General features: G+C 42.3%; 2 protein-coding genes and 1 pseudogene across 5 annotated transcripts in view; 2 read left to right on the forward strand and 1 right to left on the reverse strand.

Annotated features, from left to right (window-relative positions):
* Positions 1-4874: 4874 nt before the first annotated feature.
* LOC139684624 (elongation factor 2-like) lies at positions 4875-10440 on the reverse strand (annotated as a pseudogene).
* A 15277-nt stretch (positions 10441-25717) lies between these two features.
* On the forward strand, positions 25718-95270 carry ST8SIA5 (ST8 alpha-N-acetyl-neuraminide alpha-2,8-sialyltransferase 5). Of its 4 annotated transcripts, none has more exons than XM_071581006.1 (9): positions 25718-25789; positions 49271-49979; positions 64233-64340; positions 75885-75977; positions 78345-78431; positions 81482-81626; positions 83902-84014; positions 87437-87529; positions 88596-95270. In XM_071581006.1, the coding sequence occupies exons 2-9, from the start codon at positions 49849-49851 to the stop codon at positions 89056-89058; spliced, it is 1233 nt and encodes a 410-aa protein (XP_071437107.1). In that variant the 5' UTR covers positions 25718-25789; positions 49271-49848; the 3' UTR covers positions 89059-95270. The 4 variants fall into 4 exon arrangements, with proteins under 4 accessions (XP_071437107.1, XP_071437106.1, XP_071437110.1 ...); XM_071581005.1 differs by having other exon boundaries at positions 25747-25901; XM_071581008.1 differs by lacking the exon at positions 25718-25789 and adding an exon at positions 48899-49084.
* A 33790-nt stretch (positions 95271-129060) lies between these two features.
* The window catches only part of LOC139684625 (lipoxygenase homology domain-containing protein 1-like), a 102557-nt gene continuing 87438 nt past the window's right edge, over positions 129061-144179 (forward strand). The window contains exon 1 of the mRNA XM_071580755.1: positions 129061-129472. Within this exon, the coding sequence (XP_071436856.1) occupies positions 129061-129472 (412 nt within the window). The remainder of the gene's footprint in view (positions 129473-144179) is intronic.

Here is a 144179-nt window from a genome sequence, read left to right on the forward strand (position 1 = left end):
TGCACGATTTACAGCATGCAACGAAAGCCTTCCTGAACCAACTGGCCTTTTTTTCCCTCACCTGTCCCTCTGCTGTCACTTCTGCAGTTTTCAGGAGTGAGCTATCTGCTAAAATTCCAGAGAGGGAAAGGCCCTACCTTCCTGAAGGCCTGGCCTGGCTTCTGATTTTCATATTCTAGGTCAGATAAAGCTGTCTCAAAAAAACTTGAGAGCTGTGTAGTCAGGACTTTGCTGGCCAAAGACACCACACAGGTTCTGCACCTGCCCAGGAGCAGGAATTCAGGCATTTCCTGAATTGGAAAACTGTCCAGCAGGACCAGGGCAGTGCCCATCGCTGTGCTGGCACTGCTGAAGGCTGAGGGCAGTTCTGGGTCCCTCAGACGAGAGACCTGGAGGGGCTGGAGTGTGTCCAGGAAAGTGAAGGGAGCTGGGAAGGTGCTGGAGCAGCAGGAGCAGCTGAGGGACCTGGGGGGGCTGAGCCTGGAGACAAGGAGGGTCAGGGTGGACCTTCTCACTCTCTGCAACTCCATGACAGGAGGGGGGAGCCGGGGAGTGGTCAGGCTCTGCTCCAGGGAACAGAGACAGGATGCCCTGGGGTTAATTTTTGCGGTAGCCAGAAGGAGCATGGGCAGGATTGGTAGGTTATTCTAAACCAACTTATTGAGGGTGGGGGGAAGGAAATCTCTCCCAGTCGGGGTAGCGTGGTACAGGGTTGTTCTCCGCAATATTCCACCACCGCCCTCACCTTGAGCATTTTGCACATGAATCTTTTGTACCCTTTTGCTATTAGTTTTGTTGCTGTTGCCATTCCTTATTGCCGTTTTCAGTAAATTGTTCTTATCTCAACCCTTTACCTTTTATGCCTCTCAATTCTCTGCAGCCCACAGAGGAGGGTGGGAGTGAGTGATTAGTGAATACCATTCCTAAACCATGATCCTGGACAAGAGGAAATGGCCTCAGTTATGCCAGAGGAGGTTTAAATTGGGTATTAGGGGAAAATTCTTCACAGGAAGTGTGGTCAGGCATTGGCAAGGGTCTGCCCAGGGAGGTGGAAGAGTCCCCATCCCTGGAGCTGTCAAAGGAGCAGACATGGCCCTCAGTGCTCTGAGCTGGGGGTCAAGGTGGGGATCAGGCACAGGGTGGATTCAATGGGCTGGGACTTCTTTTCCAACATAAAGGATTCTGTGATTCCAACATTAGTGGGGATTTTATGCATCCACCTCAAATCTAGGTGGTGGATGATGGAAAGGTTACCTGGAACTTGCCAGCCTTTTACCATCAGTCTCCAAGAGCAGAACTGAGGATTCCAGTTTGGAAATCAAAGAACCCGTCTTTGGCTGAGAGAACAAAACCTGACAGTTCAACAGGAATACCTGCAACAGTGGAGGGAGACGCTTCCTAGGCTAAAAAGAATTGTGGATTAGGCAAACTGTAAGGAATACCATTACTCCCAGGTGACTGATGTTTTTAATGTGGATTTTTGACACAGGTAGGGGTGATCAGAGATGTGATACAGACAACAACCACGTAAGTTGAATTAGGATGTCATTTTTCTTTCTTTTGTTTAGTAGGTGATCATGCCATCACTTCACTCTGCTAACATTGTGTGTAGTCAATGTGATGCCCTAAAAACTTTCCTTCCTGATTTTATGAGGAAATGATAACAGGACAAAACTGGGTAGTGCACCACACACCATGAAACAGAAGGGATTGTAACATATCTAGGAAGTTATCCAGAGACATCTTCAAGCCTTTGCCTTTAGGTGTTTCAGCCACAACTTACTGAGCAGGAGAATTTGCATCACAACGATCTCCAGGAAAAATCTGGCTGCCAGTGCTGGGACTCAAATTGGCTGTAAAACTTAGTGGGAAGGAAGAAATTAAAAGGGAAAAAGTAAAACCTTGGCTTAATTTGAGTTTCTGCATAGACAAAACCCTAAAACACTCTTGCTAATTGTGGTTAGGAAGCTACTACTTGGCAGGTTATGCTTTCGAGCAGGTTAAAGGGAGGCCAGCTCCCAGCTGCAAAACATCCCGTGTGACCAAATAAACTGGCAATAAAGAGGCAAACGGAATTCCATTTGGATAGATAGAAAAGTATATGGGGGAAAATATGTTTGATATGTCTCAGGAACTGAGATGTTTGGGTTATGGTAAGGAGTACAGGAGTGTTAGTTCAGGGTTCAGAAGCAAAGTGAGAAGCACCTGCTAGGTAGTTCCTTGTACCTAATAAAGTACCTGTTAGGATAGGAACAGGACACTAAATGCTACGTTCAGTTGAAACCTGTCCCTTTATTATGTAATTCCTTTATTATCAAAGAAATTACTGCAGAGAAGATTCCAGAAGGGGAAGAGAGATGACCAAAGCCCTGGATTGGCTTCCATGCAAAGAACAGCTCCTACCCTTCAGCATGGAAAAGGCATCAGTGTAGCAGGAAGGACACAAAAGGCTAAAAGTTTACACAAAAAACTTCCCCAAATACTCCAGCCATACAAACAGGTGTAAATCATTCTTTTAAGATGTTAAATCACCAGTTCAGACTTTAAAAGTTGAGCATTTCTTATTTCATCACTGATTATTTAAGCAGTTACCACAGTCATGTGCTTTGTCAAAGAAGCACCTTCCAAAATATTTTTTACGGTTCTACCATATAAGAAGTTCCAAATGTGCCCTGTGAAGCCAGTAAACTTTCTGCCCTGCTGTCACAGGATATTCCTGAAGTGCATTTTTAAACGAGGAGGAGGGAAATGGGACACAGAGATCCCAGTACCAGAGGAAGGGCTTTGAAAAGCTGATCTTTCAGCAGCAGCATAAGAAGGATCACATTATAAAGGTAGCCTTAAGTTGGGCAGAAGGTTGTAATGCCATTAAAAACTTGGGCTGGCGATCTGTCCTCCTTTTAATGACTCAGATTGGTACTGAATTTTCTACCCTGCTGTTGCTGGTGACCAGTTCTTTATTCCAAACTTGCTACAAAGGAAAACGTTTAATTAAAATGATGGAAACCCAACCTGGTGTAGACAGCAAAGTCTGAATGTGCAAAAGCGTCCACATTTTTCTGGCACCCTCTGCTGGCACCAAAGCCTAGGCGAGCTGGCTGCCAGGAAAAAAGTAGTAAACTATCTGTTCTGAACTGGAGATTACAGGGATAACAGGCTGACAAGAACTCTGATAAAAACTGTGCCCTCACACTGGTTTAGAAACATATCACCAAAGCAGCAAAACTCTCACAAAGTCATGAGTGTGAGACAATTCTCCATTTTGCTGCTTTGTCCTTACACACACACACCCCTTCACCCCTGATGGCCAAGACATTCTTTTAAGCAACTGATCTAGTAGCTTTCCTACCCACCACTCTGCACTTCAGTCTGGATTTAATTATTAAAGGAGGTTTTAAAATATTCTGATTGGTTTTAAGATAGTTGAAACAAATTGGCATGTGAATATCTGCACTTAGTGAGAATTATTTTTAGGATGGAATATATTTTACAGGCTTTTCATGGAAGAATTTAATTTACTAATAAAATCCAGTTATTCAAAGGACAGAAGTTAATGTTTAAACAGTTCAAAAAGAGCTTGTTAATAAACATAATCCTTGTTGCTCTTTCTGGTTTTTTTAGGATACCCATTGTTTGTTACCCTGAATATTTACAGTGACAGAAAGAAAGGAGAGGAGAGAAGAAAAAAAACCCCAAATAGTAACTTTCCCAGCAGTACTGGTAATTCACAAAAAACAACATAATTCACCTCCCTACCTACATTTTGCTGTTTCCATTTAACTTTCTCATAGTACTAGAATAAAAAGCCTCATAGAATTCCAGAATGGTTTGGGTTGGAAGGGACCTTAAAGCTCATCATTCCACCCCCTGCCATGGGCAGGGACACCTTCCACTAGCCCAGGTTGCTCCAAGCCCTGTCCAACCTGGCTTTGAACACTTCTAGGGATCCAGAGGCAGCCACAGCTTCTCTGCCCAACCTGTGCCAGGGCCTGCCCACCCTCCCAGCCAGCAATTCCTTCCCAATATCCCATCTAACCCTGCCCTCTGACAGTGGGAAGCCATTCCCTCTTGTCCTCTTACTCCAAGCCCTTATCCAAAACCTTGGATCAACCTGGTCTAGTGGAAGGTGTCCCTGCCCAGGTCAGGGAGTGGAATGAGATGAGCTTTAAGGTCCCTTCCAACCCAAAACCATTCCATGATAGATAAAAGCTTTGGCTTCTTTGGAACAAAATTTAGTGAGCTAGAATTTAATCCTAATATTCCTCTGTCACATTCCTGCTCATCTCAACAACATGTTCCCTGAATTTAAAATAAAAATGTAATTTCCCACACATCAGCACCCTGCATATAAGGACATAACCCAAGTTTTATGTGTGGTACCCCAAGGTTTTTTTGGGGGTTTTTTATTTATTTATTTTTGTAATACCCTCCTCAACAGTGCCAAATTACTAATTATCACACGGAAACTTAATCTAAATCTATTTTAGGCAGTTCTACTCATCTGTGCACTATGGGTGGTGTATTTTTGGCAGCCTCTGGTATTCTGGGATTATGATTTTGACCCATAGCAGCTTCATCATCAGATGGCCCCTCATAGAAAAATTCCAAATTCCTATCAGAATGTGTTTACACATAAGACACAAAAATCTTTAATCTAGTGACTTACAGAATGTGTTATTCCAGGTCGGAGACCATTCAGATCTCCTGCCTTCTGCTTCTGTCTCATCTTTTATGTTGTTCTTGTTTTCAATCTCTACAGAAAGTATGGACCTACTTTAGAAGAAAGATGACTTTCATAAGAATTAACCTGCTAAACTAAAAGAAGTCTCCCCTCACACCCTTGCAATCAAATCAAATCAAGACAAAATAGGGTGTTAACTAAGGACAAGATCCAGAACTAGCTGGCAGACTGTCCTTAACAACTTCTTTCCATGTGGGCTAGTGGCTGATTTGCTGAATTTTCCAGTTGCTGGATCAAAACACCTAAAAATGTTTATTTTTACTCATCCAGTCTGAACTTGAGGAGTATCCATTTCTCCTGCAGATTTCCACTCACTTACTGAAAAAACCCCACCAAACCAACATTTCACATTTAAGCAAAGATTAAATTAGCAGAAGGTGGCTAATTTGAATATAGCAATAACTGCTAGAAGTTTGGGGAGGCAAAGAATGTCTTTTTGCTTGTTTAGGTTTTTTACTATAAACACCAGACTTCAATATGCATTTTTCCAGGTTGGGCTGGGCTTGGAGCAACCTGGTCTAGTGGAAAGTGATTTAAGGTCCCTTTCAAAGCAATTCAGTCTGTTCTATGATTTTCAGGCTTTTTCAGGGAACTAGGCCCTGTAAGCAATGCTGCTGTCAAGAATTCTCTTACTTCACCCTATGATCTATAACTGTCTTTTGAAGCCTTGCTAAAATACCACACAAAATAAATACTGGAAGTATCCTATGAGCTAAGTAAGTCGAGGTAGGTTAATTTGGTACAAGGCTTCAGAATACCAGCAAATACACTGAGCCTTCACACAGGGATAAAGAATTCAGTTAACAGCAAATCGTGTACTCATCTGATAGGAAGTTGTCTCCATCACTTATGAGATACGATTTCAGGTTTACAAAATGCACAGAAATACTCACCTGAATTAAAAGGTTGGATTTGGTTCATAATCTTTTGTGTGTATAACACAGTTCAATGAAAGCATTTGTGTTCTAAGGTTGTGAGCACATCATCATGAGCCAACAGTGTGCCCAGGTGGCCAAGAAGGCCAGTGGGATCCTGTCCAGGATCCAAACTAGCGTGGCCAGCAGGCCCAGGGCAGTGACCCTTCCCCTGGACTCTGCCTTGGGGAGGCCACAACTTGAGTGTTGTGTTCAGTTCTGGGCCTCTCAGTTCAGGAAAGATCTTGAGGGGCTGGAGCGGGGCCAGAGAAGAGCAACGAGGCTGGAGAAGGAACTGGAGCACAAGTGCTGTGGGGAGAGGCTGAGGGAGCTGGGGGTGTTTAGCCTGGAGAAGAGGAGGCTCAGAGGTGACCTCAGCACTGTCTGGAACTGCCTGAAGGGAAGTTGTGGCCAGGTGGGGGTTGGTCTCTTCTCCCAGGCACTCAGCAATAGGACAAGGGGGCACGATGGGCTCAAGCTCTGCCAGGGGAAATTTGAGATCAGAAAAAATTCTTTGCAGAGAGAGTGCTCAGGCATTGGAATGGGCTGCCCAGAGAGGGGGTGGATTCCCCATCCCTGGAGGTTTTAAACTGAGATTGGCTGTGGCACTGAGTGCCATGATCTGGTAAAGGGACTGGAGTTGGACCAAGGGTTGAACTTGATGATCTCGGAGGTCTTTTCTAACCCAATCCATTCTATGACTCTATGATCAGAGAAAGCTTTCACAGCACATCTGCACGACAGGCAATTCCTTTGCTCAGTGTTGTGCTTTAACACTCAAATGTATAAATATTTCTGTTGTAAGAGTTACAGACTCCTGTGTCCATCTGCCTATGACAGCTCAGTTTTGCAGAAGCACAGGCTGGGCACGCACTGGTATGCACCACTGACATCCTCAGAGTGTCACTGTGGTATCTAAACATGGATCTACAGCCATTCCACCCGTGCTGTGGTGCTCTCTCACCACCCCAGAGGCTTTTCATCGTACCTCCCTCTTCCTCTGAATGCTCAGGTGGAGCTTTGAAGCAAAACTCACTCAGTTCCATACAGTGGGAATGTTTTTTAAAAAGACTAAAATAAAGACTTCAGAAATGTATCTGTAAAGTGTTAAGTAGTATTTGGAGGGTGATCACTTTGTAAAGAGTATTAACTGAATTCTTAGTGAACTTTCTCTGGCAATTAAAATAGAGGTGGTTCAATTCTGCCAGAAAGATAAAACTGACCTGACTTAAGAATGGCTGAATTAATGGAATCTAAGAATCAGAATTAAATTCTCACTGAGACTCCTTTGTTTCAGTAACCAGATTAAGCTGCAGTCAATTTTAGTTGTAAAACAAGCCTGTATGAGATAATCACATTTGAACAAAGGGAAACAGGTCTATAACTTCATGAGAAGGTCTGTCTTGTACATGTTTGCTGAAAAAAATAGTATCTGATGCAGCCCAATTCTGACCATTTCTTACTTTAACAGCTGAACCACCAGAGAAGGCTTCTGGTTGACTTTGCGCTTTTTAAAATTTTTTTTATTTTTATTTTACAATTCTCAGCCTCAGTACAGAAAATACTATTTGTCTTTCTCTCAAACTATCCTTCCAGAGATATCCAGCACATTATGATATAATTACTGGTAGAAAAACAGAGATTTACATCTTTAGATCAGAAAAGAGCAAATTAAATGTCTTACGAGTCAGGGATAGCAGAAAGGCCACGTTTCTTGTTGTGTGAGTGACACAGGCAGCGAGTGAGGCACAGAAAGCCAATGTTCTGGCTTTAAAGACCCACAGCTTCCCTTGAGCAGTTTGCTCCAGTCAAATGCCTGACATTTGATGTTTGAATGACATAGAGAAACTGGCTTGAGGTTACACATTTTGTCAGCGAGGAAGTGTCACTGGAGGATGATCTGCTTTGTGATTTCTGTTCTCTCTCCTGGTAGCTTTCACTCCCCAGTTGGTTGGTCTGAAATAATATCCCCAAAAGAGTATGGAGCAGTGTGTATGGAAGTGGCTGGAAAAATGGCTCCTTCAGGTTGCAGAGATCTGAACTGCCATAAATATATGCAATTGTCTCCAAAAGAGGATTTCAACCACAGCAAAGTTTAAAGTTTTCTTTACCATAATATCACCCATTGGTCCAGTTTCACCTTTTCCATGTGTGGGGGTAATGACTGTGACATTTTCTACAAGACACAGGCAAAGTTCCTCCAGCTACATCTGCAATCCCAGCAAATGACAGAATCACAGAATGGATTGGGTTGGAAAAGACCTTCGAGATCATCCAGTCCAACCCTTGGTCCAACTCCAGTCCCTTTACCAGATCATGGCACTCAGTGCCACGGCCAAGCTCAGCTGAAAAACCTCCAGGGATGGAGAATCCACCCCCTCTCTGGGCAGCCCATTCCAATGCCTGAGCACTCTCTCTGCAAAGAATTTTTTTCTGATCTCCAACTTAAACCTCCCCTGTCAGAGCTTGAGCCCATCGTGCCCCCTTGTCCTATTGCTGAGTGCCTGGGAGAAGAGACCAACCCCCACCTGGCCAGAACTTCCCTTCAGGCAGTTTTAGACAGTGCTGAGGTCACCTCTGAGCCTCCTCTTCTCCAGGCTAAACACCCCCAGCCCCCTCAGCCTCTCCCCACAGCACTTGTGCTCCAGTCCCTTCTCCAGCCTCGTTGCTCTTCTCTGGCCCCGCTCCAGCCCCTCAAGATCATTCCTGAACTGAGGGGCCCAGAACTGAACACAATACTCAGGGTGTGGCCTCAAGCATGGTCTCATTTTGTTCATCATCAGTAGCTGTTTGACATATTGAACAATACCCTACCCCAGAACACTCTCTGTCTGTACACAAATGCCTTGATAAAATACAAGCACAATTAAAACTTCCATTATATATGGGCAAGATCTCTAGTCTGCTTGATAGAGTGGTGACTGGCAAATTCAAACTCAAAATTTGGTGGTATTATGTGTCAAACCCATCATTTTCAGTTGCACATATTGCTCCATTTTCTAATGGAAGGAGAGAGACAGGAACTCCACTCTCCAGGATTTTACTGAAAGATCGACTTTATGTCCTCAGCTACTCTACATTCAACCCACAAATTGGATATCAAGTGGATGTAATCCCCTAAAACACAGGAAATGCCATGGGCTAAGAATGCATATCAGCATTCATATCATTAGTAATTAAACATTCAGAGAAACAAGCTGCTTCTATCATTCATGAATTTTTTTTCTTAAGAAGAAGAAAATTAAATACCCTGAGTCCTTTCTAATTGAAAAGCAATTTCTAACTGAAACAGTCAATCAGAAAAAGACACTTATCAGTGACGCAGAGAGCCACTGTGACTTCAGAGACATGTCCAAGGGAGTCAATTAGGTTAGTAAGAAAACCCAAACCACCTCTACAGTGTTTCATGAAGGCGAAGTCACTGTGTGAGACTTTATGATACATAGAAATTGCCCTGTAAGAGAAGAAAATAATGATAACTTAGCAATGCTTCACAATTTGCTGGTTTTAAAGGTTGCATTGATCAGGCAACTATGCCTACTGTATTACAGTGCCCATGCTTAGTGCAATTCAAGGGAAAGCCACAAGAAGACTTGAATATTTCAATTTATGGACCTCTTAGGATCTACAATTCTGCTTTACATGTAATTAATCCTTATTCAAAATCAACACCTTAAGACAGTAGTCATAGTACAGTATCACTCTAAGACTCTTGTAGAGTAATGCTCCAAATCACTGTAAAACTTACTAAATTTGCAGTTGCTGACATCAAAGGCAGAGCTGATAGTGACAAGATGCAACCCATCACAATGGCTTTCTCTAAGAAATCCACTAAAAATGAAGGTTGCTACAAAACTTCCCAAAAGCATCTTTCTCCGTGGTGAGAACCAGGATAAATGGTCATTAGGTCTCACCTGAAACTTCTACTCCCATTTTGCCCAGATTGTTGCACTCTGAAGACTGTGAGCTCTGAAGACTGTGAGCTTCTGTAGAGCACAGCTTGATTCACATGTCAGCTTAAAAAGAGATCTGGCAAAATGCAAGGCTTTCAGCAAACCCTTTTTCCGTCTCCAGATTTTAAAGAAAAATGACAGGAAGAAAAGAGACTGTTACGGGTTCACCTAGGTGGGCCTAAATTTGGGCTCTGAAGTTTGGACTAGGCCGAAGCTGTCAGCTGACTTGAGCTGGGCTGAGCTAACAGCTGACCTCTTCTAGCCAGTAACTTTGTATTCCATACCACATTATGACATCATCTCCAGGGAAGTAGGAACCAGTGTGGGAGTGGTTAAGGCAGTCGCTTCTCAGCCTTCCTCTTGGGAGGATGCACGATGCTGTCCCAGGGGGGATGGAGAGGACCAGGCCCACCACTGGCTCACAGGAAAGTAAAATGTGTTGTTCTGGGTCTCTCCTTTCTGCTTGGGTTTGTCTCCCTGGGGAATAAGCTTCTTCTTAAGTAATGTGTAGTTAGGACAGTAGAATTTGTGTGTTTGTTAAGAAGTTGAGGTGGGGAACTTGTTGTTGTAGACTTGTGTGAGTGTATATTTGTACTCTCTTCTAATTGTCTCTTTCTTTCTGTGAAAAATATATGTAGATTTAGTATAAACGCAGTTTGAAGTGTTTTTTTCCTTTCCCCTCTCTTTTCCTCCCTTTCCCTGGTGTTAGGAGGGAGGCTTTTCTCTCTGTGCTTGGGGGGGTTGGCAGTTGCTTATCTCAAACCAAGACAGAGACACAAACAAAATCTTACACAGACTCAATTATGATGCATCTTTCTTTCTCTTTCTGCATGTCTCTCAATCAGGTTCCTCCAGGTCAGGCACATTGAAGAGTCTGACAAGGTTGATTTGATCTGGTTGACTGTGAAATTCATCTGGAAGTGGGAAAAAAAAATTAGCAAATCAGCTATTGCTTCCTTTTAAAATATACAAATGTTGATGTGAAGTTTAAACATTTACTGTTATTAAACTCACAATCTAAAGAGCAAATGAAGTTTTTCATACTTTTAAACTTAGTATTAGAAATATCTCTCCACATTTTTGGCATGTTTGTGTAAGTATGAAGAGCAGAGGCACAACTTAAAATACAGCTCTGATTTCACATCACAAAATGTCAACTATGAAAAAAATGAAGGATCCACCTGTGGAGACAGAAAACTCATCCCTGCCAAATGTTTCTGGCTTCCAGAAAATCCTAGGTCTTCTCCTTCTGTAGCCAATACACCAGCTCTAGAAATTCAGGCTCAGGCTTCACCACTTTAAAGCCTCTAAAACCTCTTCAAAGACTTTAATTAGGAAAGTACAAAATATTTAGAGCCCCTCTCATAAATTATACCAGACAAAGAAATAGTTCTTATTTCTGTAATTCTTCTATCTCTTGCTAAGAATAATTTCTCTCCTTCACCTGCAAGCAAGCAAGAAAAAAACCACCCAGAAACCTTGACCCCTAGAAGTGGTGGCAATTCTCTGTTAAGCACAGGACACCTTAGCAAAGGCAGGTGAGATGTTACTAATCTCGGCCTGTCTCAGTGTGTAATGAGTCACCTGTAGGTCACAGGAGTGGCCATTCTTGCAAATCCCCTTAATGCAGGAAGTGTTTCACAGGGACAGGGAAAGGGATAGGACTGGGAGGGATAATTATAGAGAATAGTGAACAATCAAACAGAAAAATCACATACTATATCAGTAGTTTATACTTGTTCAAATGACAAAACATACATCTCAGAAAACACCTAAATAGGTGCTTAGTCTGTTTTGGAGTCACAGAGACCAGAGAAATAAAATGAACCATGCATTTCTATTGCTACACCAACAAAAGCTTCCAACACAGCCTGGGTGCTAATAAGCACATCTGAACACAGGGGACCTGTCTTCTCACAAGGATAAGAAATTAATTAAAAAAACCCAAACCCAAATCAGCTCAAAATATATGTAAGAAACAAAAAAGGACTTTTTTAAGAACAGATATACTGTTGATATATCTATTACTGCATATTCTCACACAATCTTCAGATTTAACTTTTCCATTATATATTTTCACAAAAGTTGGTTTTCATTAAAAAAAGAGAACACTTTTATTAAAATACGCAAGTTTTTTTTAGAGATGAGAAACCTAAGCAGCAACCTGGCTTCTCCATCCCAAAATATGTTATTTACCCATGCTCCCTTATAGAGTCTCTCCTATTTCAAAGTCTGCTCTAAACAATGAACACACCGCACCATTCTTTTGCTGCTAAAGAAACTTTAGTGCAATCAAGACAATTTTCAGTGTCTGCTTATGCTTTCCTTAGTGATCCACCTCACATGAAGGTACTTAATTTGTGAATTTGATCCATTAGGTTAGTCTTCAGATGAGTAAGGAAACAATGGTATTTCTTTTCTGGAACATTCTAAGGTGTCCTGGGATCCAAAGTCTCACAGCAACATACACTTAATTCTTTTAAGACCTTGAAATATTTCTTTATTCTCTTGCTTTTCTATTTAAAGAAAACAAGATCCCTACCTTTCTTTTCCACTTCTATAATTTTCTCATTTTAAAACTGTGCTGTGTTAAAGAAAATATTAAAATCAATAGTCTTAGTGAGAATTAAGTATAATGCTGGAAGTGTGGTACATACAGTTATTTCATACTGTGAATAAATACTTAAATGTTGAGAAGTATACTGGCCTGCTCTTTGTTTTTCCTAATTGTACATCTCCTTAATAGTGCAAGAGAAATTCACTTCTGGAAAATATTTCACCTACACATATACCACATTTTGAACTGAAACCTGGGGTTTTGTCCATTGTCCCCAAGTTTCCAATACATTTATACACATAGGCCACACCATTGTTTTCTTTTAGGACAAAGAAGAAGAGATGACCACAGGAGTTTATTTCTTGCTCCTACATGTGCCTATTTACACTAATTCTGAATGTAAACATCATGGACATGTTACTTTCACAGGCCTGGATTTTCTCCAGTGGCAAATAGTGAAGTTTTACAAGATCTTCTGGCAGGAACCTCAGGATTATATGTTAATAAATGCTATCCATTTCCAAACATTTTATTTATCACTTCAGTTACATAAATGCCAAAACAGACCTTGTTGCTCTATAAGAGAAAGGCACTGGCATCACAGTTTTTTGGTCATAAATACAACTGAAAACACAAAGTTGGATTACAAATCAACAGTGACTTTAATTGCTTTTCATTAAAGAGCTCTTACAGAATTTCCCTTCTACTGTGATGGGCAGCAACCTGATCAAAGGTATCTTGCTATAAAATTCTTCCTGCAGGGGGTTAAGGTCACCTGTGTGCTCCAGCAAGCAAGAATACATGAGGGTAAAGCAGTATTGGTAGATGGGAGAAACATCACCCCATTAGTGCAAGCAGAACACCACTTTTGCCAAAACTCTCAAGTTCCATGGCCAATACAGGCAGAAAATGACCCTTCTCCTTTTAACTTGTGCATTACATTATTTGGGTAGGCCCTACTGCAGGGTGCCAGTATTGCCTCCAGACTAGACTCCTTCCTTCTCTTTCTCCTAAAGATGTTAAAATTGTTACTGTAATGAACCATTACGTGCTTCACCTCAGAAATAAATACCCTGAAAACCAAACAAAAATGAAAACACAGAAGCCGACATGGGTAACTAGAATGTCCATTTCAGTAAACAATAATATTAATACAATGAAAGATTACAAGAAATAGATAGATTAGATAGATAATAAATAGATGATAGATAGATAGATAGATAGATAGATAGATAGATAGATAGATAGATAGATAAAGAGAGATAGATAGATGATAGCATTAGTTATCAAGAAATGCAAATATATACAAGTGTCCCTTAGAATAAAAAGAGAAGCAAACCAGGTGAAACATGTTACCAGAAGTGAATCATTGAATCACAGAATCACAAAATGGTTTGGGTAGGAAGAGATCTTAAAGGTCATATAGTTTCACACCCCCCCTGCCATGGGCAGGGACACCTTCCACTAGTCCAGGTTGCTCCAAGCCTTGTCCAGCCTGGCCTTGGACACTTCCAGGGATGGGGCAGCCACGGCTTCTCTGGGCAACCTGTTCAAAAATAATGGGATAGTTTTTCTAAGGGTAAAAATAAATTACAAGAAAGCCAAAAGAACTAACCTGCAGTGGTTCTAGATTATTGATTTGCCTGATAAAATGCTGATCTGGTGCAGGTCAGACCACAGATCTTGGAGGTTTCTTCCAGCCTAATTGATTGTGTGATGCTGTGATTCTTCCCCAAGGTAAGTACGTTGTAGCTCAGTGTAACACACATGCTCACACATACATGTAGCTTTTTCTGAGCCTCATCAGAAGCAGTGCCTTTATCTCTTATTCTATACACTGATGCTCAGGGTTTAACCCCAAATCTTACTTTTGAATTCATGGCACACATTTTTGGGCAAAATGTACAGGTACATCCAAACCTGTGACCTGCTCTGATCACTCCCCACACCTGCTAAATGAGAAGAGAGAACCAGCAACACCCTCCCTGGAACCCTTCTAAAGAAAGAAAATGTGTGTGGGCAGAGGATAAAAACAAATAAATAAGTTCAGGAGGTACCTGAGTCCCACAGGTGAGCAGAAAGGGATGAGGTCGGACCACCAGTGCTACCTGAGGCTGTTGTCTCCCAGTGGGGTCCCAGAGTACCAGGAGGGGACAGAGGGCACAGAGAGGCAGTGGCACCACCCCTGCCCAGGGATAGTGGTGTCCCTGTGTTCAATAGTCCTCCTGTGGCTGGGAACTCAGATTACTGTGTGGGATGGAAGAGTTGCAGAGGTGTGGAGATGCAAGAAAGCCCTGAGTGTGGATATGGAACTAACCCTCCCTCACTCCTCAGGAGGAGGATAGAATTCCTCAGAGCTGAAGCAGACTGTAAATACCCATTCCTGGTGAAGGAGAGAGTGAGGGAGTCATGGTGTCCTGCAGTGTGGTGGGAGCTCCTATGTCTCCTCCCTGCCAGCTACAGGGAAGGAGGAATGTGGGTCTTACCACAAGACACTAGTCCAAAGCTTAGTTCTTTCCAAACATAGAAACTGAGACAGAGCTTTAGGTTATGTCATACTCTTGCAGAATCACAGACTATCCTGAGCTGGAAGGGACCCACAGGGACCATCCATTCTGACCCCTGGTCCTGCAGAGACACCCCAACAATCCCACCATGTCCCTGTCCCATTGACCAAACACTCCTGGAGCTCTGGCAGCCTCAGGGCTGTGCCCACTGCCCTGGGGAGCCTGATCAGTGCCCACCACCCTTTGGGGGAAGAACCTTTGCCTGAGATTCAACCAAACCCTGCCCTGACACACCTCCACGCCAGCCATGGTGTTCACTGCTCTGCTCCAAGGGCCACGCTCCAGTGGGTTTTCTCTCTGGGGATGTTTAGTTTTGATTCCTCACTTGGAGCAGGTAGTCAGGCTCAGTGCTGTAACCCCTCATTAGTTACCTTTAAAAATAAGTTAAATGACTGATCAGTTCCCTGTTGAAATGCAAAGATGACATCACATCCCTTTAAAAATAACTCACTGTCACAGAAGGCACTAAAGTAATAACAGCACTTCATGTTTTTAATACAGACTTTCATCTGAAAATATCTTTTAGAAATATTAGATAATTAAATTGACAAGCTCAGAGTGAGTGTGTGAATGTGTTCATGGAAAAGCACCAACTTCTGGGACCAAACTAAGGGAAAATTTATACTGTAATATTTCCTAAGAGTTGAAGGTCAGAAAAGATGAATATCAGATCAAGCATATTTTTATATGCAAAGCACTATGGATGGAAAAAAATTATTTATATATAAAGCACTATGGCTATATCAGCCATAGGCACTGAATGGTCCTTTTTAAAACCCCTGCTAGCCTCCAGCATGGAAAATGCTGTCCTGTTACTTTCCACAGAGCTTCTGCCCCAAGGAGAACTTGCAGGACTTTTCTCAATTGGATAAAGTTTAATACAATTAAATATGTTTGAGATAACAAAATAGCAAGAGCACACAGTCAGAGAGGGACAGAATGTGGGTATGTGGAAATTCTGGCCTGCAGGTTGTACTTTTTTTATTAAACTGCAATTTCAGTGGTCATAAATGTGCAGCCAGGAGTTCAGAATTATGTTGCCTCAAGAGCATTACTCATTTTATTAAAAAGGAGGTATCAGCTGCACCATGCTCCTCAAAGGAATACCATAACAGAGGAAAAGCTACATCTGAGAGCTCCAGATCTTCTTTGTCCAGACAGTTCAGAACTTCATGTTGAGCTGGCCATAAGCCCAATTATTTTTGCTGCCTTGTCAGTACCCATATTCAAAAGAAATCATCTATTTATCCAAAGTTCCTTAGTTGTCCAAGAAAGAAAATGGCTGTTTTATTCATCCCTTTTCCCTGAACAAAAGGAAATGTTCAGCAGGTGCTTCACTGTCACACTTTTCCTACCCAAAGTCTAATTTTTCTGTTATCTTCCAGAGGTTGTGAAGCACACGTGAAAGAGCTTCCTTTAAACAACCTGGTTGTGTCACAACAGACGAAAAGCACTGTTGTTTAGTTCTGAAGAGCTGAGCAGCACTTGTAGGGACTTGCTCATGCAGCCTGAACTTTAACTCTGTGTACAGTTCTGTCAGCATGGAGAGCCCTTTCTGAAGACTTAATGGCTGGTGACAAAACCAGCTTTTCCTCGTGACTGTGTGCATGCAAATGCACGATTTTAGGGCCACTTTTGCACAGCTAGTGCTCAGCCATGGTCCTGTACATATCATTGAAATTAACTTTATTTTCCTTTGTCTTTTAGTCCTTTACAATTTATGCAAACCTGCTCAGCCAAACAAACCTTACAGAACTGTTGAAAGTTTTCCAAGCTAACAGGCTCCTTGAAGAAACCACCCAGTGTTTGCTGCCATGTCATCTTTATGGGTATTTTATTCTTTATATGACCTCCTTTCCCTTTAAAAGTGACAGCTCTTAGAATCATAGAATCATAGAATCGATTGGGTTGGAAAAGACCTCCAAGATCATCGAGTCCAACCCTTGGTCCAACTCCAGTCCCTTTACCAGATCATGGCACTCAGTGCCACGGCCAAGCTCAGTTTCAAAATCTCCAGGGATGGGGAATCCACCCCCTCTCTGGGCAGCCCATTCCAATGCCTGAGCACTCTCTCTGCAAAGAAATTTTTTCTGATCTCCAACTTCAATTTCCCCTGTCAGAGCTTGAGCCCACCGTGCCCCCTTGTCCTATTGCTGAGTGCCTGGGAGAAGAGACCAACCCCCACCTGGCCACAACTTCCCTTCAGGGAGTTGTAGACAGTGCTGAGGTCACCTGTGAGCCTCCTCTTCTCCAGGCTAAACACCCCCAGCTCCCTCAGCCTCTCCCCACAGCACTTGTGCTCCAGTCCCTTCACCAGCCTTGTTGCTCTTCTCTGGACCCGCTCCAGCATCTCAATATCCTTTCTGAACTGAGGGGCCCAGAACTGAACACAACACTCAAGGTGTGGCCTCCCCAATGCAGAGTCCAGGGGAAGGGTCACTGCCCTGGGCCTGCTGGCCACGCTATTTTTTATACAGGACAGGATCCCATTGGCCTTCTTGGCCACCTGGGCACACTGTTGACTCATGTTGAGCTTCCTGTCAATTAGTACCCCCAGGTCCCTCTGCCTGGCTGTTCTCCAGCCACTCTGTGCCCAGCCTGGAGCGCTGCAGGGGGTTGTTGTGGCCAAAGTGCAGGACCTGCACTTGGCCTTGTTGAACTTCATCCCATTGGAATCAGCCCATCTCTCAAGTCTATCCAGATCCCTCTGCAGAGCCCTCCTGCCTTCCAGCAGGTCGACACTCCCTCCCAACTTGATGGACTCAATCCCCTCATCTAAATCATCAATAAAGATGTTAAACAGGACTGGACCCAACACAGACCCCTGGGGAACACCACCAGTGACCGGCCACCAGCTGGATGCAGCTCCGTTCACCAGCACTCTCTGGGCCCGACCCTCCAGCCAGCTCCTAATCCCGGAGAGGGTACACTTGTCCAGGCCATGGGCTACCAGCTTTTCCAGGAGTATATTATGGGAGATAGTATCAAAGGCAGTAACTTGCACTAAGTATCTTTCAGCTTGTACACTACCTACAAAAACCTTCTTACAGGTGCTAACCATTCCTCTTCCCACATTTTTTTTCACTAAAAGCACATCTTCTGTGTTTCTGGAGCAATTACTGTCCTTATTCTCTCCACAGCACCACCTTCAGTCGTGGATGTGGAGACTGCTGTAGTGAACCCTTTCTGGTTTTATCTTCAGTAAAAAATATTCAACATAATCACCTAAATTGTACCTGAAGAATAAAAGGGCTGTGTGAAATTCAGAACACACTCTAAAGGCAGGAGGGAAATTGAAGTGCTACATTATTTTTGTACCTGCCTTCTGCAGATACTTGATTTTTTTCATATGCTGGCATATGCCTGGGAGAATAATAAATGATTTTGTGTAAGTGATCAATTGTTCTGTTTAGACCACTGTAAATAAGAGCAGGCTGGCAATTTTTGTGCTTTGGAAAGCTTTGAAAAGAGGGGTTTTTTAAAGTGCAGCTGAGGCCTCATGAGAAGTTGATTCAGAGTGTAGCAAGTATTGCATCACCATTGTGCTGAGGGTAAAAAGAGTCAGAGCCATTATTCAGTAAAGATCTATACTGGAACAGTAAAAAAAATACCTTGCTAGTTAATACCTCTGTGGCAGGAGATGCCATGATGGAGCAGAAAGAGCCATTTCCCACTTCCAGTGTTTTTCAGAATTTTAAACCTTTTACCCCTACCCTGTTTTGCACTGGATCACTCTTCATCATACACATGTGTGAGTTTTTCACATGGATTTGCCGTTTTTCCTATGTATTTTCTGATGCTTTTTGGTCTAGATTTTGCTTCCTATTCAATTCAGATAGATATATTTGCCTTGTAGTGCAGGGAGTACTTGGTTTTCCATGTCTGTGGCTGAGCTGAATGGTCCTGTTTTCTACTCAAATCAATTTTGAAAACATTCAGTGGTTTAGGGGATGTGTTACCAAAGGGTGTTTGTGCAGGGACTTGTATAGGGAGGCAGGACCTTCTCTGGCTATCATCCAGGTTAGCCAAACAGAAAGCAGCTCTGACGTGAAAGCCAGAGAGAATATTAGGATTGCTTTTGAGTTAATAATATGTGCCTTTTCTCAGGGAGTGTGTTAATTCAGGAGTGTCATCCCTGGAAGTGTCCAAGGCCAGGTTGGACAGGGCTTGGAGCACCCTGGGATTGTGGAAGGTGTCCCTGCCCATGGCAGGGGGTGGAATGAGATGGGACTTAAGGTCTCCTGCAACCCAAACCATTCTATTATTCTATGGAACTCCATTATCTTTGCTCCATACTTTTGGTGCTGCTTCAGATCTTAAGAATTCCAAGTGCATCTGAGGAACTCAAGTCTGCCTTCATGTGCTTGTATGAAGGATTTTCCCCTGAACAGTTCAAATTTGAACCCTGCCCTGTAAATCAAATGTACTGACTAAAATACTGTCTCATTTGCAGTACTAATAATGTTAAAAACCTGCAGCTGTCTAGGATCCATCTGTAGCCTATTAGTTTTACTTACCAGCTGCATTTCTCTAAACCTGCCATTAACACCTCTGAGGGATCCTCTGAAGGTAGAAGGTTTATCTGCATTTCAGGGGATTACCTGTTTGGATAGAATTTCTAGTAATGATGCATAAGAATTAAAAAACCCCCAACTTTATTATTAAAGTCACTCTACAACAATATCTGATACCTGATGGGGCAACTGTTTCTCTATAACTGGTGATTCACTTACTGACAGGGACCAGTCCTGCAGATTTTTCACCAAGGAAATGGTAAATCTCTAAATACCCAAAACATTTCCCTCAAAAATACTCAAAATACTACTGTGAATCTTCTGCTTTAAAGTATTTCTGTACAAATAAAAGCCTAAGATGGATGTGCTTATGGCAGCAAAGAAGGTACCTGACCAACACAGGGCTAGAAAATGCCTGGGACTGATGCCAGTAAACCTTGTAACAAGCAGAAAAAGCCTAAAATTTTGGATTTGTTAGTGTGAAAAGAAAATCCTGTTCGTTGTGAGTTGTAGTTGTACTGTATAATAATCTTTGAATAATTTTACTACCAGCTTTTAGGATTTTCCAGAGTGTCAGTGAAAGTTTCCTTAAGCTGTTTGCATAGGAGGTTTTTTTGACTTTGCAACCTCATGGACCTTGCTGGTTTGAACTCTTACCTTTATTTTAAACTTAATTTTATCTTGAAATTTGGATACTCAAGGGTATATAGTTAGAGATTTAGTGGGACTTTAACTTTTTGTCTGACACCACACAATTCATTTAAAGCTATTAATCTGAAAGCTGATGAATTATTTTGCTGCTTTTTTTTAATACATTGCCTGTAGTCAAGCAACCTGTTTGAATTTTACTTGCACTTAAGAAATATCTGTGTCCATCTCACAAAATATGAGGCATTTAACAGAGATATCTACCTTGGAGGACTTAGCAATGGAGAGAGCAGGGACTTCAGGAAGACATTTCATCTTGTTGTTTGCTCAGTGTGTTGTGACTGAAGGACCAGTGGGATGCGCCAGATAATTTCTGCTCCTTCACTGGATAATGTGCAAGAGTGTCCAAAATTAATACTAGCTCATAAAAGCACATGTGATTTTCAAAAGTGCTGTCTCAGTGTTGACTTTATTCTGTTCTCCTTAGATCAGCGAGCTTGTAATTTGAAATAGTTTGGCCCCAAAAGGCTGTTTTTGAAAAGCTGTAAAAAATGAGAACTAAGCAAAGACCATCATGTGGAAATCTGAAATGGATTTTGTGATTATTTGTGCTAGTGAAACACATTAGTTTGTCTGCCTAAACGAAATTAACAAGAAGGTAACTCAACCAACTTTGTTTAGAGTTTAGGGCTGACCTCATAAAAAAGGATCTGACTTCATTTGGGAAAAGAAAGACATTATTGAAAAGTTACATAATTTCTTTGCCAACAGGTCCCTTCTTATGAATGAAATTAATAATGTTTCTGTTATCATAATTTATTATTACAATATATCTTATGTATTGTTATTTTAAATTATAATGTGGTGATATGGATGCAGAACTAGTTATATGTTATCAAAGATTTAGAAAAATTAGTTGCAGTGTTCATTCAATTCTGGTTGTAAAAGACAGAGGAAAAGGAAGGGAAAGTACAAGGAATTAAGGGGGTTTGTACTTCAGGAAGGATGCAGGCGTATTTTCTGCAGTGAAATAAGTAAGGGCTACCACTCAGCTTTGTAGTAACTTTGGTATATTGAGAACATATGCCAAGTTGCTCTGGAAAGGTCACGTGTGTTTATCCGAGAGCAGGATGTGTTCTGCACTGTGAAGAGGATGGATGGGAGTGCACCCTGAGCAAAACCCAGGCAGGAGCAAACACATTCCAATGTGCTCTACCATGAACCAGCAGCCTCGGGTGAACCTTTGGGTAAAGGTTTTGAAGTGTCTGAGGAATCTGAGTCTTTATTACTCAGGAAATGAGCAGATGTGCCCTTTCGAGGCAGTGATTGCCACAGGGATAAGATGCAGTTTGGGATGGCCAGAGGAAGGGCACCCTCACTGAAGGGACATGGAAGAACCCTCCAAAATTATCATATTAATCCAGAGTTTCACTGTCTTCCTCTCACAATCAGTGGTGGTATGGGGTGGTGATAATCAACTGGTGTTACTTTTTGAAATACAGCTCTCTTCAAGCAGAAGTGATCCAACATGCCTCTCCTAGAGCCAATGTGAAAGGAATTACTGTAACAATAACACTGGTTTTAAAATAATTCTGATGACAGGATGGTTACAAGAGCTTTTTGTGTAGTCTCTTATTCTTACAGGGACTGCCATCTTTTGGCATAATTAATTCTTCCTTCACCCATTAGCAGTCATGAGCAGTTTACTATAATGATGAAATGTGCTCATGGTAAAAAATGGCATTTGTTAAACTGACTGTAATCAGGGGTTAAAGTGACTCTGGTGGTGCTTAATGTTTGTTCGACATCAATTCTTTACAAAGCAGTGGTTTTCATTTTATAAGTAAAAGGATGATTTTTACAAAGTTACACTCTCTAGTGTAACCTGAGAGCTAAAAACCAAAATCTGTACTTTTTAGTGGCCCTGCCATAACTGTGAGGCGTCATATCTCTGCAGAGCAGGGAATCTTGTCATTGACGCACGAGACAAAGTAGCATCCAAGCCATCCTTTCATATTTTCATTTGGTCATAATTCCAACAGGTCAATGGACCTGTTTTTGTCATTAGTGAGAAGAGACAGGAACGTTTTTTTGTCCTTGACCTGAGCATGTTTCATAATCAAATATTCCTTTAGAGCTGGGAAATAACATTTACATCAGGAAAAAAAAAAAGAAAGAGGAACATTTTCTGTCATAGGCACTGCCATATGTCTTTCCAGGTGGAAATACAACAGGGTGCAATAAGGCAAGGATTGTGCAGGGACCCTGTTGTGCTTGGCCGTGGGAAAGCATATGGTGCAATAATATTCCAGCTCCGACTGTGAATTTTCCTTCTCTTGTCTTCTATGGCAAATATCACTGTTCTTATATATATTCAACCATTCTGTTTGTGCTTAAGAATAGAGTGCTCCTCCATCTTCAAAACTACCTGTTAGATCAGGTCGCAGTTCAGAGAAAAACCTCACCAGAAAGAGAGAATGGGTATGAAAAATCTTCTCACTAGTTGTTTGAACCACTTTTATAACATTAAAGAGGTTATGGAGGCTGGGATTTCAACAGCCTTTATGGAGACTTTAGGATGCTGAAATTTCAGGAGAGGGAATCTCTGCCCATCTTGAAGCAGCATCTGCTTCAAAGTAAAACAATGTTGGTCTCAGCCAATTTTTATCCCCCTGCAATACTGCAGACCTGCAGCTGGCTTGGTCTCAGGACCTCCATCCTGGTCTTGGAGGTGATTGCATGGAAAGTATTGCATTTCAGAATTTATTGTTTCTCAGCACACTCTTCAGGGCATGATGCTGCAGCAGTGTTAGCAAAACCCAAGTTCCTGTCACTCTGCTCTGCTGAGCTTGGCCAGGCATGTCTGGGACTGCACAAAGGAGTTCACATCTCCAGGGCCTTAATTTCTGTGGAATGATACTTTGGATATGTGTGAGATCAGAGATTACAGCTAGAAGCAGGAGTAGTTATATTTGTTTCAGTATCACATTTCAGTCAGCATCCAGTGTGGTTTCTGAGTGAGGCTGTTGCTTGTGGCTTCTGAGAAAAAAAGGCATAAATCTTGGGCACTTGGCAGTTTTGAAATAAGAAACCTATGCAGGGAAGTTCATCTGTAGTCATAGGCAGTTCAATGGCTGGCTTCAATTCTGAAGCTAGAGTGAGGTTTTATGTCTCCTGAAACATAGCATTATTATCTCTAGAGATCATATCTCTATCATATCTGTGGGTATTTGCATTGCTGAGCCCTTTTAAAAAATCCTGCTAGGCTTTTGACCTCTGTGATTTCTGTCTGCACAAAATCTCTTAGACAAAAATTAACCTCTCACAAAGTGTCCTGCACTCAGAGCATGTCTGTGCTGCATTTCAGCACTGTGGTGACCAAACAGTGAGCAACCTGAAGATATGTTTTCCAGCATGGCTGAAAGGAAGCTGTGGATGCATATTTGGGCAAGGCTGTAATCAAGGCCAGGTTTGCAGTGTGGTTGTAGTCAGGCTGGAAGTGACAGCGCTAGAATACTGAGTTGTTCACTGTGCTAAAAGCAAACAAATGCATGAAAAGTAGAAGCTAAACAAATATTGCAGATTCTTTTATAAAGTGGAATCCAAGTTGTGCTTCCAAGATTGTTTATCTGCCCTGCTGCAGTGCCCTTTTGACATCTGTGTATGCTGGTTGAAGGATTTGGGTGTCATCATCGTCATTATCACTGTATTCTTGACAAAAACCTCACTCTTACTTTTGCAAATGTTGAACAGAGTAGAGCTGGCAACATTTATGGGAATGTAATTTGTGATATTCATAGCAAAAGGGCAGCATCACCTTGTTTTCCCAGCAAGTGCATGCTCTATTAGCAATCTCCATGTGCTGAGTTCTTAATTTTGCTGTTTTGTTTGGTTTTTTTTTTTTTTGTGTGTGTGATTTTGTTGTTGTTGCTATTTGTGGGTTTTTTTGTGTTTTTTGTTTGTTTGTTTGCTGTTTTTCCTTTGTGGTCAGGGTGCTGCTCTATAACCAGAGCAAAAGAAGGTAGCAATGTTTCCTAAAGGTGTCAGTGAACACTTCTGTGTTGATAACAATATCCCTTGGAAGCAGTAGGACCTCATCACTCCTCATAAACACCAGACCTCTTCAGTAGCTTGTGCATCCACTTTTAAAGCATTCTTAACACCAATGCCTTTTGATCTGCTTTGTTTCCTTGAGATACAACTTTCTGTGAATAGTCACTGCTGAGACACTTAGTCTGAACTTGTGATTTCTCCTTGATTCTCATGATTGGATTCTTTTTCTGCCTTTTCTGTGTGAGGAAATCAAATCCTGTAAAAAAATTAGTAAGTGTCACCTTAAGGAGTTTATAATCCTTTCTTACCCCTCTCCTGCCATCCTGCAGTTTCCTGGTGATGGTGGTAAATAAGGGGTGAAGTCACTATTTCAGTCAGTGTGAGCACTATAAGGAGTAAAAGCATAGGGAGAAGTCTGATTTTAAAAAGGAAAATTAATAAAATATTCACAATTCTGTCAAAAACCCAGTTCCTTCAGGAGAAGTTGGGAAAAGCATTTGCATATACTGTAGGTCTCTGAGGTGAGTGTATTGTAGGACCTAAGGTGCTGGGAGCTCCTTATGACCAACTCTTCTCCATGAAGTTCATACTTAGGTGGCAGAGAAACACTTTATCCCTCCCATTCCCATTTCTCCCAGGGAGTCCTGCAAATATATCTGATTTGGGAGTTCTAATCTACCAGTGGGAAAGTTGGAATATGACAGTTATTAGTTTCACTGATTTAGAGTCCAGATTTAGTGCTGTTTTTTTTAAACAGAGTTGTTCAAAGCTTGGGGAAAGCACTTTCTAAGTCGTTTAACTTCTAAGTTATGACAGAATTACAGAGATCTGGTACAGAACTGTACCAGAAATGGAGAAGTCCTGCAATGTAACTTCTTGTAACTGCTTATCATCTACATGAGTGTCTCTAATCAAGCTCGCACATTTATCTGGCTTTAAAACCTCAAACATAATTTGTGGTCTACAATTTGATGGAGAGTTGATAAGGCAGGAACATTGCTCCAGAAGTCATCAGCAATCTGTTGTTATTGTTCAGTCTCACTGGAGATCTACCCGGAGGCTTTTAACAGGAGCAGAAAGCTGCTCTGTGCGGTGTGTCAAACAAACAGTAGCAGGCAGTCCCGTCCTCAGCCAGATATTAAGATAATACCACAGATTCTGTAAATTTCAACCTGTTTTGAGTTGCCACTATACTCAGCCTGAGTGCCCCCAAGCAGGTCAGTGTTTGAGTCAATGTACTCTTGAGCCAGTTTGCAGGATTACCCCTGTAGATTCAGCATTTAACTAAATATTGTGTGGGTAATACATCTTCTGCTCCCCCCTCTTTTTTTTTCTGCTTTTCAGCACTCACACCTGCAAAAAGTTACATTGATTTAGAATTTTAGATTTACAGTCATGTTCATATTTTAAGAGAAATCAGCCCCTTTAAAGACTATCTAAATGTAAATATAAAAATAAAGTTTGATGGTAGAAATGGTCCTTAGAGAAGTTTTATTGACTTTGGGCAAATTCAGTGCCAGTGAAGCAATTGAAAGTTCTGTTCCCAGGAAAGACAAGGATTTAGCTCAAGAAAAAAGCTTCCTCCAACACAAACAGCTGTTTCTTGTCACATAAGAAAGAAAAGCTGCAAGAGAAATTTGGCATAAAGTACAGAGTGAATAAAACTGCTGCTTCCCTGCAAAAATCCCTCACAAACTCCGGGGCATAGGAGGGTTTTCTGGCTCATGATGCAAGAGCCGTGGGCTGGTCTGAAACTTGACATCGGGAGGAAATTGAAACCCAGCATTGGTGGAAGCTGCCTGTGATGCAGAGGTGAAAGCTGAATCTGGATGCTTCAGGGAGGTGAGAGAGGGGATCGGCCTGCGGTGCAAAGTCCATGAGTGGCAGTGGAGGAGAAACTGAGAGAAAGGGGCAGTCTGGCAGAATAGAAGGGCGGCCACAGCGTGTGCGGAAGGTAAATAAGCAATCACAGTGAAATAAGGGGCAATTTGAGTGCAAAACGTCTGGTTGCTGCTGCTCTCCTTGTCTGGCCTGATTCCTTGTGGATGGTATGAGCTGTTCCCTTCTCAGCACGTTTCCATTCACTCCTGCAAAACTTTGCAAGGAATCTGGTAATCTGCATTACTCTGGAAGCCTTGTTAAAAATTGTTAATCAATTCCAACACAACAGAATTTTTTTAAATGGGGACTTTTCTTTTTATAGTACATTTTTGTGGAAGAAAATGAGAATTCAGAGACAGGCATGGCACATCTGTAAGATGCAGGCATGGTACGGGAGGGGGGATTGAAAGCTAAAGGTGTCTTGCAATTAGCTGCTGAATTTCGTGTGTACTTTAGATCACTTCCTTTAGGTGTGTTAGCAAGCTGTTAATACCTGCAGGGAACACAGTCGCCAAACATCCCAGAGTATTTAAATAATTCTGAGAATAGTTTCATATGTTAGAGAATGGTGTGAGATTGTAGTAGCAGGAGATAAAGAGGAATCATAATGGAAACTGACTGTGTGATGAAGTGTAAACAAATCAGAAGTCAAATTAAGTCCTGTTAAATCTGACTCAGAGATGATTTGCCTCAACTTGACTTCTGAGGAGTTGGAGGGTGTTTTCTCCTGTGCTACCTAAATAGTATTTGAGCATTGTGCAGATGCTGCTGAGTTAATCAAACGAACATCCATTTAAGCACGAGCTTAAGTTTTTAGGGGTGAGTAATCAGGACGTTTGCTGAGGCTGCAGGTCACACAGGACCCTATTAAACTAAAATAGCGGGGCTGATCATCCTGTGTCTGTGTGGGAGTGGGAGAAAAAGGAACCTCTGTCTTGGCATCTGACACTATGAATGCGACACTGGCTCTGCCCTTGAAGGAAGAGATTTAAGATCTTATTTCCTGGTCTCAAGTAAATCTCTTATCTAGGATGTGGTATCCACTACCCACCAGTATGCTGAGGGATTGCAATAATGAATTTTTCCATGACATCCTGGGGAGGCTGATGGCAGCACTGCACCTCTCTGGCATTACATGCTCTAATTACATGCCAGGTTTATAAGACTGCTGAGGCATCACAGAAGACAGAAAAAAGATAAAAGCCAAATTTCAAAAAAATGACAGACCTGGAGCAGATCAGATAAACACCATGGGAAAAAATAAAAAAGAGAGAGAGAGAGTACTCAGCTATCATAAACACAGGCTGCTGTAGTTGGAATTAATTGCTCTCCAGGGGGATGATGAGGCACCCACGTCCTGGTACAGCTTTGTTTTCAAGATCTAAATGATTCTCCAGCCACACACCAGCCCTGTGCTCAGCACTGGTTGGCAGGAGGCCAGTGGGGTCATGCACTTAACACCCTTCTCAAAAGACTTTTCCACAGGTATATCAGAATGAGGGATTTGATGGAGTAACTGGGTGTAATATTTAAAATTAACAGTAATGAAACAACTCAATTTTTGCTCAAAAATGATCTAAATTTTGAACAGAGCCCAAATAAACTTGGTCAGTTAAATGTACAAAATCACCTACACCTGTTTCTAGAATAATTCTAATAATTCTAATATCAATATCCTACATATCAAAAAATGTAGGAGTAATAGTTTTGAAAGACTATTTTGGACTAAGGTGTTAAAGGACTACAGGTATTTTTGACAACCATTGTTGGTTTCTTCCAAATCTAAATATCTGGTTTTGCAGAGTGATTTTATTTTTGGCTTTTACTATGCATACTGCAATATTAACTTATTTTTGGGAATCCACTTCATATTTCAGGCACTAGTGCCTTTCTGAAGTATTGAAAAACAGAAACTCTTTCTTGTCAGGAAAAGTGAGAATGGGAATAGCCAGTATCCACCTTTATATAGCATCTTCTCTCAGTGGATATGGAAGCACTTTGAAAATGCTAGGTTGCCCAAGATCCAGGGAATTTTCAGTAAAAGGCTGTGTGACAGCTGCAGATCTATCACTGACTATGTTGAATGTGATGCACCCAGGACCTCCACGATTTACACGGGCAAGAAAAATTGGAAAAATAGGAAACAGGCTGTCTCATTAAATAGGTCAACAGTTGATTCTCTGACCACTGATCTGATACTCTGGATGACACCTGAGAAGACACACATGAAGAAAGGGACAACTTTAAGTTGTTGCAAAGTTGCCAGATGGCTTTTACAGCTCAAGCCTCCCCAGTCTGGAGCTGGTACAGGATTAATCAGAATAACCCTCTTTTGCTGAGGCCTGGGAGCATCAGTTTGCTAATTTTACCTCTATCTATTTTTCAGACCAGCTTTTACTTGGAAACTATGTTTTAAATTGGGATGTGAGAGGCTTAGTCCATCACTGAAAGTGACAGAAGTGTAATCAATAGTTCATAGTTGGGAAAGAGGGTGCCAGAGGAGGTGATGCAGGACAGGTGAATTGCTCTAATGGGGCTCAGAGTAACAGATCAAGAAAATTACTTTTTATTGTCTTTGCTCATCATCATCAGTTCTCACCCTTAGTGCTCATTTATTAACTTTCCAACGATTCTCCAAAGAATTGGGATACATTTGCGTTACAAACCCCTCAAGAGTGTGATTCTTGCTGTTTGTGTATTAAGACATGTTGTAAAATACTTAAATTTATTGATTATAACTGTCAGTATAGCCTCTGTTAGGAAAATTAGCTTTAATTAGTGAAAAAAATAGTTCACTAATAATCTCAATGTGTCTCTCTGGGTTTACCAGTGAGGATGTAGAACTAGTGGAGAGCTCTGCCTCCGTTTTTCAAGAGCAGAAAGAGAAGTACAGCTCTGAAGTGAAATCTCACACTACTGTCTTTTACCCTTTAAGTTAGAAGACAACCCTTTTTCGGGGCAAGATCAAGCACTGGCAGTGTTTTTGCATTCTTAGTTACTCATGTGGTTCTAGCAAAATGATGCTTTTTTGAGCTCTAAGACTGGGCAGATCAGCAGTTCCAGTTTGGGAACTCAGTTATATATATCCTAACTTGAGATCTGAGAAGGAAGTAGCTGTTGGCCTGTTCTTACTGTGGCAGTGTGAGAACTGTGTGCTCAGTTATCAGCTCCATTTTGCTGCTGGTTCTGTCAATATCCTACAAGTGATTTTACAAGTAAAAATTGTGTGGGATCATCTTTATTGGAAAGATATTTCGTAGTCCCTAAACTGTTAACTGATATCTTCTCTGTTAAAGAGCTTTCTTATTTTTCAGTCTTATTCATTTTACAGTTAATTTAAGAATTATATTAGTTTCAATATTTCAATTTTGAAATACTTTTCAATGTGTAGGGCTTTTACCTATCACTTTTCTATCCTTGTTTAAGTCACATTATCTATGGCATTTCAAGTGTGCAGCATTCTACTCTAAAAGAAAAGCAAGCATCATTCAATTTTAGTGGATGTCTGTGTTTTGACTTGTGGATGTAAAGGTAACCATATATACACTAAGAACCTCCAGTTCAATGGGTAACTAAATTTTGGAAATAAGACATCAATTGGTGGAATTTTTTAGCATGGGCAGCTTTTAGACCTGCAGCTGAAATTGATGCCCTTTCCAGGTAGACAGCTAATAAAAAAAAAAAGTTGCAGGGAGCAGATTCAAAGTAGTGTAAATACCTGTCCACTTCACACCTCAGTAGGTCTGTTTTTCAAGAAGTTTGTACTCTTTATGATGAAATCAAAAGCATTAGAATAGAATCATAGAATGGATTGGGTTGGAAAAGACCTCTGAGATCATCAAGTCCAACCCTTGGTCCAACTCCAGTCCCTTTACCAGATCATGGCACTCAGTGCCATGGCCAAGCTCAGTTTAAAAACCTCCAGGGATGGGGAATCCACCCCCTCTCTGGCAGCCCATTCCAATGCCTGAGCACTCTCCCTGTAAAGAATTTTTTTCTGATGTCCAACTTCAATTTCCCCTGGCAGAACTTGAGCCCATCGTGCCACTTGTCCTATTGCTGAGTGCCTGGGAGAAGAGACCAACCCCCACCTGGCCACAACTTCCCTTCAGGCAGTTTTAGACAGTGCTGAGGTCACCTCTGAGCCTCCTCTTCTCCAGGCTAAACACCCCCAGCTCCCTCAGCCTCTCCCCATAGGGCTTGTGCTCCAGTCCCTTCACCAGCTTTGTTGCTCTTCTCTGGACTTGCTCCAGCACCTCAATATCCTTTCTGAACTGTGTTGCTGTGTTACATGCTAGAGCAAGCCACAGCTTCTAGAGGCTTATAGTCTGGAATTAAAATCATCAGAAAACAAGGAATGTTGTTATTTGCAAAACAATTTAAGCTCAGCAAAAGTGACATGGCTCCTACTTCTTTTTGTCTAAGATTTTGATATATCTTAAGGCTTAGAACAGAATGAGAGGTATTATTAATTAGATAAAGGAATCCCATCTGCAGCACTTTTCATTATCTGACCAAAAGAAAAGTAGTTTCATTTAAGGCTGAAGGCAAATTGCTTGTGGTCCCAGACTACAGAACTCACCAGATTTTCTAGGTCATGTATCAAATTATTTTTATATGAGATTTTAACTGTTGGTTAATTTTTGGCAGGACTACATAGATGGAGAGGGGAAAACTTATCTATCCTGAAAGAAATTACTAAGGTTTTGTGGCATTTCAAGGCAAATTTATTAAGTAGACTCATGGGAGCTTTCATTCAGCATTACAAGAGGCTGCTAAGAGAAACTGTGGAATTTCCTTGGAGATACTCAGAAGTTCCCTGGAGAAGACCTTGAGCAAACTGCCATAGTTTCAGAGAGGACCTTTCTCCCAGTGGAATGTAGGAATAGAGAATGCCCAGAAGTTCCTGCCTTTAGTAAATTATACCTGGCCATGGCAGGTGGGGGTTCAGATTGGACATTGGGAAGAAATTCCTGGCTCTGAGGGTGGGGAGGCCCTGGCACAGGTTGGGCAGAGAAGTTGTGGCTGCCCCTGGATCCCTGGAAGTGTCCAAGGCCAGGTTGGACAGGGCTTGGAGCAACATGGGATAGTGGAAGGTGTCCCTGCCCATGGTACAGGGTTGGAATGGGATGATCCTTGAGGTCCCTTTCAACTCAAATCATTTTGTAATTCCATGATTAGAAGAGACCTCTTGCTTCTTTACAACAAAACTTAGATTAAAACTAAGTAAGATAGAATTTCTTCTTAACATCTGATCAAAATATTTTTGTTTAATTAAAATCTTTCCTCTTGTCCTATCACTATATGTCCTTGTAAAAAGTGGTTCTCCATCTTTTTTATAAGCCTTCCTTAGGCACTGGCAGGGGCTCTCAGGTCTCTTCTCCAGGTGGACCCCCCCAGCTCTCCCAGCCAGGCTCCAGAGCAGAGGGACTCTAGCCCTGGTGCATCTCTGTGCCCTCCTCTGGACTCGCTCCAGCAGCTCCATGTCTTCCTTGTGCTGAGGATCCTAGATCTGGATGTAGAATTTCAGGTGTGGGCTCACTACGGTAGAGGAGAGGGGGAGAATCACCTCCCTTGACCTGCTGGTCACATCTATTTTGGTCATTTCAGCACTTTCTGAAGTCAGCAGGGAGAGAAGAACACAACCAAGGGTTGATTTGCCTCACTACCTACCTGAAAAAGAAATGAAACTTCTCTGGATATGCCCTTTTTCTTCTGCTGGTTATAGCAGTTGTCTGCAGAACAGCTTTTCTGCAGGCCTATCACCAAGAGAGCAAACATTTATTCAGATGAATTCTGATTTTTTATCCACCACGCACATGTTCTGAGCAGGCCCAGAGAATGTTTCTTGCAGAAGGGAAGCAATAAAAACAAAGAATACATCCTTAATTAGATTTGTATATGTAATAATGCTATCAAGATTGAGTGTTAATCAGACTTTTTTTTGCCACTTGTAATGTTGCTTTATTTACTTTTTTTAAATCTTTATGTATAATGTGACATCCAGAAAATTTAGTTTCTATGAGTTGCAGTAAACAAAGTGAAGACAGGTAAAGCATTTGGAAGTTGTACATGTAAAGAGAGGACATTGAGATTGTCAACTTAAGGAGCTGAGTACAGTTTTTTTTTTATTTTATAAAAGCAATTTTCTTTCTCTGTTGGTCTACTCTGTTATTTGCAGTAAAGATATTTGAGTGAATGGACATTGCATTACTATTTTGTGTTAAGAATTAGCAGTGTAAAACAAGAACAGGGCTTGTACTTCTCTGTAATCTACATGTAGGGTGTTCCATTGGTTCACAGGGAAAAAATTAAGGTAGGATTTAAAGAGTACAAATGAAAAAATATGATGAAGTACAGTTGTAGGCACAATCTGTTATAGAAGCATCTAAGAGTGAGTGAGTAACCTAAATAATAACTGGATTTGAAGTGGAGTTTCCCATTAGTGAATGAGGACCTAAGAACTGATCCTAAGAGAATGCAGAATATTAAATGATACTAAGAAAAGTAATTTTAGAGATGTGACGTAATGTTTTCAGCCTACATAATACTTTAATCCTCAGGCCTACTATTCTAAAACTATCAGCTGGCGTTAATCAGGAATGCTTACAGCAGGGATTGAAATGGCCAGTTCACTCCTTTTTTCCAATCAAATTCTGCTCTCAACTACACTGCTGCCCTGTGTACTTGTGAAGGTGGGATTTGGTACATCATTTGATCTTCTTTTTATTACAAACCAAATGAAAAATTGCATTTGACTCACTTGCTATACAAGCTGGTTAGTTTTCCTTCTAGATATTCACTAGTCTGTATAAACCCCACTGTTTTTAAGATGTTTTAAAATGTGTTTTCAGTGTGTTTTTAAGAGATCTGGGCAGAGCTGGTCCATTGTTCCTAACCTTGCCCCTGTAGTGGAGTGGTTCCATAGAATGGGGGATTTTTCAGTCTGGCTGATTCATGTCATTCAATCTGTGCCTCTGTCTTCCAGGTACCCTCCTTCTTACACTTTCTGTCCCTGAGTCTTCCTTATGCAGGGCAGGAGGAATCATACTGCAATTGTAGATTAGTCCCTGAGGACACACAGGAAGGCAAGCAGTGGTGCACATGCCGAGTGACACAATTTCAACATCACCATCTTCAGTGACAGGGAAGCCACATCTCTTTGCCAATAACCCATGGGCTGATGCTCATCATGCTTTCTGAGTCAAGTGAACTCTGCCCTGGAAGAAGAGTTCCTGGAAGGAGCTGCCTGGGTGTCAAGATAAGCAGGGTCCTTGCCTCTCTCAATGGCTTGGCTCTGTTTTGTGGTAGATGAATGTCCAGACTCTGAGAAAGATCTGTTATCCTCTGATATTAGGCCAGCACTTGAGCAATAGTTGAAGTCAGGGACTCCACATTGTCGTGTGAGTCTTTTTCAAATCAAACAGTGAATGATGTATCTGCTATCTTTTCTGGGAAGGAACAATTCATAATAATGTGCCATAACCAGGGCTGGTCATTGGATAACCTCAGTAGAAGTTGCCACCCCGAATCTGGACTGAAAGACTCTTAAGCTTGTTACCATTTCTAGGTGTTGAATGTTTGTCCCTCTAGGCTGACTGGTCTGGTCTCTTTCACAGAAATCACAGAATGGTTCAGATTGGAAAGGACCACAGTGGGTCACCTGGTCCCACCTCCCTGCTCAGACAGGGCCATCCCAGAGCACATAGAACAGGATTGTGTCCAGACTGTTCTGGAATATCTCCAGTGACAGAGACTCCACACCCTCTCTGGACAACCTTTTCCAGTGCTCGGTCACTGTACAGGAAGGAAGTTCTTCTTCATGTCCAGGTGGAACTTCCTGGGCATTAGTTCCTGCCTGTTCCTCCTGTCCTATGGCTGGGCCCCCTGAGCAGAGCCAGGTCCATGCTCTGCCCCCTCCCTGCAGACATGGATGGACATGGGGGAGGTCCCCTTTCAGTGTCTCCTCTGGAGACTGAACAGCCTCAGCTCCCTCAGCCTTTGCTCATCACAGACATACTCCAGTCCCTTCATCAGCTGTGTCACACTCCACTGGACTTGCTCCAGGAACTCTCTGTGCATGGATGAAGAGAGGGAACAATGCTGGATGTCCTTTTTCCTGTGGTGGCACATCCATCTCTGACCCATATTGAAAATCTTTGCTGTGCACTGGCATGTTATTAACTACCAGTGCATGTCCTGCACTTCTCTGTGCGCATGGATGCTGGGTGGACACACAGGGGCTGCTGTGTAATAGAGCTTTGCAGTGGGTGGGGTTCATAACCAGAGTGTTATTATAAAGGTTTTTATTAGTGGAAGTGTTGTAGATGAATTCTTTGTCCACTCTAACTAGATGATATTTTATTTATCATCAGACATCCTTGCTTTTCAAGAGTTTATTTCTTTTCAGTTCACAGCTGAAGACTTAAAAAATAAAGTTCACATCTCATTAGTTGATTGTCATTTTGAGAACCCACTCTCTGAAGCCCAGGGTTATTATTTTGCCTGAATCTTGCATTGTATAATAGGGTAGAGTTTGTGCCCTTCAGAGTGGCCTTAAATAGAAGTAGCATAAAAGAAAGCGATCAGATGCCATTAGCAGCCTTCTGCTGGATTAATGGCCAGCAAAATCTGGTGGAGATGCCTGGAGCTTTCTAGCGTCACTGCTGTGACTTTGGACATAATTGTCCATGAGCAGCTACACAACATCCAGCTCGGTTACACAACATCCAGCTCAGCCACAGCACCCACACTTCCCTCCCCACCAGCTCTGCCAGCTGAGGCACAGAGAGGCCAGGCACCTCTCCCGAGATGACACAGTGAGGCAGCAGCTCTCCTGTGGTTAAAATCCTCCATCTCTACATGGCTCTCAGGCTTTCTGTCCTGGCCATTTGTGTGATACAAGTGTCTCTATCCTCCTGCCTGCTTGAGTGGAGAGGGTTTGTTGAAAAACCAGTCTGTGCTGTGCAAAAATAGAGGGATGTGGTACTGTGCTATTCAAAGATTTCAGCAGGGCTTGCTTGAGAATGGCACAAGCCACTTTCTCAGGCCATCATTTTGAAAACACTTTCAGCTGACAGAAACCAGCACAGCTGACAAAAGAGTATGGTCTTCTCACCCCTTCATCTCCATCTCCCTGTGTAATAACCCTTCTGGGGTTTTTTTGTCTGTTTGTGTGCTGAGAAGCTGATCCATATGAAAACTAACCTTTTAAATTCTTTTTCTTCTGGGTTTATTCTAAACTGGATTACCTCTGTTAATCATGAAAAACCCACACCAAGACTAATGCTGCACAAGAGAAGGAGCAGTGCACCAGCAAATACAGGTAGCTGAGAGCGGGACAGGCTTGATTTTTCCATTTTTGTTCCATCTTAAGACAGGTTTTAGTTCTTTTAATGCTGCAGCCATGAAAACACCATTCTGTACTGGCACACCATGAATTTTTCCATAAAATGATGTAGTCCAGAACAGCTCATTGGAAGTGTTTGTGAAAGTGGTATTTTTTTTTTAATTAGGGCCTATTAGACCAGATGCTGCACATTCAATAAGCAACTGCACAGATGTAGGAGAGTCAAATAAAACTCTATCTGTACCCAAAATATAAAATAATTATATAATTTAGCCTCTTCCAAGTCAGGAGATGCAGTTCCACCCCAGGGTGTCTTTCAAGCAAGTACACAGACCAGGCTGCAGATGCAGAAAATGTGAAGGGAGGAGAAGAGGCCTTTGACAACCTCCCCAAGCTGGGAGGCAAAGGTCAGAGAGGGGAAAGGAGCTGTTGTTCTTTGAATGTTCAGCTTGTCAGAATTTGTTTAGTGAAAAAACAGAAATGTTTCCCAAAGGTCCTTTTCTGGTCTCTGGGTGCATCTGTTATTTTTTTCCAGAAAAGGAACTAAAATAACACAGAGGGGGGAAAAGTTAACTCTCTAACATCAGACATGGAGAAGGAGTGGCAACCATTTGTGGCTGTCACATTTTGTCACTGAGAGGAGAATTGTCACCCTCTAGCCCACCTGAAAGAGGTGAGAATAGAGAGATTCCCAGCAGCATGTTCAGGAGATGATGATGGCATTGGAACCTCTGGAGAACAGGATCTGACCAGCTCCTGAGAATGCCTTACACCTCCAGCTCAGTGCTTATTACATGATGATGCTCATCTCTAACCTGATTTTCAGGGAGAAATACAGATTTTTCAGCAGTGGTAGTCTGGTTGAAACCAATAAAAACCCCACTTAACCTCCCTCTTGTCAGTGAGCATCTGTAAAAGAGTATAGCCCAAGCAAAATGAGTCAAGACATGTGGGGTTTGAGAGTCCAACAGAGCCTTTCACAAGGTCTGAAACAGGAATGGGAATAGTGAAGACTCAACAACATCACTTAAAGCCAAGCAGACTCTCATCTGTACTAAAAAATGTCTCCTAAAGAACACAGTCTCTCTTCTACACTTGCTGCCAATTGTACTTGTTTAAACAGGTTTCTGTGGGGGTGTTTTCCTTCACTCCATTCCTAACAGCGTATTTTTCCACAAGCGATCTGAATCTTGTTGCAGATAATCTGTCACCTGTGAGATCATGACTCTTCCAAAAAGTTGCAGCATTTTACCCTCAGAAACTAAGGAAATTCATGTTGGAACTCCATAAACACCTTTTCAAGACATCAGTCCCACAAAGGTGTTTGTTCTTTCAAAAGTAATCATTGTGTGTTTTCCTCCCCACTAAAAAAGGTGGGGTGGGAGTTTTGCTGGGTTTGATCCTGTGAAGCTGATTGAAGTTTTCCTCCTGGAGTCCATTAGATAGTTTCAAGCCAGAGAGCATTTATGTACAGTACACCTGTTTCCAACAGCTCCACCACCTTCATAAAGACAGCTGCAGGAAAAAGCCCTATTCACTTTGGGAAAACACATTTTATAATAGCTCCCCATCCCCCAGCCAGATGGGATTAAGCTGAGGCAGCTGCAGTCCAGGCCCCATGAGAAATACTACAAAAAGTGCAATTAAAATAATTAGTTAATGCCTTTTTATCCAGCATGGTAACAAATAGGGAAAAGAGCTTGAAGTAGCTATTCTGTGTATCAGTCCAGTGTGATATTGGATGCTGCCCAGGGTTGCTCTAAGTTTTCCCTAGGGCTTTAAAAGCTTGTGGGTGCTTGGCCAGTTGCTGAATTAAAGGATCTCTATTAGTAGTGGTAGCAGGGGTGTGGTTAAAGCCACGTGAGTAGTAGATTTTGCTGTGAGAACATAAAAATAGTCTGATATGATAATAAAGTGATTTAAATTCTGCTTCCTCCCTTGGAAATCAGGATTGCTTCCCATTAATTTGAGCATGTACTGGCTTAGGTTCTGATTAAGCAGAATTTGCCTGATGATTCAACTTTATGGGGGATGTACAAACAAAAAATACATAGCATCATTGGCACAACTCAGTGAAATCTGGCATTTACCCAGTTGTTAGCTGGTTGTTGTTTGAGGGTTTCTCTGCTAGCCTTCAAATGGTGCAGCAAGTGGAGATTTCTTTGCAGGCATTCAAATTCCTTATCCTGAAGTGTTCTGAGCAAATAAAGCAGTGCTCCAGGAGCTCTATCCCCAGTAAGCTGTATTTGTTATTGCCACAGCAGGTGGTATTTATTCTGTAGGCAAGTGAGATGGCCAAAGGGTGAAACATAACCTAAAAACCAGGGAAGAGTCTCTTAATAATCTTCAGATTCTCCAAATTCACTCTCAGATTTCATCCAGGGGCCGAATTATGCAAACATGAGTATTTTGTACATTTTACATTCCTGTCATCATTTCCTGTCACCCTGTGAGGCAACCTGGAGGTCAGGCATCTTAGTGAAGAGCATGAAAATAAGGAAATGTTGAATAATAAATGCTTCAGGTCATGCAAGCTGTCCCTATCTCCCACCTTCCTGGCAGATGATTACAGAACAGCCAAGCAGAGGAAGGTCTCAGCGACTCACACAGTGGTTCTGTGGTGCTTGAACTCAGTCTGTAAAGCTGTCAATGCTCTTACCCTTTGTGTGGGTAATCAGACTAGGTTTGGAAGCACAATAAGCACTTTGTCTTCAAATGGGAAGTTCCAAAGGCTACATTCTATATAGCTGGGCATTTTCTTCTAATAGTTTCAAATTATTTTGGGTTTGTTGCTTTTAAAATTCTTTCAGTTCTAGGAGAAATGGTGCTTTAAAGACCTGATTTTCTTGCATTGTCTGTAAATGTAAATCCCAGCCTCTACTCATCCCAGATAATTTTTCAGTGTTCCTGGGAGGGGATGTGGGAGGAAAAGAAATATCCCAGAATTGCCTTGTCTTCCTTCTGTCCGTCAGAGGAGGGTTAATAATAGAAATGGGAAGAAGGGTTAGTGAAGGGGAGTGCTAGTCATGTGGACAGAATGCCAGCAGCAAAGCTGGCACATGTTGTTCCATTCGCATGGAAGTATGTTTTATTCATTCACTGCTGACCATCTACAATAGCTATGAGAGAGAAATATGAGAGCCAGGGTATAACTGGAAAACCAGGTGAAATTCTGTAGCTTTGTCCCCCTTCAGTGAGGGGTGGCTACAGGAAATGTGTCTTTCCGTGACAGCTTCACTCAGTTTAATATAGGCACTTTCAGTGGATTAAATATTAAGGAGAAAACAATCATAACTCACTTCCTTATGTTATTTACTTGACGTTTACTTCAACTTGTTTCCATGCTGTTTTCACACTTGGCCCTCTTGCCATCCCACCTCATCGCAAGCTCCCATTACAGTCAGGAAAAACAAAGGCATTTTCAGATTGTGGTGCATTTGACATACCTTTGGGATCCCTTGGGATGAAAAGAACTGTTATTCTTCATGAAGTGTGTTGACTGAATCTCAGCTAACTTCATTGAGGGTTTTGGTAGGTGTAGGCACATGCATAGGTGGTGGGAGTCAGTTATATCTGCTTTAAGTGCCATTAATACCAAGATTTCCTGGTTCCCATGAGCCATGTGTGATTTTGTATTAACCAGAGGATCCTGGAGCATGTCAAGGAAGGAATTGCTTAGGGAAGTGTATCCTGTGCTCAGACAGGTCGATCTTGCTCTTGCAGTCCTTAGACTGACAAAATCGCAGGTTAAAAGGCAGAAGAGTTTTTTTGCCTTATGCAGTGATTGGAAAGTTGTCCTTGTTACTCCTGTAATACACCTGCAAGGCAAAGAAATGCTGTGATTTCTAGTTCAGAAATGATGAAAGAGATGCTGAGGAGGGTAAAGATACTCACCTGCCCTTCATGTGAGGTGTGCTAAGTGACAGATGACTCCACCTCACCATGCAGAAGTCACACTTCAAATGCTGAAAGCAGCCATGCTGTTGCAGAAGTGTCTTGTTGCCTTCCCAAGCCAGCTTGGAAATCTCAAACAGTGGTCCTGCTCTGCCTGCAGTCACAAAGGAAGCCTGACAAAACAGGGAGCTGAAACCAAACCTTCAGCTAATTAGCAAATGATAGGGCTGTTGAACACCCCTTGAATGAAGATAATGATGAACTTAGATTTTGGACTGCTGGCAGAAAGGATAAGGTGTTGTGTTAAAAAATGAGTGGATAGTTCTGCAAAAATAGCAAAATCATTAATAATTTTTAAATTGAAGCTCTGACATTTAATATTAGTAACCAGTTAAAATCAATGGGATTGAAACACTTGGAGCTGTAGCTGGAAATCAGCCAGGATGGATATTGAACTGTAGCTTTTTTGTAGCTCTGTAACTTTTCATCAGTTGCTGGGAAGATAATACTTTTAACAGGAACACATTAAGTTCTGGAGCAGAGGCATGCCACGATGGGAGTGTGGAGCTGACAAGGAAGGGCAGTGGTTATGAAATGCAGAGTTAATGGATTTTCTGTATGTTTTAGGGAAGGGTGATGCCCTGGCTCCAGGCAGTAGCTGGTGAATTCAAGAGTAGGGCTGGTCAGAGCTTGTGGGGATTTTCCAGATATGTGACCCAGAGCAAGGTGTGCATTCCTGTGGAGCTGGTGACCATCCAGAATAAGACGTGCCACAGCACAATGTTGTGAAAGCACTGATTTTTGCAGTGCCAGCCAGTTCTGCTTCATCAACTACAAGGAGCAATGCTGAGGGAAAAAGTATGTCCTTCCTTTCCCCAGAGAAGATGTGTGTAGTCCTCAACTACAGCTTCCTCGGATTTTCAGGACAAACTTGTAGTGGTATCCAAGGGGAGGAAACAGCACCTGAGCACGAGCTGTTAGAGGGAATTTGATGACTGTGCTGTGCTGAAAGGCCTTAAGTTTCCTGTTGCTTTGTATTTCAAATGGTGAATTTTTTCAGCTGGAAAAAGGCAGTGGAAAACCTTTACCCGGGGCAGTGTATTGTGAGGGATGGCCCCAGGCCTGAAGGAGGAAAATCAAGAGAAACTGGGAGGCTAGAATTCTGTAAAATAAAAATGGTTAAGGGACACTCTTCATAAAGCCTTTCCACCTTGATTTTAATTTCTTTGTCTGTTAAAACTTAGAGCAAAATTTGAATTAGTTTATAATCCTACAGTGTAGGATATAACCCCCATAATCTTTGTCACACTGAAATAAAAAAAGGATAATTTAGTGTGATTATTGCCCCTCTTATTAGGCAAATGCTTTGCCTGTGATTCCAGTGAAGGTGAATTCACAGCATTGTTCTTGTTTTCCAACTGTTTCTATAGACTGCAAGGACCCACAAACAGTTGGGTTGTGATTTTTGTTGTAACATAAGGGAAGAGCTCTCCTTATCAATTAGCCAACTTTTGGACCTGTGAAACTTTCAGCATGAATCTGTTACCATATTTCATTTTCTGAAGTGCAGCATGGATTTCAAAGGAGGAATAGAAATACTGATTTGGGTGTTACTGTGTCATCCATGTCCCCGAAATGGGAACCAAAATAACACCACGAGGAAGATCTAAAGTGCAGATACAGTATTTAATTATAAATAGATAGCGAAAAAAGCAGCAGGCTGATGTAGGAATATCTTCATTGGTGACTTTTCACCACTGAACGTCTCAAGACACTGAATCACTGCACTGAGGAATTCTTTGGTAGACTCTGAGCCCAAACAATCATGGTTTTAGTGTGCTTGAGCCCCAGATTTATGTTTCTCCTTTTCCCAAGTCCAAAGTCTCGCTTTCTCACTGCCACTAGGTATTTTCTTGCTGCTGTTTGCTCATGTGGATATTATTTATTGTCATATGACAGAAACTAAAATTGCAGTTCAGAAAATGCTTTACCAAGAGTAATTTGTTCCCAGCAAGACCTTTTAGCTGCACGGTAACATGAAAGCATCAAAATGCCAGGGGAACATTATAAAAGTAAACTGCCCTGGTGCTAAAATAAGCTTTAATTGATTGAGAATTGCACTGAGCCTGACAATCTGAACCATTTATTATTATTTTCCTTTCAAGCTTCAGCTACATGTGATTTAAAGTGACTGAATTATAGTTCCCACATACCTTCCTACCCACAGTGTGTGAAAGAAAACCCACGCACAAATTTCTTAGCTCCAGAGGAGCTACTGGATACACCTGGAAGAAAATAAAAAAGCTGATTGAAAGTGAAGCTTAAATAAAAGTGATGGTGATGGGAAAGTTCTGAAAAAAAAACCCCAAACCTAATCTGGCTAAATGTCATGCTGTGCTTCTCTCTCCTCAGAGGAGAGGTCTGCTGGGGATGTCTCTCACTGTCAAAGGCATTTCCTTCATAATCTCCTCATGGAGCACTGGATCCTGTAGGCCAGATGCTGTCACAACTCCCCGTGTTGGAGGTTAACGTTGGCTGTGGATAAACAACCACTCTGTCTTCTCCGTTTTAGGTTCTTAAAGAAAAAGCACAAGCAATTGACTGTGCTCAGCTATTTAAAAGAATAGCATGTTGCAGGCTGTCCAGCAAAAGGTCAACATGACCACCAAAGACTGTGGGTAAATGTGAAATACTTTCTGTCTAATGGATAGGAGGCTGTACTAGTGGCCCTATGCTAGAGAGAAATAGGTGGAATACAGCACTGGAAGTACAGCAAATGTCAGTGGGGTCATCATAGAATGTCAGAATGTTTTGGGTTGGAAGGGACCTTAAAGCCCATCTCCCTCGCCCTCTGACGTGGACAGGGACATCTTCCACTAGCCCAGGTTGCTGCAAGCCCTGTCCAACCTGGTCTTGGACACTTCCAGGGATGGGGCAGCCACAACTTCTCTGCCCAACCTGTGCCAGGGCCTGCCCACCCTCACGGGGAAGAATTTGTTCCCAATATCCCATCTCACCCTGTCCCCTGGCAGTGGGAAGCCATTCCCTCTTGCCCTGTCATTCCAGGCCCTTATAAAAAGTTTCAGTTATGGGATTTGTCCTTGGCATTTTGTTGTGGAGGATGGACGTATGGTCAAACACTCATTAGGGATAACTAGTGGTGCTTTCAAAATTATGCCAGCTGTGCTCATGACATGTTTGGTTGTGTGAGCAGAGAAGGCACAGACCGTGCCTTCAGCCTGAGAAGGGTTTTTGGACTCTTGCTGGTGTAATGGAGCTCATGGGCAGCTGCAATTTCCCCAAATGCTGGGCCATACTCAGGTCAGAACAACTCCCAGGTTTGACCCAAGCTTCAGCTGAGTTTATGATCTCATTGTAAGTCCTCATTTGAACTGTGGTGCTGGACAACCCACTTGCAGCCAAAAGCTAAAGAAGGATTTTCTTTTCACTCCCAAGATTTCAAGAGGAGGAAGATATTTAAATACCCATTTGGCTGTGGCCTTCCATCTCCCTGCCCATGTCAGCACTGCCTGGGATAGTGCTGTGACATTTACATTTAGAGCCAGCAAAGATCAAGTTGTTGGTAGAGGTTAGGGGTGACCCAGATCCCTGGATCCACCTGGGTATCCATCTCTCCCAGGCTTGTCTGTCAGCGAAATGGACTATGGTTGCCTTGGCTCTGCATCCTAGAACAGGTTTGCAAGCTGAGCATGTTGCATGCTATCAAACACAACTTCTAAATTGCAATTCCCGCTCTCTGCCAAAGGAACTAATAAATCCCTTTCTAACCTCTCCTTCTTGCCTGCTTAAATTATGAATGCTCATAGCAAGAACTGACTCTGCTGATGCCCAGCTGCAATGTCCAGCTGTTCCAGGAATGGTCTTTGTTACCCTAATACAGATATCATGACTCAGGGATTCATAGCAGATCCCAAGGAAGGAATGAATTTGGAAGGGTTGCCAGTTTTATTAACAGCCATGTCTGTAGCCACGTGCAGGTCAGATCAGACACTGTGCAGGGCTTTGAAGCTGAATCCACACTGTGACAGGACAGGCAGAAGGATGTGCCTGTCACATGGCAATAGGGATAGAGGTTTCTGTCTTTGGGGCTGGTTTTCCAGATTCCAGTGAGCATTTCCACAATGCCAGAAGAGCAAAATAATATATGTTTCATGAAGAATGGGGATTTTTGAAGACCACAGAAGCCAGATAATTTTCTTTTTGTTTAAATTAATATTTTTTGTCATGGAATGAACGACTCATAGACTAGCACGGATTATTTGAAATACCATGATGTGTCTGAATACAAATTGGTTTTGGCTAGAGGAGTAACTCAGGTGAACAGGTAGACTGCCCAAGACAGCACTGGTTGCTACAGTGTGTAGTTAGGCATGTAATCAGTGCTGCAGGAGCACATAATGAGGAATAGTTCAAAAACTTGAGTGTCTGAGCTGCTTGAAGGGTCATGTGAACTAAGCTGATGATTAATTCAAGAGGAATTCAGCTTCATTCCTTTGAATATAAAATCAATGCAGTACTGAGATAAAAAGGCAAAGGTAACTTTCCCTAATAGTTTTCCATAATAGGTTTCTTCTACATCTTGATTATAAGTGTAGTGTAAAATTTTTGAAGTATTTAATTAGCTGATTATTCTGAGAAATAGTTTCTTTTTCATATTTACCCCCATTCTGATGAGTGCTACTCACTGAAAAAGCAAAATGTATTCCAAAATCTGATACATTGTCTCTGCAAGTTAATCTGACTTTATATGCTATATTATAGGTGTTTTTTAACATCTCAGATTAACATTTTTATTTTTTGCTGTAAAAATGCATTGTTAAAATAATGAAATAATTATTAATTATGAGTTTCAGCATTAAATAATGTGTAATCCTTATTCTGGTCATGGAAAATATTTGTTCATTGTGGTGTTAATGTTAGAATATTTTCATCAAAAATAAGTATCAAACTTCCAACTACCATCACACTTTTAAAGTGAGTGCCACTGGTTCCAGCATTTTTCAGGCTTTCACTAGAGGGTTTTAAACAGGATTTTGGTGAATCAGGTGGGAGTTATGACTTGCTCAGGATAGAGGCAGGACTGTGTTCCTACTCTGAGAGCAGCTGTTGTCCATGGAAATCCTTGGACCCCTACGTGGTTCTATCAACATCTCAGTCCTCTTGATTTGGTGCTCAATCCAAGGCTCCTGTGCAGGGCTCCCAAATCAAACAAATGCTTTTAACAGATGGTTCATGTAAATGAAATTTGGTACTGTTCGTTTTTCCCTGAAGAGAACTTGGGCTTCTACTGTTCTCAGTTATTTGCACGGTTCTTGTGAGCCTGAACAGGATCATAACAATCACACAAAACTTCCTGTATTTTCTGGGAATCTGGAAATGCCACTGGGAAAAAGCAGAGCTGTCCCTAGAATCGAGCCCAACTTAGTTTTGCCCTTTGCTATGTACGTGTATGGCCAGACTTCGTAAACAAAGATTTGGGAAGGGCTCTCTCTCCCCACATGGCTGTGCCCTTCCAGCCTGCGCCGTGGATTTTTTAGGTGAGGCACAGCGTGTGCAGAACTGGCTCCACCATTTAAGTCCTAAGGGTCCATCTGCCATGGCTGAGCGAGCTTGGATAGTGTCAGTGAAGTCCTTGGGACTGTCGCAGCACCTGGTACTAAGCGGGGCTGACCCTGTTTAGCATCCAGGATCTGATGGAACCGGATGGCAGGGAGGCATTTACTGCCAGGGGACAGTCCCCACTGAGACTCGAACTCATGACCTTCGGATTCAGAGTCCAGAGTGCTCTCCTTTACACCACGAGACCACCCTGCCCTTTGCTATACATTTTAGCAAAGGATTAATAGTAAATGTACAGCATTACAGCCATGGTAGCCCCTGCATCAGAGCTTCCTACCAGTGAGAGGAGTACCTCATTCCTTTGGGGAAGACTTCATTTCTTTTCCAGCAGAGATCATGACAGTAGTGTAAAAAAGGGGTATTTTATGCACTGGGACATTTTCCCCCCTCTGTGACCCATAATTGGAAGGAAACTGGCCATGATTCAATAGATGATATAATGTATCCCCAGTGTACAGACCATATGTTATCTTCAGAGCACTTCCTCTAATTCAGGCATCTCCACAGGTAGGAGCCTGGTGCCAAATTAGCCATTGTCATCTCCTCATGGCTTAGCCCAACTCAGAAAAAAAAATAAATATTTACATCTTAGCTGAATCCTTTCAGCTGCCTTCAGTATCTCAGTTTAAGACATATGGATTTGTGGCAGTGATGGGGGACTAGACATTGTGTTAAGCACTAGATTATGCTAATAAATTCATGTTTCATATCTGCAAAAGAATTAATATTGATAAGCATATGTTTATGAGTTTCATATTCATCAGAACCTTCTAGTCATGTACCTATGTGCCAGCTCTTTGCAAAGTCAGGGATCTAGCAGTTTACACAAGCATTGTAGAAACTGTAAATAGACATATTTTAATTTTAATTTAGGGGGGAAAATGAGATGAAAAAAATGTTCTACTCCAACCATTTACAGCCTGTAGTATTCTTCTATACTGGGTGTGGAGTTCTTTACTCTCCATAAGATTGAGGAAGAGGAGAGTGGCTGAGGAGGCAGGGAGGGGAAAATTCCTGATTTGGAACGTGAAGCATGTTTTGTTTTACTCTGAACCTGTACAATATTGTGGATTTAACATGTTCAGTTATGTATTCCATGATTTAAACTATCAGGAGGCAGATCCTGCTATCCCAGAACACTAAGTGCCCTTGCTTTCAGCTGAAATTAGAACGCATGATTAGTCAAACACTAATTCAAGTGACGGGTTCAGTGCAAGGTACTTAAAAAATTTCCCAATCAGAAACTAATTTTTCTGATTCATTTGTATTAAAAAAATAACTGCAGCTTAGTTGTAAGGGCTGTATATTGTCCTTTCAGCAGAGGGAGAAAGAGAGGTAGAGATGTGCTTATTCCCTTCACAAGAGAAGTAGATTTGGAGTCCTACCAGGTTTTGTCCTCTTGCAAATTTGTTTTTTCTTGTGTAGAGCTTCAGTAACATGGCCTTGATTTCTCTGTCTTTAATAAAAAGTTCTTTAAAAAAAATTCTAATTGCTTCATTTGTACTTAAGAGCAAATGATGAACTCTCATGGGAGGTATCACTGTAAGGAACATGTTTGTGCTTGTGTTAAAGGACTCAGAGTCTCCCTGCTCAGGCTGGAGGAGTTTCTTGTGACAGATTATCTCTGATGATATTTAGAAAGCAGCTCACATGCAACAAATAAAGGCCTGACATGTGTAAGACTGACTGCTTCTGGCAGCTTTGTATTAAGACAGGCTGTGAGCAGTTCCATTTTGCCACATTTACTTTTGCCTCTGAAGTCTGTACTCCAACATCCAACACAGGAAACCCTTTCTGACCTCATGTCTAGCATGGTGGAAGTGTTAAAAAAATCACACAGATCTGGTACTTGAAGATGTGGGTTGTTGTTGGACCTGGCAGTGCTGGTGAAATGGTTGGACTTGATGATCTTGGAGGTATTTTCCAACCCTATTCAGACTCTGGAGGGAGTCTTTTTATTCCATGTTGCTTGCTAAAGCGCAGGGTGTAGAATAATGTAAAAAAAGTTTAATTTGTTCTGTTCAGAGGCCTGGTGCTTTCAAGGAGTCCTGCAGCTGATAAGTCACACTCTCAAAAGGCCCTGGAAATGGGTGCTGACATTGCTCATTCAGCCCTTGTGCATGAACTATAAATATTGCAGGCAACCTTGACCACCCTTTGAAAATTTGTCAATAGACATCCTATTCCTTTGCGCTTGCACAGGGCTGTTTTGCTTCCAGTTCTGCAGTGCTGTTGTTGTACTGGGCTGAAGGCAGCAAACAGATTTCTTTTCCATGTGACATCAGGAACGATGTCTGTGCAAGATCTGGCACAGAAAAACCTTCCCACTTATAACTGATATCTTTGTGCTTTGCTTTTCCTTTAGGTCTGCAGCTCTCCTCTCACAGGCCTCTCAGGTGCTGTGTCTTCTGCCCAGCTGTGATGTAGCAGAGAATGATGGATGAGAAGACACATTAAAACAAAGATTAACAGAATACACAGGCTGTTTACTGCCGCCCAGGCTGACTGTCAGTCCAGGAGAAAGAGTAGCTGCTGGGCTCAGGAATTTGGTGCACTAGAGCAGAGATGTCAAGAAAAAATCCCTTTGGATGGAGGGGAATAAAGAAGGAAAGGCTGAGAATGTTTTCACCAAAACCTAGGTCATATAAGAATCTGCAATACCAGCATCACACCCACAGAAGGTCATAAAAAGCCAAATTCTACTCTCTGACACTTTGCTGTTATTGTGAAATAACTCCTGGAGCAACTGAGGCAAATTTCTCAGAGAGGACTTTCAAAGCTGTCAGTAAAAATTCAACAATTCAAAGCATTTAAGTACATTTTCCTTCTGATCTTACTGGCCTTGTCTCTCAGCTTCTCCATACAAATCTGCCTGTGTAATATCTTTTGGAATCTTAGTCTGGGATTTCTGACGGCTGCACAGCTTTTCCTGCTTCTTACAAGTGTATGTGGTTAGATCCATCTAAATGGTCCAGTTCCCATATGGAAACAGCCTCATATTATATGGGCTTACATAAATTAATTGTTAAAAGAAACATATTTGGCCCTAGGGATGATGACTTTGACAACAGGGAATCAAATTGGGTTTACTGTTTATTTTGCAGTCTCCTGGTATGAGTGTTATTTCCAGTACGGTATGAGTGCATCCAACTCAGTTATTTTTCTAACCTAAATATTGGTTTTGTTTCCTGGGTTCTGCGAGACCATGAACCACAAAATGGTAGGAATGTGTTTCCAAGGAAGTATTGGTATGTCCTTGCCTCTAGTTCTACTTTTCCCTGCATATCCATCAGTGGCCACTGCCAGGGACAAGGCTCTGGGCTGAATAAGCTCTGAACTGACCCAGGATCATCACTCTTTTTGTATGCATAGATGATAATCAAGGCATTTAGCAGGGTTCAGAAATAGAGGTGTGGGAGCTGTGAGAGGGACTGAAGAAGGACATCTCAGGGGCTGAATCCCTACACTTTGTCTGCAAAGTCAGGGATTTCTAAAGGACTGCTCTCCTGCCTGTAGGAGTTCAGGATGCCCAGGTTCCTACCTTAAACACTGGTTTTATTTTTGCTGCTTAAAATTAGGTAATGCATAGCCTGCTTTAGCCACTGGCTGTCTTGTCTAGATTGCTGTATATCATGCTGAGGACTAGCCCCGGCTTCAGCACCTGGGTTGAAAGAGTTGCACAAAGTTACTTTTGGCCCTTCATCCCATGCAGCACCAGTTACAGCTGAAACAAAGTCCATGAACAATCCATGTTTGCTGTTTCCCACAGCTGGGCTGCTGGCATGCTAGAGCATTTTACGTATGCTGATTTAACTGCTGGAAAATTACTCACACAAAAATCTTCCTATTCTCTTAGACAAAGGATGCTCCCCTACCCTCACCCCTCCCCATTTAGTTGTCAAAATCCCTTTTGCATCTGTTATTGGGGCAAAACAACCTTCTAGTCTGGAAGTTTCATTCATGGATAAAGCTGTCACTGGGACTTGTTTTAACAAGCCAAGGGTCAGGGGAAGATACTGCTCCTGGTGAAATGAACAACAAAACTCCCACTGATTTCCCTGTGAGCTGAATTGAGCCTTTCCTGACAATGGGGAGATTTTTAGAGGAGTTATGATGGCTAAGGACAAGTTCTTGTTGCTTTGCCCTCTCAAAAGACAACTGTTTCTGGTGAAGGAACAATCAGAATATTTGTCTCTTTAAATGAATGGTTCTTAGAGCCTGCACTGAGAGGCAGGCTCCCTCTCTGCGGCTACTCAGAGCCTCCAATAAATCAGCATGCAGGAGCTGAGAGCTCTGTCCTTGAAGAGATGCACAGTGACCTTGCTTGTGCTTACTCTGGAGGAATAACCAGGGGAAACAGAGGAGCCCAAATAGTGAGTGGTGTATGACTGAAGGCTCTGCATTCTGCATGCAAATGCTACGGCAGGGACAGCACGCTGCTGCACAGAATGCAGCTTTCCTGACAGCCTGACCAGATTGCTGCTGCTGCTGTTGCCTCCTTTCTTTCTTTTTTTCTTTTGTTGTTTATTTTGTTTTTGGGTTTTGTTTTTTTTTTTCAGGAGACTGAATGAAATCCTCATGATTGTTACATGCTTGTTCAATAATAGCACGCCCTAGACACGTCTCCTTGCAAGCACATTTTGTTGGAACCACTGAGCAGAAGCAGAGAAGAGCTGACGACTATGTGTTTTCAACGCAGGTTGCCGGAGCCCCGTGCTTGCCATTGGCTGCAGTTTTCTGGTTTATTTGCAGCTTCCCCCATCTGGAATATGAAAATGGGATTGAAGTAGATAATTGCTAGCAGCGGGTTTTCAAGAGAGGCTTAGAGGGAACAGAATGCCTCTCTCACAGCATAAGCTGCCTGCGCTTGAAGAGCTCTGAGAGATGATTTTAGATGTTACCCACGTCTGAATCTCCTGGAAACTTTACCATGGAAGCAAGCCATTACACACAGTCCTGGAGCTAACATCCAAAAGGGGCAAGGAAGGGGCAGCAGGGCCAAACAATGGGATACCTTGTCCTTGGATTGCTCACAGAAAAGCCAGAAAGCTTTCCCCTCCGCTTCCCTCCAGGAAGGGCATGAAGGTGGTGATGAACTGAATTTTACCCAGTGGAGCTTCAGTGGCTTTTAGGAAGGATGGGATACACTGACCCTTCATCAAGCCGAGATTTGCTGGGAAACAGAACTTTGTTCTTCATATTCATCTGCGCCTTTGCTGTGGTCACCTTGCTGCAGCAGATCCTCTATGGGAGAAACTATCTCAAAAGGTAAGAGGGGATTTGTAGAAAAAGTTGCCTGCTCGAACTGATGGGAGATAAAGCTCCAGTCAAACCATTACAACAGTTCAAACCACTTCTTGATGTTGTGCTGACAATATCAACATCTTATCTGTGAAGGTGCATCTGGCATCTGTAATGCCTGTTAGATTACAAATACAGGAAAATGTTGGGCAGAATATAACATTTTGTAAGTTTTTTAGATTATGTTTTAACCCTCAGCTGCTGCAAAAAAATAGGTTGCATTTAACTTAAACTGACTTGTACCACCTGAGCATTTGCCCCTGTTCAGACCCTGCCTTATAGGCTTCCTACTCTGTATAAGTTTGAGCTGAAATATCTTGGGAGGTTGAGTTAAGGTCAGATGCTCATTGCTTAGAATTTAATGTCTTTAGAAACAAACATGCAAATGCAATTCCTAAAATCAAAGTGGCAATATTACTGTTGCAAATAACTGAGAGAGCACTTTATTTTCTTACTGATTTATTCCTATGAATTGCTGCTGAGACTGCTTTGCTGTAGAGCACATCAGTCTTTGATCTGAAAATGGTACTGCTCTTTTCACAGCAAACACCAGTGGGGATCTCTAAGTGTTTAACCTTGACCCATGCAGAGTTTATTTTACTTAAATCTAGTTTGAGGAGTTACAGCTGGTATGATTTTATGAAGAGGAATGTCTCTCTTTCATGCTTTGAGGTAAATTTGTTTCAGTAGTATAGGCAGCTCCTGTGGAATTTTTTACTGGAATTAAGCTGCATTCTGCCAGAAAAGATCAATGGTTTGGTTCTTGCCTTGTTCACAACCCTTGTAGTTGTTTGCCTTGTGCCAAAAGCAAGCAAACTGCTGGCAAATCAGCAAACATTTCTCTCTGTGAGGGAAAAACAAGCATGATATTAATATGTATAGACAGGAGTGATGTTTATCCACAGAGCAATTTGTGTGCTTTGCAAAGCTCCCTTGGCTGAGAAGCTCTGTGTGCTTTTTGGGCACCTCAGTTCCAGAAATTTGTGACTTTCTCAACTGGAAGGAGCAAGAATGAGAAGTGTAGAAAAATACTTGTTTGGCCTGAAGGAAAAGGAAGGGAGATATGATAACTGCCTTGAAACACCCAAATTATTTCTGAAAAGAAGAAGGAAATAAACACATCTGTGTAAAGATTCACGATATGATAAGAAGTCATGAATTTAGGTTCTAGCATGAATGATTTAGTTTTAACCAGATGGGAAACTTTTAAAGAATAAGTCTATACAAGAAGGTATAAAATCTCCGTATTTGGGGGCTTCATGAACCTGGTAGGTAGAATAAGGTAGGTCCCAGCTGTCTGGGTGAGGAGGGTGAAACTTTATGGACAGCTGAAGTCTCATCTTGCCTTATTTTCTCTGTTTTTCCCATCTGTCCTGGAGGCCTGGCAGCCCTACCAATCCTTGGTTTTCTAAGTCAAAATGACTGCAACGGGATCAGATTGATGAGAAATAAATCCCAAGCATAAACTGAAATGAAAAATGGCAGAGTAAAGATAAAATGATGAGAAGATGCAACCAAAACTCTTCCAGTGAGTGATTTCTGTGGCCTGTCTCTGTCCTACCTCATGTCCTGAGAGCCTCTCCTGTCATCATCAGGGAATGAAAAAAGGCTGACATCCAATTCCCAGGATTGTAAGGAGAAAGTCTGGTTCTGAGCCCTCTGCCATCAAAGGGGCTCAGGCAGGGACATATGCATGCACTTTGTCTCTTGAACTGGAAAACAGTTTATCTACTTATTTATTTATTTTAACTTACAGCTTGTAATTTTTATTTTTTTGTTATTACATGAGAGAGTCTCAGAGAGGGCTCTCTGTTCACTCAGTACAAGGAAAAAGCACTTCAGCTCCTTTCTGCTGGGAAATGGCTGTTCCCATCTTTCATGGAAATCAGAATGCAGGATGTGGCAGTCTCAGGCTGCCAGTAATTAATGACAGAAAGGTGATTTACGTAGCAGCCTATATAGTTACCTTAATATTATCACGAAGCTGGTTTTTTCAGTTTTCCTTTCCCTCTCTCAGTCTTCAATGCCCTGAATTACCATCCAGTGAGCATTTCCAAGGCAGTCTGATTCCAATCTACTCCAGTAGCTGTAACCTTTTATTACTACTTTATTTCACAAACGTCCAGTGTTAAATCCTGTGCTGGAAGCTGATGCTGGCTGTGAGGTTCCTTGGACATGTTATACCTGGCACCTCAGGGACCAAAGTGAAGCTGGTGGTTTTGGAGAGGATCCTTGCAGAGGGGAAGTGGGATATTTATATCTCTGGTGCCACTTACCAAGCTGGAGGTTGGGGGATGCTGCCTAAACCTACAGCCATTTACTCTCTGGGATTCCACATGCTACTTGTTTGGTGATAGCTTTTTTACTTGCACCCCAACACCTGCAACAATAACAGACTCCTTGGCCTCTTCCCAAGGCAGTGGGAAGAAATTCTCTAGTGTATTTAGAGAAACCTGAAAATTGCCCTGAACTACTATTCCAGTAAATGTACAATGCTTTTAAGTCTAAGTATAACAACGGGGTAGCTCTTTTCTCTGCAGAAGATGGTGGAAATGGGTAGAGGCCAGCAAGGCAGGGGGAATCTGACCTAAAACTAGCAACTTGAGCACAATGCAGAGGACAGCACAGACTTGAGACTGGTCCCAGTAAACAGAGTGGAGAAAGGTACCTTTTCTGGGAGAAAGACAGGAAAGTTGGTTGCATGGCTGTAAGCTTTGCCATGCCACTTGCCCTTACAAGCACGGAATGGGTTGGTTTGGTTGCCATAAAATCCCACCTGAGACTGTCCATAGAGGGTTCCATGGAGGCTCGTGGTGCTGTGTCTGCCCAAAGCCGTGTGCCCAAAGCATCTGTGGGGGTGGCAGGACTGCGAACAGGAGATGATGCTCCAAGAAATAAACTCTGCTCAGTGAAATTTGATAAGGGGCCCAGCCTCTGGTCCAGTTCTCTCTTTCCCCTTATGAGATTTTAATGAGCTCCTGGCATTGTTGGAAGAAAGGGGGAATGCAGATTGAATTTCTAGGCATTCACACATTTTTTACCCACTGTGTGATGTTCTCTGCTCCTTCCTTTGGTGTTTTATATTGGATCACTGAATCCTGCCCGCATTTTTTTCACCCTTTTTCAGTTTTTCCCCCAAGCTGGATGGTTGTGGAGGCCCTCCCAAGGCCAGTGCCTCATTCCTGTAAGTAGCAGCTGAAGTCCTAACAAGAGGGTTAAACTGCAAGCTGGAGAGTGACATGGGGGAGCTCTGGTCCCTGTAGTCTCTGATCCTGAGTAAAAAGGATGGTGAAATGAGATATAATTAAGGGACTTTAATACAGATCTCTGGGGTAATTATTTTTATTTTAGGATTAATGTGATGATTAAAAATCCACTGCATTGATCTGCTAAAGTAGGTTAAATGCTGCGGACTTCACTTAAATCCAGAGCTGCCGCTTGCTTTTTTGTTGACTTCTCTTCCAGTGCTCGCCTTTCAGCTGAATTTTCTTTTGAATCAGATGCTCAGCTGAGGGCTGGCCCTTTTTTGTCAGCTCTTGTTTGGCCAGCAGGGAATAATCCAGGATTACATCAGGAAACTGCCCTTGCAGTAAAAAAATGTTGAAATCTGTCTTCATCTACCAACCTGTAGCATGGGAGACATCAATAGGACAGTCCTTCCCTTTGGCTATGGAAGAATATCAGAGCAATACTTTGCTGTATACCAATACTCTATTGGCAGGGAATTCACTAAATTCTTGCTGTTTTAACAGCCTGACTTCTCTAAAGGGTGTTAGCTGAAGAAGGGATTCTGCACCTTTAAAACTACTCATTTTTTTCAGCCAAGTAAGGAGAATTCATTTTCAAAACTATTAAAGACTAAACAAAGATTACCCTGGGGCCTGCCGTGGGGGATACATGCAGTATCTGAAAGAATCACACAGCAAGAGGCAATAAACCTTCCCATGCAGGCAGTCTTCATTATCTGAAAGCTTTGCATCTTTTAAATGACAATAACACATCACTCCTATGTATCTGTATGCCCTGATTAATGTCAGTCTTATGACTTGAGGTAATACTGACATTTTTTTGCATCTGAAGCAACTTCTGTTCAGCTATTGCAAATCAGTTCCTAGACACCCTTACCAGTTTTCTTACCACATAAGAAAGATAGTTCATGATCTTTTTTTTGCACTGCATGTTCAATAAACCTTGGATTATCATTTATTCTGTACCATAAGATCATACTGTACTTACACCAGCAACAGCAGGAGTCACCATGGGGACATGGAGGCTGTGTGTGCCCTGAGTTGTATTTTGTCCTTAACTGGGTTCTTGAGGAACTACAGCCCACTCAAGTTGTCTGAGAGCTCCCACCCTAATCCTGGGATGTGCTCCCCTGAACTGTTCATAACCTCCTGAGGAGGTGTTAACCATAACCCATGACCATCTATCCCAGTGTAAAAAGTCTTATTCCATTGAAGTATTTTCTCCAAGAGATGTAAGCTGAAGGTCACTTAGTGACTCATATCTCTGGTCTTTACATGACTCCATGACTCCAATTCCAATATCCCAGAAAAATGACATGTATCTTGTGAGTCACTCAATGAATCTCTGACAAAGCTGCAGAGCAGGTCTTGGTTTGGGGTGATTTTCTTTAGAGAAGAGCACTGGAAATCTCAAGACAAAGCAAAGTCTTGAAACTATATACAATACAGAAAAAATGTGTATTTACAGTATATAGCCATCACCTTAAAGTGACTGTATCTAATGTGGAATAGGATGAGAAACTGAGAATCCAGCCATACTGTTCTTACTACAAGGTATTCCCAAGGGCATTTCAAGGGGATGAGGACTGGAGTACCGACATCCCAGTTTTGCCTAACTAACCTGGCAAAGACAAGATGCTGAATCAGCACCCTGAGAGGTCAGAGGAGCTCTGGAGCCTATGCTGGGGTAGAGATGGCAATGGGGTGGAAGGGACAGAACCAGCAGGGAGCTGATAGATTAACTCATCTGTCTGCAGAATCAGAGAATGGTTTAGATTGGAAGGGACCCCCCTGCCATGGGCAGGGACACCTTCCACTAGACCAAGTTGTTCAGACCCCCATTCAACTTGGCTTTAAATACTTCCAAGAGTGTAGTATCCACAACTTCTCTAGGAAATTTATTCCAGTGCCTCAGCACTCTCACAATAAAGAGGCTTTTCCTGATATTTAATCTATCCCTGCCCTCTGTCTGTGTGAAGCCATTCCCTCCTGTCCTGTCACTCCATGCCCTTGCAATAGTGTCTCTCCCTCTTTTTGTCAGCTTGCCTCGGGTACTGGAAGGCCACAGTTATGTCACCCTAAAGCCTTCTCTTCTCTTCTGCGAACGATCGCAATTCTCTCAGCCTTTCCTCGTAGCAGAGGTGCTCCATCCTTCTGATCAATTTGGTGGCCACTTCTGGACTTGCTCCAACAGATCCATGTCCCATCCATGGATGGGACTGCATCCAGACCTGGATGCAGCCATCCCCCCACTGGTCAGCTCATTTCCTCTCTTGTTTCTTTAGGCAATGCTCCTGAAAACAAAATCTTTCCTTCTGCTACTTGGAACGGGTTTTTTTTTTTTTGACCTGTAATTTCAGTTTGCTTTTAAAGGAAAGCATCAAGTGAAGTTTTAGTATCAGAGTATGAGGATATGTTATTTTCTCTCTTGTGCTCCCTGCCAGTGCTCCCCATGGCCCTGATGCAGCCAACAGAGGCAGGGTTTGTGTGCCTACTCCCTTTAGATATGCCATATTTCTAACTTTGTGGTGTTTCAACTCTGCCTTTAAATGGCAAAACCAATCTGCATGACAAAGTAATGGTTGGGTTCTGCCAATGTCCAGCATTCAACACCCTTTCATCCAAGGTGGTTGAACATTTCTGTTAAAAATGTCTCTGTTATAACCTGCCATCAACTTATTTCATGTCATTTGGAAAAGAATCACCTTCTTGGCCTCTGCATGTGTGAGCTGGTACCAAGTTCAGTCTTGTCTCCATTTGTAGAAAACCAGACCTCCAGTGTTGCTATTTTGGGCTGTGCTATACCCATGGCCCCCAGAGCCTCAGCTGTGAAGGATCATATCCTTAATCACTGATCTCCATGGCCAGGGTTGCTGACCTGGTAATTTCGTATTTTATTTTTGACCTGATTGGAGTTTCCTGATCCTTCTTACACTTTCTGGATTTGGTTCTGACATAATCACTGTGCAAAGCTTTTTATTTTCTTACTTTCACTGCGCCTCATTCTTACCCTTGATTGCATTTTCATTTCATTTCTCAATTTTTAATTCAAGTGTATTTATTGCTCAGCAGTCCATGCCTCCCTCAGGCAAATTGTAGACTTAACCTCTCATTTCTTTGAGGCATCTTTGTCCTCTGTTGCTTGCATTTATTTGGCTTTTTCTTCAGCCCTGCAGATAGTCATTGTCCTTCCATGTCCTTTTTATTTAGTTAGTTTTATACTTTAGTTCTCTTGAGGAAAACCTTAAAAGCAGCCTCTGTCATTAGTATAGTATTTTCCATAAGAACAAGTAAGGCAAAACTAGGCTTTTCACAGTCAGATCTGAACATCTTAGATCATCAATAGTTTTGAGGGCTTGTTGAGTGATAGGAAGAGTTTGTGCCATCCACTTCAGTGCATGGAGAGATGGAGTATTGCCTACTCCTGTGCCTGATATTGGGTACACAGTCATTGACTCTAAATGGCATTTTACTCACTGTTTTCAGCATGAATTCTCAGGGCAGGGTAGGGACACTTGACCTGATGCTAAGTATATTAGTAGTGGAAACTCAAGATGCAAAGCAATTAGTTTAGTCAGATGTGTAGTGCTGTGGTGAGATTGCTTGTGGTACTCAGGCTGCATCAGGCATCTTTGCAGTAAGCTACCACATCAAAAGTCAGAATTTTCAGGTATCTTAAAACATTTGGAGTTTCCTCTGAGTCTCTGTGCTTGGGACTTGATTGTTTTTTCAGTCTGCCTCATTATCAGTTAATTCTGTTGTGGGTTTTCTGTTGTCCCTAAGTATTACCAACAATAATATTTACACTCCTACCAGTTACTACAAATAGAATTGATAAAGATTACCTGTTACACCTTAGATGTTTATCTTCCAGCCACAGATGAGAAAAGATAAGACTGTATTGGCCTGAAAGGTATCCTTTATCCTTTGATGTTCTCGATGCCCTACTCAACATTTCAGACCCTTTAAGCCCACCACTTGGATGTGGTGTTACTTCTGTTTTATACTTCTTGGAAAGTGACTTTGGACTGAGTTTTTCAGATGATGCATGTGAATATCTGATGCAAGACTTAACCAAATGTGAAATGTGCTACATGAAACAAAATCTTTTTCTGTCTAATAATGGTTATAATCCAGAAGCATCCCACCTATGTTTCCAGTTTTGCTTTTTGCACTAGTCAAAATATACTCCTCCACCACTTTAATACTATTATTTCTGTCTAATACATAGAACCAAACTTGTCCCTGGTATAATAATGCAAGACCAAGTGTGTGGTGTAACCAGACATGCTAATTTTTCCCATCCTCCCTCCACATTTTGTTTTTCATAGTACCCTTGTTATTTCATTTCTTCCTTTTGCTACAAATATACTATTCCTGCTCTTCCACATATTTTCCTACATTTTCTAAACCTTTAAATCATCTTGTCCCATTAAGGTGGCAGGTGATCAGCTCAGTAATTACCCACTGTCAGTCACCTTGCAAAGCTGTAGGTCACTGAGACAAAGATTGATCTCTTTTAATGCAGCAACTAGAAGGAAATATGTATCCAGCTTAAAACTTACATTTTGTTAATTTTACCAGAGAAATAACTATTTTTCTAACCTGGGCAGGTCAGACTCAATGCTACTTCCACTGGCTGCAAATGTGATTTTTCATATGGACTCCATGAAAGGGACAGCATCCTGCTCATGTACATGAGTTGGCCCCAGGAAAGTTTCATTTATTTGTGCCCTGTCCGCTAGGGTTATGCTTGTGGATCCCCAAATGAAAGAAACCAGTGGACAGTTGGCATTTTTCTGGCATAACATAGCACAGGTGAATTGGACCTGGACTGTTCCAGGCAGATTCATGTTTTTTCTTTCATCTGTGCTGCATCTTTCTATGTTGCTGTGCCTTGAATATTCATTTAAAAATGGATTGGTGTGTTTATAGTGATATTAAACTGTTCAAGTAAGAATTTGCCTTGTTCTTGTCATCTGACTTCATTGTCTTCAGGGACTGATTCTGGCTCTTTTATCAGGAAAGAGGTTTAGGACACAGAGGTTAACCTGACAGGACTCTGCTGGGCTGGGTTTCATCTCAGTGTCTTACTGTTACCTAGTGGTAACTTTACTCCTTTTGAGCGCCTCTGAGATCTTTTCAAGTGCACTGTAAATAAACTTGCTGTTTCTGGCCTGTGCAAAATAAAAAGGGATCCTTGTTTTTCTTCCATATCATCTCTTCCTGTTATCTCTGTTGGCTGCTATGCTTGTCTTCACTTGTGCAGCAGTGTGTCACCCTGGAGACTCCTGATGTTCCCCTTACCCAACCTCCTCTTACTCCCTGATCCTTTTTAGTGAGTGTTTTCAATCACTCTCATCTGCAGGTCACTCATGCATACCACTGTTTTCGTTTTATTTTTCATACACCCTGTGGACACAGTGAGTCATAGTTTCCTTATTTTGCAGAAAGAAGGAATTGGATCTCTGGCAAGATTAACCATCTGACTTTCCAACACCTCTGTGACATCCCTGTTAATAGGCTGCGGGCATCACTTTTCATTTTCAAAGGGAGTAGCATGATCATTTAACACCAAAGTCTTCAGTTCCTCCTCTTCAAGGGCACAAGAATTATGAAACAGGGAAACTGAGGTACAGTGAAAGTAATTTTCCAGTGACTTTAGGAAGCCTAGACATGGCCTGGACTATCTGGTGGTCAGGGCAGGGACTCAGTATGTGTGTCACTAATGTGTAACAGTGAAGTGCAGCACCATGACCAAGCCTGTAGAAACAGGATTATAAAATTACTAATGATACATGTGGAACCAGTGTATATACTATTAGCTTAAAGCTTAAACAGGAGATAGAGTCACAAAGCCTGGAGCTGCTGTCACCTCCTAAAGGCCTCTTTGCTAGGGAGAACACATGTAGGGAAGGAATATGAGAACTACTAGAAAATAAGAACAGAAAACGTGAAGACAAATAATAGAGGCAGCTCAGAGAGAAAACTGAGTATTTTGCCTTGGTCTTGGGGTTATTAATATCTTCCTTCCCCTCCTAAAAAGGAGCCTATAGACTCCTCTGCTTCCCCTTGTTTGACTATCTGTGTAGGGCAGCAAGCTAAGTCAGGTTTTGTCTTAGCTTCACCAATACAAAATGATATTAGTTTCTGTGTGCTTTTGTTTTTTTGGGTTTAATCTCCTCTGGTGGGTGCTGGATGAGGGTAGTGGTAGCTGTCACCTTGAAAGATGAATGGAAGTTGCCTGCTGGCTGGGATTAAATGGGATGAGCTGGTGGTATCTGGGGAATGGGTTGTCACTGGAGTGGCAGGTGCTCTCTCCTTGTATCACCTGTGTGATGCCCCTGTTGCCACTCAGTCCTTGTCACCCAGAGGTGCTGGTCACTGTGTGACCCAGCCACTTGCACCAAACTGCTCTTAAGCCTTGAAAGTGCTTGGATCTCTCCTGAATAAATTCTGCTGCACACCTGGTCATGGCCTGCTCTCTGGATAGAGACCAGACAGGACTTGCAGCTGTGCTTAATGTTTTTTGTGTAGTCTTCATGTATTAGCTCTAGAATATCTCCCTCTTAAAGCCTTGCCTTCTGCTCTGAGCTGAATTTTCACCTTTCCTCAGAAAAAACAATGAGACACCCCTGAGGTGGGTTCTCAGTGTGACAGCACTGTGGATACAAAGCTTCTTGTTGCGATCCATCCACACGTTCATTCTTGCCTCGTAGTTCTAAAACCTCGTAATTACCTGACATCCTCTGCTATTAAAACCTCTGCTTGTGTAGGAGTTGTTTTTTGTTTGGTTTGCAGCAACAGGCTTTTAGTATTTGCTTCCTGCTGTTTCCAGACAGCCAGTTTTGACAAGCCCTTCAGAATTACTGCTGCTTTGTTAATTTTCTGGCTTTTCACCCCCTCCTGCTATTCTTACATTACGCCACTGTTTATTTGACCACACACTGATTCAGCATTTACAGTTAGCAATTAGGATCAAAATATTGCTTTGACATTCACCTGGGACTCAGGTCTTTGTTGCTAAGCCATCCAGCTTCACAGAGCTTCTCTAACTCAAGGCACAACATTATTCATACTCTCATTTGTTAGGGGCACTTTCTGTGATTAATGATGGCCATAAATGACGCCCATCTTCCTTGATGAGCAATTTGCTTACAGTGAATAGGTGAAACATAATATCTCTGCACTAAGACCATTTCTGGTTATTATGCCTTTTATAAAGTTGTCATCAGCATCACGCTTTGGGAAAACACACTAATTTTAGAAGTTAGCACATTAGGGCAAATTGAGCAAATGGCAAAGTTCCATTAATGGTAGTCACTGGTAATGGTTCCAGGTGTAAAATTAGCTTTTCTTTTTTAATTTTTTTTCTAACTGTTTGACATGAACTATCTCAATCATATAGTAGACCTCTATGTCTGAGTCAATTCCTCAGCTTTCCTTACATTTTTTAAATCTTTTCTTAGCCTCGTTTTTTTTCCTCTGCTGCTTTATCTCTTCCTTTTCTGTGTTTCCATCCTGCATGTGCTTTTGTATTGCAATTCTGATTCACAGAAGCTTAATTTGCCTCTTCTTTGTTTACCTGCTTAAATGTAGTTAGTGCTGGGAGTGAATGTGGTAGAATTTAACTACAGTAATATGCCAAAGAAATATACTGATGGAGCAGTTCAAGTCTCTTTTCTGTTTTCTCAGACTGTTTGCAAATTTGGCCAGACAGCTTTTATGGACATTTAGAACTGACAACTGACAGGATTAGAACATTTTATGTTTTAAAAATTGAATTCTCCCAACTCAAGGCTGATTGAAATCAATGGTAAAGCTCTCACTAATCTTGTTAGAAACAGAATTAATTCAGGTCAATGTTTTTAAATGTCTCATCCTTGGTTTCTACTCAGTCCTAATACCACAAACCATTATTCACTGAATTTATTCTTACTGTGAGGAGGAGGTTTATTGTACCACCACTGCAGAAAATGCAAAACCTCAATCCTGCAGGCTCACAGTGAGACAAACAGCCCTATAAGCTGTGCAACATTTCTTTGGTGGTTTGTTTTGTGTATTTATAAGTCTGTGTGTTGACCTCCAGAGTACCTGCTGGAAGAAGAGCCCAGTGTGATCTGTCTGTATCAGGGCTGGACACTTCACTTTCTGCTGACCCTAAGCTCAGCTCACAGCTTTGTACTTCATCCTCACCACAGAAAGTGTCATGCCCAGGCCCTTGCTTGCCCTTGGTAGGTATTTTTGCACCTTAATTAGATCCCCCTTCCTGCCATTTCAAAGCTAAGTATTTTAAGCTGGTCATCATAAGACATATCTGCCATTCCTCAGTGTTAGTCTTCCTATCTCCTCTTGGATCTTACCCAAAATGTGAATGTCCTCCTTTAAACTTGGTGCCCTTGCTGCAGTGCACACTATTCCCCAAAAACAGCTTCATTAGAGGGCATTAAAGAATGATTTTACCATTTGTTTTGCTTTATGGACACATTCACGCCCTCCACCTTTGAGCATTTACTTAGATTTTCTTCTAGCTGTTACATGTGAAGTAAAGACATAGAAAGGGAAAGGACTTCACGGCAAATTTTAATTCTTCATTTAATCTGCATGAATATTGGCTATGCTTTTAGGAGATTTCACCTCTGAAGGACATCCAGACATCAGCTGTTTATCTGAATTAATTCTCTGTATTTCAGTTTGAAAGCAAATACCTAAGCCCAAAAGTTCTAATTTAAATCCAATTAAAAAGTACAATTCCAGTTTGGTTTTCCCACACTTCTGTTTTCTCTCTCCGTGTATTATTCAGTGCTACCCTTAGCAATTAAAATATATTTTTAAGGCCAAATATGTAGATGTCTTTTACAAAGATATATGTTCAAAGCAAACATGTTTCTATACCAGTTACATTGTGGCAAAAAATGTGTTAGGCTGTGGTACATGGGAGATAATCACTAGTGTTTATTTTGAGAAGCCTCAAGGTGAAGGTGTTTTTGTAATTTTCTCATGTTTTCTTCACACCAGTATTATACTCAGAAATTTTACCTTGAGCAGCATCAACTGATTAAAAACTGCCAGAGCAACATGCAAAGTATGGGGCTCCCTGATAATCCAGAGGACTTAATTACCCTATAGCCATTATAGCTTAGCACTTGGATATGATTCATAGAATAGCAGAATGGTTTGGGTTGGAAGGGATTAAAAGATCATCATGAAGCTCATCTCATTCCACCCCCTGCCATGGGCAAGGACACCTTCACTAGCCCAGGTTGCTCCACTCCTCATCCAACCTGGCCTTGGACACTTCCAAGGATGAGGAAGCCATAGCTTCACTCAGCAACCTGTGCCAGGGCCTCACCACTCTCATAGGGAAGAATTCCTTCCCAATAGCCCATCTAACCCTGCCCTCTGGCACTGGGAAGCCATTCCCCCTTGTTCTGTCCCTCCATCCCTTGCCCAGGTCCCTCTCCAGCTCTCCTGGATCCCCTTTAGGCCCTGGCAGGGGCTCTCAGGTCTCCCTGGAGCCTTCTCTTCTCCAGGTGAGCCCCCCCAGCTCTCCCAGCCTGACCCCAGAGCAGAGGGGCTCCAGCCCTGGAGCATCTCCAAGGCCTCCTCTGGACTTGCTCCAGCAGCTCCTTGTCCTTGTGCTGTTGTTCCCAGGGCTGGAGGCAGCTCTGCTGGTGGGGTCTCACCTGAGGGAGCAGAGGGGCAGAATCCCCCCTTCCCTTCTGCCCATGCTGTGTGATCAGCTCAGTACAGGAGGATTTTCTGGGGTGAGGCATGTCCAGCCTCTCACCTGGACCACGAACATCCCAAGTTCTTTTCCTCAAGGCTGCACTTTATCTGTTCATCCCCAGCCTAGACTGATCCAGGGGTTGCCCTGACACAGGTGCAGCACCTTGCACTCGGCTTTGTTAAACCTCATGAGATTCCCATGGGCATATTTTAACTCCCCACGTTATTCCTTCCTAATTTCCTGTGCTTGTAACTGATGCCAGTTAGACTAGGGGATGGATGTGGTCTCCAGTCTTTGTCAGAAGCCTGTTGACCAGGAAAACTGTAGGGGTCCTGGATGCCCTTTCTTCCAGACAAAGCATGCTGGCAGATTGCTCCCTGGCTGTCCCCACGCCACCAACTGAAAGGTAACTTTCAGTACTGGCAGCACCAAATGTTCACAACTCCACTGCCAGAGTTCTGAAATAATGACATTGTGGTAAAACAGAGAAGTTTAAAAATAAGAGTCTCCAAGGTTCTTTTTGTCTGACTTCTGAGCTAAGTGAAGGGTTTGACTTGTGTAGTCCAATGTTTCTTTAGAATTTTCAGATTTCTACCCAACTATAGGTGTGGTTTACAGAAAACTGCAGGTATCATGGGGCTTGGAGTGAATTTGTGAAAGTTTGGAAAACAGGGAGTTGTCATGATTGTTTTTTGCATTGGCTTAAAAAAATGTTGCCTTTCCAAAAAGGGAAAATAAACAATATACTGTGATTTGGAGATGTCCTCAAATGACAAAAGCTTTGCTAGCATAGCCAGAAAATCAGAGGAAGGGCTTGGTGCCCATCATAGTTAACAACTACTTTACATATAAAACTGACATTTGGAACTTTTACTTCTTTGGCCCTGGAGTTATCCAAGTCTCCAGCCTTTTGCCCTTGTGTCTTTGGGAATGAAATTTCTACTTTGCTCCACTCCACACATACGTATGTTGCTTTTGAGCACAGGTGAATACTGGCCTTCAAATTTGGATGGGCAACCTGGTTTTCTTTTCAGCCACGGTCTTGTAGAGTCTATGGGAAGTGAAAATTGACTGTTACCACTAGTAAGGTGATATCTTGTGGTTCTTGGTATCTTTTCATTGTTTTTTGATAAATGTGTCATAGTCACTTTTCTATGTTAAGAAATAGGACATGAGAACTCATGCTGATAGACTTAACCTGATGAATGATATCAAATATCAACTGCCTCGTTTTCTTGCTAGAGGGCTGCAGTTTAGCTGGCAGAATGGAGAGGAATTGGCAAATTGGACCGGCACCTTTAATTTCACGGATGATGGAGCAGCGAAGAGTGGCAGTGACACAGGCACCAGGTACCAACACCTGAGGGAATGACTACACAGACATCTCTCTCCTTGTACAAACCATAACTGTGAGCACAGGCTGTGTGAAAAATGAGATTTGCAGTGTGCTTTGGCTGCTTGGCACTGCTCCCTGTGGCACAGAAGATGTCAGGGGTGTCCAAGTGCTGCTGTGTTGTTTACCCCCTTTGAGGCCTTGGGGACATTTTGGAATATGCCATAAACATCCATGCAGGAGGGTGATTTCTGTGTCCTGGGCTCTTCTGTTTCCATCCCCCTACCAGTGCTATGTGTCAAGATGTGGCAGTGGGAGAAACATCCAACTCTGAATGGAGAATGTACCAACATGACAGTATTGATGCACACAGAACACACTGGAGAATCCGGTCTTTATAACAGAATATGTATCCTAAGAAAACATAGTTTAACTTGCATTTGTTCCAAGGCCTAGTACAGGAAAAGTGTTCTGTCTAGATAAGACTGGCGTATTGTCTCTGTTTACACTATTTGAAAACAAGAGAAGCACTGATGCACTGTTGCACTTTTTGTACTTACTAATTTGACATGGGATCAGGTGTGTGAAGGGTCATGTGCATAGTCAGGAAACTTGCAGAAGTTGTGCCCAAAGAGTCCACAGCTATCACAGGCCATCTTCATAATCTCAGGCACAGGCATAGAGTAAGGATTTAGGCTATCTCCCTGGAACGTCAGTTGTAGAGGCTAAAAATCCTGAGTCATGTGCAGTATCAAGTTCAATAAATAGCAGGGAAAACTTAGAATTACTATAAGATAAAGGAAAAAAAATGAAAAAACCCCTTATAATTAATATTTAAAATAAAACTGGGTAAATTGCCTATTCAAAATATTGTCACTTTGTATCTGTAAACCACTACAGCTGTGGAGCTGATAGTATTTCCAAGGCAAGCAGACGTTACGGAGTCTAACCTGCCAAAAATCATCCTGTCACTGAACTGCAGTAATGCTGCAGTTCCTGTTAAGGCTCTTTGTAATGTGATCCTGTACAAGTGTTGTCCACTGTTCTCCTGGCTTATGTAGTTAAGATTCTTTATAAAAAGAACCAAATTAGGCTAAATTTTCTCATTCAGGACAAGAAAAAAGAGGTTCATGCATGTGTGTATCTAACTAGCTTCTATTTTTGTTGCCTTTTTAGTGTATGCACACATAGGCTGCACATGTAAAGTCTTCAGTTTAGGCACTTGGCATATAAAAGACCTCAATGTGACACAAAGACACATATCTTCTTAAAGGCATGAGAAAAGAAATAAGTATAGATTTCTTGCCCCAAACACTTTTGGTGGAGACAATTGAACCATCATTGACTGCAGGACAGGGAATCAAAACCCTTGAATGCAAAATATGTACTTGTGAGGTGCTGAACCACAGGGCTGTTCTCAATCTCTTCAGGCAATTCAAGGACAAAGAGGTTCAGGACGCAAGTGGTTTTTACACAAAACCCTGAAACTTCACAAGTTAGTAACAAAAAATGTTATAATATCAATAAAAGGTTATAACAGCAATTGAAAACCCACATATTTCCCAGTCTGTGTCATGTGACATAACACATCTCTGTCTTCACTGAAACAGGCTCCCCAAAGCAGTGGGCATGGCCCCAAGGCTGCCAGAGCCCAGGGAGTGTTTGGACAACACTCTCAGGGACAGGGTGGGATTCTTGGGGCTGTCCTGTGCAGTTGGACTTCGATGTTCCTTGTGGCTTGCTTTCAACTCAGAGTATTCTGTGATTCTGTGTTAATGACAGTGGATCCGAAAGTGGTGGGGTCTGAGTTATGGATAACATAGCTGTGTCATAGATATTATTTATTCTTTTGTCTACTGTATAAAAGCTGAGAATATAGGAAAATGGAAAAGAACTTCATAAATGTGGAGCTAAGACACTGTGGTGACTACTCTGTGTCAAAAATTGTTTACTGTTTATCTTTGATCACCTTTCTTACTGTGTTGTCAGTAGGACATCTCATGAGAGTCTTAATCTGATGCTCAACTTCAGGCTGTTGATATAAATTGAAAACAAGCCTTCCTCTAATGAATAATTCTTTCCTCTGAATGGAAAACTTGCAGTCTACATTTTACTGAACTGATTTTACTTGTATATATTTACTGGACTCCAGAGAGATGTCTGAAGTGCACAAAATTAAGCATAAGCACAGTAAATACCTTTCACTGCATGGCTCTGCAGTTCACTGTGTGTTAAAACCTCCTTGAAAAAGGTTTGGTGTTTTAAGACATTAATTGAAATATATATTAACATGCTATCCATTAGCTTGTATCATTTATATATAGAGACATGTTTGTTCATGCATATGTAGTATCAACCATACATATTCTAGAACTATGTTTTATCTTTTAATTACATAACTTAATATAGGATGTAGAGGCACTGACAACTCATTCTGTAGGAGTGATTTGTTAGATGAAAATGAAGGACTTCCAAAGCAAAGGCATGCTGAAAGAATAAGGGCATTAGAATTGAAAGAAAGTCAGACTTCATGAGAATAGTGGCCATATCAAAACCAATGAACAGTGAAGATTAAATGTTGCATGAAAATTTAAGACAGAAATGAAGATTATTATGTTCCCTAATTTCAGTAGAAACTGATTCACTCCTTAACTAGGATAGAATCACAGAATGGTTTGGGTTGGAAGCGACCTTAAAGACCATTCAGTCCCACTCCTGTCATGGGTAGGGACATCTTCCACCAGCCCAGGTTGCTCAAAGCATCATCCAGCCTGGCCTTGGACACTTCCAGGGATGGGGCAGACACAGCTTCTCTGGGCAACCTGTGCCACAGCCTCTCCACCTTCATTGCTGAGAGTCTTCTGGGTAGCAAAGAAGTTGTGCATACTTGCAAGAAATAAAAGTGAAACACTCAGGAACTCCCTAAAGCCCTAGGGATTTCAAACAAAGGACTTGGTGGGCTGCAGCACTTTGAAACACCCACTCAGATGCAATGTCAAGCAGTTGTTGAATACTGACTTATTTTTGATTCTTATGTATCAGCCATTACTCATTTCTATCTTTTGCATTTTATTTTGTGCCAAGTGTTATAAATCTTGCAGCATCCTTATGGGGATTCAGGTAAAGGGTTCTATCTGATGCTGGTTATAAGAACCACTTCCTAGAGCGCTGATTCCTCTGTTCTCCTTTTAATATGTTTTGAAACTTTCTGGGACTGTGTGTCATCATGCTTATAGGATTTTTCATTGCCAAGAAGCTTTAATGATATGATGATCTATCAGCCATATTAGTTGGTTTATGGTGTTCTCTTCAGTCTATTGGGGCTGAAGATAAGGTTCAACATAGGACTTCAGTGGTAAGACCACAGAAGCCTTTGATGGGTGAGAGGAGATGAGACCTTTGTCCTTTTGGGTCTGTCAATTTGTACACTGAATTCTCTGGCTATGACAAATCTGAGGCTTTGTCTCCAAAATAGAAAATAAAATCAATTGGATTCATCAAATACACATTTTACAAGAATGAACATAAGGGCTTCAGCCTTTGACTCATCCTCAGCTGAAGATGTTCTGAAGTGACACTGCTCTGTTCCTCATAAAAAGATACGCAAATGTGAAGAAGCATAAGGAAAAAACCCTCCAAAAAAGAGAGTAGAAGCAATTGCTAGCAACAACAATCTAAAATGTGGCTTTTGAGATGTTATTGATGTATAAGTGTTGTCATGAGTTTTGTTATGCCTTCTAGGTGCTCATTTGGATAACAACATCAGCAGTTTATTTCAGTCAGAGTAATGGGACTGGGCTTGATTAAAACAGCCAAACAGCAGTTTATTGAAAACTGGAGAGTTTTGAAACAACTTTGCTAAAATAGGACTTCAGGAAGCATACACCACTGCTGCTTGTCAGGAGACAATGGTGTTTTGATACAGTGAAAGAAAAGAAACACCAAAGTGTCCCTAAACCTAGAATTCAATATTCTCTCCAATAAGTCATTCACACATTCACACTTCTGAATGAAAATGGGTGGTAGTTTGTGTGAGAGGGGACCCAGGAAGCACAGAGGGTAGTGATGTTGATTCCAAAGCATGGACTGCAAGGTGAGCTTATCTCAGGTGATAAGCAGGAGGTAAACTGGACTTTGCTGTGTCATTTAGGGCTGTTTCTGCTTGAGCTCCTGTTGGTACACCCGTGGGTATTGCAATGGAGCTGTGTTGGGTTGTATGTTAGACTGGAATTGTGCCGAGGTTTGTGTCTCAAATAAGTGGGCATTTTAGAAGGGAACAAAGTGGCATTGGCAGGAGGGAGTTATTTGGTCAATTCACACTAATGTGGTATTGGGCAGCAGAGCCAAGCAATCCGAACTGATCTGTGTGTGGAGACATGAAGGCAGCAGACCATAATTAGAATGGCCATGAACAGCCAGCACCAGTTTTCCAGGACCTTCTGTGGCTGTGATGAAAAACACATCCTAAGGGTATACTTTTTTAAGGTGACTTAAGAGGCTCAATGAGCCATCAATAAACTGCTTTAAAGGACAGAAGTATAGAACTTCTCCTCCTCTGTGAAGATTGAACTGAGAAATTTAGGGCTGGTTAGTGGAAGCACTTTTGGTTTTCTGAAAGTGAAACTCTTTAACTTGGAACAAAGGTGGGGTATTTTGACAAACTGTTCTTGTCTTTGTGGATAGACATTCCTGTTGTCATTATCAAAAGCCAGAAAAACTTATGACTCTGTAAGGCCAAATTTTTGATCAGGATGTTTATGAATCAGTAGCTTTTAACCTCAAATACATGTATCTTCTGGGAAGCACAAGTCCCTTTACAAGCATTCCAGCTCCTGAATTTTAATTACTCTGGTCCTTCTAGAATGAAGCCCAGCCTTGAACTAAAGATGCCATTTCTATCTTTAGCTTCCAGGCATTGGATACTATTTTCCCTTGCTATACTGCATTGAAAACTTTCCTGTCACTAGTAATTGCTTCCTGGTGCAGTATCTCCTTACGCAGTCACCATATGTTTAGATTAAGCTTCATACGCCTCTCATCATGTTTTGGAATCCATATAATTTCTGCAGGTCCTTTTGTAACTCTCACCAGCATCTTGAAACCTCTGAGGTGAAATGTCAGAACTGAATGCAGTAATTCAGAAGAGCCATTACCACGCAATGTCTGTGAAGTTGTATGACCATTTCCTCTGGCTTACATTTTAACTTTTTATTTGGCACAGTTTATAGTGACACATTATGTTGCTACTTACAGATATACTGAAAGTTCATGATCAGTTAGACATCTAATGTATCTACTAATATTAGAGATGAAGATGATAAAGGATTGCCAGTGATGTTTTAATCAGTCCATGGTAGCCAGGAGGAACATGAAGCATCTTTTTGAATATTTGTTGTCTCCAAGAACAACACAGTCAAGCAGTTTCATCAGCGTGCATAAGAGAAAACCATGTGGACTCGTCCACTGAGTCCACAGCTCCTTCTCTCTCAGTTCAGTCTTTCAAGCACCATCTTGTTGTGGACAAGTCAACTCAGCCTCTAAAACAGCAGAAACAACACAAGCAGCAAGGTGATTTTTTTTGTGCCACAGCCCTAGAGAAGTTTTAATTAGTTTAAGGACATCAATTATTTTTGCTTCGCTTGCCAGTTCTCAGAGCACAGGGATCTCATTTCACATCAGTATATCCATAGGCATTTTCTTTTGCAAGGTGCACGATGAAAGGTTGTTGTGATTTCCATCAGCTTCAGAGGCTTTTTCTCTTCTTGGTGGTGCTTGTGTAGTCTGGGCAGGGTCCACAAGAGCAAAGCCCAAGATCTCAGTTCCTGCCTGCCATGGACCAACCTGTCAGTCAACATCTACATCAGCTTCTTTACCTGCCAGAGGGGACTTTTCCTTCCCAAAGTAATCTCAGAAGAACAGGCCATGTGGAGTGGTAGGGTGCACTCTTTGAAGGAGAAAAATCACTGTATTGATACCAAGCCCTTAAACCTTTTGACCTTATGTTGTAGTTTTTGGTGTTGTCACATAGAAATATTAACTGAAGCAAAGGCCAGAGGGATTTGGTCACTTACTCACAATGGGTTCGGATGAAGTCAACACTTACCATGTTCTACCCTGGATGAGTTTTCTAGAGCCTCTATAGCCATGACATGCTCCACCTCAGCAGTATTTTTGCTACAGGAACCTGAAGGTTCCATGCTGGCCTTGCCAGATGATGTGAGTCCCCATGTGCTTTGGGGAATGTACTCTCGTCCACTTGCAAGGTTCCTGAAGAGAGAAGGTGAATCTAGACCCAAGGTTGGTCATGGATCTGCCCATACCGGTGATAGTAGGCACTGCTAATTAGACAGCACTCTTAATAAGTATTTAGTAGAAGCCTGCAGGGCTTGGTTCATTTATTCTAATTTCTTAGTCACTGGATAATGTATATTTTTGGAAAGATCTTTGTTTTTCCTGCAGGGTAGGTGGAATCCTTCCTGCAATACTCTGCAGTCACACTGCAAACAGTGTCGAGAACTGGAACTGCAGGAGTGAGCAAAATGAATGGGAAGGCAGCTTCTGTAGGGGAAAAGATGTTGCTAAATCTTGTTTAAAAGATGCCTGACCATTACATTCAATTGTATTTTAAAACCTTTGTTCAACATATCAGACAAATCAGTGTCTCAACCCAAGCATCACTTGAAGGCAGGATTGAAGTATCAGGCTTATTAATTCATGTAGCGTGATCAAGAAAAGCTTACTTCTGATCAAAGCAGGAGCAGCCCAACTGCAGATGATCAAAGACCTAAGAGTTAGCTGGTGTGCTGAGAAACCAAATGTGTCTCTTGCTAGTGAGCTCAGTAGGCTGCTCAGCTGGAAGTGAGGTTGCAATGCAGGACATGAAGGTTAAAAAAGAAGAAAGTCTCAGTAAAAAACGGAAAATTACAGAGTGAATAACATCTCATTTCTGGGCACTCAGTCCTGAGAGCCAAAAAAACCCTCATACCCTCTGAGCACTTGCAGTTTATTTAGTGTTCAGGTATTTAGTGTACAGGATTTGATCCTGGAAATGTGTAGATTTGAAAGCTGCAATTGAGGTGAGTGGACACAGAGCAGTGAGAGGTGTGTAGTACCCAGCACCCAAGAAATCACAATCCTATGTGCAAATGTGCTGTTTGGTGTGATTCCTTTGTTGTTGTGTTTTTTACATGAAACATATAAAAGAATCATGACATCTTGTATTGGTTTTTCTGTAGACTCGTGACCTTTGAGGGATAAAAGTTATTTATATTTCAGCAGGGGAAGTGAATGCAATGAAGGGAGAGGACATTCCAGTGGTGATATCAACTCTGTTTTATGAATAATAAAACTTTACTGTCAGTCTTGTAAAGCTCAAAAACAGACCTTTTCCGTAGCAAAAGGATTAACTAGTGTAGTCAGATTTGTCACTTGTCACTAATCAAGAGCATAAATCAAAATAAACTGAACTACACCCTTGTTCTTACCTGGAGATCAGACTGAGGAGGATGATGGGGAGGACAGTTTCCATTTGTGCTAATTAAGCTTTCTGACAGGCAAATGTATCTCCCTTCACAGGGAACTACATGTTTTAGAGTGGGAGTTAATAGGCAGAAGGAGCTCTCATAGCCCAGGGAGTGGGTGAGACTGATGCTTCCTGTGGGAAAGCGCGGGGGCCTGGTCTCCAAACACTGCCAGCAGGACCAGACCCTGGCAAGAGGAGGAGTTGGGTTAAAAGGACATCTTTGGGGGTTGAGGGAACCCATGTTCCTTGTGCCAGAGCCTGGTGTTGTGCAAAAACTGCATTCTAGCCAAGTACAACATGAAGAACTTTTGTGGGAAGAGATTGGCCAGTGTTCCAGGGAACTGCCTCTGCTAAATTACCTTGGTGTCTGTAGCTGGAGGAGAATTGTTGGGAAACAAATAAATAGAATGAACACTCCTGAGGGAAAGAGAGGAACATTTTTCCCCTCTGTTGACCAGACACTGTCTTGATAAATCCCTAATGCTGTTGCAGCATCATTAATGCTTGCAACCTAAGTGCTGCAGCATCAGCAGCATTAAGACTAAGGAGGGTTCAGTGACTGGCTGTCTGCTTCAGTGTGGGTCAGGGCTTATGAAGGACAGCCCACATGATGATTGTTCAGTGGCTTGGGCACACTGAGTTAGTTTCAGCTGAGCTCATCCCATGGCCAGAGCATCCTCTCCCCTCCCAGTGCAAAATGACACTGCCATTGGTGCCCCCTGCCTTTGCCCCAGGAGGGACATGTCCCATCCATAGTGTATCATCCAGGCTCTTTCACATATCTTCCCTCTGTGCTTCCACAGAGTGCCAGATGGTGAATTTGACACTCCCAGTGGCTCTGCTGGGTACTCTGGAGCTATTGTGAGAGTTAGAGACTTGCAGGACAGTCCTGTGCTTTGCAAAGCTGTAGGCTGATGGAATAACTCTGCTACAAATGCAATTCTGCCTCATGGATTGATTCCCCTTCAGATCCAGAAGTAGTTTACTTTTTACCCAGTCCTTTCCTCCTTAACCTTCTGCCACTTTGATAAGACATCCTTTTTCCTTTCTATTTTTGATTTGTGGACTGAGTAAACAGGCAATGATCAAAGGAAATGGCTGGGACACAGGAAATTTCATCTCCATTTCATAAAATGACGTCTTTGACTCCGGTGCCACAGACTGAAGCCAGCTTTTCCCTGCTGTAGTGTTCCCACGTGACAGCATGTGCTGTTTGACATCTGAGCTGCCGTTCTCCAACTTAGCAGCAGAGCCAGAAGTGCACAGGAGAGATAAAAATACACGTTAATCTAGATTTTTGCTCTTCTAATCAGTCCTGAGGCACATACAAGGTACTGAAATCCAGCATTAGGTGACAGGCAAGGGTGAGGCTGATAGACATTGTTATCCCCCATACATCTTAAGAAGCAGCAGTGGTGTGCAACGTGCTGAGTGTCGTGTGGGTGTGTATCCTGCCTCTAGCTATTGTGTAGAACATGCGCATTCAGGGTCCCAGTCTTTTCTGACTCAAGGAACAAAAGAAATAAAGGATTGATACAGCAAAACACAGTAAGAAAAATGAACGTTTCAGAAGGATGAATAGGTTGTCTGCACTGGCAGCCAGAGGGAACTCCTTAAGCCCTAGAAGATTCTGTGACCAGTAAGAAATTCTAAAATGCTGTCTAAAGAGAGATTTTGGAGATTTTGGGAAAGTTACCTGAAGTACATGAACATAGGTATTTGGTGTGGTACAAGCAGGTGAGTGAGCTCTTACTCCAGTTTCAGTTGAAGCAGCTTTCAAAATGCACAAGTTTCTCAGCTCCAGCTCCACAAGGAAAGCACTATAGGACATGTGCCAATGCAATGGATTTCAGCTGCTCCTTGGTAAATGCTCCATGTCCAGGTGAAAAATTGAGTGGAAAGGAGAGCCCAAGCCTTTTGGTGAGAACCCAGATGAAGATTCATGTTAGATCTCTCTTCAGGAGGCTGAGGAAGTCTTTTCACAGAGTTGTCATAGATTATGGAATGCTTTAAATACATAATTTCCTCTACAAAACTAATAAAAATATATTTTTGCTGCCCTGAAGACTATGCAAATACATTTCCAAGTAGCCACATTTTTGAAGGTTGATGAGCTATTGGTTTTTTGGTTTGGTTTGGTTTGGTTTGGTTTTTTTCTGACAGTAATCAGTTTAATTTTTTACTAGGAATTTATTATTCTCCTTCTACCTTTTGAACATGGGCTTCCTCCTTTCAGTCTCTGGGTTTGTGCCCCTCATTGGAGCACAGAAGTGGTTGCTTGGGGATTTGGCAAAGCTGAGGTGGTGAAAAGCTCAGGGAGAGGTGAAGGATACACTTTCTAAAGCAGCATTTGACAGGATAGAAACGTTCCCAGTTGATAGCAGATTGCTCCAGGAGGCTCTTGGACTTTTTCCAGTCACACACTATAGTCCCTGTCTCATTTCTGTGGGTTTTTCCCTTCCTTGCTTTATCACATTAATTTCTGGATAAACTTAAAGGTCAAAATTCAGAAACTTTGATTTTTAGATACCTCTGGCCTTTGAAGGAACTATTGGAGATTCCTGGAGAAGCTGTTTTATGGACCGTCTCCCTTCCTGCAGTTCCCTTGAGAAATGTGAATGCTTAGCACTTCTCCAGAACAGATCAATTTTGGATCCCCCAAATTTCTAATATTAACTGTAATACTGAGGAAAATAACAAGGCTTTCCTACTCAGGGATTTTATATACAGAACTGAACACATATTTGGGTCAAACATGAATTTTGATGTTATTTTACAATGACACAAACCCAAAATATTTCATTTCCAGTGATGGCTTAAGTAAATCTCTTTCAGGAATTTTGTATTTTTATTACCTAATGAAAATTCAAAAGGTAGTTTGGACTTATAGCCTCATGAATTCCAGGATTTTAAAGGATCCATCAAAAGAACTTTCTCTAGCCATGTTCATAACACTTATTCTTTCATATAATCTCTTATTTCTTTATTGTCCTCTTTACTGCTGTATGGGTATGTGCAGGTCTTAGGAATTAAGTTTTAATCCAGACTTCTAATGATACAGAGCTTGGTTTAAATCCTAAATCTTGTTTGCTATTTCAGTACAGACTCAGTGAATTGCCTGGGCTTTCTCTTGCCCCTAAACATGAGTAACTAGCATTGTGTTTTGTTTCCTCTTCACTCCAGTCCAATGCCTAAGGTGAAGAAATTATCCAAAAATGTGGATATCAGAAAAAATTCTTTACAGAGAGAGTAATCAGGCATTGGAGTGGGCTGCCCAGAGAGGTGGTGGATTCACCATCCCTGGAGATTTTTAAATGCAGTTTGGCTGTGGCACTGAGTGCCATGATCTGGTAAATGGACTGGAGCTGGACCAAGGGTTGGACTCGATGATCTTGGAGGTCTTTTCCAACCCAATTGATTCTATGATTCTATATTTATGCCTCTATTTTAATTAAGAATAATGCTGTTATTTGTGCTATGTCTGAGCATTCAAGTCTTTTCATTCTCAACTTTCTTTCTGAGAAAAACCCTGGCTCCCTTGCCCTCCAAATATATTAAAAGAGTAAATCTCAATGAAAACCTCAATTGCTATGGAACAGTCTCTACAGACAGGGCAAAACCTCTAGCACTTTGTGTTCCACCCAAGGGCAGCATTTATGGTACTATTTTATTCAACTCTCAGCACATTCAGGCACACAAAAGGTGGGAACAGCATTCCATAAGTGATCAGTGCTTTCCCCCTGACTTTCAGTTGCAGCTGTCAAGTGCTGACTGCTGGAAAAGGTAACTGGTCCTTTTGGTGCCTGCAAGAGAGATGAACTCCTGTAGGGATGCAGAGACTGGACATGGGTGACTGTTCTACTCAGCAACAATGTGTGTGTTCTCCTGTGAAGGAATCACCTGTCCATGGGCCAGGCAGTATAGTCTCAAGTTAGGGAAAAATCCTAAATGACAAGTTTCAGCAAAATTCTGTTGATGTGTAAGACAAGTATTCTACTCTAAGCCTTATTTATGATATCTTTCCCTTGTTCTTCTGCAGGTATTTTGAGTTTTATGAAGGCCCTTTGGAATACAACTCTACCAAATGCCTGGAATTGCGGCAGGACATCATTGAGGTGAAGGTTTTGTCAATGTAAGTATTAACCAATATTTGCTAAAAGGGTTACTTTTCAGGCAGGACGAAACTGATAAGTTACAATGACATTGTCAAAAGATGCAAGGCTCAGGAGATCCCATCAACAGGGATCTCAGCAGGGATTCTCTTACATGTGCAGGCAGTATTTGAATTGATCTGAGGTCCATTTTTAAAAAATTGAGGCTTTTCCCGTATATTGAGACACTTTGGTCAGACTCAGTATTATAATTTGGAATTAAATGCAGTGATTGTAATATCATATTTCCAATAATTGAAGAGTAAGAAGAGCCAGACTGACTCACAGCAAGTGTCCATCTAGCTTAGGGCTCTGTCATTGACAGTGGCCAGCAGTGAAGACTAAGAAAGGAATCAGAAAGGTCAGCCCTTCCTGATAATAAATACTGGCCTAGGGACCTGTGTAGTGGTAGATGGAGTCTGGACTGCAGTTACCAGAGTGGACAAGAGACTTCTTTATTGATTTGTTTGGATGTTTTCTAAGACTGTTTGTATTTTTGACCTCCTCAAGCAGGAGGGAGTTTCACAACTTAAAAAACCCTCAGTAAAAAGGAAAATGTTATTTGATAAACAATAAAATACCTAAAATTTGTGCTGTGTGGTACTATAAGTATATAAGGAAATGAATGAGTTGAATGAGATGTATCTGAAGCCACAGCAACAGAACTGAACAAACAAAATGAGTTTGCCAATGGAAGTCACTGGACAGAGCACAGCAGGACAATTTTTTTGTTGTTGCCTTTTTGAATTTCCAGCATTACACTGAATTTAGGTGCTCCAGATTATGCCTAATCCCTTACCATAGCTAAAACCAGTGGTTTAGTAATGTTACTGACAATACACAAGGCTTATCAAGGTCTGTAAAGTGCACTGAGAATTTTAGTGGAAAGTGCAGCTCTGCAATTTCATAACACTCAGCAGTCGAGGCTTCAGAAATACAGTTTGTTGCTCCAGGTCTGCATGAATTTGAGCATGTCTCCCTCACTGACTGTGCACATTGAAATGTAGGTTATGTCCTTGCCTTCTGTATTTGGGGCTGGATGAAGGATACACGAGTTACACACTCTGCACTGCTTGCTGACTTGCAGTGCTTAAAAATAAATAGAAGAGGTGAGAATGTCACACCTCTGCCAGTGTTCTGCTGAAGATGGGCAGTTTTGAAGTGCTTTTGTTTTGCACACTGGTCAGAGGGTACAGGGAATTGCTCATTTTTCTTCATCTTACCCAACGACCAAAGGAAGGTAGTGGGCTCCTGCTCAGATAGAGTTATCCTTACTTCTACAATAGATTCCATTTGACATTAAGCTCTTTTACTGTGCTGGGCTCTACTGATGTTCTTGCATCTAATGTGCTACATTTCCAAAGTCAGACCTTATGGCAATGGAAGATTTCCAATTTAATGTGCTCTGGTGGGCTACAGAAAGTACAATATGACCTAATTCCTTCCTGTAACTTCCACAGCCTGGGAAATCCTAAGTTCTACTCACTCTAAATATATAATTATCTTAAAAGTCTTTGCTTTATTCAAGCATTCAAAGCCCTTAAGCCTGAAGAGAACTAATTAAGACCTAACAATCTAGAAGAAATCACAGACTTTCAGATTTCTTAGCCAGATTATGCAGTTGCTCCCTCCCTATAGATATTTGCAAGGCCTTCATTATCTCTGTTGTCCAAATACAGAGGAATATGTATGAACTCTAATGTAGGAGTGGTTGGAATTCATGATATCACGAAAAAAAGTGTGTTATCTTGTATCAGCCTTGTAGAAATAGGAGTCTTATTTTTTGTTTTGACTGAGGGTATATTGATTAACAGAGGAAGAGGAAAAGATCCTTATGTAAAGAGCTTTTCCTGTCCTCTTACCATCACAGACACTTATCCCTACATATGTGCTTTTGCAGTTCAGAAAATAAATTCACCTACAGTGCCATGCTCACAGATCTCATGGATTAGGTGAGCTCACCAAAATACAACCATACTTGGCGAAATTTATCCTGTTTTCCAATGCCCATCCTGAGAGGTTTCTTCCCCACAAACCCAGTTGTCAGACCTTCATCAATTTCCCAGCAGATTTTGGGAGAGTAGATGCTTCTTGCTTGATTTTGCATTTTTAATCCTGAAGGAATAGAAAAAGCCTACCAGGGAACAGAAATTAGTCCCCAATATCAGTACCTGTGTACACACGGCTTTGAGTGGCTGTGGCAGAAGAAGAAATAAAAATGATAATTTTTGTACCAGCTAGACTGACTGGTTTGCCCTATCAAAAACCAACTTCATGATACCCTACCTGCAGCTGTTTTAGGAAATAAACCCCTTCTAATAAACTGAAGTTTTACTTTTTATCTTTAGGGTGAAACAAACTGAATTGTTTGACAGATGGAAGAACCTACAGATGTGCAAATGGGAGATGAACGTCACAGAAGCCAATTTATTCAAGTAAGAATGGTCCACATTAATGAGCCTGAGTAAAATTAACCTTACCTTGAGTTTAGCTTCCCGTAGAGAGACTAGACTTTCATATGGATAACAAGAATAACTGTTACAACACTAACACTTGTAGTGCCATCCTTTGGTATAAATATGGACTTTTTTTCTACTTTTAAAAAGTCAACAGCAAGATGAAAGGATGCCTTTTTCACATGGAAGAGTCTTCCAGGAAAGGCAAGGAATTTAGTTTGGGAAAAAACTTGCAGGTATGATTCAGGAAGAAGTGAGGATGGAGACAAGCCTTAATGGCTGCAACTAATTCATCAACCGGACTGTCTGGTGGTCTGGAATAGTAATATTAATGATATTGCAAATTTGGCCTACAAAATACTAAAATTGGCTGGGTTTGGAGGTGTTTCAGGTATTGTCAGACCTTGTTTATGACTTCCTTTCGGGTTTTTAATGGTTTCTCAGGTATTACTCACATACTATGTACTTGTTTCTTTCTTCAATAACCTCTCAGTTTGTTTCTGTAGTACTCTTTGTTCCTTCATGTGAATTTCCCTCTGCTGAAGGTCCTCCATGATACTCTCAAGATACAGCTTTTGAAAATGGTCTTCTGAAGGAAACAGTACAAAGAAGCAAGAATAATTTTTGAATGTTGTATACTAATATTTTAAATGCCACATTTGAGTAGGTTTGGAGAAAACACAGTATTTCAGAGTAAGTGTTGTAGAGACTGGTTAAGTCTGTAAGTCACTGGTACAATTCAGAGCTGTTGTTTAGAATGAGGTCCCCAGCTTTATCCCAAATTCTTTTGCATGACTCCAGGAAATAGCTGTCAGGACTTAATGAGAGAATGTGAGAATGCATGTGCTGAGTTAGTCACTGACATCTTTAAAAATAACATTGTTAGTCCCAGGCACATAGCAGGTTTTCCAATGTGATCTGCACACATGAATTTTTTAGGGATGTTTTACTGTATTTTTTTCTGGAAATTAATTGATGGGCAAGTATCAGAACCTGTTTTTAGGAGAGGAGCAATTCAGAATTACAGCTTATTATCTTTAAGACAGCTTGGAGTAAGGGAAGTCATAATGGTGCCCAGAGTGCCGGGAGCACACTGAAGTGTGAAGAGGAGCACTTTGAGGTATGAGGCCAGTGCAGAGGTGGGAGCAATAAGAAAGGACTATTTAAAGACCATCAAGAGGACCATCAGTCTGCCTCAGGCCACTGACACCAGCACATTAAACAAAGATCCCCTCTCCTCCCTGAGCACTGAGAGAAAAAAGAGAATTGATTTTGAGAAGAGAAAAAAGAGATGGATGTATCACTGTGTCAGAAACTCCCACTGGCAACTAGATGTAACCTAACCTGTGTTAGCTGGTTCCAGGAAAAACAATCATGCTAGTCATGAAAAAAATAAAAAATGTTCAAAGTCTGTTTCATTTTTGTGCAGGGAGACAGAGACTTCAATGTGTGAGTGTGTGGGGAAATTGCAGTCCCTTAGAACCAGACCAAAGCCTCTGAGTTTGGAAGTTGACTAGTAGGAGGCTGAAAGGTGTAACAGCATCGAGCCGTGGGATTTTGAACTTTGCCAGTTCTGGACCATCTGGTGAGATGGGAAGAATCCAACAGAAGTTAAATGGCAGCTACTTAAGCAGCAGGGAGGGAAGAAGCACAAAAAACATACTAGTGTTTGTATCTGGAGACTAGGGAAAGCAATTTCATTGAGATTCTTCCTCCATCAGGTATCAGACATTTACATTAAGGAATGTGACTCTGGAAAATCAGTCAGACATTAGGGCACAACATCTCTTTCCATTCCTTAACACAGAACTAATGGAGAGTTTTTTCACATCTTAAATATCACAACTCAATTCCAATACTTGCTTGTATTATTTAGTCATTTTGCTGTTAGAGATTATTCACTGACTTACTCAGTGTCATTTGCTGCTTTCATCTGATCATCATATTGTGTCATTCTGCATGAGTCAAGTATATAATAGTAATTGGACATCACTGAAATGTTTGCATAATTCTGTATTTGATTTCTGGTCCTTGTAATAAAGCCCATAAAGAAGACTGGCTTATTTTTTTCAACCTATAATGAGGCCACACACCCTAGAGGCAATGTCTTTAATCCAGATTATTTAAGAGCCATTTGGGTCTGCCTTCATGTTTGTACATTTGCCATGACATGAATTTTTCATTAAAAGTATGAAATGCATTGAATGAGAAATAAACTGTCTCTTCAATAAGAGTAAGCTGAAGTCAGGGCTTTCAGTTCCACCAGTAAAAGAGGGAAATCATTTGGAGAAAGATAGGAGCTAAGAAATGAAACCCTATTTGGAGACCTGCTTTTCCTATTTAAATTTCATATGAAACATGCTAAAGGGGTCAGAGATGAACGTTTTTTCTCTCATGGGATTTCACGAGGCTCTTGTTTGTGTTGGAGTACCTGCCATTTTGTCCCAGGGACAGAGAAAATCTTGGCCACTTGTCTGAGATTTTGGAGTCATAGCCATGTGTTTAAGTACCTGCCCTGCTAAACTTCCACATGCCCAGGTGAACACTTTAACCCCTACATTTTCTGCCCGGTGATGAGTATATAATTTTCAAAATGTGGAAGACCTCTAAAGGAGAGAGGGACTAGTTTTTTAAGGTGGTTTCACCAGGATATTGGGGGCAGAAGCTCAGCTTTTGGTACTGGTGCAGAGCAGAATTGCCACATGTATTTTCCACAGTTTGGAGGAGACAGGTATAGGTATCTCATTTATTCTCTCTCTCTCTCTTTTTTTTCTCTACCATAATTTTCTCAATTAAGGAAAATTTCATTGATTCCAAAATTTTCTGAATTAAAATCATAGAATCAACTGGGTTGGAAGAGACCTCTAAGATCAGCAAGTCCAAAAATCCAGCACACCACCATTTTACCCTTCCTACAGATAAAAACTTTCTTTTTGCTGAAATATCCCTTGTTAGTAGTAACAGCAATTGCAAATCCTGTATCACACCACCAGCTCCTTGATCTTATTTCTCTCTCTTTCTTTTCTCAGGTCTACTTTGTCACGGTGTTGCAATGCCCCTGCCTTTCTGTTCACCACCCAGAAGAATACTCCCTTGGGAACTAAGCTGAAATATGAAGTGGACACGAGTGGAATCTTCCACATCAACCAAGAAATCTTCAAAATGTTTCCAAAGGTGCCTCTGCCCATTTGCAGAATCAACTTCACTACACTTGCTGCATTAGACACTATCCTATAGCCAAGCATTCAGCAGTTGACTGACATTTCTACAAACTTCACTGCTTATACTTGAAAAAAAGTTTATTTTTATACAGTATTTTAGCTGATACTGTATTTTTAGTTGTCATCTGCAATATATGTAATTTCCTGCACACTATTACTGACCTAAGAGTAAAATAGCTAATGAAATAACTTAAGAAAGCTGAATAAAGAAACACTCACTGATCAGAATTTTTCAGAGTAAAATATTTGCATATATTAAATCCAGCATTTGGGGTAGGTCCACTTTTATTTTGTCATGATTATTTTATAACTCATATTCACAGAGACTGATTATTTTTATATTTATTTCCATTTGCAGATTATCCATGAACAGGCTGCACAATTTTTAAATATACTATTTAAAAATATAAATGATAAGATATAAATGATATAAAATATGAAAAGATTAATCAAAATCTTTTCTGCAAGTAATCCTTGACCTCAGGGCCACTCACGGTTATAAGCAGTGGGCAATTCCCCACTGCCCATCGTGACTGATGTGGCGGAATGGGCTTATGTGGCTGCTGATTTATCGTGGGCACAGTTCACCAATTTACAGTGGCATATTTGGAGGGGGTAAATGAAATTTATGCCATTTGGAAACTCAGACAAAATTTCAGGTTGAGTACTTAGATTTGTGCCATTGAACTTGTCTCCTTCAGGGTCTAACCTCTTTTAATCCACCTGCTTTCTGAGCACTGGTAAGAAGTTGTGCTGTTATCTAATTGTGCACATGGGGGAATGGGGCTGAAGCAGAACAAAGGCTCAGATCCAGGAAAACACTTTGGCATCTGGAGATGTGCTAAGTGTGGCCACATCTAAGTCCATGAGTATTACCCTCAAACCCATTCCTGATTATGCAGGTGATTGTATGAAAGGCTAAATGCCTACATTTTCGCTAGCAGTGTGTTATCCCTGCTGTTGTGTTTATCCAGGTATTACTGAGGATGCTTTGAAGGCACTATCATGTGCCAAAATGCCTTTGGCATTCACTGGACAGCACCTTTGTGGCCAAAGCTCCTTCCATGAGAGCTGGGCTGCAGCATGGGAAACATAGATGGTAAAGGGCTGAAAACACAGAATCAACACTGAAAAGGCAAGAGCTTTGTGCTGAGCACAGACACCTGGCTTCTGATTTCCCTTTCAGAGCAGCTGAGGCATTTTGTGTTAAGAAATTGCTTCACGAAGCACAGACAGCTCTATATTTCCTCTCTGCTAGACAGCTGCTGCTTTTCTCAGACAGGTGTAATTGCATGCCCTTTTGCCTCGTGGCTTATGAATGCTGTGGAAAGATCCTGGGAATAATCACCTAGAAATGTCAAGTCACTATTGCATCCCTCCGTAGTTCGCAGTATGAAATTATTGATAAAATATGTATGTACCAAAACGAGCACTCTCATGCTTATATAAGCACATCTCTACATATTCATAAGGTGTAGTGAGGCTCAGCTCTGCGTCACAGCCCTCTCACCCTAACAGTCCAGTTTGTTCCCAAGATGTGATTTTCACTGTCTCTGGCTTCAGCAGCAGCTGCATGGACAGAATTCCACACAAAGATTATAGAAAGATGAGGGATGCTCCTAGAGAACTCAAAAAAAGTGCCTGATCAAAGGCTCTGGGCAGTGCTCGTAGTAAAAGTGCTAATTAATAATAATTAATACTATTAGTACAGTTTGTGGCAGGAGGCACTCAAATTTGGGCTATTTTCTGATAAATGGCTGTAGTTTGCTGTCTGACTTAAGACTTCCTGGGTTTCCCTGGCTGCTCTTGAATTCTGTGTGCAGACTTCACAGAAGCAGGACATCAGAGCCTGAGGAATGAGCACTTTGCAGAAAGCAATGCCTGAGGTTCACTAATTCATGGTTCATGCCTTCACGTGGAAATCAAAAGGGAAAGCAAGTGCCTAAAAGCACTCCTTCCATTATTAAATCTGGGAAGAAAGCAGGTTATTGCTTTTTTTTTCCCCCGCCATCAGAGTCTGTTGCCCACACTGTCTCTAATTGCACAGCACACAATTCCATCCATTTGTACAGCCTGGGTGTGTTGCACCCCAGAGCCAGTGCCAGCATCCTGTGATCAGTGCATCTGTAGCAAGGTGCACAGAAAAAAAAAAAGGTAAATCGTAGGAAATACACTTGTTTCCTCCATGTTTTGGGCTATTTAACTGTTTCCTTGCTGTGTTGTTGCAGGATATGCCGTACCACCGCTCTCAGTTCAAGAAATGTGCAGTGGTTGGGAATGGAGGAATTCTGAAGAACAGCAGATGTGGCCATGAGATTGACAGTGCAGACTTTGTGTTTCGGTAACCACCACAGCTCATTTTTTATTTTTGTTTTCATTTTTCCTGTTTTAATGACAAATAAAGCACTGCAAAACTATTCTTTCTCACATGGAAACAGGCAATTTGCTAAATTGGCTGTATCAAGGCTGCTTCTGGCACAAAACCCCATGCTTCAAAAAAAACCATAAAACAGCCCTCCATGTAATGTTTCTTTAAAAACTCCATAACTCAATGGGGTTAATTTGTTGACTTACTGACAAAGTTCCATGTCCTCTTTCAGGACATCCTCTGTCACTCAGGCTGTGGATTTATCTTTCCATGCACATTACCCTATGAGCAGTGTCCTGTGAACATGGCCATGATTTTCTGGGGCAGATTTGAACCAGAGGTACAACCTCTGTTGCATGACAAGGAGCTTGGTCAGGTGTTAATAGCTCACAGCTCATGTGACTCAGAGGTGTGTGTTTCTGAACATGTGCAGAGCTCAGGTGCTGGATAACAGGAGTCACAGTAATCAATAATCCAGAGCTTGCAGAGACACTGGAATAACTTTGAAGGTTGAGTGTCTCCACACTGTGCTCCCCTATATACATGCAGTTATCCAGGTTTTGCATAAATTGGGATTCCCCAGGACTGGTGGTCCTGGATAACAGTCTAGCAGCAGCTTTATCATCCTTAATATATATGAGAAAGATTTTTTAATTATTATTATTCATATGTATGACTAATCCCTCTCTAAATCCTGTTAAGCTCTTTTCCTGGGCCATGGCATATGACCACTAGCTCGCAGATTCATGACCTGTTCTGCAGAGAAGGGAAATCTCTTTATTTCTGTTGGCCTATTTTCTGATCTTGGGTATGTGGTTGTCAGTTTAGAATGACTGTGTGTAAAACAATTAATCTGTCCAATTTCATACCAGCAAAAAATTAGGTCAGATTTTGGCTCATTACAGTGTTAATTTAATATGACATCATATTAGTAAGAAAATTTTACAGGTCCTACTTTCATTGTTTGTTTTTTGACCCTTGTGTTTGCCTCATTCTGACTTCATAGAAAACTCCTGTCTTATTTTTCAATGGAAAAAAAGAGTTTGTAAAAGAGTCCAGGCTTCACATAATTTGCCTCTTTGAAAGCCCAGTGTACACCATACACATTAAATAATTATTTTAGATTCCCTACTTCTGTGTTGGATCACAGCTACCAGTATGGATGAAAGGAGTAGTGCATGTTACACATGCTAAAAAAGGGTTTAAGCAGAAGTGGGAAAATGGGCAGCAAATGTCATCATTTCTGTTTAAGGGCTTTTAGTAAAGGTCCCTTTTTTACCACTGTTACTGTTCCTTGAACTTTACTAAAAATTACAAAAAAAAAAAGAAACAGATTATTACAGAACTTAGACATTGGGTTTCATTTTGTATCAGTAATTAATTAAACAGAGGCTTAGGTAAAACTGAAATATGAATAAATTCATCACTACTAGAGCAAAAGAAACCCCAGGTTCACCATCTCCAAAATACGTGGATTATGAACAAAGATGTGCCAGTGTTTTAAAATTCAAAGTCTGCTGACATCAGTTTTAAAGCAAAGGTGGTGTTTAAGGTGGGATCTGGACACATCCACTTTCCAGTCACCAGTCCACCAAACTATCAGGAAACATCATCTTGATCACCAGTGAAGGAATTCTTTAAAGTATTTAACGTGGAGCATGACTAACATCCAGCAATACCTTCAGGACACCTGAGGAAATCTTTTCTTGTCAGGAATCTTGTGGCCAGCAGGATACAACCCAAATTGTTCTATGAAGTAAAGTCTGAAACCAATTAATTACAGTACAATAGAATACATAAAATATACACCAGAATTGCATTTACTAGTAGTTATTGTCTATCTCCACCTACTGGCCAGAGCAGAGCTCTGGGAGGAAGCACTGGGTGTAAATCATTTAGAGATGGGACTGCTCCCTTAGCAGGGGTTAATTTTATGAGTCTTATGAAAAATAAGTACAGTTTATGAAGACTGTATCATTTTTATAAGGAATTATCTCTTTGAACAAGTTCAGTCAGTCTTAATCCTAGTGGGGGTCTACTGTTGAAAAATAATGAAGCTGATTGTTTGAAAACCTATTTCAAATATAAGCTAATGATCACAGTGCCCAGTGCTAGGTGGAACTGGAATTACTAGGGGAATTCAGAAAGATGCTGAACGACTTAGCAGACAAAAATGCTGGAAATAACCTTACCTCTGAGAAAGACAGCTAAAAAGAAAATTCCCTGACCTGATAAAGAGGCACTCTCTGGAAGATAGATGGGAACTTCTTGAGTCTTAGAAGGACTTTGAAGGATTTTTGTGGATTGTTCTGCTCCCCAGCTTGCCTTCTTCCTTTGACTGAGAAATCATCCTAACAGTTGAACTGGGGTATTGTGAAAACACTAAGCATCTCTTACCCTAAATACCTTCACAGTTTTCTCCTGTTTAGCTCTGGCCTTCAGAAATATGGAGAACTTTGGGAATTACGCACAGCAGTATTTTTGAGATGTGGGGATCTTTACAGCTTTTATTGAGGCTCGTAGATCACTTCAAAAAGTTTTCAATATGTTAATAGGTATCTCAGACCAGCTTAAACTGATTGCAAAACTAGAGGCCACATGTGTTGCCTGTGATAACACATGCTGAAGCTTTTTTTTCAAATGTGTTTCCTGTGGAAGTGGAGCCTGAGGGATAGTTTATATGTGTGTTTCAGTAACTTCAGCATCTCTCGAGGGATGTTCTAAATTTTGTGATATGATTTATCTAGGACAAGGCCAAGGTGAATGGAGGCTGGGCAAAGTCAAGGTCTACAAATCTTTCCAAGTTTGATCCCAATAGGTTTGATGTCCTGTGGTGAACCTGTGCAGTCAGAATTCCCGCTATTGCACTGCACTGGGGGATGCTTATAAATGGAAAAGGAAGGGAAGCAGATAGTTTTGGATTAATTAGGACTGGATTGATTTGTCTCTTGTGGAGCTTTTCCTATAAATTCTCTTGGGTATAAGCCAAAGCATGTTAAAGGTGATGTTATAGATATAGTTTATTAATTATGGAAAACGTCTCAGCTATTGCCGAGCAAGCCTTTGATTTTATAGGCTGATTGGCCTTGGGGCTTCAACCCATTTCTCATCGTAAAATGCCAGAGTAAATAGGTAAACTGCTATTAAGGAAGCAAAATGAGCATTGGCTACATCTGCAACAAGGCTGGGGGAACAGGGGGGTCCTTCATACAGCCCTCAAGGACTTGTTAGTTTACTACAGAATTTGGGCACCAACAGGTTTTGACACAATTTTAAATTCCCAATATACTTCTAGATTTGCTGCTTGGCAGAAATGCTTAAATCAATTCTATTTTCTAGTCCTGAAAAGGTGCAAGGGATTTTTTAACTGTCTTACTAATTTCTTTCCTTTATAGATGCAATTTGCCTCCTATATCTGAGAAATACTTCATGGATGTTGGGGTAAAGACGGATGTCGTGACGGTCAATCCCAGTATAATCACTGAGAGGTTATTTCTGGTTTTTGTATTTTCATCTCTTTTGCTTTTCCCAAATCCACCTTTCACTTATTTCTGTTAAACAGAATTTTTTTCCAGATATTAGCTTAAATTGACACTATGAATCATATATTTAATTCTGAATTGAAGTTATTCAGTATATGGAATAAGTAACAACTTATAGAAATGTGTTAAAACACTTCAGCCCACACTTTGGTGATAGAAACCAGAAGGCAAGGAGCTAAAATTAAACCAATAGAGCCAAATTAAAACAACAGAGTTCCCCTGGAAATCTTATGCCATGCTTGCAAGCTGCAGACAAACATCTTACAAACATTCAGGGTGGAAGCAACTGGATCCCACACGAAATGCTTAAACCATAGAATCCGAGTCATTAAGGTTGGAAAAGACTTTTAAGATTTTCAAGAAAATAAGGTAATACACATTATCATATGTTTCAAAGAAATGCCAGTTAAACTTTGTGACCAGGATTGACTGGGTGATTTTAATTTAAAATTTGTGAATAACCTATTGCCACCTTGCTGACGGGATTGGAACCATAGGGCCAATTACTGCTTTCCCCTCTTGTTAGGGGTATGTGTTTCTTTCTTCAAGCAACATAAAATAAGTTGTTAGATTTTGGATTTCTTTTAAATGTTAGTTAGACATTTTAGGCAGTTGCTGGCTTTGGTGTTTGCCACTTTATGCAGCTCTGCACTGCATGGTGCATATCCAGTGCACATCTGCAGTGCCTAGTCAGCTGTCCATACCTTGGAAAAATGACATATGTCTAATAATAAAATGCAAAGAGAGACATGATCAGAAATGTCTACAAGGCTTTTCTGCTGTTTAGTGACTTTATTGCCAAGAGAGGTCAAATATGAATTTTGTATCCTCTGCATTTTTGCCCTATATTTCATACTGATGCTGTAGCTACAAATCTAAATATATCCCCCTTGATAACCAAGACAGCACTTCAACTATCTTTGCATCAGAAACATTGCACTGAAAGCCCAGTGGAGGTTTGGTTTTATGCTGGGTCCTGACTGACCACCCCTCCCATCCTTTCCCACTTTAGGTTCCACAAGCTGGAGAAATGGAGGAAGCCCTTCTATGACGTGCTCCAGGTGTACGAGAACGCGTCCGTGCTGCTGCCAGCTTTCTACAACACCCGCAACACGGACGTTTCCATCCGGGTCAAATACGTCCTGGATGACTTTGAGTCCCAGCAAGCTGTTTATTACTTCCACCCCCAGTATCTCATCAACGTCTCACGCTACTGGCTCGGCCAGGGTGTGCGCGCCAAGCGAATCAGCACCGGGCTGATCCTGGTGACTGCTGCCCTGGAGCTCTGCGAAGAGGTTCACCTCTTTGGCTTCTGGGCCTTCCCCATGAACCCCTCAGGGATTTTTATAACTCACCACTACTATGACAATGTGAAGCCTCGCCCTGGCTTTCACGCCATGCCCTCAGAAATATTCAATTTCCTCCACATGCACAGCAAGGGGATCCTGCGGGTTCACACGGGGACCTGTAGTTGACAGGGACACTGGAAAAGTGTAATGGGAACTCGATGCCTGTGTATGGTGTAGGAGGTTTTATTACACAAGGAGATTATGCAATAATTGTTTGATATAAATTTCCTCAAGGCATTGCATCCCATAGGATCTAGGATACCAGCATCCTTCCTGCTAGCAGAGTTGGGTCCATAACAACAAGAAGTGTAGAAGAAGCAAAACTCCTGTGCCCCAGGGCACACACTGCCCTGGAAAGCAAATCAGATAAGAAGCACATTTTCATAGATTTAGGGATAAACAGAGCACATTAGTGTATTTATCATTTCACTACCAAAAAAAGCACCAAACTTTTGAGGAAAATCAGTGGTGGAGAATTTTAGCATGGACTGTACAACCTTACATAGGTTTCTGAATCGAGTACCTTGGGGCATTGCCAGATTTTATTGAGAGCACTGCTCTCTAGCATTAAGGTTTTTGAAAATACTCTTTAGCATTATAGCTTAATGGGGATATATAACTTAAGATCTTTGTTCTGCATTGTCAGAAAATGTTGTTCAAAAATAACAGATAGATGTGTTAGAAATAAACAAAATCACTTTATGAATTTTTTCAGCCAGGATAGAACAGAATGTTAAACTCCCATTCACAGCAACAGGTAACTGTGTGGATCATGTTGTGATATTGTTTTAGAGTTTCTTCTTCCTTCTTGTGTCATAACTTCCATTCTCCTCTGCTTGATTGTGTTTTCTTTCTCTTTGTCTGTGATGTTTTCCTTCTAGCTGATCCATGGGCAATGTGTGTACTTTCTCCTGTAGAGACCACCTCAGCTTCAGAGTGAAGCCCTTGTTGAGGAAATGTGCTCCTTCACACTTCTGAAAGGTTTTCTCAGGCTGAATAGCAAGGAGATTACATGGTTATATTTTACAAGTTGATTTTTTTAAAGACTTTGTAAGAGTCTGAATGTGGATTCACTGTTTTGAAGGCTGAGTTAACACTTTCAGGTATCTGTAAGAAGTAATGTCAGGAAATGAAGTTAAAATACAGAGAAGATATTTTGTGGCTTAGATTATGATGCTTATTTTAAAATTATGCATCTCAAGATGTCAAATGTCTTAACATGGCATTTTTGTATGCTGTGAATGTTACTAAGATAGTAAAAGGGCTGGTGTATTCTTTAAATGTTATCAGTGTAGCTCTGTCAGTTATGCCAAACTTAATTTTTCACCTGCTACAGTTAAATTGGCAAAATCCTGATGCAGAAAAGATGCCACTGAAGTTTATTTTGCTGTAGTAGGCAGCCTTTTCATGTTGGTGTGCCTACATACACACGAAGGCAAAGTTTGCTGTTTCAGCTGGCATAGTTAAATGAACAGAGTTTCCCTGTCTTAGTCTGAAGCACTTGGGCTGCTGTCCAGTGCCTTGTCCTGTTTTATGTAGATTACAAGATATTTGATCAAGGATTTGAAGTTTAAAGTTCTATATGAGGGATCCCTTTTTTGTTTGTTTTGATGTGAGGGAGAGGGTTTAAATCCAAATCTGGATTTGGATTTTGTAATGCATGAATGCGCAAAGCTTGTTTTAAAAGCATCTGTGCTGTTCTGAGAGCTGTGAAACTTGCTAACACTTCAGGTAAAATGGTCATAAAGGAAGTGAAGGCTGATGGTCTCCATCTCAAAAGTCCCTGCTGGACAGCTGTGACCTGGGTGGTATGTGAGGTTGATATTTACTTAACTTTACACTCCACTCCAGAGCTCTGATTACCTTAAAAGTAACCCATATGCTTGACAAAGGTGTCAGAAGTCACCTGGGAAACACCAGCCAGGGGTGGGTGAAGGACCAGAGCTTAAGCTTTATATATTTATGTTGTTGTGGTTTTGATCTTAGAGTTACACTGTGTGTTAGTGAGCACTCCCTCTATGGTCTACCTGTGAAATGGGCAGCACACTAACGCACTTGTAGGTGAAACGGTTTCCTTGATTTCATATGCAAAAGAGATCTTTGTCTTTGCTGTGTTGTGTAAATTTATGTGCAAAGGGCTTTGACAATGAAGTGCTGTAATGAAAGTGCTATTTAAAGAGCGATGTGACCCTGAGGGTTGGCCCACCTTGCTGTGCATTATGTTTTATGACAACAATAATGACACTGAAGCTGGCACCTAGAGCCCTTACTCCTTACTCTGCCTGAGTCTGGGACTGGTAATCACTTCAGGATTGCTTTGCTCTTCTGCTCTGCTAAAGTTACCTTCTTTAGTAAGGGATCATTTATTTACTATGATGACTGAAGCGAACAAAATTGACTGAAAGGAGTCTGATATGTTGCAAAAGATACTTCAAAAAAGATGGGAAAGCACTTGATAAGCACCCAGGTGTTGACAGAAATGGTGCAAATCCCTCTTTTTAGTTGCAAAAATCCTTTTGGACAGACAAAAGGATAAGCAAAACTTGTATTTATGGTTAATCTGCAATTACAGGGTCACAGACATTTCCTTTCCTTTGTTTGCTTCATAAAAAAATGAGCAATGTAAATTCACTGTAATAAGCAGTTTTACTGTGTTTAGATTTTGATTGCTTATAAATCTATAGCTACTATATTTTTTTAATGATTTTAAAATGATGTGCAGGATACTCGCACAAATGCACCAAAGGCCCAGTCTTGCCACATTTATCTGAAAAGAGCTCCCATTCAAATGGGTGGGTATTTTATTTGTGTAGGGACTGCAGAAAGAGGCCCAGACCTGTCTGTGAAGGTGTACATAGGTGTATAGTTAATATAAGGAGTGATTTGCAAGGCAGTAAAATAAATAAAGAAATAGATGTAAAATAATCCTTGAGATTAAATGCATGTTGCATCTTGTTCAATTTCTCATCAATTTTTCAGATGTTGCTAAAAAAGTGTTTGCAAAACTGTGGCATTTCTCAGAGATGCCATATGCAGAAGGGCTTTTGCAGAAAGAAGGCCCCTCCTTGTTTTCTGCCATCATTTTTGTGTGTGCTGAGCATAAGAAAATACTCTTTGACATCAATAATTTGTCTAAGTTTGAGGATGTTTTGTTTTCCCTTCTAGCATGTGGTCAAAGCTCCAAATGTTCAATCTCAATCTCTGAACAAGGGGATTCCTGAGTAATAAGAAGTGACTGTCAGGTGTATTTGTGGCAAGTAGAGGGTGTGCATAGCATGTCATGCCTTCCCACAGAAAAGTCTTCAGGCCCCAGAGAAATCCCCCATACAAAAGTCTGATCTATTCAAGAAGACAGGCTGTCAGCTGTCTGGCACCACATCCTGAGCTCAAACCATAATCCCAGCTCTGTTGATGAGGATATGAAATCTGAGACAGGGAGAGAATTATAGTTTAATATATATATAGTTTAATCCCCAACTCCTCATATTATTTAGAAGAATCTCTTAAGAAGTTCCTGAGATCTGCATTCACAGGCAATGTAAATCCAGTTGGAAAAACATAACTAGGATTGGTTTGACTTTATTGTCAGGTCAACAGAGGAGGCTTATGAATCTGCCAGTGCTTTCATCAAAGGGAAGGAAGTATTTATTCGGAATAGTTTAGCTGATTGCTCTTGATTTATGAAATCCAGATTTGCTGTTGGACAGAATGGATTCAGTGGCGATAGGGCCATTATAATATTTTAGCATATTTTCTGTGATTGCAACAGAGTTGTCATAGCCAACTTATGAATTGCAGAGGGAGAGCCAAGACATGGCAGCTTCTCCTGCTGCGATCTTGTGGAGGAAAGACACCATGGGGAGTAGGTCCGTGGTCGCCTGAAAAAGCAACGTGAAGGGAATATCAGGGTTTGCAAGCACAGCTTTGGTCTAGAGCCTTTAGTGCTGTGGAATGACATGGCAGAGATGACAGATGAAGCTCCACAGCTTTCAGCAATCATGGGTAGCTCCTCCAGTGCCCCAGAAATCTGCTCCCAAGCAGGCTTGACTGGTGATAAACTAAAGGTGACTTTCACTCAGAATGGTCAGATACAGTAAACGGAAGGAAATCAGATCTAAGAATAATCCAGTCTGTGGGGGTTTGGTGAATCAGTAGAAATGTTTCTCAGACCTTGAAGGCAAAATCACTGGTTGTGACGCAGCTACGTGGGTGGACTGCCCATGATCAGCTTTCCCTGGCAGCAAGGAGAAATCTCTAGTTGGTGTGTGAGGGAAACTGGGGTGGATAAACACTGAGACATGGCATGATAGGGAATCTGTCCTTAATCCTCTGAGGCCACGTGGCTTGTCCACTTGGGTGATGAACGTGGAGAGCTCTGAAATGGGGCTTTCCCCCCATCTCACTTGCATTTGAGTGTGCGGAGAACTTTGGAGCTTTTATGTATACAAAGAAGGAAAGAGCAAAATTCAGCAATCCCTAAAGGGCCAAATTCTTGGGGAAATTCTGGAGTAATCTGAGGTTTTAGGAATAAAGAGGTGAATATTTATGTGTAGGGCCTTCTCTGAAATCAGTGATGTGTGTGAAAATTTTGCTGTAGTCCAGAAACTGGCCCTAATCATAGGCAGGAAGAGCAGCCTCTTGTATCTTACTCACTCGATTTCAGATACATTTTTTTAATAAGCTCTACATACAGTTCTATAGCAATACCATGTTTTTAATGGTGTGCAGAAAGAACAAGCTTATCTGGAAGCAGAAGTGTTGTGACTGTCACTCTCCTTTCCAGATTTCATCAATTCATCTTTTCAAACTCATCTATGCAAAGTATATCATCGAGGTAGTGTAAATTGCTGTATGAAATCACACATGAGCCCTCTGTACCTGACCATATGTATGTGACTCACAGGCCTCAAAAAAAGAGGGTTTTTTTTTCTGCTTGCTTTAGAATACCAGCATGGAATTCATCACTGACATGAATGTATTCAAGGCAGGATGCAGCTCCTTCCCTTTGAAGCCAGCACAACATTTGGATTTGACTTCAGTAGAAAGAGAAATCAGGTCTTACTTCAATGTTTATAAGTCAATCCAATAACTCATTTCTCCCAATCCCCCTACAATCAAGACTATTATAATTTTATGTCTTATTATCATCCTGTCTAATGCTGAACATCCCTGTGCTGTCTCTATGGTATTCAAAATTAAAAAAAAATATTCAATTGAAAATTTTACTTACATGCTTTTCTAAAATAAACTTAAGGAAAATCCAAATGTATGCTTAGGGCAAGGTCAGCACCTCCAAAGCTCCCCAAAGCCCTGAGCATCAAACTAACATCAGAAATGAGGGACTTGGGACACAGTGGGAAGCTTAAAGAAAGACAAATCTGCCTCAGCACTTCAAGGATTGAAAGATGTAAATATGTTACCGATGTGTCTGACTTTCTATCTAGAAGCCATAAATGTTCTCAATGTATGATCTTTGGGTAAGTTGTGTACATTTTTAACTGTACAAATCACTGTAAAATGTGTTAGCATGTAAAACAGTGACAAATTAAGCCAGAATAATCAGATACTGTGTTGGCTGGTTCTTCAGATGTCTGTTCTACCTGAAACTGTCTGATGGACCCAGACACTGAAGTATCTCCAGTGCTCCAAGCGGCTTGTAAAGACTCTGGTTACTGACTGGTTTAGCACCGTGGAACAAGCATAATTGTGTTAAGCCCTATTTGTTAACCTTGTGTTGGCCAAGTGATACACACATATGTGTTCATTAGAGCCTGTCCCCTTAAAGATGAGGAAAACTGACTGTCCCTGCTTTGTCTGGGACAGAATGCGATGATGAGCTTCATTTCTGGGCTCTCCTTGTTGTCAGCTGTGAGGTCCCTGGTCAAACCTCTACACCCAGCCCACATAAATCAAATTGAACAGCTGCTGCCTGTTGAATGTGTCCCTGGTTTTCACCTGGTGGAAAATAAATGCTTAGTTTGGGAATACTGGAGTAAAACTTTGTGTCTTCATGCTGTGGGAGCTTGGGCTATTGCAAAAATAAAGGTATTTCATGTTTGTTATTTCTATAAAGTGGCAAAATCCATGCAGAGTCATGTTGGTTTCATGCAGATGTTAATTCCTTTTGTCCCTTGACTCACTTTTCTGCTGTCAACCCTTCACCCTGTAACTTTTGCTTATTATTGTTTCTGTAGCTGTACTATGGTTGTAGTAGAAAGCCTATCAATTGCTGTAAGCCATAATTAGAACAGTAATCAGGGTATTTTCTTTTTGGTCTGTGTCACTGTGTTTAAAAGACGATTTAATTCTATTGAATAAACAAATCACTTTAACAGTTTTCTGTGAAAGGAAATATTTGGGCCACTTATTGTGCCTTCAAACTAGTTCTGTATTTTCTGTTGTTCCCTGTCTCTGAGAAGGGAGAGAGTTAGAAGCTCAGCTGATAGAAATTAGTTCATAAAAGTAGTGAATACTACTGTGGAATTAGGTAGCATGATTTATAAATATATAAAAGTATATTTAGGGTTATACAATAAAACAAATTGAAAATTTGGTATTTTGATCACTGAATACGAGTGCATATTCTGGATTGTTGCCTATAGAAAAACTGGGCACAGTAAGGTAATTTTTTACTAGAAGTAGCAATCTGTGCACAAACAACCTTTGAAAAGCTTCTGCAATCCCAGGATTTGCCTACTTACACCTTCCTAACAGCTCTGTCCTTTACTGTCCTCATCCTTCATACAAAATCATCTTCTTTGAATCTGGTCTCTCTTATTCAGACTCAGTCTTACAAACTTACACTTCCATCAATATTCTCAGAGAATTAAAACATAGATGTAAAAATATTTGTGGTAATACAGAATAGCAGTTGAAACAACCATCTATTTTTTGAAATTCGGGACTTTCCCAATTGGCATTCTATTGTTCCTAGATTATAAACTGAAATAGGAGTAGGTAATAGAAATAATATGATCTGGATATTAGTGCTGGTATAGGGAAAATGTAAATGACTTTGAAGATGCAGAGCTGTGGTGATTACTGTAGGAATCAGTTCTCATTCTTGCTGACATTAAAACTGATGGATGCACTTCCTTCGCCCAGCTGCTTGTGATTATTGTTAGTGATTATTCAATCAAGGAAAGGAAACATGTAGAGAGGGAAAAATGAATAGACAAATTGACACTGGATGATATAATTTCTGTCTATCACATTGCAAAATTGCTCAGCTAAGCAAGCAATCAAAGAATGGATCATTTCCTAAAGCCTGCAGCGTCCATCATTTTCCTCAGTGGCATTTGCAGCCTTGGCTCTGAGAAAGTATCAATAAAAAGCTGTAGTGAATTACAGAGATGCTTCACCACAGTCTGACAGTGCCCAGAAGTGGGCACTTAGGGAAAGAGCAGAAGAAATAGGGGAAATAATAAATGGCCCTTCTGCTGGTACTCCCTCAAAACAGTAATATCAGCCTGTATTTTTGGGCTTGGAAATGCTATGTGGCACTGAGTGTCAGATTCTCACTTTGTGTTTGTGATGAAGTGATTCCTTTTGCTTTTGTGAGCTTCCAAGGGCACCAAAAGGATGTCTTTGGATTGTGGGACCTGCCAGATGGAGCCAGGCCAGGGCACATACTGACCTCCCAAGTCTGGTCCTGAGTGGTGAAGTGTTAGCACTCAGGTAATTTTATCATTTGGTTGTTTTCTTGCTCTATGGATTCACTCATCTCTTGGTCATCCCAGAGGGTCTGGCAAGAGGAATAAACCATTTAATTCCATAAAGAAACTACTGTCCATCACAGAGAGTGAAAATCCTACATTAAGTGTGTGTAAGTGCTGCCACAGGCATTTTTTCAGGTGGAGAAGACACCCTGTTTACAAGGATGTCAATGCCAAAACTTCCTATGTGCAGAAGCTCAGACACCATTGGGTTTTTCTACATCTGAAAACTATTGAGGTAGCAAGTTCAGGGACAATGAGTATTTTGGTAAAGGTGGAATGTAGAAGGTAGATGTGTCAGTAGACTTCAACAACATTTGGGTTGTACAAAAGTCCTTGCTTTTGGGATATCTGGTCCTTTAGGGTAAGGATAAGGGACTTTTGGAATTCCCACGACTTCTAGGAATTCAGTGCTGCCTTTTGAGACCTTCAAACACGCTGCTATGTTATGGGTCTTCCAAATGCAAAGTGTGCTGCCAGGCCAGGTTTAACTGATCAGCTAAAGTGTGACAAAATTCATCAACAAAAATAAAGATTTCTCTCAGTTTTACTGCATCTTTAGAAATAACAAGGGCTAAAATTCACTGTTTTCCTCTCACAGGATGACTTCTGTTTATTTTTGCAAGGAATAGATAGATGTTGTCAGATGTACTTACAGCCAGAACCACCACACTGTCATCATTAACACTCTTTCTCCCTTGCTAGGCTTAAAATCAGATTTTGCAAAGTGAAATTCTTCCTTCTCCCAGATGAGGTGAATGAAATGCTGCTGAGGTGTCTGAGCTGATGGCTTGGGCCTGACAGGAGTGTTTTTGTCTCACTCTGTTTGCTCAGTAGCATTAATAAAGCTGTAGGCTGCACTCAGGTCAGGCAGGCGAATACCTTTTGGGCAGTGGAAGTTCATCTTGGTTACAGCCAAGTTTCTAAGCAAGTTGTTTCCCTTGAGAAGTGTTGAGGCACTGAAAATTTTGCAAATAATTTGCCATCTTTGCTGCTGAATCCGAAAGCCATCAGGCCATAAAGTAAAATACTTGAGTCCCTAGTGCCCTGCTCTTTGGATGTTTCCACGAGCATGTGGCACAGGATGATAAATAAGGAATATGTGCCTCTTTCACCTGAAAAGATTAATGACATTTTTTACTTCCTGCGTAAGTGTTTCATGGATTACTGTGCACTCAGAATGGGGTTTGCTTTTTTGTTTCAGATCTTTCTCCTCAATCACATCTCAGAAAATTTGCTTCATGGGGCAACATTTGGGAAAGGTTTGCCATGGTAATGGATTTCAGTATTTCCCTGTGTAGAAATGGAATGAATAGGCTCTTTTAATGGTGGTGAGAATGAGAAATAACCACCACTAGATATTTCTTTCTCATTCATGGAGTTTTGGTTACTTGTGCAGATCTAGTATGCCCTGTACTTGAAATCAGAGACATTCTCCTTTACCCCCTCCAGTTCTGATAATCCAAGTTTCATGTAGATAAAACTGGTCAAAGTCACAGTATTTTGGAGAAAGGATAGCCCTGTCTCTGAGAGGGAATTTGGCTGAATATCCTCCTCTGTTTACCTTTCCTGCCCCTTTTATGAACAGCTTTCTTCCACCATAGATGCCATGGGTTGGTGGGACCCAGATTTGCCATCCACAGGACAAGACTCCTGGGATGATCTTGGCTTTTTCCCCTGTTCACCCCATGTGTGTAGATTCCCCATAACCAGGTGGTTTGAGATGTCTGTGCCCTCTCTCCTGCTGAGATTTACAGTGGGTGACTTTTGCATCCAAAACCTCTTGAAGAGAATGTAGAATCCTAGAAACATTATGGTTGGAAAAGACCTTTAAGATCATCAATTTCAGGATCAACCCAGCACCACCACCTTGGTCACCACTAAACCATGTCCTGAAGTGCCACATCTATATGTTTTTGTGAACATTTCCAGGCATCCTGATTCCACTAGTTCTCTGGACCGTCTGTTCTGATGCTTTACAAAGCTTTCCATGAAAAATGTTTTCCTAATATTCAATCTAAATATCTAAATATCATAGTGTGATACAGGTTGCTGTGTCCACCAGCTCCCTTCTGTTACTGAAGCAGGATGAGTCTCACTGTTCCTCCTGACTTTTTCTGGGAATTTTGTTTGCTTTCTCTACAAGTTAATATGGATGTCGTTCTGCCAGGGTACAGAACTCTAGAAAAACTTTGGAATCTTCAGGCTGCTGCTCATGTTCTGGTAGATCTTTCTGCTTCTTTTATTCCCAGGAGCAGAAGGGAGACAGGAGGATTTCATGGAGCCTCTGCACATCACTCAGCACCACTCTCAGACCAGCCCCAACACCAGACACTCTGACCTCCTGCATTGCCACCTGCACTGAGAAAATTTAAAATCCAGTTTCTCCTGACACCTTTGTAAACTGCCTGAGGAGGTTCCTGGTCTTGCATGAGCCACCTTCTTTTGTAATGAAGATGCATTTTTAATGCACTTGTTTTTCTCCTTAACACTCTTTATGGCTCTTTAGCATTTCTTGCTTGCAACTCTATACAATGAAATGTATGTAGCAATGCAGATGTTGGGATTAGATGCATTTCCCTGGATTTCCTATGCCCCTGGGAACAAGGAAGCCCAAACGCATGTCCATTACTTCAGGAGTAGCTGTGGCAGCACTACTTAGGACACTACTCTGTTTGTTTATAAATATCACAGAATCACAGACTGGCTTGAGTTGGAAGGGATCCTAAAGCTCATCTCATTCCACCCCCTGCCATGGGCAGGGACACCTTCCACTAGAGCCCAGGTTGCTCCAAGTCCTGTCCAACCTGTTCTCGGACACTTCTAGGCCTCTCCACCCTCACAGGGAAGAATTTCTTCCCAATATCCCATCTAACCCTGCCCTCTGATAGTGTAAGACTTGCCCTCTGCCTTGGTTGAAATTGAGGATGGGAGTTGTGAGGCAGAAAGGAAGGACTGACAGACAATGACTGGGCACTTACACAACATGTTCTATAAGAAAATCATGTCAAAAGGCACTATTTACTCCAAATACAAAGCCAAATAGCTGCTATGTTCACATTTTATTATCCCAGTGAATATGCAGACACTTTGACAGTCTAATGCTTAACTTTGTCAGAGAGACCAGGCTGATAAGGCACACACAAATGTAACCCCTTGATTCACCTGGAAAAGTAACAAGTATTTGGTTTTGGGCAAGTTTTCAATCAGCTCACCAGATGCTGACTGCCCTCAGCAGGGTCTGTCCACCTGTGCATCTTTGTGGCACAGCTCATTTCCCGCTCCTGTGCTGAGTATTTTTGACCACCCACGGTGCAAAGCTTTGGTAAGTAATACTAAGCTGTTTCTTGAAAAAAATATTTTTATGATTAGCAAATTTTGTATCTACAAGAGCAAAAGATTTAGTTTCCGGGGGATGAGTAACAAATTTTTCATCTATTAGCCTTTTGTTTTTTAATTCTATACTCACAACCAGAAGGAAAAGCAAACAAGATGCATTCACTGAGCAATAAGATATTAAAATAGTTTGACCATGCCCCTTTATCCTAAGCAAGATTGTTTTGATTAAAAAACATTTTTTTTCTCTTGCACAGTTTTATACCATGATTATGGTTCTTTAAAGCAGCTTGCTATGAAGGACATCTATCCAGTAATCCATCCATAAATCACATGAACTTAGATGGATCTTGGTTGAGTTGTTAGTCTTGACTGTCTCTTTTTAAGCTGAATCATACTTTTTGGACAAGAAAACTGAATGTGGGTCCTCTCAAAGAGTTAAATTTCACCATTTTTGAGTGAAAAATGAACTCTCTGGCAAGTAGAGATCTCAGCCTGGCTATTTCTAAAGCTGAGGTTGAAGTCTTCTTTTTTGAACATTTGAGACACAATCCCATTGTGGTAAGACCCTGACAAATGCAGAGGTGAGATCTTGTTTCTTTGGGCATTGATTTCCAACAGCCTGAGGATCATTAATAAACTCAGTTGTATATTGTCCAGATTCTCAATTCATATATGGAAAAGCGGGGACAGGGAAAAGTTGAGTCTGTACCTCCTGCAACTTAAAAGCAACATTTAAGATGACAGTAGTGTGTCCTACCACTTGCATGCCCAGTGTAGACCCTACATGTAAGTCCTTGCCAAGGCACTCTTTTTAGAATAACACCCCCAATTTACCAGTTTAAGCCATGTATTATTTTTGTTCCTGCAAATGGCATTAGACTGATTACAGTTCTCCTGAGTGCCTCACGCTGCCTTTCTTCTCCCTCCTCTGCACCAGCCAGGAGGAACCAGAGCTAAACACAGACATCATCCCCATCTGTCCAAGGTCAACGTTAGGCTTCGTTTTCCCTGAAAGAAGAACTCGTGTCCTTAAAGAGATCTATTTAAAAAAATACAGTAAAATCCGTCTGCTCTCTAAACTCGGAGCTCTCTGTTGATTTGCTTAACTCCAAAACAAATGAATATCCAGTTGATGTATAAGGCTGTAATTTAGGAAGGGCACTCATCCCCAGGGAGCCAGGTTGTGTTGCAGAGCAGTATGTGCTCATGATATGGGCTCTGATATTGGGCCCTAATTGCTTTTCTAATATCCATGTATTATTTACACCATGCTACTGTTGCAAACTCCTTCTGACTCCAGATCTGTTATTGCTGTAATGTATTTATTGGAGCAACACAAGGTCAGGGTAACCTACATTATTCCTCTGTAAATGACCCAACTGAAACCAATAGTTTCAGTGTTGGAACACCAGTGTAAGTGAGATCCAAATCAGGACACTGAAGTATTAATTTACTTTATTGCCATATCTTGATAGGTGGTTATTAAGTACTTAACTATTAACTATTAATGTTCCTGCTTTATTATTACACAAAAATATGTCGTAAGGGTTTCCTGGGTGTTTCTTCAGAAGGGCTTGAAAGGAAGACACAGAAATACAAGCACACCAAAGGTGATTGGATCAACAGTGACTGGGACAATGTTAGTCTTCAAACTCTCACTAGACTTAGTTAATACCTTTGCAAACCACAGTCCAGTAATCATATACACAAAATTATCATCCTGCAGAAAACTGTTAGGGTAGGATTTCAGATTACTCTGATTTTCTTCAAAGTGAAATTACAGACTGGAATGGGCTGAGGGGAGTGTGAGAGCATTGTTGTCTTAAAGTCTAACTCAGGATATAAACGTAGTCAGCTCTGGCAGGGCCAGTCTGGGCAAAGAAAGCATTGGAATGCCATCCAGAGGCATTCCCAGACATTGTTTACAATTTGCCCTGTGCATGTTTGAGGTGACAGTATCCCTGCTTACTACTTGTGCTTTGCTTTCCTTGCTCTAAGCATGTTGTCCCTGCCTTTATCTTCCCAAGGACACCACTCCATATCTCCACCTCTGCTGATCATGGAGCTCTAAGGCACCCAAGGGCAGTCACCTCTATAATCATTTAAATGTTTGATTATGGTTTGAGCTTACTGATGCTGGTGTTGGATGGAGGCTGCTCCAAAAGAGCACAATTCTGGCCGTATGTGATCCAGTTTGGGATGTCAGAACCCTCTCACAGCATTTGTGTGCCCATCAGTGTGGTGCTGAGACACCCATCCTGGCTGTGCAGGCAAACACGTGGCTCCCTGGAGTCATTCCCTCACAGCCATGCAGAAAATTTAACTTTAATATCCCAGATTTCATCCCCAAGGCAGTGATCAGCATGGGGTTTAAGTGGGCACTCTTTGTAAAAGAGGGTGGTGTAGCACAGTTGCTCTGTTCTTCACTGAATTCAACAGCTCAAGGTGTCGATGGCCTCCCTCCTTGTGTGATGAAACATCATTTTCATTCCACCAACACCTCTGTCTGGTTTGAACACGGATAGTTTGCATGGATTTCCACTTTTCTGTCTTTTTGAGTACTTTTTTCTGGTCTTGCACAGAAAAAAGTTACTCAGGAGGGGTAACTGTTGCCAATTCAAAGGGATACCAAATGAACCACATTCAAAATACCATAAAAATTTTGCAAGCAAAAATTTTATTATTCAGTGAGGATATCAATGCAGCACCTGAGTAGCTTTTTTCCTTTCATTATCACAGTCAGTGAGACTGATATGAAAAACACTTGAAAAAGCAAAACAGCACAACCCAACCCAATGCTCTGCTGCCAGATAGGAAATCCAAGATGAGAAGGATGAGGTGGCCAGGAAGGCACTGGGAGGTGGACTCACAGGCTTGGAGCTGCTCCATATTCTTGGATCACAGTTGCATCTGAAGGAGCGAAAAGACCTTTTTCTTTAAATTGATTATTCCTGTGTTCTATTTGAGGTTTTTTATTTGTTTCTTTTTTAAAATTAAGTCCACATCTTTAATTAAGTCCACTATCCATATCTTTCACACACATACACACACTGGGTTACCATTTGATAAGCTCTGGCTCGTTTATTCTCCTTTTAGCAATCACCCTGTCTATTCTTTCCTGCCCAGCACTTGAATAAGTCCACACCTTCTGCAGCAGAATTATTTTCCATTTTCCAGCTTATTCCATGACAGACTAACTTGCAAATGCAAGAGAAGTGGCATATTTTCATAAAATAGCCAGTAATCAGAGATTTTATGTTACTTCTCATTGTTCAGAAAAGGCCACATTGCAATATATATAATTATTTATTAAATTCCAAAGTCTGATTCAGAATAACTCTTGCAGTATATCTCCCATCACCTCCTTAAATTATTATTCATATTTGAAACAATAGGCTTTGAACTTCTGACACATAAAGTTTCCAATACTTTGTTCCTTTACCTTTTTGAAGCAGAGTTCACAAAGAGGCTCCATTATTTGTTTCAAGGTTTATCATTTTGACTTTTCAAAAGCCAATATAAAGCTCCTTCAGTATGTGCTCACAAATACTCAGGAAGGGAAAAGTGGGACATGTAAACTGAAACGAGGTCTAAATTCAGTTGTTTCTCTGAGGAATGGTGTGCTGCATCATGGATATGACTGGCTGGGACCTGCTGGTCCATGCTGCACTTTGGGCTGGCAGTGACACCTCAGAGAGAACGAGAGCACCTTGAGACCACACCTCAGGTCCCCTGTACACCCTGTGACAGTGCTGATATGTTTAATGCCTTCAAAGGTCAATATAAGCTTTAAATGAAATATCACTTTGCTGGTGGATGGATCTCTGTTAAATCAGCTCTGTAATTATGCAGCATTTTAATTACAGAGAAAACTATTTGTTCTACAGAAGAAAATGCATCTGGTGAGTTGTGACCTGAGGAAGAACAGCAGATGGTGTCCTCAATGCAAGTTCTCTGCACCACATTTTCCTAAGACTGACCTAATTTAGTTCCTATTGCAAAGCAGGGGTTGACCTTTATTTTGGTCAAGTGCAGTCAAGCTGGACCTCTTGTACAGCTCTCCCCAGTCGTCCTTTGTTCCTTTTTCCAGAAGAAAGTTGCTTGGGAGAGAGGGAGGGAATCTGTACTCAGGTCTGAATACTGAAAAGCATAAAAGTATCTTAAGGTCTATTTATCTTCAGGACTGAATATTCTCAGTTATATAGGATATACTGCATCAAACAAACCTGTTTTGTGCCTTAAGAAGGGGTTTTTACTGTCCTTTGATGTTGAAAGTCAGAAACTGCAGGTTTTTTCCTCCTCTGTAGGAAAGATACAATGGATCAAGTTTGTAGTGTATGGAGAAAGTCAAAGTGAGTTAAATGGGAAAAAGGAAATTATGGATGTATCTGCAATGGCAGAAAATCTGATTAGTGGGCAATGAGTTATATTTCTTTTGATTATTTTTTTATCACTCTGTGATCATCTCCCCACCATCCTTCAGAAGCTGATAGGTCCTTACTGGCTTCATATTTTTTAAAGCCCTCATTAACTCAGTCAGGACTCTCAGCTGACTCCCTTTGGCATGTAAATACCTTGAGTCCCCACCTGCCTCGCTGCTCAAGGCACCCAAGATCTCAGAACGAACTTTTTCTCTCTCAGGTGGCTTCATTTAGCAATCTGCAACCAGGAGCTGAAAGAGGGAACTGGCTAAGCTCTTCCAGAGCAAGAATGCACAACATGGGGTGGGGGAAGAGGTTCCAGTCTGCTGGTGGGTGTGCTTGCTGGGTAATAATTTTCACTTTCCTGTCTTTTATACCCCACAATCTGTATGCTTGCATATCCCTCTTTCCTCCAGAAAGTGAGCCCAAGCAATGCTGAACTACAACCAAAAGTTATAATGCAACCTTTTAATTTTCTGCTGGAGTTAGAGTGAAACATATAATTACAGTAAGAATCTTTTATCTCTGTAAGGAGAAAGCAGTTAAAATATGCAGATAAAATGCAGATAAGATGCAACAATCTGCCATAACAGCTTCTGTTTACTTTGAGCCTGATACTATTATTTTGTAGACAGGTAAAAAAGAACTAGACTGGCACTACTGTCTTCTTTTTTTAAGTCTTATCACATTATCCTTTGCAGGAGAAGACAGGTGACATCAAAACGAGTGCTGCTCTTTAGCACAGGTAGAAGAAGCATGTAAGAATATGCATAAATTGGGGTTAAGGGTAATGGAGTGCCCTGTTCACTCCCTGACACAGCTTCACCCTCAAAGGAGCTGAATTTACATAAGTTAATAATGAGGAATTAAAAACTTAAATGATGACTTGGTAGGTTATTATTGTAATAAGCTTCTCCAAATCCATATGATTTTGGGGGTGCATAGGTTAGACTGCTGCAGTGTGACAGGAGGTTTATTAATATTTTAAGTGAAATAATGCAGACTAATGCAGACTTGAAGATTTGGGGGGTTTGACTAGATGATCCTTATACATCTTTTCCAAAGCAAACCATTCTATGCTGTGACACTGGCAAGGAGCGTTGAGCTGAGTGAAAATCTTTATGACAAAATGGTAAAGGATGAGGAACTATTTGTGCTTTCTCTGCTTATTTCTCTTTATTTTCCCATGAAATGGTGTGCTATTAAAATTTGTTGAAAGACCAAGAAGAGTTATACTTTCACAGGCTCTTTATTATCTGTATATTTTAATTATTCCCTCTTGTAGGGTCGCAAGGAAAAATGTTATCTTTCAAATAAATGCACGGTTTGTCCTCTCTGTGTTGGAGAAAATGTACAGTTGAATTCTGAAGCAATGCCTGTTCCTTGAACAACTTTAATATCACCACAGAAATCCCTGTTTTGTACTCTGGGGTCTGAGACTTAATTTTAAGCCCATTTTAGGTGTGTTGCTGGAATGAACCCAAGCGGGGGATGGAGGAGGCCCAGTGATGTGTGGTTCTAATCACTGACTTCCAAGGCAGGGATGTTTCTGGTGGCAAAGGGCATCACCCTCCCCACACAGGAGGTAGCAGTGAACTTTATCTGCTCTAACACTTAAGGGGCTGTTTAGTTTGGTGTGTACTGGCTCCAGTGAGACTGCTGACAGGGTTACAGTGAAGGAGATAATTAGTTTAATGGGTTGATGAGAATAAGTCTCAAGCCAAGTCACAGAAAGCCATCCCTGAGATGCTAAAGCTGGGAACCAGACCTGCTGATGGCAGCATGAGAGGATGGGAGCTGCCCTTATCTAGGTCTGGTGAAAAGAGCACAAAGTATGTCTTGTTGTAGGACAACAAGATTTGGAAATTTTGTCCTTGTGCAATTTCTTTGTGAAGAGAATAAAAGAAATTTCACAAATGCTTTCTCTGCAGAGATCTGAATGGGACTTGTGACTTGGCTCTCAAGGACTTAGGACTCTCAGATCACAGACATGGAGTAATGATATTTCCCTCTTCACCTCCTTTTCTAAAAGTGCCCTTTATGTGAATATATATATTTCTTTTTTTGGGGCAGGTTATTTCATCTGTTTAGTGTTGTGCATCTGCTTTGATATTTCATGTCCTTCATGTGGTGTAGCCCACTGCAAAGGCAGTGCTGGCTGGGCTGTGTTACTTTCTCCTTTCTCTTTGTGCTGGTGCTTCAGCTGCTTGTTTGCTCTGTGTGTGCATATATATATATATATATATATGCACATGATACAAGCTCTCTCTGCTCCTATCATGTTGTCCTTCTCTCTTAGGATGTGGGAAGGTGACTGTCACTCTCCTCCTTCATTTGGAGTTCAGCAATGTAGAATCACAATGCTTATTATTTATGATTGTTTAGATGGATACTGAGGGTTCATCTTGAAACAGTTAATTTCAGAAATCTAATTTCAAAATTGACAGCATCAAAAAAGTCATCACTTGTTTGCTTCTTGGTGTCTGTGTACCTGCTGCTACAATACAGAGAAGCAGGAAAGTGTTTAGTCTGGGGGAAAGGAGGTTGAGAGGTAATTTGTCACTCTCTACAACTCCCTGAAAAGAGGTTGTAGCCAGGTGGGGGTTGATCCCTTCTTCCAGGTGACAACTGACAGATCAAGAAGAAATGGCCTCAAGTTGCATGGGAGGAGGTTTAAGTTGGATATTAGGAAAAATTTCTTCACCAAAAGGGCTATCAGGCCCTGGCAGAGCTGCCCAGAGCAGTGGTGGAGTCCCCATCCTTGGAGGGATTTATAAGTCCTATGGATGTGGCACTTGGGGATGTGGCTTAGTGGTGGCCTTGGCAGTGCTGGGGAATGGTTAGACTTGGTCTCCAAGGGGTTTTCCAGACTAAATGATTCTGTGATTTCTGCTCATGTACTTCTGTGTGCAGAGTATTCCAGGGCTGGTGCAAAACCTTCTCAGGGGTGGAAATCTTCTGAGTGTGTTGGGGGTTGAGTCACACTCTGTTTAGGTGGTTTTGACTCTTAATTTACATTTTACAAAGTGGAAAAAAAAATCTCTGCTGATCTATCAATACACACAGTGACATGAAACAAGTCCACAAGCATGAAAAAGAGTTAACCACGAACTCCGACTGCATTGGTAAGTGTCTCTGTGGAAACAGAGTTCAAACAAGAATAACGAGAAGCTTGTAAATTGGCTTGAAAATGGACAAGTCAAGCATCTTACTTTGCCTCAGCACAGTCTTTGTGTGCCAATGCCTGCCTGGGCACCCAAAGTCAGTCTTGCTTCAACCTGGCAGATGTCAGTACAAAAGATGTTGCTGCAACCTGAATTCAGACATGAAAGATAATCACCAGGGGAGATGGTGAACTTTTATTGTAACTATGATGAATTCTCCAGTATGGCAATCTTTGTTTTTTAATACCCCAGCGTTTGACTACAGGTACTAAATGTTGCTATCCAGTCTGACCAGTCTCAGTATGAGCAGGAGGACCTGGAATCACCAGACCTAAATCCAACTGTTTATCATGGGAAGAGTTAGTGCAAATAGGTGTTAAACTCTATTCACTCTTTGCCTGTGCTGTAATAGAATTTATTAGTCATTTTGCAAGCAAGATGTATCCAAGCAGGTTTTGCCTTGAACTGCTGAAACACTGGCACAGGTTGCCCAGAGCAGCTGTGGCTGCCCCATCCCTGGGAGTGTTCAAGGCCAGGTTGGATGGGGCTTGGAGCAACTTGGTAGAGTGGAAGGTCTCCCTGCTCATGGCAGGGGGTTGGAAAAATATTATCTTGAAGGCCCTTTCCAACCCAACCCATTCTGTGATTCTATGACCTGAGTATCTGCTTCCTGCCCACTGTTGCAGGAGTGAGAGCCCTTGTGCAGGTGTGATGGAGTCACCTATGGACAAATAACACAGACGGTACTTGGGAAGAGAGTTGAGGATACCTGGGGAGGGAGCTGGTGTGCTGCATTTTATGGAAGTTTATTTGCATCTGTACAGCTACTTAAAGCCGTATTCAGGTAAGAAGTAGGAAGCAGTGAGTCCTGCTGGAAATAACTAGATCAAGTCTGACAGCTTGAGAGTAAATCCATGGTACAGACAGATAAGGGGTATTGCTATTTCTTGGGCTAGGTCTGGATCCCTGTAACTCTGACAGCTTTTCTGTTGGGCTTTTTTATGTAAGCTTAATAGAAAGTTTTGTATTTATTTGCTGTTATCTAGACAAGTTCAGCTGCAATTATTTTACTTTTATCCTTTCCCAGACACACACATATACGCTTGCACTCTTGTTTCTTGGCAGCTTGTAACAACGTCTCTAATCCTCTTTGGCAAGAAGTCTTCTAAACTAATTCTCTTAGCCAAAAAAAACCCACAACAACAACAACAACAAAGAGGTGGTGGTAATGTTATCACTGATACAAGAATGGAGGTGAAAAAAGTATCTGAAAGAAGAAAGTCAGGCCAGAAGTTGACTTTCAGTACCTCTTTAGAGTAGTCTGTGTGCAGCAAAGTCTTAATACTTTTTCAAGATAAGCAGCACTGGATGGATGAGGATGGTATTATGAGAGGTAGACAATGCTACTAGGGTGAGTCATAGATTTGGTGTGAATAAAAAGAGGTATAAACCCATTCAGCTCACGTGTGTTTACATAGACTCACAGGTACCACTTCAAATCCCATGTCAGATTTTGGATGGGGTTTGCAGGACTGATATTTTCAGTCTGTAAAAAGACTGCAGAAGGTTTTCTTTGGTTCCTTCCTAACATCAGGCCTTGGAAATTCTGCCTTTGCCTGTGTTGTAAGCTTTCGGGGGTTGATTAGTGTTTGAAAGTGTGAAAAGATGAAGAGAACACAATGTTTGTACAGGATTGCAAAAACATAGCTTTGATTTTATTTTTTAAATTTTTTTAAGTTTTATTTTGAAAGGAAATAAAATCCCAGTAGTTTTTCATCTGCTCTCAGATCTCCCTCCATTCTGATCTCTAATGCCCAGGATTCTCAGCTGTAGTTGATCAATGGCTGGGGAATTTTGCTCAATACTAAAAACGTTGGGGTTTTGGTGTATGTTGTTGCTGGTGACTCTTTGATGAAGATTTAGGATTAGCGGGACAGGTAATGCAGTCAGGAGCTGTCACCAGCTTGGCTGTGGTGACCTGCCTGGTGCTCGTGGCTATGCTCCCGCTCCATTTCCTATTAGCTCTGTGTCTCTTCTGCCTACCCTGATCCTTTAGGGTGATGACTTTCTGTCTCAATGTGGGTTCTGCAGCATTCAGCACAGCAGGGACTCGGTCTCAGCTGGAAACACTAATGTCATTGCAGAGCAACTTTGAAATTACAAATAAAGGCAGTTTCCTCCCTATTATCTGGGAATAGAGTATGCAGAGGCTTTTCTGGTACTGGATACATTGCTAATGACTGTCTTAAAAGCTAAAACATTTGTAGCATGGAAAGTATTTCTGGTGCAGAACACAGGTGTGTCTGGGCACTGCTGCCAGGAAATTTCTGCCTGAGGATGTGCACGGGTGCAGCTGGGCCAGTCAACTTCTCCATCCCCTGGGGCAGGAGGGTCTGAGACAGCCCAGGGAGGCTGAGTGATGCTTTAGCAGGCTTTGAGGAGGTTGTAGGCACATGGGAGAGGAACTCAGTAACTGTTTCAGAGGGAATTTGGCAGCACCTGAAGAGCTAAGTGACTGAGCCCTTGTTATTGATTTAGATCCTTCACTTTAAGCAAATAGAGCAAAGATAGCTCAACGAATTGGCATACTTGCTGCAAAGGACCCCAGAATTTCTGCTGTTATTCTGGTCTCCAACATGTGGATCTGATCTGGAAATTGGAGAATTTGTGCCCAGAGAAGCTGTGGCTGCCCCAGATCTGGAAGTGTTCAAGGCTGAGTTGGACGGGGCTTGGACCAACCTGGGATAGTGGAAGGTGTCTCTGCCCATGGCAGGGAGCTGGAACTGGATGAGCTTGAAGGTCCCTTCCAACCCAAAGCAGACTGTTATTCTATGAAACCCACTGAAAGCTTAACTCCAATGAAGGACCTGCATTGGGGTCTGCATATTTATCATCAATACATCAACTATGGTTCTGATCTTTGTAAACACTTATTCCTTCTACGGAGTGTCAACAGTGGTACTGGCTTCACTGGCAGCACAAAATTCTCTTTGGGATCATGCTGTTTAATGGTTGGACTCAGTGATCTTGGAGGCTTTGCCAACCTTAATGACTCTATGATTCAATGCTTGCATTAAATATTAAATGTACTTGGACTTGCTAGCCTGTGCATATATTTTTAAATAAAAAAAATTAAAATTATGTTTTTTAGTTGTGTAACTTCTAAATAAACAGAGTGGTAGAAACATCTGTTAGCTTTGATTTTAATTTACTATATAACAGCTTACATCATAATAAATGATGGTGTGATTTGGATGTAATTTTGAATTTGTCAGGAAGCTCACAGCCAAATCACTGAAGTTAATGGTATTTCAGCAATCAGTTTTACTATGTGTCAAATCAGAGGAGCCATTATTGAATTTTAAAAGGCTAAATTACTGTGTTGTTTGTATTGAATCTTATATGCTGTTTCGGATAGTGGAAATGCTTTCCCTTGGAGGTATGTGTTGGAAAGGGCTTCTGTTTCTGAATAGAAAAACCAAACAGGGTTTCAGTGAAATTGCTGGAATTTCAATTTTAAAGGGGTTAGGTATATCCAAAAGTAATTTCAAATCTGTCCTAAAGGAAGGAATATATTTCCCAGGTTAGATATAATGCTGTAGTACAGTCCTTTTTAGGAATTAGGAGAATTTAGTGGTGCACTGTAATATGTCAGCCACAGAAATTAAGGTACTGACGTGGCTTATCATTAACGGGTAGGGAAAAATCATGTTTACATTTCTTTAGGGATGGAAAAGAGAGGGGAACTGCCCTGTATTTGCTTACTTTGAGGTAGTGTCTTTTCCACTGACTACAGCAAGGTCTGCTGAAATCACCATGAGAGCATCATCTGGGATCTCTCAGGATGGGCTGGGAACCAGTAGGTGGGTAGCTGTACAATATTCTTACACCTTCTGAAATTGGGAATAGGGGTGGATGTTTATTCTCCCCCTGAACCTCAAGCCTTTTCAGAGTCTTGGTGTCCTAGACTGATCATTTCTAAGTTTGCATTTTAAAATAAATATTTAAAAAAAAATATATTCCCACAAAGCACTCCTGGAGCTGAGACATTGTCTTGCTAAGTCAAAACAAGCCTCCTTGCCCTGGTAAGGTGGCTCCCTCTGCTGATATTGGTGCTTTGGAGTTACCTGCCTGGTCTCTGGAAAGGAAAGGCTTCAGCCAGAGATGCAAATGGTCAATGTTCGTGCCAAGGAAGGGGGTGAGATGGGACTCCTTTGCTGTATTTCTGTCTATGCTTTGCTAAATCAGCCTGGGCAAGTGCTGTAGTAAATTCTTTATCCTCCCAAGACTGAAATTACCTGTTTAGAGGGTGGCAAAGCTTTTGGTCTTGACTACTTCCTCTAAGGATTGATTTGTCTTTAAGTTCTCTGATACGTTTGAAGAAAACCAGAGATGCACAGCAAAGTGACTAAGATTGATTTTTTTTCCCCATCACTTTTAATGTAGATAATGGCAAGAAAGTCACCTGGCCTGATTTTATCATTGTTTCCCCAAACACAGTCCAGATCATAGAAGGAACTTTCAAGCTCATCCAGTTCCAACTCCCTGCCACAGGCAGGGACACCTTCCACTACAACAGGCTGCCCAGAGCCCCATCCATCCTGGCCTTGTCTGTTTCCAGGGATGGGGTATCCACCACAACAGAGAATTTTTGTGGCCTCTTCACGGTTGGATGCAATAAGTCCATGTCTTCACTATGCTGAGGACCCCAGAGCTGGATACATTACCTATGTGAGGAAGTACTCACGATTTCCCATAGCAAATTTCTGTTTGGTAGGCTTTTCTTTTTCTCTTCTAAATTTTTTGTCTCTCTGTGTGGTTCCTAGCCCAGAAAAGCTTCTCACATGAAGGAGAGCACTGGCCCATGGCATCCCTGCTGTGCTGGGAGAGCTTTCCATCTCCCTCAGGTGGTGCATGACAGCAATAGATATAATGGACTCATTTGGATAATTTAGTACTTGCTTAGTGTATCTGGTTTCTCTAGTGACACTCTGAAGTTCATGCTTGACTTCTCCAACTCTCAGATAATAAATGAAAGAGGTTTCACCTTGTTGGCGGCACTGGCGTTTGGCCCATTATCTTTCCCAACATTGTGTACTTGAGAAATTAAATTACCTGGTGTCCTGGTTACCTCCCTAATGAATGCCATTAATTAATGTGCTTTTCAAAGGAGTAGATGTATTTATTCTTAATCCAAGGGAGAATCTCTTTCCTTGTCTGCCTGTGAGCAGAGAGCACAGGTGGGACCAGGTCAGTCAATTTGCAGAGGAGTTGTCCACATGGGTCCTCACTAAACGTGGCCTTTGGCTCCTAAGTTGTTTTATAGCACCTTTTTGGGGGGGGAAGATCTAGTCCCAGGAGCACCCAGGTTAATGAAAAAGATGATTACCCTTGCAGGTGATGGACCAGTGTAGCAAAGGTGCACTGCTCATGGTGCAGTGAGAAGATGGATGGAAATGCAGCCTGGTCCTTTGTTAGGAATTAGGAGGAAAGTGGGGACCTGACATCCTCCCTCCCTTTTGCTCCTCAAATTTCCTCTACCCAGGGGAAGTGGCAACCCTACATATGTTAACAGTATGTGGGACTGTTAACACAAGCTGGGGAGATGTGTGGAAACCTCACATCTTGAAGGTCCAAGATGGCTTTGGACATTCTTGTGGATGAAGAAAAATGCACTGAAGTAAGCAGGAGGGAGATCAGCGCTGGGGTGGTGGGCTCTAGGTTAGTTGTATCCATCTGTATTTTACTATGATGGTACTGGAGTGAAAAGGGGAAGACCTGTGGTGCTGGAGGTGATGGACTGGTCTGGTGCCTGGCCTACACTGCAGACAGTAGGATTGAAAAGGTGGTATGGAACGACTTGATTTGGGCACAAATTCCTACTTCTGAGATGTCCCAATGCCTTGGCAAGGGAGAAGTCAAGCAGAACCTGGTGCTGGGGCTCTTCAGGAGGAGAAGCCACATGAGTGGAAGCAGCAGTGACTTGCTGTATGTCCCTGGGACAGGAACAAAGGCCCTGGGGTTGCTTGGACCTGCTCTGACTCACGTGGTGCTTCAGGCAGCAATTGGTTCCAATGACATCAGTGTTTCAATTCATGTTTTAAATCTCACTGTGCTCAGTACCTCTCAGAACTGAATTCTTCAGGTTCTTCACCCCTGCTGACGTGCCTGAAGATAGCTGATTTTCTCCTCATATCCCTGACACTTAGTCACTTCTGCTGCTGCCTCTCATTGAGATCTGTGGTGTTCTTTACTGTGGAGAAAGAACAGTGTCCTTTTGAAATACTTAAAGTTGATGTGAGTCACAGTGTTTTTAAGAAATACTGGATTTTTTAGTCTTCTGTCAGAACAGGCACATCAGAAAGTTTTAGGATGCAAGGAGTTAGGTTGATCCCTCCTGGGGGAGACTTAAAATAACCTTGCAGAAGATGAGGAAGAAGGCTCATCGGTGGGATGCTTGGTACTTTGTACAGAAGTGGCTGGTGCTCAGGAGCACTCTTCCCAGTTTTGGTGGTAGGACTAATATACATTGTGATCAAAAAGAAAAGATGAATTGCAGTCTTGGGGCTGAATCTCTCATTCTCTTGAAATCAGCATGATTTGAGCTGTCAGTCTTTAAAGAAAAAGTCTTCTCAATAGGAAACCAGGTGCAATACTAATAATTGTAGCTAATGCCTTAGCCAGGGCTGCCTGCACAGCTGGTTTAAATAGAAATAATGTCCTTTAAGATGTTTAGCTGACAGTTTAGTCCCTTCAGTGCTGAAGTTGTACTTTGTACAGTTGAAATTCTTCATCTCTGTGAGTCGGTCTTACTTTCTTACCGCTTTGCTAAGAGGCAGCTGAGGAAGCAGATTAAAATGTAATAATTCCAGTAATTCACCAAACTTATTCTTTTAAAGGCTCGGTTTTATACCAGCATCATTCAGATGCATTTTCCCAGACTTGTGGCTTCTAAAACAACTCCTGGCTGTGCATAAACCTTAATGGATTACTGCATATAAAACTTGCCAGCTGTGGGCATCTGGAACAGATCCTACAGTTCTAGAATAGCCTTCAAACTGGAGGTACTGCAGCTCCAGGGAAAAGCAGATGAGGGCATCACACTCCTTATTTCTATTGAAAGTCTCATCAGCGAAGACCTCTGGGAAATCATAGAACAGTTAGGGCTGGGAGGGACCTTAAACACCATCTCATTTTAACCCCCTGCCATGGGAAGGGACACTTTTCACTAGACCAAGTTGCTCAGAGCTCCATCCAACCTGGCCTTGGACACTTCCAGGCACGGGACAGCCATAGCAAAGAATTTCTTCCTAATATGTACTCCAAACCTACCCTTCTTTCAGTTTGTTGACCCTACACTGAGTTCTGTGTTCCTGCAGCTCCTCTGGCACCTGAAGCTGGATAGGTAATGTTTACTGTCTGTGTGATTCTGTCTTGGGAGGTGCAGGTTTGCTCCAGGAGGTGCCAGTGGGGTCTGTGCTCTGATATCTGTATGTTTAGGCAATGGGAGAGGCTTCCTTCTGCACTCTGGAAAAGTCCCACCAATAGCTATGTCAACATGGATTTAAAATCCTAGCTTCACTCAACCTTTCTTTAAAGTTAATTGAATAATAAATATATTATTATTATTATTGTTGTTGTTTTGTTGTTGTTGTTGTTGTTACATATATATATGATATATAAATACATGGGATATAGATATATATAAAGAAATGGGATATACATATATATATATATATAAGGTGTTTTCCAGGCAAATTCTGTCAGGAGCTTTCATGCTTTATTCTTGTTTTCAAGGCTTTTTCTTACAATCTCAAATGAAGCAGCTTCCCTGATCCTATGTTTGGGATGGCTACAGCAGTAGCTGTTTCAAGGCCTTTGAGGACTCAGGGTCTTTAAGAATGTCCCTGCTGATGGATGCCTGTGGTTTCCAGGGAGCTCTCTGTAGGACACTTAACATCCCACTGCGTTTTGCTAGGAAGTATTTCTCTTGGCTAAACTCCGTTTTACCAGCAGAGGCCGATATGTCCATGTGCTTGAAGGCAGCAAGTTCGCACTGAAACCCACGGACATATTAAATATTAAAACCTCTCCAGCCCGCCTGAGATGGTTTGGTCCCTGTTTCCCAGTATCCCCACACTGCCTCTCGCTGAGCTGGTGGAATTGCAATGCAGATTTTGTTATTTGACTTTAAAATAAAATAAATAAATGTAAGGAGTAGCCAACTGGGGCTGGAATGAAAAGCCAAGCTCTTTGTAGGCTCTGTGAGGTCTGATTAAACCTGTCATGAGCACCATGTCTGGTACTGCAATACTGGAGAGCAGCTCCCCCAGCACCTCCACTGCCCAGCCTGGTGTAATTCCGGGCATCACTCATGTGCATGGCACAGAAATAAAATGTCTCCATTGGAGGAATCCTTTGGTATTTATTTCTGTGGCCTTAAAGAAATTTATTTTCCAAAGGAGATGGACTCTGTGTATATATATTATAAGTAAGTGATGTGCTGGGCTGCAGGGAGTATTTTCAAGAAACTATCCAGAGATGGAGGTAGAGCCTGCTTTAACTGTAAGTAAATGCACAGCAAAAAATATGAATTCTGAGGCTGTGCTCTTGGTGCTGCAGATTTCCTGAGTGGTTCAAACTCACTCAAAGCTCTGATAACTGGAGATCAAAGTTGCCCTTCTTTTCTACATTTTACCACAATCTTTACCCCTCACTGGACCAGTAGGGGAGGCAAAGTAAAACAGATGTTTCATAAAACATCTGAGAAACACCTTTTCCTGTATCTAAACTGTCTTGCTGTCTATCCCTTGCAGATAATTTCTTTGCCCTTGTCTCCTTGGGATGTGGTGGTGACCAAAAGAGCACCTAAACACAGACCATGCATGCAGACACCAACGTTTTCTTTAAATTGCCCCAGACTGTGCAAAGAGGATGACAGACCTCCCCAACCACAAGTGCAGAGCAGCATGTATTGAAATATAACTTCTGAAACAGGAGGCTTTCCTGCACCTGCCTTGGGAAGGAGACTGGAACAAGTGTTTCCTTTGGGGTATGTCAGCTGTGTTGAATGGCACATGGGTAGAGACATCTGGCTTTTATGATAGTAAGTGCAAAATAAGAATGACATAGAAGGGAATGAACTAAAGAAAAGGTGTGTCGCAGGTTTGGCCTAGCTGTTGCCAACCCTGGACTGGCCCCCCTTCTCCCCCAGAACCTTCCCAGCAAAGGAAAGAAAAAAAAACTGAAAAGAAACGCACTCTAAAGAAACTGAACTGAATAAAAAGAATAAATTATATTTACTAACATTTACAAACCACACTGTATACACAACACATAGGATCCCACCTCCCAGGGGAGAGGGGAAAGGGAGAAAAGGGGATTGATTAGCTGGGAAATAGGGAAGACACCAACCCAACCCAAAGAAACCGAATGAATCAAAAGAAACACAATTAAAAACCTCAAGGAAGGGGAACAAGAATGAAACAATCTCACCCAGGACAGGAGAAACACCAGGCACCGGAGGGACCAGGCTTCAACCACCTCCCTCCAGCTCCTCAGCCAAGGAAGGGAAGCAGAACAAAAAACCACTCCCCCACTGCTACGTGGAAGACACGTGTGGAATACTTGTAACTTCCTTAGATACAATGGTTACTGAGGAAGCCATGGGTCAAACCATTACATTCTCCACCCCTTATTCCACACTGGTCTTTCCACGCAATCTTCGTATTATTGCATTTGCTTATATCCCACACACACATATATATATATATATAGTCCATATGCAGTCCTTCAAGGCAGATGTCTTGTCATCAAGGATCAACACCAGCATCAGTTCAGCTTTAGTCCATTGCCTTTTGGTTAGAGTCACAGTTCCAAGTTGAGGTCTAGTCCACAGGGCTGCCTTATCGTTGGACATCATGGGATACCAGTACCGGCTTTGTTTGGGTTTTTCTCATCTCGTGTCTGGTTTCCTGCAAAACACAACTCAAAGCACAACATTAGTTCTTCCCCAAGGCTAGATTGCCTTGGGGCACACACTGGATCTCACCATCCTTCCTCATTACCCACCAGGTGTTTCCGGACCCTTGGGCAAAAACAATCCCACGAATGGGTTTGTCTTGGCCCGAGGGAGGGGTAATCCAGACAGATTTCCCTAACATGCCTCTCAAGTGAATCGCTGGAACTTTGTCTCCATCTACCGTGTGGAGGGATTCTGCTTGGGCAGGACCAGCTCGATTGACAGAGCCTCTGGTGTTAACCAACCAGGTGGCCTTGGCTAAATGCTTATCCCAGTTCTTGAAGGTTCCTCCACCTAGTGCCTTCAGAGTTGTTTTTAATAGTCCATTGCACCTTTCAACCTTTCCAGCAGCAGGTGCATGATATGGAATGTGATATACCCATTCAATACCATGCTCCCGTGCCCAAGTGGCTACTAGATTGTTCTTGAAATGAGTCCCATTATCTGACTCAATGCGATCTGGAGTGCCATGCCTCCACAGGACCTGTTTCTCAAGGCCCAAGATAGTATTCCGGGCTGTTGCATGTGGTACTGAATATGTCTCTAACCATCCGGTGGTTGCTTCCACCATGGTAAGCACATAGCGCTTACCTTGGCTAGTCTGTGGCAATGTGATGTAGTCAACCTGCCAGGCCTCTCCGTATTTATACTTGTCCCAGCGTCCACCATACCAAAGGGGCTTCAATCTTTTTGCCTGCTTAATGGCAGCACAGGTTTCACAATCGCGAATAACCTGGGAAATAGTGTCCATGGTTAAATCCACCCCTCGGTCTCGTGCCCATTTATAGGTTGCGTCCCGGCCTTGATGGCCTGAAGCATCATGGGCCCATTGAGCTAGGAACAATTCTCCCTTTTGCTGCCAATCGAGGTCTACTTGTGACACCTCAATCTGTGCAGCTCGGTCTGCCTGTCTGTTATTATCTTGTTCCTCATTAGCTCGACTTTTGGGCACATGGGCATCTACATGGCGGACTCTCACGTTCAATTTCTTTACTCTGGCAGCAATGTCTTGCCACAGATCTGCAGCCCAGATGGGCTTCCCTCTACGCCTCCAATTCATCTTCTCCCACCGGTCTAGCCATCCCCAGAGAGCATTTGTTATCATCCATGAGTCGGTGTACAAGTAGAGCCTTGGCCATCCTTCTCTTTCTGCAATGTCTAGGGCCAATTGGACAGCTTTGAGTTCTGCGAACTGACTCGATTCGCCTTTCCCTTCAGTGGCTTCTGCCACCCGTCTGGTGGGACTCCACACAGCTGCTCTCCACTTCCGGCTTCTCCCTACGATACGGCAAGAACCATCAGTGAAAAGGGCGTAGCGCGTCTCTTCATCTGGCAGCTGATTATATGGTGGAGCTTCTTCAGCTCGACTCACTGACTCTTCCTCTTCTTCATCTGCCAGGCTGAAGTCCCCACCTTCAGGCCAATTGGTTATAATTTCTAGAATTCCAGGGCGATTCGAGCTCCCAATTCGAACACGTTGTGTAATCAAAGCAATCCACTTGCTCCACGTGGCATCGGTGGCATGGTGTGTAGGGGGCACTTTTCCTTTGAACATCCAGCTTAGCACCGGTAGTCGGGGTGCCAGGAAAAGCTGGGCTTCAGTACCAATTACCTCTGAGGCTGCTCGTATGCCTTCATATGCCGCTAGGATTTCCTTCTCCATAGGGGTGTAATTGGCCTCAGAGCCTCTGTAGCTTCGGCTCCAGAAACCAAGTGGTCGCCCTCGTGTCTCACCAGGCACCTTTTGCCAGAGGCTCCAGGAGGGACCTTTATCTCCAGCTGTGGAATAAAGTACATTCTTCACATCTGGTCCCGTCCTGACTGGTCCAAGAGCCACGGCATGTGCGATTTCTTGCTTGATCTGCTTGAAAGCCTGTTGTTGTTCAGGACCCCATTGGAAAATGTTCTTTTTACGGGTCACAAAATAGAGAGGGCTCACGATCTGGCTGTACTCTGGGATGTGCATTCGCCAGAAGCCTATGGCTCCCAGAAACGCTTGGGTCTCTTTCTTATTAGTCGGTGGAGCCATTGCTACAATCTTATTGATGACGTCGGTTGGAATCTGGCGACGTCCATCTTGCCATTTCACCCCAAGGAACTGAATCTCTCTGGCAGGTCCCTTGACCTTGCTCTTTTTGATGGCAAAACCGGCTTTGAGGAGAATCTGAATAATCTTTCGTCCTTTTCCGAAAACTTCTTCTGCTGTGTCTCCCCATACAATGACATCATCAATATACTGGATGTGTTCTGGGGCCTCACCCTTCTCCAATGTGGCCTGGATCAGCCCATGACAAATGGTTGGACTGTGTTTCCACCCCTGGGGCAATCGGTTCCAAGTGTACTGCACGCCCCTCCAGGTGAAAGCAAACTGTGGCCTGCACTCTGGTGCCAGAGGAATGGAGAAGAATGCATTAGCAATGTCAATAGTGGCATACCACTTTGCTGCTTTGGACTCCAACTCATACTGGAGCTCCAACATATCTGGCACGGCAGCACTCAGCGGTGGCGTAACTTCATTCAGGCCACGATAGTCCACAGTCAGTCTCCATTCTCCATCTGATTTACGTACAGGCCAGATAGGGCTGTTGAAGGGTGAGTGTGTTCTGCTGACCACCCCTTGGCTCTCCAGCTTCCTGATCATTTTATGGATGGGAATCACAGCATCTCGGTTTGTACGATACTGTCGCCTATGTACAGTTGCAGTGGCCATCGGTACTTCTTGATCTTTGACTTGGAGTAATCCCACAACAGAAGGGTCTTCTGAGAGACCAGGAAGAGCAGACAACTGTTTGGACTCTCCTTCAATCACTGTGGCTACACCAAAAGCCCACCGGTACCCCTTCGGGTCCTTAAAATGTCCTCTTTTTAAATAGTCCATACCAAGAATGCTAGGGGCTTCTGGTCCTGTCACAATGGAATGCTTTTCCCATTGGTCTCCTGTTAGGCTCATGTCAGCCTTTACCACCGACAGGTCCTGAGACCCTCCGGTAACTCCAGAAATAGACACAGTCTCTGTACTCACATGTTCTGATGGCATTAATGTACATTGGGCACCAGTATCTACCAAAGCTCGATATTTCTGAGGATCCGATGTGCCAGGCCATCGAACCCACACAGCCCAATAAACCCGATTATCATCCTCGTCCCTCTCCTCCTCCTGGCAGGAGGCAGGGCCCCTCTATTGTTGTTCCTGGTCGGAGCATTCTCCATCTGACGTGTGCGATGCTCTGTCAGAGGCTCCTTCATCAGCATGGGGGGAGTTGTTTCTTTTGCGTCTCGAAGATCGATGTTTCTTTTCCGGGGTCTTTGCTTCAACTATGTGGACAGCTTTTTTGCCAGCTACTTTCCGTTTTAATTCCTGCACTCGGGCTTTAAGTTTAGAGGTGGGTTCACCGTGCCATTTTTTCATGTTTTCCCCTAGTTCACGCAGAAGGGCCCACAAGAAACCACGCTCACTTTGTGTCTTACTCCTGGGGCTTCCAGTTTTCTCTCGTGCTGCATGAGATGACCGAGAACGGGAGCGGGAATGAGAATGAGAACTGGAACGAGAATAAGAACGAGACCTTTCTTTGCGACCTCTAGAACATCTGTGTCTAGGTTCTTCTTCATACACAGAACGTCTAGTATTCTTCTGGTGGCCTCTAGTTCTCCCTCGTGCTGCATGAGGTGACCAAGAACGGGAACGGGACCGAGAACAGGAACAGGAACTTGAATGAGAATGAGAACGAGACCTTTCTTTGTGACCTCTGGGACCTTTGCCTCTAGGTTCTTCTTCATACACAGAGCGTCTAGCATTCCTCCCTACCCTTTCCCCACTGTAGAGGGACGAATGCTGGTAGTTAGAGGGGACCCTCATGGTTTCTGATATTCTCCGTATCCAGTGACACATTCTGTCAACGTGTATCTCATTCTCGTCCATACTTAGAGGGTATGCAGATATCAGACATGGCATATAAGACTTAGGGGCCCCATTCATCACCTTATCCCACATCGGCTGTGTGCATGGCATCTTCTCTGGGACCAAGATGTCATAGTAATTTGGATCGGAGTATATAATCTCCAGCATGGCCAGTTCCCGCAGATACTGGATGCCTTCTTCTGCAGTATTCCACTCTCTCGGAGCACTCACCAAATACTCTTTAAATGGGTATCTTGCCCTCACGGCACGGAGGATTCGGGTCCAGAGACTGGATGCCATCTCCCCCTGTCCCATTTCCTGTTCTATTTCACGGTCTCGGGCAAGAGATCCCAATTGTTGTGCTTCATGACCTTCCAGCACATGACTACTGGCCCCCTGGTCCCAACATCGCACCAGCCAGGTGAGGATGCGTTCATCGGGCCACCGACTGTAATCCCTTCGTATATCTCGAATCTCCTTTGGGGTCAATGATCGTATAATTTCACTTTCCCTCATTATTTCCTGTCCATCTCTTCCACGTACTATTCTCTCTACCTGTGTTTTTACTCTTCCACTCCTTCGTGGAACCTCTCTCACTTCCTTTCTGACCCTCTCACGCGAAGATGGGGATTGTTCAGGCCGTGAAGATGAGCTTCTATGGTGTTCACTCCGGGAGGATGGGCTCCTACGTCGCCCACGCTGTGGAGAGAGACTTCTACTTCGTTCGAGCCGTGGGGAAAGACTCCTAGCTCGTGCACCCCGTGAAAGGGAGCTCCTGCGTTGTTCATCAGGTCTGATGAATGGAGGTAGCACATAGTCCTTGGAAGGCCGGGGTAAGGGCCTTCCCCGGTCATCTATTCCCTCAAATGTAGGTCTAGTATGGGGAGGTGGAATCATACTTCCAAGAGAGGGTTGCCTTAGGAGAGGCTGAAACGGTCCTTCCTCAGGCTGATGGAAGCGCGTTGACCTCCTCTCTTCCTCCACTGGGTACTTGCGTATGTAGTCAGAGCACCAATCGTCGAATGTTCTTCTATCCCAGGATGCTCGCACCGTCCCTTTCCTTTCTCCAGGCATGCCTCTGGTCTCTTTTGGGCGTGCCCCCAGTCCCATTAGGTGTGCCCCATCCCTTGTGACCACTCCTCCCTCTCTGGCGGCTGCTCCCTCTTCTACTGTGACTATTCTTTCCTCTTGTGCCGTCGCTCCTTCCATCGTCACAGTAGTTTCTTCCTCTCTCGCAGCTGCTTCTTCATCTACTTCTTCTTCTTCTTCTTTTTCTTCTTCTTCTTGTTCCTCTTCTTCTTCTTCTTGTTCCAATTGCGGAGGTGGCTCTATGGGTTTTGTAGTCTCCTTTGTCCTCGTTGTTTTCTTCTTTATGGGGGCAATGATAATCCTCCGGTCCATAACTTCAGTTTGAGTTCCCACAGAGCGAATAGGAACTGTATCCGCGTCGGCTTGAGTTTGAGCTTCAACTGTGGTCTTGGTGGGTTTAGTAGGAATGACCGCTTCCAGATCTGCAGCTTGAGTCTGAGTTTCCACAGAGCGAATAGAAACTGTATCAACGTCGGCCTGAGTCTGAGCTTCAACTGTGGTCTTAGCAGGCTTAATAGAGATGGCAACCTCCAGATCTACGGCTTGAGTCTGAATTTCTACGGAACAACTGGAAGCTGTATTAGCTTCAGCTTGTGTCTGGGTTTCAGCCGTGGTTGTAGCAGGGACAGCAGAAACGGCCTTGTCCGGATTTGCAGCCTGGGTCTGGGTTTCTGTCGAGCAAACAGAGACTGTATTTGCTTCAGCCTGCGTCTGAGTTTCAGCTGTGGTTGTAGAAGGGACAGCAGAAATGGCCTTGTCCAGATTTGAAACCTGAGTTTGGGTTTCTACTGAGCAAACAGAGGCTGAAACTTGAGTTTGGGTCCCTACAGAGTGAACGGGGGCTTTGTTGGCCTCTGTTTGAGTCTGAGTCTCAACTGTAGTTTTAGCAGGGACAGCGGAGGTAGCCATGTCCGGGTCTGCAGCTTGAGTTTGGGTTTCTACAGATGGGACGGAGGCTGTATTAGTTTCAGCTGCTTGAGTTTGGGTCTCTACAGAAACAGCCTTCACCTCATGCTGTGTTTGGACTCCGCTTTCGGTAGTCTGAACAGGGACTGCACGGGTCTCGGATGGCATATCTCCATATTCTATCCTGTCCTCAAGCCATTGACAGTAGTCTATGGCACATCGATAAGCACTAGCCAGGCCCCAACACAAAGCAGAGACGCGCGTATACGGGTCCTCATAGGAAAAACACTCTTCTGATAAACAGCGGGCCACCTCAGCAGAGTCACACACTTGTTCTGACGTGAACTTCCAAAAAACGGAGGGTGAGATACGCCCTAGCACTTTACCGAGATCCGTCCAAGGCCCATCCCACCCTGGGACTGGCCTGTCCGAAGCCCCTTCCAAAGTTCCAGCGAGTCCCCCAGAGGCATAGCCTTTCTTAGGTCTAAAACAAGGGAAGCAACAAAGTGCCAGCATTCTTCCAATCTTATACAACAGTTCCATTACCCTCATAAACACTAGTGCTGTCACAATACAATTTAGGTAATAACTGGGACCAATTGTAACAGTAGGGATCTCCCTCAATAGTCCATTAATGTCATAATTTAACAGGCCTTTAATGTCAAGATTCAGGAGGGCCTTACATGGATGACAATTATCAGGCAGACCTAGGTATGTCCCTAGGAGACCTCTCAGAGTGGGAGTAAGCATTAGCAGCATCAGTATGTAAAGGAATAGAAAGACACTTAACAGGAGGCCTTTCACTACAAGAGACTGCCAGGCCATGCCAGCATGGTTGGACTGACCTCCTCTGGTACCTCTCAGGTATTTGCTAAAAAGGGTGAAAACCATTCTTTCTATTGTTTACCTTATGCCTGAGTCCTCTGTTCCCAAACAAAAACCTTGTTTATAACAAAAAGATACTCTTTTGATAATACCACTTCAGTTGGCAGTTCTCCCGGCCACTGTTCTCTAAACAGAGAATTGTTTACCAAACAACTCAAGGTCAGTATCTCGGTAGAACCTCCAATAATGTCGCAGGTTTGGCCTAGCTGTTGCCAACCCTGGACTGGCCCCCCTTCTCCCCCAGAACCTTCCCAGCAAAGGAAAGAAAAAAAAACTGAAAAGAAACGCACTCTAAAGAAACTGAACTGAATAAAAAGAATAAATTATATTTACTAACATTTACAAACCACACTGTATACACAACACATAGGATCCCACCTCCCAGGGGAGAGGGGAAAGGGAGAAAAGGGGATTGATTAGCTGGGAAATAGGGAAGACACCAACCCAACCCAAAGAAACCGAATGAATCAAAAGAAACACAATTAAAAACCTCAAGGAAGGGGAACAAGAATGAAACAATCTCACCCAGGACAGGAGAAACACCAGGCACCGGAGGGACCAGGCTTCAACCACCTCCCTCCAGCTCCTCAGCCAAGGAAGGGAAGCAGAACAAAAAACCACTCCCCCACTGCTACGTGGAAGACACGTGTGGAATACTTGTAACTTCCTTAGATACAATGGTTACTGAGGAAGCCATGGGTCAAACCATTACAGGTGTGTTCATGCATTGCCTAATATTTATGTAGTAATTATTAATAACAATATAATTACCTAATAATGGGGAATTCCAGGTTAAGCCTGGTACAGGTTTTAACATCCTAGGAAAAAAGGTTACAGGTGAGTCAGGACCTTGAAAAATGAAATTTTGACCTCTTGTACTTCACCAAATCTGCTATAATTCAAGAATTCCCCTGCAACATGGTGTTCTGGTGGGTTCTGGCCTGAGTCTTTTTGGGAGGGGATATTTGGGGTATTCTCTCGCTGAATGAGGGGTGAGAGTATAAACCCATATAAATACAGTTGACAGTTGTAACTAATGGTTCTCACCAATAGCTTGGTTGCTTTCCTTTATGCATCAATAAATCCCATTGTGCTTCTCCCAGCTGTTATTCACAAAAAGAACAAAAACAAGCCAGAGTGTTCTCAGCACATTTCTTTTTAATTAAAATAAATTGAGAGCCAAAGGAAGTGTGTGGAGCAAAGTTTGAATAAGACATGGTAAATGTCTCTTCTTCTCCACAGTTTTAGCCTGTTTGACAGAGGTGATTTATTTGTGGCTTATACCTGAAGTCCTGCTCTGCTGCATCCAGAGAGGGTGAATTGTAAGTCTGAAAGTACCTCAGAGGGGTGGTTCTCCCTGGGAAAACTACCCTGGAGACCCACAGGTGCTTTTAGTGCCTCAGATTGTTCTTCCTGACACGACAGATTAATTGCAATATTTCTGCAAATGTAGTTGGGTCTCAGCCCTCACTGCGGCTGTGCCAGCCTGAGGGTGCTCCCAGAGGTACCCTGAGTAACCTAAAACTGAATCTGCCAGTGCAGGAGGTGAAAAAGGCATTTCTCCTACCCTACCTGCTCTACTGAAAAAGGCAGGTATTTTTTTTCCTAGTGAGGTTGGTGAAACACTGGCACAAGTTGCCCAGAGAGGCTGTGGCTGCCCCATCACTGAGAACATTCAAGTCCAGTTTGGGCAGACCTTGGAGCAACCTGGTCTCATTGAAGGTGTCCCTGCCCATGTCAGGGGGTTTGAACAAGATGAACTTTAAAGCTCTCTTCCAACCCAAACCACTCTGTGATTCTGTGCTGTCAGCATTTCGCTGCATAGAGCTGGAGCTGTTCAGAGCAGCAGCACTCAGGGACTCAGTGTGATAAAGTGTTTACCTTGTGAAAGCATAACAAAGATATGAGCTTTGCTTTTTTGAGAGATCCCGTGATTTTTATTTTTGAAGACACGTTTTTATTCTGTTCTGTGAGATTTTTTTTCTCTTGTTTTTCTGCAACCAAAACCCAAATCCATCTCCCAAATTTTAGATGACATATTTATGCCCGTGATTTCTGCTGTGGGCTGATGGCTGTCCAAGAGAGCAGAAAGGTAAGAGTTAGGAATACACTGTGCTGCAAAACATCTGTCTGGGGAAATGTGCTGCATCATAAAATATCACTATAGAATCCCTGATATCCCTGGGACTGGCAGTATCCACATGCCTGGACAGTGCCTTTGGAGCATTGTGCCCTTGGTGCCTGAGCCAGCTGTCCCGTGCTCACTCTTAGAAGTGCCATGAAGAGATGCATGATCTGCCTTTCTGCTGTTTTCCAGAAAATAAAGACTTGACAATAATCGGTATTTCAGGCACAATGCAGTTCCTACAGCACTGATGTCTCAGGATTTTGGCAAGTGGGAGTTGCATCCCAAGCACGTACATACTTATTTTCTTTATGATTTTAAGAGCTTGGAAAAACCATTCTGATGTTTAATCCCAAACCTGTGCTTTAACCTACTTGGAAGCTGTCCCTGAATAATCCACTTTATGATGCTTAGTAGAAAGATTTCCATTCAGCAAACAGAGGCCACTAAAAATACAGTGCTTTTAAAAATACTAGTCACATTAAATTGTGGGAGACTTGTGCCAAACACCTGCTAAAGAGGGAGGCACAGACCCCCACCAGCCCCTGCAGCTTTTGGCCCAGTGCTCTCCACCACTTCTTTCCAGTGCAACACCATTGCCATCCCTCTTGGGCTGCACATCCTTCTGTCAAAACATCTGTTCACCGTGTTCCTGACAAACCAAAAATGATGCCATCCTCTCATTCCAGCTGGATCATGGAAGCCCTTAGATTTATCTAGGAAGAGTTTTAAATCAGGTAAAGACTTAGCATGGATGGAACCTCTGATTTACCAGTACTTGGGACATAATTAATTTGGGCAGCACACCATCAAGATAACCACATTTAACACCTGAAGAAGCTGTGGCCTGAATTATCTTATAGACAGAGTGGGTGGGGGAAGGAGGTTCTGTATCGTCATTCTACAGCCCTGCCATCAATCCAGCTCTTCCATCAGTGGGTTTAGTGCCAAGCTGACTACCCTTCTTGCCTTACACGTCCTTGATCTACACTGGAGAATTTCAGTATGCTTCTCTATACCCAGTTTTTAATACAACTTAATTTCCTGTGATAAAGCCTAGAACCTTTGAAGGGAAAAGATAATATTTTTCTTCTTTTCCCTTCTTATTCTGTCAGACTTTAAATCATCAGCTCTGGACTGCAGCTGACATTGATCAGATCTCATAGTGTTTGTCCTTCCCCTTTTCTCTGCCACATGAGCCTTTTTGGGGGCCTCTGGATGCCAGCCCAGGCTGAGCATCTGGGGCTGTACACTTACACCATGGTGTGGTTTGGACCATCACTGCACTGTTGGCTCAGGTGGGAAGAGAGAGTTGGAAGATTCCTAAGTCCTTTCCTTTGTCCCTCTGATGTGTCCCTCTGGATATGAAAGTGAAACATCTCTATTAGATTTCAGGTGAGTCCCATGCTGACATCCCAGGGCAGAAGTGGAGTACCAGGCACACTTCATGCTGAGGTGTCCTTCCAACCATTATGTTACATCATTTGTTTTTCCAGTCCCCCACCTATCTCTCCTTAATATTTGCCCCTAGGAGGAGCCAAATATACCCTGGGAGGGTATATTTGTGCTTGTCCCCTGTTACTAGTCTAAGTTTTGCTTCTGTTTGGTTTGCCAAATGGGCTGTTAGCAGGGCAACTTGCAAAAAGCACACTCAGTGTCTTCTTCTGACTTTAGCATTTATTTATCATCAATTTTTGGAGGTTTTAGTGGAAGTAGAGCACAGTAATGAGCAGGATGAACTGGATGCAGAAGTGCATTGCTAATGCCACAACATCTCTAGACAGAAGTCATGAGTGTTTGTCTTTTCTGGTCACTGGCCTGGCTGATCAAAAGGAAAAAAAATATAAAGTTGAGACCTTTGCTATCAGTAACGTGATCCTGACACCATGAATAATGGAGAGGAAATACAGACCAGTGAGATATGGTTGCTTGGTGGGTCTCCTTTTTCACCTGCCCATCTGTCTTATAGCCACATGACTGGGTAGCACTAAGTAATTTTTCATGAGGTTTCTGAAGCTGCTACGTTTTATGAGGAGAAGCAATGTCTCTGTTTTCCTCCAGCCTGGGCTGGCATGTGAAGGACAAGAAGCAACTTGACCATGTGCCCTGATCTGACTGATTTTCCAGGGAGCTACAACCTTGATTGGCACATCCTGATATTGTAGACCCAGATTATCAGCTGGCCCTGAGCAGAGGCTGAGGCAGCTCTAAAAAAAATGAGAAAGTTCTCAGCTCAGGCCAATGAATAAATAATAAAAAGGAAAAGGAGAAAACCCAAAGACAAGGAGAGGCAGAAGGCAGAGAAAAGTGCCTCAGTCAAGGAGGGGAAGGAAGCCAGGAAGGGGCAGAAGGAGGTGAGCTGTTGGCACCTGTGGGTTGGGAAGGACAAGAGAATCCAGGATATATCTACACTGAGCCAGTGGGGCAGAAGGACATTGTGAAACAAGGGCAGCCCAATCCTAGGCAGGCAGAGGGGGACTAAAGTACTTTGGCAATTAGAAACGTGGCAGAAGATTAAGGCAGTCCCAGAGTGTAGCTGAAAGTGCAGGGCTGCAAAATAATGACATGAAAGAAAAGACTGAGAAGAACAATATGGAAGAGGAGGAAGAGGAGGAGGAAGAGGAAGAGGAGGTAGTGGAAGAGGTAGCTGAGGAAGATGAGGAAGATGAAAGCCAGGAGAAAAAACCAAAGAAGAAATCAAAGTCTGAGGACTCTGAGCTTAATGAGGAAGTGAAGAAAAAGAAAAAGAAAAAGAAAAAGCACAGAGAGTATAGCAGTGAGGATGAAGATGACTATGAGCGCAGAAAGAAAAAGAAGAAAAAAGGCAAAAAAAGCAAAGAAAAGAAGAAGAAAAAAGGTGACAAGTCCAAGAAAGGAAAGATTGATGAGAATTTTTTGGAGATGTATGAAAAGGAGCTTCGGGACTATCATTCGGACTCCTCCAATGCAACAGAAGACGAGTACAACAAAAAAAAAGGTCAGTTCCATCCTTTCTCATTTCTCCTCCTCAGCAGACACTGTTGGCACCTGCAGATGCCCTTGTTGGGATCCTTCCTGGGGTGCAGGCACTAGTTATTCCTATGCAGGGGTTATTTCTAATTCAATAAGAATTTTATGTATATGAGGTGTCACAGACAGATTGAGTCTGTAGAAGCTTCTCAGTTTATGAGACCACTTTGCCATGTGTGTGGTGCTGCTGTAACTACATTCTCCTAATTAATATTTGCATTGTGGGGCTGTTCAGAAGCTGCAATCAGCAGGCTCACCCTGTATAAGCAGGATCCATAGTAAAGGTGCACAGTCCTACTCAAGTGGGTGCACACCAGAGATTTTGGCAACCAGATGGCCAGGCAGTGGAACATGGGACTGATGTAAAGGCAGGAGGTTCAGCACACTGAATCTCTGGCTGTTTTAACTAACCAAATAGGCTGGGAAAATACTAACAGTTGCCTCTGCACCTTAATACTGTGCCCCTACAATAAATAGTCCACTTGGTTTACACATGGACAGTACTTAGTTCAATGCATGTTGAGCAGTGCTTCAAGTTGGAGGAGGTTTGGATGGGATATTAGGAAAAAATTCTGCATGGAAAGGGCTGTCCTGCCCTGGCACAAGCTGCTCAGGGCAGTAGTTAAGTCCCCATCCCTGGAGGGATATAAAATCAGTATGGATGTGGCCTAGGCAGTGCTGGGAAAGGGTTGGACTATATGTTCTCGGAGGGCTTTCCCAAACTAAAAGATGCTTTGATTCTATGATTTAAGGTTTTAGATGATGCACTGAGTTTCATTAGAATACCACAGTGTAGCTCTGTGATCAAAAGAAAAAGCCCTGGACAACTAGAAGGATCCTCCCAAGCATAGAGAAGTTACCTTCTCATGAGAGAGGTGGGCAGCAAAGAGGTAATGGATGCTGACGGATGGTACCAGCAACTGTCCAACTGGATCTTGGCATGACTGTGGCAAGACACTTAACCTCTCAGCACTGTGGTTTCCCCATCAGCTAATTAGAGTAGTAGCACATCTGGGATGTGGCAAGTGGGAGAACCAAGTCTAAGGAATAGTATAAAGCACTTCACACTTGTGGTGTGGCTTTGAGTTGACTATAACTGGTGGGTTTTCTGTGATGGTGCCATATGAGTGTACTGAGAAAGAAACATGATTCAGTGACCCTGACACAGAGAAGTGAGTTCCTCACATATATGCTGTATTGAGGCCATGCACAAAACCTACTTTATTTGTGATGGCTTTTTAGGGGAAGAGCAGATCTCTCATCCCATACTACATTTTTTATACTTGAGGGATAATAATTTGCACTTTTCACAGACTGAAGTTTCAGCAAATATTTCTAGTAATCTCTTCATGGTCTTCTGATACTATATACTGGGAAGAAATTCTTATCTGTGAGTGTGGTGAGGCCCTAGCACAGGTAGGGCAGAGAAGCTGTGGCTGCCCCATCCCTGGAAGTGTCCAAGGCCAGGGTGGACGGGGCTTGGAGCAACCTGGGCTAGTGGAAAGTAGCCCTGTCCATAGCAAGAGGTGGAATGGGATGATTTTTAAGATCCTTTCCAACCCAAACCATCCTGTGATTCTCTGATTCTGCTTAGTTGCGAACAAGTTCTGCAGGGAAGCTGATAGCTTGAGGTTGAAATACTGTGAAATTAATTATTTCCTATCAGAAATTTAAAACTTTGATCCAAAACCTGTAAGAGTTATTCCTGTTGTTTCCCAGGATCGCCAAGAGATTTGTCATGTGGGCAAAAGCCTACAGGGTGAACCACTGGTTGCTCCCTTGGATCATGGACTCTCCTTGTGGAGCTGTGTCTCAGCACCCTCAGTTTTCAGATATTCATGGAAGCAAGTGCACATGTGTGTGAGGGAAGAAACAGAGGGAAAGGGAGAGAAGGATGTTGAGTAGGACATGCACAATCGATGAGCCACTGATGTTTCCCAGCAGGGAAATCCTGCCACTATGCCGTTTGGCAGCAAAAAGCAGAAGCTCAAGAGCAAACTGCCCTATCCCCTTGCTTGAGTTTCAACTATTCCCTTTGCTGTGTATCATGCTTCTGCTCTTACTATTTTGAGTCAAACCAGCAGATTTTTTGTGTGACTTATTTGGAGGCCACTGCTGCTTTCTCCCAAGGGACCATTGAGTGAAATGACTGTTTCTGGCCAGGCTTTGGAGAATAATGTAACCTCCCAAAAGCCTTGTAGAAGCTTTGGGGATGTCAGCTGCCTCTGCAACTGGTGAATATTCAGTAGAGGTGTATTTCAGTCCACAAACTGTGATTCTTTTTGCTGTAAAAAAGAAAAGAGAGGTGTTATAAATGTTTTATAAGCAGGGAGTCAGTGGTGCCTGTGTCATCTGATGTCCTCTTTATCTTACTGTATTAGCAAACAGGAAAAGGGATCCCCCCATCACATTCAATCGATGACTGAGCAACAAGGCAAATCCGGCTCCTAGAGAGAGGAAAACAAAAGATATCAAGTGACTGGGTGATACAGTATCTGAGAAAATTAAAGCAGAGATAGCAGGCATTTTTAACTAAGTTGCAGCTGTTGTCCATTCCTGTGATCCTGGTGTTAATGAGATTAGTTATTTATTAATAAGTGTTTGCAAAGTTACTTATACAGTACAGCAAGGAAAGCTACAGAGAGACCTTATTGTGGGCTTTCAATATTTACAGGGAGCTTAAAAGAAAGATGTAGAGAGAGTTTTTACCAAGGTCTTTACGTGATAAGGGACAATGACTTTAAACTCAGAGGGTAAATTTGATTGGACATAAGGGAGAAATTCTTGTCTGTGAGGGTGATCAAGTCCTGGCACAGGTTGCCCAGAGAAGTGGTGGCTGCCCCTGGAATTGTGCAAGGCCAGGGTGGACAGGGCTTGGAAGAACCTGGGCTAGTGGAAGGTGGCCCTGTCCATAGCAGGGGATGGAATGAGATGATCTTTAAGGTCCCTTCCAACGCAAACCATCCTGCAGTCTTGAGCTGCAAATAATAGAGCACAGCATACATTCAATCAGTGGAATGAGTGGATTTAAAGTGTAGCAGATATCCAGAAAATGTTCACACAGCAACCTGGCTGCTCAAAACACCATTAAAGCTTCTAGAGGTGCTAAATACTTCAGGTTCAGAATGGATGTCTTATAACTGAATTCAACCCTTTGCAGGAACTTCACTCTTTCTTTTTTCCATGGCTTTCTCTTCATGTCTCAGATCTTGCGGGTGATTGGGAAAAGTGAGACTGGCTTGATTGTTTATCCTTCTGCTCAGGTCTGAGGTCACAGAATCATGAAGAAAGGATATCCAGCCATGGATATCTCTGTGTTGGTAGGAAGAAAGAAAATGTTTCCTTTTTCAACTTGCTTTTATGCCTTTAAATGGGTCTTCCCTCTGGTTGAATTTGGAGCTGCCACCTTGGTGACTCCAGCCCCAGACATGCACAGGCTGTGGTAGATGGTAGGATATTCTCTCCTGTCCTGTGTCACAGCAAAATATTGACTCAGGAGATGTTCAAGCTTCCCTCTGATGTAGCTCACATACAAGCATATCTCATTTCAGAGGAACACAATCTTCTTTTTTGTGGTCCTATCAATGATATTTTTTTTCTTTTTATCCCTCTTTTTTTTTCCTACCAAGTTTCAGGTATGGATATTATCCACCCAGGGAAGTGGTGTAATTACTGTCTCTGGAAGTGTTCAAAAACTGTGTAGATGTGGCACCTGGGGACATGGTTAGTGGTGGTTTGACCATACTGGACTAGATGATCTTAGAAGGCTTTTCTAACCTAAATGTTTCTGTGTCTCTGTGCAACACTGCTGGTTTGTCCCTCTTGCACAGTGGTCTTAGCAGTGCTGATTGATCACAAAGTGAAGAAAGCTACTCAAGAAACGCATGTTTTTGTTAACACATTGCCTCAAATGCTGATGGAAGGGGAAAAGACCCACTGTTGATTTGTAAATAGATATACAAGCTGCTCATAGGTACTTTTGATGTGTTCTGTATTTATCATATCATGTTCCTTTAGTGACTGCAGCAACAGAGAAAGCATTCAGGACACGCTGAGTTTACTGCTAAGTTCTGTTTAATGTAATTTAGCAGCAGAGTGGAGGAGGAGGAGAGCAAGTGCTGTGTGGTCACCAGCTCTTTCCCTGTGCTCTATACAGAACTGCAGAGAGGTCTCTCATACTTTTATGATAGATCATCATCAGTTGTGAAATTACCTCATCTGTGCTCTGCACCCTCTGATCTTCCCCAGATGAGGCTTTGATTATTAAGATAGAATTTTTTCTCCTTGCTGCTACAATGAACTTTGGTTTTAAGCATAAAACATTTGGAAGAGAGTTTTGTGCCAGTGGCAATTTTATGTCTTGTGATCCAGTGGGAGATAGAAACCATACAACTGAGAGAAGGTGATGCTGAACCCTCCTTGGAGCTGTGGTGGATCTTGCCTGCTTCCCTCTCAGCATTTTCCATATCTGCAATTGACCACATGAAACATGAATTTTGAAAGGTTTAGGTAATTTTTAGAGTTTATTAGGTGAGTGTACAAGCCTGGAAAAGAGAAGGCTCTGGGTCACCTGACAGGGGCCTCCAAGTACCTGAAGGGAGCTACAAGAAAGATGAAGGACTATTTACAAGAGAATATAATGACAGGACAAAGGGGAATGGCTTCAAACTCAAAGAGTAGGTTTAGATTAGATATTAGGAAGAAATTCTTTACTGTGAGGGTGGTGAGGCCCTGTCACAGGCTGCCCAGAGAAGCTGTGGCTGTCCCATCCCTGCGAGTGTTCCAGGCGAGGCTGGATGGGGCTTGGAGCAAGCTGGGATAGTGGAAGGTGTCCCTGCCCACGGCAGGGGGTAGGAACTACGTGGTCTTTAAGGTCCTTTCCAATACAGGCCATTCTATAATTCTATGAACTACCACCTTGTGTGGCAGAACAGGCCCATAAACATTAGCTGTGATACTAAGTGTTGATTAGTTTCAGGAGCACTTGCTAATATTTTTATGTAGTCATCAAAATCTCTGTGCCTGGCTATTAGACACTCCCCCCACCATATAGCTGTGTAGTCCCCAGGAGGTGTTATGCTGAAACTGGGCCTTACAAATTGGAAATGAATTATTAAAATGCTGAGGATGAGGCTTTGCAAGGAATCCCAGCAGCTCTTCATTGTCCATTATCAGCCATCAACCTGCAGCAGGGCTGCCATTTGTCATTGGCATGGAAAATCAGTATCATAAAGCCATGAGTGCAAATAAATGTTTTGGAGCAAGCTCTTGCTGTATCTAAAGGTTTAGGCCCTTTCAGTTGTCATTTTCTTTTTGCAAGTATGTGTTTAACAAGTGCAGGCACAGAGCTGGGGGGGAGTGAGCACTTGTGTACCCCCACCACTCCCCCTCTGCCCAGGCAGGACCCTGCATCCCCAAGCATATGCAGAATTCATTCTTGTTAGGCACACATGATCCATTTGGGATGGCTCAGTCCAGCTGGCAGCACCAAAAACAGCATAGAGGAACAGCTGCAGGTGCCAGGCTGCCAAAGGCACGGCACAGCTGATGCCTGTAAAACCTACACCCAAGAGCAGGAGCTGCAGCTTTCCAGCATTGCTGCTCTTCTCCACACCCAAAATACTCAAATCTGAACGGAATGGCAAGTTTAGTTTTATACACTCAGTTTTGTATCCTTAATTGCCTGTGGCTACGTTTAGATTGAATGTTTGGGTTTGGACTTTAACAGAAAATATCTTTGAGAACCTGAGGACAAACTGAACAAGATTTCACTGGGAAGCAGATGTTAAATGCAGATCAATATATTCAATTCTAGCTGTATTCCCCTCAACTCATGTATCCCATCAGCCTGGATTCAATTATCTGTAGCATCCAAGGTGTCCTCTCTGAGGAAGGTGACCTTTAGAGGATCCAGGACTAGAATTTAGTCATCCTGGAATAATTAAAAATGATCTGGAGATTTTTCTTTCCCTTTTCAGTTTTAATTTTTCCTTCTTTCCTTTTCCTTTTTCTCTTTTTCCTTTACCCTTTCCTCCCTTAAGAAACTAATCAAGATTCCTGTGTCTTTAGAACATCCAAACTCTGTCTGCACAGTTCTTCGTTCTCTGGTTTTAGAAAGAGAATTGAGGAGCTGCCTTTGCTCACAGGTACAGCAGTTGCCTCCATGGGTGCACCAAATTCCCAGTTTCAGGACTGCACTGATATTTTAAGGATCATTAGTTTTGTTCCCACTTATACTTTGTTAAATATACATCTTCCAGGCCCTCTGTGAAGCTGTTTATCATCCTGTCCCTGGGAATTTGGACTAGTAACTGAATACCTTTCCATTAAAACAGCAAAATTGCCTCAATCTGGATAGAAAGTCTGGGCAGAAAATAGTACTGGGCTGTAAGTGACTAAGAACAGAGCAGGGCAAACCAGTATTTTATTCCTCTTTAGGTCAATCCCACAGTCTTAGGTGAGATGGTTTCTTCATCTGAATAGCAAAGTGGAGACTTTTGATGGGTTTGGTGTCAAGACTGGTCCTGGAATGCAGTGATTTACTGGGGGGTTCTATTTCAGCTCTCCAGGATGTGCAACCAGCATGTGACTTCCAGATTCCCAATGTATTTTTGTCTGGTCAAGGCCTCTTCTTGTCTGGCTATCACTGCTTCAAGAAATATTTATTCTCAATGCCTTGTGGGTGCAGATAGTACCCCAGGCATGGTCAGAGGGAGTTTTCTTCCTTGCAGGACACTGCTGTGTGACACAATGACACAAATACCTGAGTGGAAACACTTAAAGACTGAAAATAATAATAATTGTGGCTTTCGTTGATGGATTTACATCTACTCCAAGACACACTGGACACATAGCACAAAATAGTTGTGTGTTGTTGCTGTAATTGAATGTGGCTGTTGGAAAATAAGTTTTTTGACTCTTCACCCTCTGATGTTCAGATCTGTTGCATTTATCAGCATCAGTTTAGTGTTCTCCATTTCATATCTATATCACAGTAGTGTCTCATTTAGACTTGCTCTGTGAACTGTAAGTGCTAATTAGGACATATTTGTAAAGAAGGCAGAGGTAGGACACGGATGCCTTAAAGTTCATAAGTATACAGATTTTAATGCAGCTTTTAGCACTTTTCTGTGGTAATTTAGGATAGAGCTTTCAACTAAATGCCTTTGTAGCAAATTCCAAAATGTTGTTTATGTTTCCTTCTCAAGGACTTCAGTAGACAGAGATTTTTTTAGCAAGCAGCTAGTCTGAAGAGAGTGTACTAGAACAAGATCTATCCAACATTCCTTGATATGCCCCAGTCAAAACTATTCAGAAGGCCAAGAGACCTTGAAATAATTCCAAATAGGACAGAAGATACTGAGGAAGGTGGAGATACGGGGTCATTGTGACTGTTGACTCAGTTTCAGGGAGGCATGCCTGAAGGAGGACCAGGGGGGCAGAGAATTTTAGACCTGGGTTTATCCCCATGAGGTAATAGTTAGATATTATAATTAGAAGATACTGTAAGTTTGTAAAACCTGTGTGTATATGTGCATATGCCATCTTTGTGCACCTAAGGTGTCTTATTAAAGAGCTGGGTGTTTTACCTTTCTATATGAACACAGTCTAGAGAATTATTTCTCTGATTTTAGGCAACAAGATGGGAAGCTTATATCAATTATTTTTATTTATTTATTAATTCTTTTTTTTAAGGTGATATTTGGAGAGTAATAACTGGATGTCATGAAAGCTTAAATTGAGGAGTTATGGTTAATTCATAGAATCTTAGAATGGTTTGTGTTGGAAAGGACCTTAGACATCACATAGTTCCAACTCCCTGCCATGAACAGAGGCACCTTTCACTAGAGCAGGTTACTTCAAACCCATCCAACCTAATTCAACCCATCCAACCTAATGACATCTAACAATGCACATGTACACATAAGAAACACACATAACTTATATTTGTAACAAGCTTCTGACAGGCATCAACCTGACACAATTAGAAATCAGCTCCCAGGACCAAAACATGCTGGTTCCTCCTTGGAGAGCTGCCAAGGGCACAGAGTCACCCTCCAGCTTGCAGCTGGTGTGTCTGCTGTGAGGTGGCTGTCCCTACTCATGCTATCATCCAGTCCTCACCTGCTGGTGGCTTTGCCAGCTGTTGACTCAGTGGCTTTGCCAGCTGTTCTCCCCTAACAAATTCCTGCTGGACTCACTGCCTCAGGCAGAGTAGTTTTGAAACATGTTATCACCGGTGTGTTTTCCTCTGTGAAAACAACTTAGCCTTTCCCTGGGAAAAAACTGTGAGGATTGTCTTGTCTTGCTTACGTCAGGAAACACCCAGCATCCAACTGCTGCAGTGCCTCCAGGCCAAGGATACTGGGTGTATGTATGTAAAAAAAAAAAAAAGAATCTTTGGTAAAATTGCTCTTCCTCCTGCCTAGGTATTGAGGGTTGGAGCTGGCAGCAGGGAGAGCTTCTTGCTTTTGGTTCTCATGATGCCCAGATGACTAGAAAAAGTGGAGTCTGCTGACATAGAATCAAAGAATCACAGAATGGTTTGGGTTGGAAAGGGCCTTAAAGATCATCCTGTTCCAACTCCCTGTCATGAGCAGGGACACCTTCCACCAGCCCAGGTTGCTCCAAGCCCCATCCAACCTGGCCTTGGACACTTCCAGGGATGGGGCAGCCACAGCTTCTCTGGGCAACTCATTCCAGGGCCTCACCATTTTCACAGCCAAGAATTCCATCTGAATATCCCATCTAACCCTGACCTCTGTCAGTGTGAAGCCATTCCCCCTTGCCCAGTCACTCTGGGCCCTGGTCCAAAGTCACTCCTCAGCATTTTTATAGGCTTCCCTTCAAATACTAGAAGGCTGCAAGTAGGTCACCCCAGAACCTTCTCTCCTCCAGGATGAACTATCCCAATTCTCCCAGGCTATCCTCATAGGAGAGCTGTTCCATCCCTCTAATCACAGACATGACAGACAGCGGGGAATTGCTTCCATGTGCATTCTGCAGATGTGTTGCTCTACTGCAGACTTTGTTCAGTGCTGCAGATAAAATCAATTCCATATTTTACCTAGACTGCGCTACACTCTTCCCATTGGACAGCAGTGCCTAATGTTCCTGTCAATAGTTGTGATTCAGAGACATGCCATGTCCTGGCAGGCCTTTCTTGCCTCCGAAAGATGACAAAAGAAATGGAACAGGTTTCTATCGCTAATGTTTCTTTCCCCTGAGGCACAGTGTTTTCCTCCAACACAATCTAAACCTGAGTAACAAAGATGTCAATTTTATTTTAAGCTAATTCTACTTTGCTGTTCCAGAAAAGAGTTGGGATGTTTTTTCCTGGTGGTGCTCAGGCAAAGCACTTTTAAGTGATAGCTGGACTACCAGATGAATTGAGTTTGGCTTCCTACAGTGCACAAGAATGAAGTGTTGATTTTTACAATAGCTGATGAAGTAAAACTAACTCCAAACCACAACTATGCTGCCCATGATAACAGGCAGGACAGTGCTCAGCTTTGGATTTGTGTTTTAAGAGCTTAATGATGTTTCAGAGCTTAAGATAATGAGCAGGAAGTGTGTACTAGCAGGAAGTTTGCAGGAAACTTCCCTAATACATGTCTGTGACATCTCAAAACTCAAGATACTATTGATTCTGCAATTCTTTGTATAATCTATGAATAGCAAGATGTATAACAGTGTGCAACCAGTCCAAATATTTGTGGAAAAAAATCCCTGTCTTTTGCTTTGAATAATTAATTTGGCATCCATGCCAGACTCAAAAGCTGCTTTCCATACAGCATACAAAGAGTAAGCAATCTCTCATAATGTGGGAGGCCCAAATCTGCTCACAGTTTGCCGGTACGAATCCAAAGCCATTGTGCTCAAGTCAATGGAGTTAGTCAGGATTTGCTCCAGAGTGAATGAGAGGAGAATTTGACTCATTTTACGTATGACAAGAGATTATTGCCTAAATTGTGGCTCACTAAAAACAAACAGGCTGTGATTTCAAAGGCCCATCTTCATGGTGGGTAAAGGTTGGTCCTGGTTTAACTGTAACCATAACAAGTATTTAACTGGTATGTTCACATGCACAGAGCATCATTTTGGGAAATACAACCCATAGCAGTCAGCACAGGCCCTTAAAAACTTCCAAGTATTTTGCATAAATGTCAAGGCACTCTTCAGGTGCTACAAGACAAACACACTCCAAAGTGCTTCAGTAGGAGCCAGAGTGATTGGTGCTTTGCATGAATCAACACGAAGTGAATATTGAGAATAATCAGTGAATTCCCAAATGGAAGTGCAGTGAAGTGCAAACAGCCATTACTGCTTCTGAAGTAAATGCATCCTGTTAAACAGATGCATCCAAAGGCAACTCTGAGAACCATGGCTTCAAAGCAGTTGGTGTGGATTTGGGTTTATATTCAAGATGAATCAGTGTGTCAGGCTGGAACGGACCACAGTGTGTTATATGGCCCCAACTCCCTGCTCAAGCAGGGCCATTCCACAGCACATGGCTCAGGATTGTATCTAGATGGTTCTGGAATAACTCCAGTGAGGGAGACTCCACATCCTCTCTGGGGAACCCATTCAGCTGCATGGGAAAGAAGTTCTTCCTCATGTTCAGGTGGAGCTTCAGGGTGTCAGTTTTCTCCTGTTGCCTCTTGTCCCATTGCTCCATTCTCTGACACCCTCTCTTCAGAGACCTCTGTCTTCTGCTTTCCCTCTTCCTTACTCAAACTCTTCCATGACTCCTTGCTAGCTTTTCTGTCTCATTCCATCTGCTTAATCATTCTTGTGGCACAACACTCCTTCCCTTCTCCTACCAAGGCCCATGCTTTCTAGACAACACTTAGCCACCTCCATGAGCTCCAGCTGAATTCTCCATATGATGAATGTGAGAATAGGAGTTACAGTCACTACAATAATTGGTTCTGAGCAGTCCCATGTTGTTGAAGTCAGGAAAACCTGAATTTATCAGCCAAAGCACTTTTCTGCCCTGGAGATACTCCTTCCTTATGCAGCCAGGGGAATTTTTCATGCTCTCAGCTAAAGGATCTCAGTCTCCACTTGTCAGTCTCTACAGCTTTACAATAACTTTAACAGCCATTTTCAAGCAAGTGTTTCTCCATTGCGTGGAGGAATTTATAGCATCAACTCTTTCTGCAAGGCAGGGAAATGGATGGAAGTTCTTCCAGAGACGCTGCAATATAACTCAATACCGATTTTATGCTGTCGGTATCTTGCACTTGAAATGACCATTTTTGAATGCTTATTTTCAGCAAAGAATCTAGTCTATAATTTCATTTATTGAGCTTGTATATGCCTGAGAAAAGCAGTTAAAGATTTGCAGTTCCTAGTAAGTCAGCCTTGTTTATCATGCTGAAACTTTCACTGGTTTCTGAAGACTTCGTGCTGGATAGCTGAACAGTGCAGTCAGATGGGGATTCAATATCTACCAGAGGAGATAAGTGAACTAAATTCCACTTGATTGAGATAATATTTGGAACAAAAGAGTCTGTATCAGTAACTGTATTAAAGCTTTGTATTGACTCTGCTTGGTCCATTGGGAGAAAAGCAAGATTTGGAGACTGGGCTGAAAGTCAAGTGTTCTCATATTAACTCTTTAGATTACTGTACCCTGGCCATGTTCTGAGCACTCAGAATAGACTTTGCTTGACCTTGGGGTGGGGTTGTTTGCCACTTAAAAGCATCTAAATGTAGGTGTCTTTCTGTGAGCAGAGTATCACACAGCAAAATCATGTTCAGACTGGGAGCCACTATTCCCTCTTTTGTTTGGCCGTTTCTCTCTGAGGCTATTCTGCCCATACATGTGATAAATTCAGGAAACACTGCCAAAAAATGAATTAAGGAGTAGCACAGATCACAGAACGATTTGGGCTGGAAGGGACTTGTAAGACCATCTAATTCCACCCCTCTGCCATGGGCAGGAACACCTTCCACTGGATGAGGTTGCTCCAAGTTCCGTGGCAGGAGCATCTTAGTTTGGCTTAATGACCAGACTATGCAACAGCTTAGATGAAGACCTTTGGGGCATCCTGTCCATGTCTGAAGGGAGATGTATGACCAATGCCAGTATTTGACAGGGAGACATGGGAATGTCATGGTTTACACCCTGTGTTTGACCAAGAAGGAAATAAGGGCATTGTGAATGCAAAGCTATCAATCCATGGAGAGGCCAAAACTCTGCCAAAGTACATCTCAATGTGCAAGAACAGCAGGAATACAAGGAGTTTGTATTTTAATCATGAGAAAGAAAAGTTATTGCAAAGCTCTGCAGAAAGTTCATGTTTAAAATCCTGTACACTAGATGGGGAAAACCATTAACTCTTGAGGTGTGCAGCTGGTAAAACACTGCAGTGTCTGCCTAGGGCTGGGGTCTCAGTTGACCCTGTGGAGGAAATGTCAATCCAGCCCTCCCAAACTTCACTTTGGGAGCAGATCTTTTTGAGGAACCAAAACTTTCCTGATTATAATTCTCTATGATGTCAAACACCTAAGAGCTAAGCCACTACATACTGAGTAAGAAATTCAAGAGGTGGTTAAGAAATGTCATTAATCTACGGTTCTTGCTGGCTTACATCATGATGTGCTTCCCAGCAAAGGGGCTTGGGGCTACAAAATGCTGACCCTCACCCAAGCACAGTATCTTATTCTGCCTGCTGGATCCTCAGGCTGCAGAGGTGGTCCTAGAACATGACACTTGTCAGCGCTCAGGGACTGATGAAAAACAAAAGAAATTCAAAGAAAAGGACCGATCACAAATCCAGACCACTGAACATTCATGACTTTGAAGTGGCTAAATGACCTGCATTTGTCTCCCGGTGCCTTTTCGAGAAAGAGCTAACACCAATATTAGTATTAATCCTCTATTTTCTTCCTGCAAAGGAAATTAAGGGCCCTGTATGCATGACATCACTGGAAAACTGTAACATCATTTATTTGCACAGCTGGCAACCCAGCTGTAGTGCTGCAGAAGGGGCAGCAGGGCCTTTTTACCCTCCCAGGGGTGCACTGTTACCCTTGTCCCAGTAAAGTGCTCCTGCCACCAACCTAGACCCTGTTTTTGTCCCTCAATGCAAAGTTAATTAAAATGGTGCTAACTGCATTGTATGCTTGTTAATGACATGTGCTAATGGAGTAGGGCTCAGCACATCTGTCCAGAAAAAAACTGCCTATCCATGTGTCTGCTCACTGCAGTGTGTGGAAGCTGAATTGGGGTTGTGAACCTAAAGTGAAAAGTTGTATGTACTCATGGGTTGTGGTTTTCTGCAACTGTGAGACTCCCATAGTGGAAATCAGATAAGGGGATTGATATTTATGGGGGGGGAACTGTAACTTGTTGATGGTTTTGTCTTAGACAATTCCCTTGTATCCCATCGTCTCACTTCTTTGGAGTTGAAAAGTGGAAGTAGATCAGTCCCACTTAAAACTTCTGTGAGGAAATTAAGGTTAGATGTATAGATAAGGTGATGTCAATACCTGTAGAGGTGGAGCAGATTGGTTCAGGAATGGGTTTCACTTCATGGGGATATGTGACATAGAATCGAATCATAGAATAGAATCATAGAATCGATTGGGTTGGAAAAGACCTCTGAGATCAAGTCCAACCCTTGGTTCAACTCCAGTCCCATCTCAGTTTAAAAACCTCCAGGGAAGGTGAATCCACCCCCTCTCAGGGCAACCCATTCCAATGCCTGAGCACTCTCTCTGCAAAGAATTTTTTTCTGACTTCCAACTTCAATTTCCCCTGGCAGAGCTTGAGCCCGTGCCCCCTTGTCCTATTGCTGAGTGCCTGGGAGAAGAGACCAACCCCCACCTGGCCAGAACTTCCCTTCAGGTAGTTCTAGACAGTGCTGAGGTCAACTCTGAGCCTCCTCTTCTCCAGGCTAAACTCCCTCAGCCTCTCCCCACAGCACTTGTGCTCCAGTTCCTTCACCAGCCTCGTTGCTCTTCTCTGGACCTGCTCCAGCCCCTCAAGATCTTTCCTGAACTGAGGGGCCCAGAACTGAACACAACACTCAAGGTGTGGCCTCACCAGCGCTGAGTCCAGGGGAAGGGTCACTGCCCTGGGCCTGCTGGCCATGCGATTTTTGATACAGGACAGGATCTCATTGACCTTCTTGGCACACTGTTGGCTCCTGTTGAGCTTCCTGTCACTCAGTCCCCCCAGGTCCCTTTCTGCCTGGCTGCTCTCCATCCACTCTGTGCCCAGCCTGGAGCGCTGCAGGGGGTTGTTGTGGCAAAAGTGTAAGAACTGGCACTTGGCCTTGTTGAACTTCATCCCATTGGAATCAGCCCATCTCTCAAGTCTATCCAGATCCCTCTGCAGAGCCCTCCTGCCTTCCAGCAGGTTGACACTCCCTCCCGACTTGGTGTCATCAGCAGACAGACTGTCTTGAACAATACAACCTGTAAGTCCTAGCACTTCGTCATCAGTGAAAAAAAACACACTAGAAAATCTGACTGAACTTTAGAAAAGTTTCTGGGAACTTGCAGAGTATTGTCATGACTGTTTTTCTGCATTATTACAAGAAAAATGCTTCCAGCCACATGCCTGCCCACCAGCATGAAGCTGAGCACAATTTGACCTCACTCCTGAAAACAGAAACAGGGTCAAATTTTGCTGAGCCTCTGTGGGGAAAGGATGGAGGATG

The sequence above is a fragment of the Pithys albifrons genome, chromosome Z (genome assembly GCF_047495875.1).
Source record: "Pithys albifrons albifrons isolate INPA30051 chromosome Z, PitAlb_v1, whole genome shotgun sequence".
NCBI classification, from domain to species: Eukaryota; Metazoa; Chordata; class Aves; order Passeriformes; family Thamnophilidae; genus Pithys; species Pithys albifrons.

Excerpts from the sequence above, each read along its gene's own strand:
- ST8SIA5 (XM_071581006.1), top strand. The coding sequence starts at position 49,849 with ATGGGATACACTGACCCTTCATCAAGCCGAGATTTGCTGGGAAACAGA. Across the intron at positions 64,341-75,884 it reads GGCAGTGACACAGGCACCAG|GTATTTTGAGTTTTATGAAG; the intron begins GTACCAACACCT and ends GTTCTTCTGCAG. Across the intron at positions 84,015-87,436 it reads AGTGCAGACTTTGTGTTTCG|ATGCAATTTGCCTCCTATAT; the intron begins GTAACCACCACA and ends TTTCCTTTATAG.